Below are 144179 nucleotides of genomic sequence, written 5' to 3'. Positions count from 1 at the left end.
TCTTTATTTTATCATTATAATTAAGTACTTAAGGCTGAATAATTTTATAAAGACAAGGGGTTTATTTAACTCACAGTTCTGGATGCTCAAGAGATGCATCAGATTGGCTCCGGTAAGGACCTCAGGGAAGATGGTGTCACAATGGTGGGAACACATACAAGAGGAAGAGAAAATATAGCCAGCCAGGAGAGCCAGAGAACTCTGGAGTGGCTGGTCTTTTTTTTATAACAACCCTCTTTTAAAAATTTGCTCAGGCTCCCTCAAGAACTATCTTAATCCCTTCCAAGGGCATTCCCCAATGACATAAGGATCTCCTACAAGGCTCCACCTCTTAAAAATTTTAACATCACCTAAGGACCAAGTTTCCAACATAACAAACCCCTAGGAGACAAAACTATAGCCAAACAATGGTAATTGGCAAATATCTTATTCTCATAGAGCTGAAAGCAATTTTTAAAAATAAATTATTTTTATTATATCCAACACAATTGATCTTAGAAGTTGATACAGGGATTATGAAAACAGACTCACAGATGGACCTTATCATCAAATGGGCAACTGAGATGTTGTATATATGTGAACGACTTCTGTATTTATGCATTTATTTGTGCATTTATGTTGCAACACTATGATAGATGATTGTAGTAAGTGGTCCTCAATAAATCATTTCCATTTACATAACTTGCAAACACAATGCAAGCAGAAGCTCAGAAAGTACTTGCAGATAGGGGCCTGTCCTCGTTTGCTGCTGGAGACCTTTCCACTACCATGCATATCATCTAAGCAGGCCTGCTGGAGATCCACATTCCAGCCTGTACCTTTCTCCAGACAGGGGAGTGAGGTAATATTAGACCAACTAGCTCCCCGCCCATCCACCTGCTGGTTGTAGCTGCATGAACAAGTCCAGACAAGAGCCCAAATTTATGACCCATGAGTCATATAATCATGAGTTAATTAAGACCAACTGTGATTTTAAGCCACTACATTCTTGGAGTACTCTGTTACCCCAGCAAGAAATAATTGAAACAGTATGTAAAAGTTAAGGAAGGCTAACTACTGTAATAGACCCCCAAAACATAATGGCTCAAATACAACAGAAGTCTATCTCTTGCTAGTACACAGTCCAAGCAGGTTTCAGATTGGTGACAGGGAATCTCTGTTTCATTTTATCATTGGGTTTCAATCTGTCAGTCCTCGCCATCTTCCATGTGTGGTTTCCAAGGTCACCTTAGGCAATGCCAACTAGATAGCAGAAGCAAAGAAAGCACAGCAAACTGAAAGTTTTATTGGGTCCAGCTAAGAAATTGGACATATCTCTTCTATTCACATCTCATCGGCTAGAACTCAATCACATGACCCAGCCTAATTACAATGAAGGAGTGGGTGTGTGCCTAGGAAGATAAGGAGAAAGTTTGGTGATTGAAAGATTAATGCTAAGTTTCTTAGGAAATAAAAATCAACAGATGCAGCATGGCATAGGGGAGTACAGGCTGAAGGCTAAAAACATCTGTAAGAGCACAAGATATCCCCAATGGGATTTTAGTTCTTTACTTATTAATCATATAATTTAGGAAAACTATGGGTTGACCTTCATTTCTTCATCTGCAAGTCAGGGGAATTATCATTTTCATTGGGTTGTTGTAAGGATTAAATATAATTTAACCCCTACACTTAGCAGAACATCTAATACATGATGGGCATTAATAGCTATTAACATTACAATTGCAGCTAGGTTGCTTATTATGAGAAATTGGAGTATGGAGACATAGACTAGCACTAAACTCTCCAGGTAACAGTAGTTAGTGTTTGATGAACACATTTCCATTCTTAAATCACCAAAGCCCAACTCCAAACAAACAAAAATAAATAAATAAAAGGAAGTTTATTTGGAATTTAACTTTTACAATCAGACATCTTTACTAATCAGTGTCAATCCTCAGGTAATGTTATTATGTCCCAATAAGATTTTTAATATTCAGAGATGTTCCAGATTATCTTTTCCAAAGGTGAACACCATGATATGTCCCCACCCCATGTGCTTTGCTTATTGTGTGAACACTAACATGCCTTCCCTTGGGTAGTAGGTCTGTCTTCTTCCTGTGAACTCGAAAAGAACTTTGTGTCTTCTACCAGGGTGGAAGTGACCCTATGTAACTTGTGAGATGAGATTATAAAATGCAATTCTGCCTTGCTTTCTTGGAACAACTGCTCTTGGAATTCCACCACTGCAGTGAGGAAGTCAAGTAGTTCTGTGGACATGCCATGTGTAGGTGTTCCTACAAACAGCCCCAGCTGAGGTCCCACCGACAGAGAGCAACAGCCACTAGACATGACTGAGTGTCCAGCTGACTCCAGCCTCACCCTGCTGCCTCTCCACTGACTCTAGCTGATACTGCATGGAGCAGAGAGGAGCTGACCCTAACAATCCCAGCTCAAATGCAGATTTGTGAAAAAAACATTATTGCCATTTAAACTGCTAAATTAGCAGTTCTTTGTTATTGCTGCAAAAATAATTGGAAAACTAAATATAACATTATTAGTAAAACTTTTGATTTTGTAAACAGGAGAAATAAAATATACTAAATAAAAATGAATAAAGGGAAATATTTTTGAAGTGGTAAGAAAAGATACATTAGATTTCCCTACAGCACCGTAACTATCTCCAAATTCAATAGTGAAAAATTAATAATCAGAATGATATGCAGCAACATATACTTTGAAACATATTTAAAAAATCCTACATATTTTTCAAATATTTATAAAAACATAAATTTATAGAAGATAGAGCAGAAGGACATATATTATTAAATATACTAGCATATCTATAAGATTGAGAATGGGAAAAACAGAAATCAAAAGATATAAATGAAACAGTCAAGAGAGTGTTCTGTAATTGCTGACCCTGATTCACAGTTCCTTCTGGCACATAAGTAGAATCTATTTCCTGCTCTCTTGTGCAGTTAGGTGTGGCCAAATGATATTAGTCTTACAATGGAACGTAGGTAGAAGGAATATATGTTATTTCCAGGACAGACTACTTAGTAAAGAAAACTAATAGATACCAAGGATAGACCAGATCCTACTCAGGGTCATTAAAAAACTTCACAAATTTCATATATATATATATATATATTTACACACACACACTTACTGATTCCTAGTTGGTTCCATTATGAAATGTGTGTGTGTGTGTGTGTGTGTGTGTGTGTGTACAGAAAGATGCCCAAAGAATCTCAAAACAGTGGAAAATGATAAGCAACACATTTCTAAATAATGCAGCTGCCAAAAATGAAGTCTCAAAGGAAATTAAAAAATATACTGAAGTGAATGAAAATACAATATATATAAAATGACTGATGTGAAGCTAAAGCAATGCTTGCAGAGATATTTACAGCATTAAATACTTAGAAAGAAAGGGGCTAAGGGTATAGCTCAGTGGCACAGCAAATGCTTACAATGCACATATATGAGGCCTTGGGTTCCAACTCCAGTGTTTAAAAAAAAAAAAAAAAGGAAAGGAAAAAAAAGGTGTCAAATCTATAACAAAGTTCCCATCTCAAGGAATTAGAAAAAAAAAAAAAAAAAAAAAAGAGCAAAATAAGCCCAAAGCTAGCAGAAGAAAGAAAATAAAAAATAAAAAGAGTAGAAATTAATGAAGTTGAAATTAGACAAATAGAGAATAGAGAAAAATCAATCAAAACAAAAGCTTATTCTTTGATATGCCAATACAGTTGACAAACTAATATTGACTAAAGAGACAGGTAAGAAAAAGAAAGACAGGAATTACCAATGCCACGAATGAAAGCGGAGATTATTATAGATCCAGCAGACATTGTAAGGATAATAAAGAACTATATAAACCACTCTGCATGTAAATTTGACAACTGAACTGAAATACCAACTCCTTAAAATCTATGAACTATCAAAACTCACCCAAGATGAAACAGATAACTTGGAGTCATAACCACTAAAGAAATTGAATTAATGGCTTAAAAATTTTTGATAAGGAAGTCTCTAGGGCCCAGATTATTTTACTGCTGAATTGTGTCAAAAAAATAATAAATAAGCAATTTAAAACCACGTCTTCCAGGAAGTAGAAGAAAACAACTTATAAGAAGGGTTTGGGGCTGGGGATGTGGCTCAAGCAGTAGCACGCTCACCTGGCATGCGTGCAGCCCGGGTTCAATCCTCAGCACCACATACAAACAAAGAAGTTATGTCCGCCGAAAACTAAAAAATAAAATATTAAAAAAAAAAAAAACAATTCTCTCTCTCTCAAAAAAAAAAGAAGGGTTTGGAGGGCAGGGTTGCAAAGTTCATACACAAAAATCAATCTTACTTCTGTGGACTGGCACTGAATATGTCAAAACTGAAATTAAAAACCCGACACTAGGGGTGGGGCTGTAGCTAAGTGGTAGAGCCCTTGACTCTCAGGTGTGAGGCCCTAGGTTTGATCCTCAGCACCACATAAAAATAAATAAATAAATAAATAAATATATTGTGTCCATGTACAACTAAAAAAAAATATTTTTTTAAAAAACATGATACTATAATCCACTTGAATCTAATGTATGAAATATGATATGTCAAGAGCTTTGTAATATTTTGAACAACCAAAAAAAAAAAAAAACATGATACTATTTACAATTGATCCCCAAATTTTTCTTCAGTCTAAATCTAACAAACCACTGCAGGATTTGTATGAAGAAAACTAGAAACTTCTCATGAAAAAGTTTTTTAAAAGACTGAAATAAATAGAGAACAGCGTGTGCTTATGATTCACAGACTGAAGATATTAATTCTCCCCAAACTAATTCATTGGCTTAATGCAATTTTTATCTGAAATATTTTTTTGTAGATAAGAGAACTATTTTTAAATTTACATGGAAATGTAAGAAAATCAGTAAAATCACACAGCCCAGTTTCAAAATTATTGCTCTCTCTCTATAGAAATCAAGACAATTAGGTACCTGGTAGAGGGACAGATACATGTCAGTGGAATAGGACATAAGTAAATTCACGTAACTAAAGTTAATGGATTTTGACAAAAAGGCAAAAGCAGTTAAAAGGAGAAAGGATTTCTTTTTTCAACAAATAGTGTTAGAAGAATGATATCCTTAGCTAAAAATGAACCTTGACCTAAACCTCACATTTGAAAGCAAAAATCCACTCATTTTGTTCAGGATTACTGTGGTAGTTACATGCATCTCTATATGATTAAATTTCATCCAAATGTGAAGAGTAAAGCCATCAAACTTTTAAAAGATAACACTACAGAGAATTTTTATGACCCAAGGCTAGGTGGAGTTCTTAGACATAATGCCAAAATCATGATTCATAAAAGAAAACTACCAATAAGTTGGACTTCATCAAACCAAATCATTTTGCTAAGAAAGATCCTGTTAAGAGTATGAAATACAAGGTGCAGACTGGGAGATAATATTTGTGATTCACAATTCTGACAGGAGACTTATATTCAGAATTTAAAAATCTCTAAAAGCAACAGCAAAAAATAAATAAATAAAAAGTCCAATTAGAAAATGTGCAAAAAGACAAACACTTCACCAAAGAGATTATTCAAATGTTCAATGTTAAGCACATGAAATGATGTTCAATACCATTAACTACTGAAAAAATACAAATTAAAGTCATGATGATATCAACATCTACTAGAATGATATGGAAAAAACAAACAAACAAATAACAACTCCTGATAAGAACATAAAGCAGCTGGATCTCTCATACACCAAAAGTGGGAATATAAAACAATGCTCTGAAAAAGAGTTTGACAGTTTTTTTTTTTTTTTTTATAAAGTTAAATGCAGACAGTAAGACTCAAAAATTGTACTCCTGGATATTTACAGAAATGAGAACATGTGTCCACACAAGAATCTGCACATAAATATTTATAGCAACTTTCTTTGAATAGCTGACAACTTGAAATAACCCAAAAGTCCTTCAATAAGTGAATGGATAAGCTGTGGTTTATCTGCACACTCAAATACTATTTGGTAGTAAAAAAAGAACAAACCATTGCTACATGCAACACATTGAAAGAATTTCAAGGTTGTTAGCCTGACCAAAAAGAAGCCAATCTAAAAAGGTTATGTGCATTGTGTGATTCCACTTATATATATATATATATATATATATATATATATATATATATTGAAAAGACAAAATTGTGGTGATGGAGAACAGATCAGTGGTTGCCAGGCAGGGGTTACATTTGCAGAGAGGGTTATGATTATAAAATGGAGCCTGAGTGCTTCTTTGTGGTGATTAAATCATTTTGTTCAGGATTACTGTGGTAGTTACATGCATCTATATATGTGATTAAATTGCACTGAATGATATGTAGAGAGAAAACAAGTAATTGATAAAATTCAAATGCATCTCCAGGTTAGTAGGCAGTATCATACAAATGTCATTTGGTATTGATAATGTAGAGGTTATATATAGGTTATATAAGATTTTACTATTAGAGGGTTTAAGAATACTGGGTGAAGGTACATAGGGATTTTTGCTACTTTTTACAATTCCTTGTGACTATAAAATTTATTTTCTAAAATATTTTTTTAGATGTTGATAAACATTTATTTTATTCATTTATTTATATGTATTGCTGAGAATTGAACCCAGTGCCTCACATAAGCCAGGCAATGCTCTACCACTGAGCCAGAGCCCCAGCCCTAAAATTATATTTTTAAAAAATGAAAAAAATTGGTATGAGATTCTATTATCTATGCTAATAATAAACTATGAAAAACATCAACCCTGTCTTACATTTCTGCCTAAACCTATTCCACACTTTCCTATTTGTAGCTCTCCTTTCTCTTCCCTCCTCCTCCCTCATCTTTGGAAATAAGCATACTAAAGCAAAGTCTCTTAAAATGCAGCTTTCTAAAGCAGTTTTCCAGAACTTCATGACTTTGCGGTTATTCTCCACTTCCCATCACTCCCCCGAGAGAAGCAGCTAAATTCCTCATATTTATTTAATGGGGGCTTCCTGAGGTCCACTACCTTATGGTGTCTTTGCCTTTTACTTATAAGAGGAATCTTGATGAGTTCCATTTTCTAGGGATTGCTTCAAAGAAGAGTCCTTTGTAGCCTGGGCTGTTCTTTTCATTACTGATACTCCCTGCAAGAACACAAAGTGTATGTCATGCTAGGCACCCAGAAAAAGATTATTGGAAGACACAACAAGGTATTAAATAAATTAGAGAATAAAAAGAATATTTTTCACTTACAAGAGAGAATAGACTCAAAATTGCTTCTGAAGAGCCATCTCACTTGATTTCATCATAATAAACAGATGCAATGATTCCTCATAAATTCCATCTGTTATATAATAAAATATCTATGTATTATATACCAAAAAAATTTTTTTTGCAGCTTTCATATGAAGAGGATCCTAACATTTTATAATACAACATCTAATCCTGGCTATATCCAGATTTTGTGCCAATGTTAAGGACTTTCCAAATCCTGCCCTGGCCCATAAATTCCAAAACTCCTTGAACCTATTTAAGAAATTCATCTTTTCCTGGCTCCATGAGATGAAAAATTGTACGTTGCAAACAAACAACAACAATAATCACTGAAAAATTATTTGTTTTATCTAAAAAGCAAAAGAACTAGAAGCCTCTAAACAACAGTAATGGGGCCCGATGATAGGCTTTAGGATTCAAATTACAATGATCCTTAGCCCAAGAGGGATCCTCTTTAGTGATGGAGAAAAAACTCTTCAAACTGACATGAATAGTACTATAAAATCCTACAACTGTTTTTGTAAGTGCAAAATTCTATTTTTTATAATTATAAAATTATGAGGTGATAGATCAGCTTTCACCAGTCTGATTTGCCTGGTGCTCTTTCTCATTTCCCCCCTTTCCTCTCCTTCCCTTTTCTCTATTCTTGGCAAAATTTTATGAATTAATCAAAAAAAGCACTTGGGTGTTATTTACATACTTATCCAGTCCAGATAAAATTCAAATGATAATTTTTAAGTTTCTTAAGCTTTACTCATATTGGCTTTTAAAAATTTTTCTTGCTAAAAGTAACAGAAGAGAAAAAAGTTAGTCATGAACTAAAATAATGGCCTTGGTTACTATGTTGTAAGATATGAAAGGCAGGAAAACTAGAACCTTTTGATGTGATTTAAATTTTTGGTTTAAGAATATGGAGGTCTGTTGAATATAAACATTAGAGAGTTTTATTAGAGAAGAATCCAGGTAATACTCCTGATGATATCCCTTTAGACAAATCGAAATGAATTTAGTTTAAAAACAATTGTGTTGACTCATGTTTTTACCATCACGTAAAATGTCAGTACAAAGTGCTAGTTTGTACAAAACTTGGATTTAGTTTTTTTAGGATTTAAATTCTCTAAAACTTGGATTATGGATCTTGATTTAATCATGTGAAATTCTTATGCTACAAATCATAAGGATTAAGTGTGTAAACATGAATTGTAATTTTTAGATCCACAGTTTTAAGAACTTAGGCTCATATTTACAAGATTTAATTAATAAATAGTATTTAGATACTCTGACAATTTCTAAGTAAGATATAAAACAATGGTCACTCAACATGGCTCTAATTTTGTCGTCTATTTTTATACACTATAGAATGACTAAAGAGTAATCAAGTCCAAATGTCTTTGATAAAAATTTAAAATCTGTAAATGATATAAAATGTATAGTCATGGAAGAAAAAATTTAGTTTCTGGTGTTATATATACCAGTTCTCTCTGTTGAAAAGAAATGTTATTTTGGTTAAGGTAAAAATTAATAAAATGGTTGAGACCACACCAGAATACAGTTACAAAATAATACATCTCATGAGATAATGAATGTGAGGACCTCGTGTATATAGTTCAGTGGTAGAGCACTTACCTTATACACACAATGGAAGTGTTTATTGGTTTATTAAGGGAGCTGTTAATCTCATTATGATGACAAATTCAGTATAATGTATGTTGGCTTATTTAATATGTTCATAAAGGTAATTATTTTAAAGTGGAATTAAAATTTTAAATTTATTACAATTTATGTATACCTAAACAAATATTTAGAAAGGCTTTAGAAAGTATATTAATAAAAGGCAAATTTCTTCACAGTAAGTCATTATTTGGATTACAAAGTCAAATTAGAGTTTTCTTTCTATAAAATGACCCAACTCCTTCTGTACTCAGATAAACGTTATTTTTGAAAATAAAATATGGTGACTGTGAAAGGAGCCAAAACCAGTCACCTATAAGGAGCCTAAGGGATAGGGATTTGGTTTAAATAACCTTGCCAAAATGTGGTTTGAAATTCTTTTAGGAGTCAGTATAATGGGCATGTGTTCTGTTTTCCTGGGAGTGGCCACTGCCTACATCCATAGGTTTGCTAAGGGGGGCAAGGAAAAAAGGGTTGCCCATTTTCCCTGTAAGTGGAATTTGATGGAAAGACATATATTTGGAGTTAATCGTTATTATAAATCAAAGGGTTTGGAGAACACTGATTAAGGAAGCATTTTCTTGATTGATGGAAAAAACTCAGTATGGTCATCTACCCCTGCTAGAAGGCTACTTGATATATTATGTAGCATGCAGTGTAATACATGATCAAAATATGTAATACATGTAATACATGATCAAAATAAAGTTAAAACCACAATAAAATGAAATAGAAAAAAAAATATGGTGAGATCCCTATACTTTTGGCATACTCTTGAAGCAAAGTTCCTTGTTTTTGAAAAACGAAATTTCCTATCATCACCACATACTTTTGCTGACCTTTTTACAGTATCAATATGTAAAGATTTCTTCTTTTTAAACAATACTTCATATTTTGTTTCCGTGTCAACTCTTCTTTAATTTGCCTTTTCCAACTGAGAGTAAAACTGCTATACTCTCTTTTGAGTATCCTAGATTGGCCAAAAGGTTATTTGCTTCTGAATCTTGTAAACAGAAGAATAGAAATGGTTAAATTTATTTGGTATTTCCAAATTTTAACCTATAACCATCATTATTATCCAAATATAAAATAACAAAAACTGACAAATCATTAGAAAAAAATGATTTAGTATCAGAAAAACTACCTATGAGTCTTGATGCAATGGGCTTTTAAGGAGATCTTAGGCACTTGGGTCTTAAAAGTTCTCTAGGAGGAGATGTCCTCTGATAGAGACTGCAAACTCAAGACCTGGAAGAGATGGTGACAAAATTGGACACTTTCTACCCAACATGGTGACAAAATATGGACACTTTCTACGTAACATGGAAGAACAAGAGTAATCAAGAGTAATTTTCTCTAGGCTGTTTGTTGTTTTCTTTTTTTTTTTTTTTTCTGATTTATTAGTTCTTTTTAGTTATACTCGACAGCAGAATCCATTTTGATATAAACATACAAGTACAAAATGTATTTTGTTCCAGTTAGGATCCTCTTCTTATGGATGCACAAGATGGTGGGATCCACGATGTTGTTTTTATATATGTATGTACACAGTAAAACTTTGTCAGATTCATTCCACTGTCTTTCCTTTTCCTATTCCCAAGTTCTTTTATTCTTTTGCTTAGTTGCTAATCTTATTTGCTGTACTTTGGCACCCCCCATCAATCACCTAAAAGACTTCACAGAATCCTTGCACATATTCTCAGTTAATTTAGAGTTGTTACTTTAAACACTACAGATGGTTGACTTTCTTCTACAGATCCCTTCTGATATTTAAATTTTCTTCACATTTGTTGGCCCCAGACTTCAGCCTTTTAAAACATGGAACTTAACCTAAGTCAATAAAATACTTCAGCTGAAATCATTACAGCAAAGCTCACTAGGACTGGGAACAAATACTGGAGCTAGCTTTCCTTGCTTCCACAAGGGTCAGTCCTCCTCAGAGATTATACAGCCTGATTCACAAGAACTCTTTACCTTCACTCAGGAAATCTGCCTGCCTCAAGGAAAAAGCAGCTGGCTCACACTTGCTGTGATAAATGTGCTCCCAATACATCACAATGTAGGAGATGCAGCTAAAACAGTGCACAGAGGAACATTTCTAGCATTCTATACAAATTCAGGACATAAACAAGGAAGGAACACCTCCCCTATTTTAATGAGGCCCCCAATTCCCAGATAACAAAACCAAAGATACTACAAGAAAACTATAGACCATGTCCCTCATGGATACAAATGTAGAAAACCTATGACCAATTATTAGCAAACTGAATAAAAAATATATAGTTGATTCAACATTCAAGAAAGGTACTTACCTCCCTCATGACCTTTATATGATAGGCTTCTCATTACTTAGCTCACTCAGTGCCAGTTAAGTGTTGGGTACTGTTTCAATCCCAAAGGCACGATGGGTACAACAGTGATCAAAACTATCAAAAGCCCCTGATTTCATAATACTTATTGTGGAAGAGTGAAATAAATGTAAATTTGTCAGGTAAGTGTTATAGAGAAGGAGAAAGAGGGTGAAGTAAACAGGGAATACAAAAGTGAGGGCAGATTAAGGAGCTGCTAAGATGTTCGCTTAGTACTGTATGGTTAAGGTAAGTTGTCTGCTGAAGCCCAAATTGCCAAAACAAAAAGGAAGTGAAAGCAGTAGCTTGTGGATACCTGCAGGAAGTGTCACAGGCAAAGGGAAGGACAAGCGCCAAGGCCCTTGATCTTAGGCAAAATGGGGCTTGCCTAGTGTATTTTTAGGAACAGATTTGGGGAAACAAATAAGGAAAATATTGAGAGAAGATAAGGTAGAGAGGACACAGGGAAGGGCACGAACAGCTGTGTTCGCACACATGCACTCCAGGCGTTATAGGCCTTTTAGATCTCTAAGATGGGAGCCATGGGGTTGGGGGTTCACACAGGAGTAGCATGATCTGACATTATACTGGTTAGCTTATAACTTAACTCCTATTCCTTGATCCATCCACTTTAGACAAGAATGCTCACTGAGCTGGGGGCAGCGATGCACAATGGTCATCCCAGAGACTCAGGAGGCTGAGGCAGGAGGATCGAGAGTTCAAAGATAACCTCAGCAACTTAGTGAGACCCTGTCTTTAAATAAAATACAAAAAAGGGAGGGGGGCTGGGATGTGGCTCAGTGGTTAAGTCAATCCTTGGTACAAAAAAAAAAGGGAATGCTTATTAAAATATTATTTATAGTAGTAAAACACTAGGTCGGGAGGATTATTCAACCACAGGCATTGTGATATTGTGCCACAACTATTAGAAGGAATACTATCCAAATACAAAAAAATGATGATAAATGGAATGACTGAGAAAAGTAGTTCTAAAACACTATATATTACCTCATGAATATATATGCCTGGAAAAAAGTCTGGAAAGACATATACCAGTGAATTAAAAGAGAACAAATTCCTGGAGAGATGAAGAAAGCAAAAAAACATAAGGAATATTTTTCTTTTGTGCTTCCTTGTGTTGTTGAAAGCTCCTAGGACAGATGTTTATTATATACAGTGAGAAAAAAAATTATTTGGAAATATCCAAAGGATGCATTACTAGATCTATAGGCTAGAATGACCTTTTTCTTTGCTTTACTTTAAAAGCTCAAAACAATCACCCATGATGAAAACTGGACATCTAATACGTATCTATACACATTAATTATTCCATAAAAAAAGCTCAAAACAATTATATGCAACCCATTTCAGTCCTGTAATAATAAAAAATACATTAACTAAGTGGCATGTTAACTGACTTGTGGCTAACAAAGTCTCTATAATGAGCCAGTGACACTCAGCAAGGGCTTAGAGAAGGTTAACTGCCCTGAACCACTGCTGAAACTAGTACTATTTTTTCTCTCTCGAACATAGTAGCACTTACTGATGTAACCTAGTTAGCCAATTTTTTGATAGTAGACTTGCTATGACTCAAAAATGCCAAGATTCTAAGATAAGGAGAAGCTTTTGGTTGATAAGAACCTCCGGCCAACAGGGCATCAGAGAAGACATATCCAGTGGGTACTGAGAAATAAACAGCCATACATGGAGAGGGTCCAGGACCATCTGGTGGGTTCTCTTCAGTGTTTCAGAGATCTGTTCTAGTTTTTGGTTGCTGTGCAACAAATACCCTGAACCTAGTGGTATAAAACAATAGTCACGCCTTATCACCTCTCAATTCTGGACTCAGGTAGTTCTTTGGGCTTTCCTTATTTGCTTGTGGTCAGATGCTGGCTGGAGCTGGAGTCATCTAGAAGACCTCCTCACTCATATGTCTGGTGGCTGATGTTGCCTGGGATTTCTCACAGCAGAAGCTTGCCAGCAAGGAGAAGATTCCTGAGACAGGTAAAAGCCTTTTCTAATGAAGTCATAAAGCATCACTTCTGCTGTATTCTAATTAGCTAGAAACGAATGACAGCCCATACTCAAGAGTGAAACTGACACCATCTCTCTCAATGGGAGAAGTGTCAAAAGAATTTGCAGGCAGTTTAAAACCATTAGTCTATATTCTAGCCCGATGCAGCCTTCCCTGCAAAACAGTCACCTCTTCCAAGATTTCCTGAAGTCCTCTTAACCAATCAGGATTAAGCTAGTGCTATAGGACCCCATGTCATGTAAATTGGCTCAGGGTTGAGAACCAGTCCCTCTGGTGAAGTTTCCCAAGTACTAATCCTCACTATCTTTAGTTCCATAACTAAGGAGACAAATTGTCTACTCCTCTTCATGCACCCAACATTGGTGAGCTGCTGGTTTGGAGGTGAGCAATCTGATGTTTTTCAAGGGGAAGCACATAATAGCCATTTGTTCATAACAATTCTGAAATACCTTTCGGTCCAGTTCTGTTCTCTGGGAACACTCCAATTTTTGCCTCTCAGTTCTTGGGCCTGCCCTTTAAATTCTTTCCTGTTCAAATAAAAAATGTTGTCTGGGGTATAGCTCAGTGGTAGACCACTTGCTTAGTATGCAGGAGGACCTGAGTTCAATTCCCAGCCCTGCAAAAATAAAAAGCAGCTAGAGTTTGCAGTTGATTATTTGTAGAAGTTGAGGGTTCAAAGGCTATTTTTCATTGTTTTCATTCCTACTAGTCTAATCTGTGGTATGCCTGCTAATATAATTATCTAAAAAACTTGTGGTTTACTGTGAATCTTACTAGGGATTTACTCCATTACACAAATGCCAAACCCACAAATCTCTCTGGGACAAGCTTTCTTACCTTGAGCTCTTTGTAATGCTGCTTTGGGAGAAGGCCATGAAGGTTCTTAAGCTCTCTCCTTCACCTTTTATTAAATGGGGAGGACCAATGAGGCACACACTTGGAAGGCCTTGTCTGTATGTGTACAGTGCAGGAATGAATCTGGGGCCTCAAACATGCAAGAAAAGCACTCTACCACTGGGTACACCCCCCAGCCTGGCCTTTTGAAAGGGGCCTCATCTAAAATCTCCCTGAGGTCTTCCAGACACACCCTTGGCTTCATCTTCAGAACATGTTTTCCTGGGTTTGTTCTCTGGGCAGGAGCTATTTCTTAATTTCAGTGTCCTTTGCCATCTGGGTAGGCTTGGAATAAGAATGTTAATAACAATTTTAAAAAGTTATCAAGTCTTGGTTCCTTTATTTAATAGTGCTTCAGCTTTTCTTTTTATTTCAGGCATATAGAAGACACGTTGCCCTTCAACAATCTGCCTGGAGACCTGAATAGTTATTCTTTGAATTATTAGATACATTTCTTATTCACTGTGATATTGAATGTGGTTGTGTTGCAAAAACCTTTGTTGTGACATAGCAAAAAATCCTTTCCTCCAAATTCCAATAACATTTTCTTCATTTTTCTTTATGCCCTGACAGGCCCTCAAGATCCATCAGGCTTCCACCAAGTTTCCTCAGTTTTGCCAATTTCCACCTGTTGCCTAGTCACAAACGTATCAGCGTTTTGTAATGGCAGGCCCTACTTAGATAATAACCTATGCCATAATCTCTCAGTCCTGCACGCCTGCTGGCCTCAGCTGGGATTTCCACTCCACTTGGAGCCTCATGCAATTGCAGCCAGATGGTTGGGGTTGGAATCTTGAAGGCTTCCTTGCAGGACTGGTGGTTAATGGAGGCTGCTGGTTTGCATGCTCACAAGCAAGCCCCTCCACAAGACCTAGGATTCCTTGCAGTATACTGATTGCCCAGCAAAAGCAATCCTTCCAAGACAGCCAGGTAGAAGTTGTATTGCTATTTCTAACCTAGACTCCAAAATTACAGAGCATCATTCCCACAGCATTCTACTATTCAAGGAGAAAAAGTATACTCTACTTTGAGGAGTGCTGGAAACTTCTATGCACATCATTAAAAACCTCCTGGCCTCTGTTCTTTTCAGTCATAAAGGTATTTGAGTTGTGTCATGCTCACAACTGAGGAAAGCAGTCCAGGACAGTCAAGTCAGAGAGCACATTTAGCTTCTAGGGCTTGACTTATTCATTTTCTGTGACCTTCAGCAAAACACCTGGTCTCTTCAAGCCAACTGCTTCATCTGATTCTACAAATATGAAAGTGTAATTTCCAATAAAGGGAGTTAGTACAGGTGGGCTAATGAGAACATACTTGCCTTTTAAAATTTTTATTTAATTTTTTAAATTTTAGTTATACATGATAGTAGAATGCACTTTTTGTATGATACATCTTATATAATGGAATATAATTCTCATTCTTCTGGTTGAACATGATATAGAATTACACTGGTCTTATTTATGTACATAGGGAATAATGTCTGATTTATTCTACTATTCTTCCTACCTCCATAACCCTTCCCCACTCCTCAATCCTCTCTACCTAAAGTAACTTTATTCTTCCTTACAGTGCCCCCCCACCCCAATTGTGAATTAGCATCCACATATCAGAGAAAACATTCAGCTTTTGTTTTTTGGGGATTGGCTTATTTCACTTAGAATGATATTCTCCAGCTCCAACCCAAGTAGCACTGATCATTAAGAGAGTTGGTAATTTACTGTCTTACTGAACTATTTGTGGCTGACAAAAAAATATGTAGACTACAAAGTTTTTTGAAACATTCTCAGCACATAATGTTTTCTGAGTGAGAAACTCTACTTTGGCTTGTGACCAAGCCCACTCTAAAGCAATGACAATTTTAAGTTGAGGGGGATATATATTCTTTGGTTTAAAAGTTAACCAGCCTAAATATAAACTTAAAGTCTATTCAGGAAGACTGAACATCCCTCCCCATTCTTGCATTATCACCTCAGCAAAATATAAATACTATTTGGGAATGGTGAAACACATTTATTTAGTGTCATCCAAGTATAAACCACTGGGATAGGTACATATATATTTCATTTCCACCTACTGGCTTAAAGGCTACTACATGAGATCACACAAGTGTGTAGATAACTATAATAAATGGCATTATGCTAATGAGCATGACTCAGTTCTTAGAAATGATGAGTTATAAGAAGGGATGATTCACAATAGGTCAGCACAGGGAAGAACAGCCTCTGTAAGCAAGGGCATTTTGAGAAAGCCCTTGTGGAAACGGTAGGACATTCACAACCAAAATGTGAGGGGAAAATAATCTCAACATTTATTCCCCTGGATCACTACAAAAGTCTGTTGAGGAAATACTTTCAGTGGGGCTTAAGATACATGGAAATAGGTGACTGAAAAGATAGTCTGAAACATTAAGAGTCTGAAATATTAAGAGTATTTAGGTGTTAAAATTTCCTAAGCTCAACTATAAAGTCAGTGCCTCAATAAAACTGTAAAAATCCAGCTCTAAATTCTCTTCAAAATGACCTACAAACTAGGAACTGACAACTCCCCTTGACTAAGCATTAAGGTTTTCATTGTCTGCCTTTGGAGATATGGGGCTCCCAAGGACATTGACCCATCTGTCCTCTCCTTTCACTTTAACCTCTGAGTTTTCTAGGATCAAGAAAGCATCCTATTAATATAACACACCCTCACTGATCATGCTAGCAAGACAAAAAGGAGCTGATACTTTTGATACAGGAATTCCCTAGACTGACATCTTAACTTCTGTTTTTGCAACCTCTCTTTCAAGTTTTGGGAGCCAGGAAACCTGATCATCATAAACATAATTTCAGTTCAGTTGCCTCCCAACTGTTTCTTCTTGGGCAAATCACTTAACATCCCCAAGTTTCCCCAGAGTGAAATTGGAGTTTGAGATGAAACCAGATTTTCCACTTTTGCTGGTGGGTAGGCTCCATCTAAATTATAGGAATCTACTGTTGATGAAGCCGGTTTTAGTGGTAGCAGCTATCACAAATTAAAGTGGCGGCTGGGGTCAGTTCCCAGGATTACAGCCAGAAAAGCCAGATTAATCTCCATTATTACTGAAGTCACCTGTTGCAGCTTTCAGTGGTGGGCTATGCAACCCCCACACCTAATCTAGTATTGCAGCAGACCCCAGCAGCTTCCTGCTGATTTCTTCCTGGGTTCTTGTTCTAGGATTGCAAGAAACCCAAGGACAAAGAAGGTGACAGTGAAAGGAGTAGGATTTGAGAAGAAAAGCAGCAGATCTCTCACTGGAGAAGGGACCTGATAGCACGCTGCCACCCAAGTTTACCAGTCTAGAAATTAATTTATGTAGCTATCAGGTAGGGTGCTGGTCTATAGCCTTTACTCAGGTCTGTCTAGTCCTTCCTTCCCTGTGGACACCCTCCCCCCCAGGTTAATTTTATACAGTGGTCTTTACATTTAAAGAAAAGCCCTTTTTTGGCTTTTAAGTGGCTTCCTGTTTTACTATCTATCCTTTTATTCAGTATTAGTTAAAATGCCTGTAATCCCAGTGACTGGGGAGGCTGAGGCAGGAGGGCGGTCACAAGTTTAAGGCCATACTTGGCAACTTAGTGAGACCTTGTCTGAAAAACAAAAACAAAAAAGCAAAACCACAAATAGGACCAGGGATGTAACTCAGTGGCAGAGAGCCTCTGAGTTCAATCACCAGCACCAAATAAATAAATAAATAAATAAATAAAATCCCTTAACTGACTGGGTTGTTGTAAGGATGAACCAAGATAACTACTTGGCATGCAGGTTGACACAGTGAATGCTCAAATAACAGAGCTATCACTATTATTAGCATAATCTCATTGATTTAAAACCCTGATAAGAATTAACATAAAGACCGATGTGAACAGCTTCACTCATAGTCCTACTTTTACGATAGTCAGGTAGTCAATCTATACATCATATTTATATTAATTTATATTCTTCTATTGCCTTTTTAATTTATAAGTCCAGATATACTGCTAAGCATGTTAGTTTCTTCCACACACCAACAGAAATTAACATACTGAAAAAATACTGCAATAATGTTTCTAAAGCCAGTCATTGACTTTAAGTATTTAGAAACGGCTCTTATGTGCCAGAATCTATTCAAGGTGCAGGGGATATGTGATGAACAAGACAGAAAAAGGTCCCTGCTCTCATGGAGTGCACATGCAAGTGGGAGAAGAGACACTAAATAAGCAGACAGGATGAGGTGAGTAGTGATAAGTGCTAGTAAGAAAGGAACAGGAATCAGAATAATGGGGGTGATCATCTTCTTTAGATAGAAGCACCAAAGACTGACAGATTTTACATTTATTTCACTCTTCCACAATAAGTGTTGTGAAATCAGGGACTTTTGATAGTTTTGAGCACTATCGTACCCCTGGGATTGAAATACTACCCAATTACATAACTGGCACTGAGTGAGCTAAGTAATGAGAAGTCTATCATATTAAGGTTGTGAAGGAGGTAAGTACCTTTCTTGAATGTTGAATCAACTATATATTTTTTTATTCAATGCCTTTCTGAGGAAGTGACATTTATATGCAGATGTAAATAAAGACCAGCCAAGAGATTTGGGGGAAGACGATAAATATTATCTTTTTTTTTTAAAAAAAATCTATCTTGCTTTTCTTTTTCCAGCATTGATTCAGTGGGCCTAAAAGAGCTTTAGTAGTGGATCTTCCAAAAAATAAAGAACAAATCCACTTGTTAAGAAACTTATTTCTCAAGTATTTTATGGAGAATCAAAAGTTCTATAAACTTATAATAGATGAATTAAATATTTAAATTTTTAAAGAATGAGCTATATATATATAAAGTACTTGGTGAAAATTTATATAAACTCGAGATTGGTTAAACTCTTTTAAGCTACAAAGGTCAAAACCCAGAAATGCAGCTTTCCAATTTAGGCCTGGAAGAATGACTCTCATCAAGGGGGTGGTGAGAAGACCCATGTGCCATTCATGAGGTGGTGACCCACCAATACACTAATCAACATTTACAAGTGCATCTACACAGACTTTAAGAAGCATGTCGCTCAGTGGTACAGCGTGTGACTAGCATGTGTGAGGCCCTGGGTTCTATCCCCAGCACCAAAGGGTGTTATGGGGGTGGAGAGAGATTGATTTCCAGAAATTTGCCATGAAGACAGGGATTCCACATGTGTACAAGGACCCCAGGCTCAACAATCCTGTCCCATACCACAGACTTCAGTGTTAAACACTAATCAGTGCCTAGGAAAGCTTGCAGTGAGAAAAAGGTCTCTACAAGAATGTATGAGAGAGAAATGGGAAGGGGGAGCTGGCCACTTCCCTTGTCTCCAATCCTTGGGAAAGGATCTGAAGAGAGTGACCTTGGTTGTAAAGGAATATACTCATAAAACATTCAAAGATAGTCACCTGCACATTGGGCATGCAAACTATAATATATTTCCCTAGCTTGTAGGCAGCTCTCCATTATATCCTGGCCTGCTGCTGGCAAGGAGTGAATAATAAAATGTTCAAACCTCTCTGACAGTTCTCCAAGTTCTTTCTTTGGGTCTGAAAAACAGTACACTGGGGGGCTGTACAGTCCCGGGGTTGAACATATATCCATGTGTTTCTGTCCAGAAAAATATAATGAGGATGAATATGCACAAAATAGGTTCTATATTTTACACAATTATAACCACTTTCAAAAATCTAGACAATGTGAATGAGAATTATCTGGTGATTATAAAACAGTGTTATACAACAAAAGCAAAACAAAAACAAAGGCAAAGAATGTGATAATGTTTACAAAATGTACAGATGCTGAACAGTAAAAAAAAAAAGTAAGAAAAAATTCAAAGACAAAATATAAGGTGAAAAACACATTTGCAACAGAGATTTAATAGTTTTAATGTTAAAAATATATAAAAACTGTTAAAAGCAACAGCCCCAAATAGAAAATAGCCATAAACAAGTAATTCACAAAGAAATGGTCAGGATACTTTAAAAAAAAAAAAAAAAAAAGATGTTCAACTATAGTCACAATGACAAAAATGTAATGAAATCTGACTTTTTTGCTTATTAGACTAATAAAGATGGGAAATTACTGATAAAAGTCAGTTTTGCCATAAGAATGGGGAAACTTGGAACTCATATTCTATTGGTGTGAAAGTATAAACTGGAAACAACTTAAAATTTCAATAATGAAAGAATGCTAATGAAAATGAGTAAACTTCAATAGTGTTGTGATATTATCACCAAATAATAAAGTAAAACCATATTCACCAAATGGTAACAGTGGTTATCCATAAATAGAGGGACTTGAGGTGGCATTGTTTTTTAATTGGTTAAGTAGTTACATATTTCTGTGTGTGTGGTGCTGGGACTGAACCCAGTAACTCATACATGCTAGGCAAGTGCTCTGCCACTGAGCTACACCCTTAGCCCACAAATTTACTTTTATATTATCCCAAAGAAAGGTTCTTTAAGAACATTGCACTTATTTGACCTACCAATTTAAATACCAGCACCACGAAGTACAGGTTTTCAACAAATGGTGCTGGAATAATTGGAAATCTACATACACACACAAAAAATGCAGTTAGATCCTTATATCTCAAGTCATGTACAAAAATTAACTTCAATGTATCAAAGAACTACATGTAAGGAGCTAGAATTATAAAACTGTTAGGAAAGAACATAGGTGTAAATCTTTGTGACCTTTGCTTAGGCACTAGTTACTTGGATGGAACCTGAAGTACAAGCAGTGAAGGAAAAACAAAACCAAACAAAACAGATAAACTATACTTCATCTAAACTAGAACTCTTTTCTGGGTGCTGGGGATATAGCTCAGTGGTAGAGTGCTTGCCTGGCACCCACGAGGCCCAGAGTCAGATTCTCATGACTGCAAAACAAACAAAAAACTTTTTCTCGGCAAAGGCCACTATCAAAAAAGTGGCCTTTGAGAGACTGTAGAAAATATTGCAGATCACGTTAGATTCTAGAACCTGGAACATCAAAAGAATTCTAACACTCAACATGAAAAAATAATTTTAAAATGAGGATTTAAACAGACATTTCTCCAGAGAGTTGAACAAGTGGCCAATAAGTATATGAGAGGATGCTCAACATATTAATCATTATGGAAATGCAATCAAAGGCAAGAGACACAACCTCCAACTAACAAGATGGCTATAATACAACACGGACAATTGATAGTTTTTGGCAAGAATGTTGAGAAATTGGAACCCTCAACATTGATGTTGGGAATGTAAAATGTGCAGCAAAAAGACTGGCAGTTTTCAGAAAGTTAAATACTCTTAACTAATGACCCAACAATTCTTCTCTAAGGTATACACCAGAGGAAAATAAACATACATTTACACAGACTCCTGCAATAATGCTCATGGCAGCATTATTCATAATCACCAAAGAGTAGAAGCAACCTAAAGGCCCATCAACAAAATGTGTAAGATCCATGCAGTGGAATGTTATTCTACCATGAAAAGAAATGAAGTGATGGTACATGGATAAACCTTGAAAACATTATGCAAGATGAAAGAAACCAGACATAAAAGACCATATATTGTATGATTCCACTTACTGAAATGTACATTTCAGTAAGTGGAATTCATATGGACAGGAAGTAGACTAGTAGTTGCTGGAGCAAAAAGGGAAGGGGGAAATGAAGAGTGACTGCTAAAAAGCATAAGGTTTCTTTTTGTTTGTGGTGCTGGGGATTGAACCAAGAGCCTTTTACAGGGTAAGAATTCTACCACTAAGCTACCTCCCCAGCCTAGAGTTTCTTTTTTTCTTTTAATTTTTTCTTTTTAAATACATGACAGTAAAAGTATTTTGATAGATTATACATACATGGAGTATAACTTCCCAATCTTATGATTATACATGATATGAAGTTACACTGGTCATGTATAGAGTTTCTTCGTGAAGTGATATAAAAGTTGCAGAATTAGCGGTGATGGTTGCAGAGCTTTGTAAATACACTATAAACACTGAATGGCACACTTCAAAAGAGTGAATTTATGATACATGTATTATGTTTAATTATTAATCAATTATTAAAAATTTTTAAATTGTAATATATATATAAATTTTAAAAAAGAATGATAGCAAACTTCTTGCCTACAGCTATGCAAGACAAAAGAGAATGGAGCAGTTAGGATCTAAAGTGCTGAATGAAAATATCTAGACTTCTACACCTGGTAAAAATTTCTTTCAAAATTGAAGGTGAGGATTTTAAGATTTACTAGCAATCTATAGTAATCTAGTCACTAAGACATTAGCATAGGTGTAACAGACCACACAGGTTAACAGAAGAGAAAAAGCCCAGAAAAAACCCACATAGTTTTCAATATGCCAAGTTAATAGGGAAAATATACTAATTTAAACAAATAATCTTGAACAAACTGAAGAATCATGTGGATAAACATAAAGCCCAACCTTTATACAACATACAACAATTTACTTGAACTATATCACAGATCTAAATATAAGAGCTAGATAAAGAATCTTTGTGACCTTGCAAGACAAGAAAGAAAAGCCAAGCACAATGGCTCACGCCTGTAATCCTGGCAACTCAGGAGGCTGAGACAGGAGGACCACGAGTTCAAAGCCAGCCTCAGTAAAAGCAAGGCACTAAGCAACTCAGTGAGACCCTGTCCCTAAATAAAAAACAAAATAGGGCTGGGGATGTGGCTCAGTGGTCGAGTACCCGAGTTCAATCCTCAGTATCCAAAAATATAAGTGAAGGAAAGCCTGACCCTCCCCAGTGTTGTTTTTCTGCCTTTGGTGGTAGCCACCAGAAGATCTGGAAGACTCTCCTTTCCTCCAGATGCTCAGGAGTTCCCCCTTTGGACTCCCCACTTCCACAACTCTCAGAGGTCCAAAGGACACACTGCTTCCCTTTGGACTTGGTAATTTTCCCACTTCCTGGGTGGTAGAGATGAGTACCCCTACCATCTATGACAACTGAGTTCAGATGGATCCAGTACGCATGTGCAAACCAGTATGTCCTGCAGTTAACAGATGACTGTGCACCTACACAGGCCCACCTCCTTTTTCTACTCCTCTGGTCATTGAGGAGCCAGTCTATAACTCTGATCCTGTACTGACTCCCTTGTGCTGCAGCATAAGCCTCAATAAAGCCTTGTTTGGATGGTTTTATCTTGCCTATTCATATTTTCTATCTTAATTGAGCAAAAAAATCCCTCTGATTTGTAACACTTGTATTAGGAAGAATTTTTTTTAATATATATTTTTTTACTTGTTGATGGATCTTTATTTTATTTATTTATATGCAGTGCTAAGAATCAAACCCAGTGCCTCATAAATGTGAGGTAATCGCTCCACCACTGAGCTACAACCCCAGCCCAGGAAGAATTTCTTAAGACAAATAAAGGAAAATAGAGAATAAACTAATAATTTGGCTTCATTAAAATTTGTAACTTTCATATTAAAACAAAAAGTTCAGCCACAGACTGAAAGTATTTATGAAACACATATCTGGTAAAAGCTTACATGGATCAAAAGAACTCCTCTAGAACTCAATAAGAAGATATACAAACAACAACAACAACAAAAATTAACAGCCCAGTCTGACTTCAGGAATGGATGGGTAAAGGTTTGGCAAATTTTCTCTCGACAGCAATGATAAGACTTAACAAAACTATCAAAATAATTATTTTAGAATCTTGGAAATAGATAAAAGGCATGCAACAAAACAAGAATCAAGAAAACCTACTGAAGCATGACAAAAATGAGGGGATGCTCTGGCATTTTAGCCTGAGTCTGCTCCTACTCTCCTACCCACTAACCCAAGTTCAGTAGCACTGCAATTGTACCAGGGTAGAATAGGCTGGGAAGGTTTTAGCCTCACTGTCATGGGGAGTTAAACTGATTTGGAATAGAATGTGGGGTAAACTCACGTGCAGGGGTATTTTTGGAAACAATACTTATACTGGAGGCAAATAATCAAGAGAAAGCCAGTACTGTAGCACCAAGAGGATGAGAGTGCTACAGAAGCAGTAGATAGGCAGAACCACACCAGAAACTGAAGGTAAATGTTCATAGCAGTTATTCAATATAGCCCCCCAAAGTTAAAATTCTCAAATTTCTGTAACAGATAAACTATAGTATACCCAAAGCCATACTATTCTGTAAAAGTAAGGAAATAATTAATATACACTAACCATGGGTTAAGGTGAAATATTGAGTGAAAGAAACCAAATGCAAAAGACCATTTTTGGGGTATGATTCCATTACCTATGAAATATCCAGTAATGCCAAACCTATGGAGGTAAGTTAATGGTTGCCTAGAGCTGGAGGAAGGGGAAATAAGGAATGACTGCTAATGAGTAAGAGGCTTCTTTAGAGTGACAAGGATATTCTAAAATTAGGTTATGCTGAGGTCTGCACAACTCTGTAAACATACTAACAATTATTCGTATGTACTACTATTAGTAAGTGAATTTTATGGTATTATGTTATATTCAAAGAAGCTATTATAAATAATGGGATAAAGAACTGAACAAACTTTTTACCAAAGAAGTTTACCTCACATGTGTAAGGCACTGGGTTCGATTCTTAGCACTGCATATAAAAGAATAACAAATGAACACATTAAAAAAGATGTAAAATGTCATTAATCGTTAAGTTAATTAAAACTAAAACCACAATAAAATATCACTATCCACCCAACAGAATGACCAGAATTTAAAGAACTAACAACACTAAGTTTTGGCAATAATGGGGCAAACTGTAACCCTCATATAGTGCTGGTGGGAATGTAAAATAGGACAGCTATTTTGGAAAATAGTTTGTCAATATCTAATAAATACTTACAACGTTACTCAGCAATTTCATCCCTAGTAATTTATTGAAGAGAAATGAAATCACATGCTCACACAAAGATTGTATACAAATGTTCATAACCATTTTATTCATATAGCCCCAAACTAAAAATAGCCCAGTCCCCCACCAATAGAAAGATAACAAAGTGTGGTATATTTATTCATACAATGGAACACTACTGAGCAAACAATGTGGATACTTCCCACAAATATTACGCTGAGCAAAATAAGACTCAGATAAATAGAATAATACCAAATTTCACCTATAAACAGAACATAAAACAGATTAGTGGCTGCCTGGGCTTGAGGGTAAATGGGTAGCAACCCACTATAAAGGGACTTGAGGTAAGTTTTGAGGGTGATGTGAATGTTCTCTACTTTGGTTGTGGTCATGGTTATACAGGTATGTACATCTGTCCAGAATCATCAGGTAGCAAATTTATAATGAGTGCTTCTGTTGTGTAGAATTTGCAACTTGAAGTAAAGCTGCTTTCAAAAAGTAGTGAAGGTTAGAAATATAACACTGTGCTAACTGAGGAAACAGCCTTCTGAAAATGGAAAGAGACTAACAAATCTGGCTGGCTGGCTCTACTGCAATCCTGGAGCTTGTAGGACACTTCCATCTGTTCTCACCTTTGCTGTGGCCTGGCACAAGGCATGAAACCATTACATCACCAACAAAGGGTTTTTCCCATGACTATAATGACCTTATTCCTTATGACATCTGACACAAATGCTTATTCAAAAACTATGGATTTCAAACATCCACATTACTTGTTTGCTCTATTATAACTGATTACCAACCTTTTTGCTACTAATACTGAACCATAAACTTCATAGCTATCATTTCCCCCATCAATTTATATGCAATATCTTACAATTATCAAATATTTAATAGATATGTGCTGAATAAATGAACCAACACTTTTATTAACCCTGCATTCTAGTTTAAATAACAGCCACACACTGTTCTTCAGTGTGTGAAGACTTTCAAAGATAACCAACATAAAGCTAAGAATGAAAAAGAGAGACTGCAGTTACTTATATACTTCAGCCTCAGTGCTTTCTAATCACTGATGAGTTTAAAAATGCAATTTTTGAATTACTAACTGCTATATTTTTCATTCCTGGTACTTAATTTCTTGTGTTCCCAGTTGCTTATGGGAATTTGCTGTAAGACTTGATGAAAAGTGCTTCTTCAGGAGTAAGAGACAATGAGGATATTACAAACATTTTTGTTCAGTTTTGAGTGTCAAAAGTTGAGTTTTTTAAAATCCAAAGGAAGAGATAGAAACCTGAAAGTCAAAGGGTATGGATTAGTCAAGAGCCAAGTTCTGGAGGTACAAAGGACTTTAAGGAATCCACAAAACTTTGCTGTGAAAATCAAGGATCAGAGCCTAGTTGAACCAGGCAGTTTTACTCTATGAACCAGAATTGGGAAGAATTCTTAAAAATACCAGAGCAGTCTTTTCACCCGAAGTAAAAAAAAAAATGATCAAGAATCACTGGCTCAGGAATCCCTGCTTGGGAAAAGCAGAAGTGCATATGGTCCTCTTTCCCAGTGTGTAGACCAACCTTAAATACTAACTCCACCCCTTACCTGACTCCATTCACCATGGCATTTCAGCACAGAATCCCTAGGCAAGCCAAATTGCATCTAACTCAAGATATGGCAGACCTGACTTACTGCTGCCTCTCATGCTGCATTTTGCAGAGTACTCCTATTTTGTGACAGAGGGTCTTGTGGACAAGCTTAATGGTCATGGCAAAAAGTCAACTATAGCTAAACGGTATGACATTTATGAAATGCCCCCAAAGAACTCAATCCCAGGGGAAAAATCTGACTAGAACTTACTCATCAGAACTGCTCATGGTTCATACTGACAAGTAGGTAAGAGCTTACAAACATACCGACTCCTGAGACTGACCAGTTAATCAAAGCCTGTGTGCCCTCACCAAAAAACTATAATCATAATGAAAGCCAGTGCTGTCTGTGAATGCACATAAAGAGGATTCTCGACATCCTCAACCTTTTAAAGATATTTAAAGTTTTAAGAAACTACTCAATTTTAATAATAACATAAGACAAGTATTGTGCACGTTTAATAGTTAAATCAACTTTGAAAGAGATCCAATAATCTTAACAACGTAATTACAAGGTCTTCAGAAATATCCAGGTACATATAAAGATAGGAGTCAAAAAGATTCTCAGAGTAAAGTCATCCAGACCCCTACTATTCAGTACAGTAGCCAGTGGTCACCTAACTCTTAAGCACTTACAATGTGGCTATTCCAAATACAGATCAGGGGCTGTTAAGTATAGAACACATAGCAGATTTCAAAGTCTGAAAAAAAATGTAACACTTGATAATTTTTTATATTGATTACATGCTAAATGATAACAGCTTGTGTATTTAAATAGCTTAGCTATTTGGTATTTTTCTGAAATATAAATTTACACTGTTGTGAAGTCTATGTTGTTCCCTTAGTAGTCAAACAGCTACTAAATGATCAAGCCAATCAGAAAGCATTAAAATCTCAAACTTTCTTTGAAAGATTTTTTTTTTTGGTTAGCAATTCTTTAAATTCTATATAATAATTAACAGTGAATTCAAAAGTTCACAGAAAATGTTACCACAGGAATAAGGCACTATATGGCAGAATTTTAAAACTTTTATAATTATAGCATCACTAAGATACTTCAGAAAAGTAATTTTAAAAGCATTTTTATGTGGGAATCAAATCTTAAATCATGTAATATTTACAAAAACAGAGGTTTTAACATTTTAGGCCTTGCTGTTCTGAAGTCATAGGATATCCGGCAAGAGAACCTCTGAAACAATTTGGAGAAATTTGTAAAAACTTATATTGGTGTTCCCATGGCCATGATGTATTTGACTGAATAATCTGTGGGGAGAGTTGCTCCCTTGAGCCACAAAGCTATCCCAAGGTTGCTGTTCCTCCAAGAACTAAATGTCAGTCAACCAGTTGTCATTCCTTTCTTTCACGAAATAAGAAGGATCATGACGTGGCTGGCAGCAAACCACAGCTTTCTAAAAAGGGTTAAATTTCTTCTGGTCCCTCCTCCTACTTAGCCTAACCCAACCTATCCAAAACAGCAACTTCTATCAATAGGGCAGGATCCATCTTTTCCATATATCTATTTCTATAAGACCCTATTTCCAACAGTAGTTCTTTTTGCTGAGAAAATACATAAAAGTGCAGGATAAATGAACCAAAGACAAACACCTCAAGAATGAGTGAGTGCATCTAAGTATTTCATTAAGCAACTCTGGGAAAGCATGGTCCTATTCCGACAGGCATCTGAATCTAGGGGCAGAGAGGAATTCTAGGAAAGGTTCCACTCCTCCAAGCTAGACATTGTTCAACTAGTTTTGTGTACCTCAATTACACAATTACTGCTAACAATGTTGGCAATATTTGTGTTTACACACCTCCTGAAACCTAAAAGACTACACATGCATTTATCACACTTCCTGCTTTCTCACAACTTGCCAAATATTCATGTCTGGCTTCTCTCTTGAGGCTCTGCCTCCCACTTAAAAATGTATTTCCTTCAGTTTAGAATTAGTGTTCCTTATTTCTGATTCCCCAACAGATACACTGGCATAATCCACTTTTGCCAGGTAGAGATTCAACCTTTCAAGATGTGAAAAGAATACTAGAAGTTATACTCCTGGGCTTGTCTCTCATTTCCTTATATGCAAATGACTTCTAAAATGAGTCAATTCTACTCTCTTTAACCCACTAAGTTTCAAGTTTTCAATTGTGTGACTATTTCAATGAAATTGTAACAGGTGCATTAAAATGGGTTGGGAATCATAATCTAGAGCTTTTATCATTTTATCTGAATTATTATAAATTTCCTAACACTTCTCTCTGCCTCTACTCCCATCTTGTCTAATCTGAAATGTATATTGTCTTTTTCCTTCCTAAAATCATAATTTGGTGTACATATCTCTGCAAGATTTTTTATTTGCTACCTCTCTAGACAGAGTAACTCTTGAAGACTGTCACGCTTTTCTCCATCTTGGATATGTGCTGTTTTCTGCCTTAAGAACAACATCCCCAAACTTCACACTTGGCATATTCCTTTATCCAAGTTCCTTAGAGGTATGATCTATTTGTTCTTGAAGACTTACCATTCTCGTCTAGACTGAGTTTAATAACTCTTTTGTATCTTCACAACAGCTGTGTTTACCTCTGCCAGCATTCATCACTCTCCTTATATGCTTGATTATTTCTTGGCTTCACCCACTAAAAAATAAGTTCCTTGAGGGCAGCCATCTTTCATTTCTGTATTCTCGGTCCTAGCCATGCACAAATTGTATAATGCTTAATTTTTAGTTATTAAGAAAATAGTCACTAGATTTTATGAGCGTGGAAATCAGAACCCATAAAGTTCTCTATTAATATCTTAGCTTCTTTAAACACATCAGTTAAGGTCTTAAGATATTACTATCACACTTCATGACTGGACAGAATAACAAAAACTTATTCATAGAAGGGCACAGAATTTTTGTTTATATTAGCCACAAATATTATTAAGAGCTTACTATGTGCCTGATCTTATATATATGTACCTTCCCACTTAATACAATAATCCTTATATAGGAATTGATATTACTTTTTTTTAACAGAAAAAAATGAGGATAAGAGAAATTATCTTGCTCAATGTCCAGCCATCTGGCTCTAGAACTCAGGTTCTTAATTACTATGCCACAAAATTCAGTATCTCTGATATCATGAAAACTATGCTTCCAAAGATTTATTATTCTTCTAAAACACAGCAGAATGCTACTAACTACAACTTTTAAAAGTTATGACTGTATACTAGCAGAGCATCCCTTCTCAAAACTTAACAGCTCTCCAATCATATTTCAATTATAAAATTTACAGGTAGGTTTTACATTAGAAATTTCAAAGTATATCTTCACTTAAATAATGAAGAAAAATCTCTTTGTCCATCGCCACTACAATACTTTCTTAAGCTGTTACAGAATTTTTAGTAGTAATTTTTGGGTCAATTTTGTGGTAATGGATATACAAAATTAAAGAAGCAATAACATCAATTAATTCATGGTAACTTTTCAGCATTCAGATATTTCTCAGTTTTATTATAATATACTGTCAACTTATGGACAAAGAAAATATGACGATTTTCCTTAAAAGCATTATTTTCTTCACTTCTAAATAATGGGATAATTTAGCAAGATCATTTGGAAGTTTATTTATTAAAATATCAATAATGAATTGTTCCATTTTAGTTTAGAACACACTAATACAAGTTGTTCCTAATACATTTTCTCTATTTGTTGTGACTGGTACTTTTTGTAACTTATTTAACAGAAAAATACTTTCAAATAGAGGAAATTAAGAGGTATTACAAAAGAGTTGTGGAAACCATGGATAAAGCAATAAAACAACAGAGGTAAATAAATTCCTATCATTACCATGATTTTCAAACAATGAAACTCACATAGTTACTGGAAAGAAATGTAATGAAGTGATAATCAGTATCATCATCAAATTCAAATGTACTTTTTGTATCTCCCTCTAGAGTATGCTAACTCTATTATATGCACCCAAATATTCAAAATCGAATAATAATGAAACATTTTCAAAATACTGGTACCAAGTTTACTGATAACAGGATACAAGGCAGCACTGTAAGTTTATCAAACAAATGATCAGTGCTCACCAATTTCAACATACCAAATCAGAAAAGGAAAGCATGAACATTTAATTACAGAAGAACTCAGTCACTTCTGATGCCAAGAGGCAGTGTCCGTGACAGGTACACCTCACTGTCTAGGGCAGAGCTGAGAAATATAGTGTGGTTAAAAGTTACTACAGTATCACTTAAAATGCTTCCATTTATTTCTGAAATGTTAGTTCATGTCATGCTGTTCTCTCTCTATGAACAAAAATCTATCTCATTATTAGCCATTGGTCTAAAATTAATAATGGCTTAAATAACTGAAAATCAAACAATTCCTCTAAGTACAGTAACACTGCATTTTCAGCTAAAACTAAATAATTAAATACACCTGGTTTTGTCAAAGCCTTTTACTGTCCACAGAAAAACAGTTAACTTAGGAGTCCAGGTATTTCCCATTTAATACAGGAATTGGGTGATTGAAAAAACATTCTGTTTCCTAGCTTAAGCACAGCATTCACAGAATATGGTACTCAAGTATTGTTTGGGAAGTTATTACCAAAAAAGTTTTACCAGCTGTTCCTGAATATGAATCACTACTTGTAGTATACCAAGTAGCACTTTCCTTTGAAGAAAACCAAGTGGCAACTCAGTTTTACAATGAAAAGATCTGGGTAAAGAAGGAAAGACAGTAGATAGTAAAATGAATAATATAATCACTGTTATTTACAACATTGCAAAAAATATATATATCGGAAGTTACGTACCTCAGGAAAAATAGGAGAATGGGCCAAAAACAAAGCACAGACATGCTAGTTTTTTTTGTTTTTGTTTTAAATTAAGAAAATATCTGTATAATAACAAGGTACAGTGAACAAATGACACTTTATGTTTAATTACTCATTATTACTATATACTGAGTTTACTTCAGGATAAATCAAAATTGCAAGAAAATGGCCCAAATGAATTAGAAGACTTCTAGCAACTAACAAATCGTACTCATAATAAGCACCATTTACCTCTAAGTAGTTTTACACAGTTTCCAACACTCTGATTTAAATGGAAACTTCCTCTGTGAAAGAATAAGATAATTTGGATATTATTACCAATGCATAGTGTGGGTATAAATTAGGTGATAAATCCAACTATTCTTGAATTTTAAAAAAGTTTCATGCTTTGTTCAAATGTAGCTTATTGTTGAGAAAATTCCCATCTTCCACTCTCCAAGTCAGTACATAAAAGTAGATAATATTTACATTGAATTTACAGTATTTTTCACTTAAAGGAATAACCCTATGTCTTGCTATAATATCTAAATGATTGCCCTTAAACTTCACCATACCCTTACTTAGAAACACAGCCATGAGTCAAATAAGCTTTGAAAAGAATTCTTCCATTTTCATTAACTCATTGAAAATGAAATCTAATATATACTGCAGATATGCTAAGGTGGTCCTCATCATTTTGGGGCGACATTCTAGTGGGTAAAAACTGAAATAATCATACAACATTTAAAAGAAATATAAGATTTGCACTTAAGAAACCAAAACCTATATATTATGCAGCAGTTAACAACATGACTTTTCAATGTTTCTTTTATCACCAAAAATCAGTTATAGAAACAATTGTTTATATTTCAGTCTTAAACATGACTCTTAAAACAATATATAATATGACTTGTAACTAAATCTGCAAAACATGAAGACTATAGTTAGTCTACTATTTCTCTGGTAAAGAGTCAGACATTAAACCTTCTGGCAAACAGAAAAAAAAAGATGGATCAAAGTAGTATGTCAAATTGGCAATAAATCCATTATGGACAAAAAGCGGCACTAAAGTGAAATTTAAAAACATATTGCTTTCTATATATGCACATGTAACCTTATTTGAAGATGAGTACTTACAAAGATTCTTCTAGAAAGCTATAAACCAACTTGATAATCCAGGCTTTTAATTTCCATAATATTTAGTGTTCAGTAGTTTCAGCTGAATATTTAAATATCCAACATAATTTTATGTCCCACTTATACTATTCAGTGTTTGCATACAGACTGCAAATATTATAAGAGACGTTATAGACTAACACTTATAGTATTTTCCAGAATAATGACTTTGATTTTGAATAAAAACTGGAGCATTTGAGCTTACCCCTCCCCCGCCTCCTTTTCCCTAAATTCTTCATTCTAAGAAGTCTTTAGAGATTGAATTTAAAATAAAAATAACAACTTTGTAAATGTTAACAAAAAGGGGTTGTTTTAAACAGATTTCAGTAAAAATTTCTATACAAATATTAATAATCAAGTAGCATCAACACCGACAAACACTAAACTTTCTTTAAAATCCCAGGAGCTTCAATTGTAGCAGCTGCAGCACAGAGCCTTATGATAGACATAGGATAAATTATTAAGACTGAGAATATGGGACAAGGTAAACAAGGAAAAGTGAACTTAAGCCGGTATAGTTCAAAAAGTAAAGTTTACAAGTAAGCTATATCAGAAAATCAACTTCCAGAATATAAACAATTAATTACCACAGCTATAATAAATCTCTTAAGAATGGAAGACAACAAAGTAATTCTTATCACAATATACCAGTAGTAGAAAACAAATTAATTATTCACAGTCTAAGAGGCTTTCCTTGGAGGAGTACATGAGGGGAGGGTGCAAAAGCTTACACAATTGAAAATGTGAAATAAATTCAAACTAAGATTTTATGAAAAAAAAAATTAAGAATGTTTCCCTTGAGGGAAAATAATTTTCTACAACTACTAAAAAAAGCACCTATGAACCTGTGCTGTTGGCTGACACAATGGAGGTTTTGGATTCTTTTTAGCAATTGCAGCATAACAAATGGCATTTTTCACAGCATAACTTGAGGGAAAATGTTATCTAGTTTGAAATCATACAGAAAGCAATTAAAAATTATTTTAATTATTCATAATACACAAATTTTTCTGGGTAGCAGCAGTTGCTCCTGTACTTGCCCTTTTAGAATGTATGAAACAGAAGCAATAGAGTAGGGAAACAAACTAAAGGAAAATAAGAGCAGCAGTGTTAAATTTAAAAGCAAATACTTAAATACATTAAAGATAGCTTAAAATAAGGAAACAGTATTGTGCAACTCTCAATTAAACTAAGTAAAGTGCACTGCCTAAATATTTACTGATAACATTTTCCCTATGTTGAAAATGCAAAATCTACTTATTGTTATTGTTGATATATATATATTTTTAAAAAGACATTCACTATTGTAGCCCTGATAGCTCTCTTCCAGTATTTTTAACCATTCAGATATATTTTGGGGGAATATTTATTCACATAATTTTGCTTAATACATTTTTTTTCTACATAAGGCTCAATTTAAAAGTCTCTAACATTTTCAATAAGAGTAATAACACATTAATAAATTATAAATTAACAAAATCTTTGTATTTGCTTTAAAAAATCATTTATCAAATGTTAACTTCCAGATTATCTGGAAAATTAAAGGTGTGAATTGCTATAAACCTGACATCCCAATTTTAAATCTTGATGTTTAAAGGTATATAAAATACCCCTTAAATTATTCCAACTTCCACTTCAGAAATTTCTGTTTTACTCTTTTCCTAAATTTTAAGCTTATGCTCTGCTACACATTTTACCCAAATGTGGGAAAACTGCCTGGAGATGCAAAGTACAATAAAATAATTACATGAAAAAAGAAAAAAATACCCGTTAAAGTTATTATATAGCTGGCAGCACTTAAAATGAATAATTTATATTATTTTAAAAGTTGCATAGCTGCAAGATGATCGCTGATTAAATGTTTTATTTAAGAGGAAACAATATATTTCATAAACTACAATTCAGTAGACAATTTCTACATTTATTTAATTAAAATGTAATTATATAACTTGATTTATTCTTTGGGCAGCATTCTGATAATATTAAACCTTTAATTTAAAAACAAACATATTTTAGTTTTCCTATGTAGAAATTAGTTTTCCACACTTGGGGGAAAAAATGGAAGAACTTGAGATCATGGTCTACATTCAGAGAATGTTTTACTGCTTGATTACATTTCTTGGTTTCACATTTAAGACTTTATGAGAAGTAACTTATATGGTTTTTCAATTTAAGAATAAGTGAATGCAGAAACATTATGTTGGGGGAAATAAGAGAGACCCCAAACTAAAGAAACAAAACAAAACAAATCAAAACACAGCTAGTTGCGCAGCTCTAGAGAACTGAATAAAAAGTAAATCAACTTTTAAATCAGTTAACTTTGGCGTCTGAATACAAAATGTTCATCAGTATTACCTATGTAGATGACTATTAAGGGATGTGCAGCATTTTCAAAATCCCTGTGTGTCCCTTATATGCAAGTTTGGTACACTGAGTTCTGTGGTTACTGTCCTCTCTTCAGCAGGATGTTTTTTCTTTTTCCTTGTGTGATTGTCCATCTCTGTATTACCAAGTCTCATAGAATCCAGATTTCTGGCTGAGTAAGCCTGCATTTTTGTTTTTCCAGAGACAGATCCTCAAATCCTCTAGATTTTTCAAGCATCTTGAAAAGACAAAAAAAACCTATGTAAAATAGATAAATTTAGTTTAAGCTGTGGTTCAACATAGTAATACAAATCAATACATGATATCCATTTCCTCATGAACATGGTTTTAGTAATTTTCATATCCTATTTACTATTCCAAAAACTTGTAAAACTAATGTTCTGCAGAAGAAATCAAGACACAGAAGGACCAGTTATAAAGCTTAACATAGTTACAAAAATTTTCCAGTACCTAACAGCTATTCCTCTTCCACAATAAAAACTACATGAGCATAAAGAATACACATAAATACACAAACTTCATTTTTAAAACTTCCCCCATGTAACTAAAAATCTCAATATAAAAATAGCAAACAATTTCCTAATCAAGACCTGAGATATTAATGTATCTCTATTTTGGGTTGATACCTGAATTCTTAGTTATAAAAGAATTGGACTTTGTTGTTATATACTTTCTTTCTTTCTGATTTTAGTATTTTAACAACACCAAATCCTTTTCAAACCCATATACTTTGCCAGTAGGCTAGATAAAGGAACAAAGAATTTATCACGTGACAAATAAGAATAGTCAGGACAGAAACAAAAATGTGAGTTAAGATAGTGTGTGTGTGTGTGTGTGTGTGTGTGTGTGTGTGTATTTCTGTAGGGAACCAACTACACAGTTCAACGTGCCCCACATAGTAAGTTAGTTTCAAAACTTACAATTCTATATTTTTAAAATCCCACAAAGATAACATTAATATGTAAAGAACCAGAAATCCTGCTTAAAACTGACATATCTTTGTCTGTTGAATGAAGATGTGTGTTCCATGTGTCACATAAGCTCACTGTGACTCTAAAGAAAAAATTTTTAATTTACAAATTCCACCTCATAGAAAAAAATTACTGACGCCACCATGGACTGAATGTTTGTATCTCCTCCAAATTTCCATGTTGAAACCCAATCTCCAGTGCAATAATATTAGGAGGTGATTGGTCATGAGGGCTTTGTTCAGGAGGCTACGTCCCTTCTGCTATCTAAGAATAAACAGAAGGTGCCACAAATGATGAACAAGCTCTCACCAGACCTGGAATCTGATGGTACCTGATGTTGTAGTTTCCAGTCTCTAGGACTATAAACAATAAATTTCTTTTTTTTAATTCATAAATTAACTGTATGAGGTCTTTTGCTATAGCAGTGTGAATGCACAAAGATAATTAAAAGGAAGAATCTTATCTGTAGGTGAAAGATTTAGATATATTAATTTGGCTTATAAAATACTAAGATAAAAATTTCATTTTATTACCATTGGGTTTTAGTACTTTTCTAGACATGCTTCTAAAATTTTAGCCATAATTTTAATTTATGGGCCTTATCATCAGGCAACACTAATAACATTCCAAAGTATTCCCTTCAAAAACCTTTTTTCATAGTGATTAAAAACATACATGAACATGTACCCAAAATACCACTCCATCACAATACTTTTCTAACTAGCAGTCTTATCCCAGTTCATATTTTCAATGTGTCAAGGCATAATCTAAGTTCACAGTAAAAGGTTCATCAATTGATAGTCTTTGACTACTCTACCACAAAAGGTTTTCACATTCCACATGCACAGCCTTACTGTTATGAAAAAGATCTCACTCAATGCAGTTCTCATTTCAGTTGTTAGGACTGCTTTTAAATTACCTCAAATCTCTTATATCAACGTTCTAATCTGCTACCCTAAAATAAACCTCATCAATACAGCAACAGAATTCCTTGAGCGTTTATAACCACAACACTTATATTTTTAAATTTAAGAGCAGGAAATGGTAGAACAGTACAGGACAAGACCTCAGGATATCACTTGTCATCAGTAACACTATTCATTTAGCAAAACTATGAGTCTCTAACAACTCAGACTCTAACTCCTGAAATAATTCCAAGATGAGCTAAAATGTCCTGCTTTGATATAAAAATCCAATGTGTTGCATCATAAAACAGTCCTTTCCTAAAAGCTTGTCATATACTTGAAGATAGCAATTAAGTCAACTTGTATTTTTCTAAAACTAAATCATGCCATTTAATTTACTTCATGGATTATGAAGAAAAGCAATACCCAGGTAAAATTATCCTTCATTCACTAAACATTTTCAGGTAATGCAGAACAAAAGCAATCAGAGCAAAACTAATCATTTGGCTTCAAAATCACACACACACATACTACAACATGCTAAGAATATAAGGATGAATGATTAAATTGAGTGAATAAATTAATGATGCAACTTTCTGAAGAAAATGCTTATACCTATTTATAATAAAATTTCTAAGAACATAGTCTTTAGAGCCAGAATTCTATTCAGTTCAAATTCTGACTCCACTAATAAACCAGCTAGGTGACCTTGACAAGTCTAGTTTTTTAAACTTTCTCTACTTAATTTCCTCATCTGTCCAAAAGAAGTAGTAATAGTACTGAGCTCAAAGAGTCAATGTAACAACTTAATAAGAAATGGATATAAAGTATTTGGAACATTTTCCTGGAATATAACAATTCTAAGTGATTACACTTATGTTACATTAGTTAAGAACACATCTGAGGTTATGCTCAAGAGTGTGAGATCTGATTAATTTGCTAACTGTAACTTTTAATTGACCTTTAACTTCTGATGAAACTTTTCTGTTCTTTAAACCACTTTATTGAGGAATAAACAGCATACAAAAATGGCACATATTTAATATATGCAACTTAAGAGCTTGGTACAACTTGTTGTTTTTTGTTGTTGTTGTGCTTCTGGGGACTGCCTAGCATGCATGGTGCACTGGATTCAAACACTCCTCTCTACCACTGAGCACATCCCCAGTCCCTAGAAATTGCTTCCATTTTTTTCCCCTTACTTTTTTTTTTTTTTTTTTTTTTTTTACAATTTGCTTTATGACATCATGGAACTTAGAATACTATGAACCTCAGGTTTCTTGCTGGGAAAACTGGGTTATAATATGTACTTCACGGGTGGTGGTTGTTGTTTTATTTTTTTTCCCCAATTCTAAACTATAAATAAACAAATGTGGTTTAAGAGAATGTAGCAGTTACTCAACATCTGATCTATTTAGGAATGAAAAAAGTTCTTTTTAACATTTTTTTTTTTGTTGTTACTTTGGGTTCATTTGTTTGGTGTTGGGGATTTAACCCAGGGGCAAGTATACTAAACACTGCACTTTACCACTAAGCGACACCTCTGACACTTTTAATACATTTTTTAAAGTGAGTTTTCTACACAACAGTCTAACAAAATATCTGAAACATACATATACACACAGGCACATGCATGTGCATCACAATGAATAAGGATTAATAAAAATGATGACTGAAAATGTGTAATTCAAGACAGCTTTTTAAAAAGTAAAACAACAAAAGGAGAATTACCTATAAAACAGGAATCTGATGCTTAATCTGAAGGGTGCTCAGGACAAGATCTATTTACTTCAAACCATTCATCTATGCAGCTAGAAAAGAACAAACCAGAAATTAATTTAAAGATATGTCTAATAACTATGTCAACCATAATAAAAATGTTTACTTTAACATATGTTTGGAAGAAAAAAATTTAAAGGCCATATTTGGTATATTCAAATAAAACACAAGCATACGTTTATTTTTTTCTAATCTTTGTGAGATACTGGGTATTTTATTTTATTATTATTATTATTATTATTATTTTTTTTAGGTACAGGGGCACTCTACCACTAAGCTATATCCCCGGTCATTTTTATTTTATTTTTAGACAGGGTCTTGCTAACTTACTCAGGCTGGCCTTAAGCTTGTGATCCACCTGCCTCGGCCTTCCAATTTGCTGGGATTATAGGAGTACATTACTATTCACAGCAAGCATGTATTTAGGAGGAAGCCCCTCTAACTTGGGTGTCAGGGGGAGCTATTCTATGCCACTAAGGAAAAAAAACCTTTCCAAAATTACACCGTGAAACACTTGAAAATTTAAACAGAACTATTTCCTAAAGACAATCTCAAGAAATACTCAAGAACTATCAAGAACTACTATTTTATTCAAAATTAAAGGAGCAATTTAGAAAAATATTTCCTTTCAAAATAGTTATGCACATATCAACCTTTTCATGTCATTTATCAAATTTTGATTCTTGACAACATCATATTTTAAGATCGCATTTATATGATTACTGAACATTTATTTTAATTCTATCCTGCTCTGTAATGCATATACATACACAAATAAATATACTGGCATCCATTTGAATTTAGAGTATTTCACAATCTTGTTTTTTATTAGAAGTTAAATATCAGGGTGCATGTAATTATCCTCAATGTAGATCTATACTCTCCAGTGAAGTACTCAATAGCCATAAGGAGTAAATTTAAATTTATTAAGAAAAAATCCTCAGTCACATTTCAAGTGTGCAACAATGATATGGCTGGCTAACAGCTACTCTATCAAACAGCACAGATTCAGAACTTTCCATCACTGTATGAAGTTCCAATTCATGGTATTACAACAGATGATAAAATCAAGGTCCTGGAAGGTTAAGTAACTTTCCCAACAGGCATTAAGTTCTCCAAGCAGGATTCAAACTATTCAAATTCTCATTGGTGCCGTGTCAAATTTGCATTATGCCACAAGGTTAGCTTAGCTAATATGTTGAAGGGAAAAATTTGTATTTATCATTCTCATATCATAACAGGTTGGTTTAGTACATAAAAATGATAAAAACCGGTAAAAGAAGCCAGGCATGGTGGTACATGCCTGCAATTCCAGCTATTTGGGAGGTTGAGGAGGGAAAATCATTTGAATCCACAAGTTCCTGGGCAACTTAAAAAAAAAAAACCACCTCAAAAACAACAAAGAAAAGTGAAGGGCCCCATCCATGTTTCAAATATTTAAAATAATTTCTGTTGCCATTAAGATTTTTGTTCTCTAAATTCATAACAGATTTGGCTTATGACATTGTTTTCAGCCAGCTCTCAACCACTTGTTATAAAAGCCCTCTGTTCTACCAATACTTCTGAAAAGGAAGGAGTGAGACCTGAACAAAATACTTCAGATACATTAACAATAGTACCTCTGAATAGTAGCTATGTGACCTAAACTGAGTACTATTATTTACTTTTTATAGCCACGTAATACTGGCTCATAATGTGAAAGTCATTATTAAAATCTCAGGTGTTTTTCATATAAAATGCTATCAATCCACATATTCTCCATTCTTAAATAAATATTCTCCACTGATTATTTAAAATACTATATTCCCTTTCCTGTCCCTAGCTTTTCATTCTTAGCTATTTTCTTACTCTATAACTATATACGTGTGTGTTCTAAAATAACATATTATGCTTATTCTAACATTTTGTTTGTACCAAGAATTGAACCCAGGGGTGCTTAACTACTGAGCTGCGGCTCATTTTATTTTTTATTTTGAGACACAGTTTAAGTTCTTAGGGCCTAACGAAGTTGCTGAGGCAGGCTTTGAACTTACCATTCTCCTGCCTCAGCTTCCTGAGCTGCTGGAATTACAGGCACATGCTACCATACCGATTTCTACGTGTTTTTTTTTTTTTTAATTAATGCTTTTTTCTCTTAATTTGTTTAAAATTTGTGATTGTTAATAAGGTTCACTTTTTAAAATTCCCATTATATATAGTATTCTGTTATATAAACATACCAAAATTTTTGTGTCTATTCTCTTCTATTACTTACAGACATTTCCAATGATTTACAAACATACTCTGAAAGGAACTTGAAACAGAATATAAATTAATTTTGTCACTACTCAGTTTGACTTTTTAAAAAAAATATTTTTATTTATTTTTTTAGCTGTAGTTGAACACAACATCCTTATTTTTTTTATTTATGTGTATGTGGTGCTGGGGATCAAACCCAGAGTCTCCCATGTTCGAGGCGAGCGCTCCACAGCTGAGCCACAACCCCAGCTAAACTGTATTTTTTTTTTTTTAATTATATTCTGGCATGAGCTCCTTATCTCCCCCTGGTCCTGTACTTTGTGTTGTCTGGAGCAAAAGATCAAAAAATTTTCTAAGGCATATATCTGTAGGTGGAATTACTGCGTTGTAGTAAAAGTACTGCACACACTAAGTTGCTGAGGCTCCCAACCACTTGTTATAAAAGCCCTCTGTTCTACCAATACTTCTGAAAAGGAAAGAGTGTCCACTAAATAGATGAATTTACATTTGTTTATTTTTTCACTATTTGAGGTTCCTTTTTTTCTGAATCATTAACAATTTTTACAATTTTTCTACTTTGATTTATCTTTTTCTTATAGATGTTTAGAAAGCTATTATTCTATAATATAATATACATGTTTTTGATAAAACTTGCTTTCTACAAAATCATACACTAAAAGTAACAGAGATTATGTGGAAAAAAACAAATTAAGGGTAGATCACTCAACACAACTTTGCAACCAGAACAAAGACATTCATATCTAATAAATGAAACACAATTGTAAATACAGAATGTTTTAAAAACAACTGTGAAGTTGGCATCAGTCAAAGAGGATTAAGGAAGGATGGAAACTGATGAGTTACAAAGACAAAACTGTGAATAGTACTGCTAAATCCCATAGGCTAACTTGAACTAAGAATAAGAACATGGGGAGATAGGTATTCTTTTATGGCTTGTTGTGTTATTTGCTGTTATTCAATGCAGCAAAATTTTATGTGCTGGGAAATATCATATATAAACCAATAAAAGATGTCATTATATTATCATCGCCCTTCCACTAAAACAAGTGCAATGAGTTAACCACATTACAAGACTATTATTTCACATTTAAAACCTCTGTTGTTATGTTGAAAGTCATACTCCTAGATCAGTTTGTTTTCACAGTATCATGTCGCAAGTAAGTTTTTGATTTCAACATAATCAAATTTATCAATCTTAAGTTTTGTGCCCCCACCCCACTCCAGGAGTAGTATTATCTTAGGAAAAATAATTTTTTACCAAGAAGTCAAAAACATTTTCCCATATTCTTTCCCCAAGACTTCAGATTTTGATTTTCACAGTCTGGAATTGATTTGTATTTCAAAAAAAACAGGAATTCAACCGTTCATATTAATAAATAATCAATCAAAGCACCATCTAATGAACAGTTTATTCTTTCTCTATGACACTGTAATACTATCTCTGGCAAATCGATTTTTTCATTTATTCAACAAACTTTATATAGCATCTATCAGTGCCAGCACTTCTCAAAATTGAACTCATTTAAACCCTTGTAACTATATTAAGTTGGTATTATTGTCCTCATCTTACAAATTCAGAGAGAAAAACTGAATAATGTGACTAAGAACACACAGGGAATTAGTGGAAGAGAGAGAGTCCTGACTTCGGAATTCATGTTCTTAACTCTCATGCTATGCTCTTTGTCCATACAGGCATATGAGTATTTATGAACTCTGTTTTGTCCCAATAGTTTACCTGTGTCATTTCCATACTATCTTAATATAGTCTTGCAATAAATGTGTATAGGACAAATCCTCTAACATGGTATTTTTCATGAGTATCTTCACTGTTCCTGCCCTTGGCTCTTGATTACACTAAAAAAAAAAAACTAGGTGAGGTTTGATTGGATTAGTATTAACTATATAGAGGTTTAGGATAAAATAACATCATCTTTCTGACACTGAGTTTTCCTATACTAGTAGCAATGCAACCCTGAAAATATTCCCTGATACCTTAGTTTATTTTCTCTATTGTAAAGTGAGATTGTTATAAGGCTTACACAAGATACCTATTTAAGAAGCTATGGACAATAACTGGGTCATGGTAAATGCTTACAAAAAAGAATAGCCTTTTGAATACAAAAGATGTGGGGTTCAAGTCTTAGATAGCAAGGGAAAAAAGGCCCTTACATTTTAAAAAGTTAAGGGGAGGGGTTTCAATGACGAAAACAACCTTTCTGACCTAATCACAATGTTTGAAACTATGATAGCCATCTTTTGCTCCAATATCAACTTGGTTAGTAGAAAACTAAACTCACCTTTTATGATATATGCATAGGCAAGGCAGTCGTGCTATAGTATCTCCTTGCTGCAGTTCTTCAAGACATATTGCACATTCCCCAGCATCTTTACTCAGTACATCCTCTGTAGGGTAAAAAGAAATTCAGGACAATAAAGTTAGTTAGCAAGCTGAAAAAAGACTTATGTGAATGCTAGTTTACATACAGTAGTGATCTCAGCATACTTGAAGTATCTTTTATCAGAATTACACAAAACTCAGCATCCATACTAAAAATACTACTCATGAATAAGTAAACCATGTTTATCTCCATTGACATCACTATCCCATGTTTCCATTTTATTTATGCATTACTATAAGCAAGAATAGTACTGAATCTTAAAACTTGCAAAGGATTTTGCTCTAAAATCAATTAAGTCAGTTGTCTGGACTCCATTTTCATTCTCCTACTAAGCACTATTAGTTTGGTTTCCAAGAACCGTTCAGAAAAGCTTAGAGTGTAACATGACTGAAAAGACATGAAAATAAAATACAATTTTTAAAATACAAAAGGAAATCACCCTGAATATGAGATTTTTACAAAGCTGCTTGGCGGGAGGGGACTGGGGCAGACAGAAGGAAAACAATAGAAAGGAAACACTAAAAAAATTTAGTAGAGGCCTATAATTCCAAATAATATGGTATAACCCTACCACTTCATTTTTTTTTCTTTAACCACAAAGATCAAAGGTTTTATGAAAGAGACTTTTGGAAATTTGAAGATTTTGGACATTATATGCAGCAGTTCTTCATAACTATTTTCCGTGACAAAGCTAAGCCAACTCCAGACAGCAGTTACTGGCTTCCAGAGGGCTCTGCAGGTATTTTAAAGTCCATAGCGTACTCAAAATTATTCAAAGGTAAACTCCTTATTTTGAAGCAAAAGTTCTTTAAAAAAATGATTCTCAACTCATATTTTATAATGAAACTTTAAATTACATTTAATGTTAAATTTTATTTTTTAAAAGGATCCTGCCTTAAATAGAGCTAGTCAGATATCCTTTGTGACTCTTAAATGCAGAATAACTAAAACATGCTATTACTGAAGAGTATAAAGAAAAAAACTGTTCAGAACATGTGGCTACCCTTTAATGATTCATTTTGGGAAAACATATTCGGAGAAAACACAACTCTATTTGGTCCACAGAATGGAAAGTACCAGCTGGATGGTGGGGGTAGATGGGCAGCCCATAGGACAACTTCTACAGAATAAGGAAAGGAAAAGCCCGGGTGAGAAGAGTTAGCTGAACCTAGGGAATATCCGGAGTGATTTTAGCTAATAACCAGGGAGTTCACAAGCTACTATGTTATAGAGACTTAAGCAGGAAAAGATTTCTAGAGAAGCAAAGCTGGATAAATTGAAAATGAGGTTTATTTTCACTTCCCTTAAGTTTTCTTTCTCCATTCTTGACCTTGGAAGTCTCACCTACTAGTCCCACCCCATCCAAATTGAAAGCCTTTTCTCAATTGCCATTTTTCTCTTGGTATCCTGAATATCTCTCAATGAAAAATTCAGACAGGGAGCCAGTCTAGTGTAAAGCACCCAACTAGGATGGCATCAGTGAAAAGAAGAAAAACAATAGGAAGACACACTAACAAATTTTAGTAGTAAGCTATACTTCCAAATAATATGATATATATCCCAATCACTTCAATTTTTTTTAACCACAAAGATCATCAACATTATAACAAAGAATTATGTGAATATAAGTTCTACAATGAGCTTAAAAATATCAATCAGAACATTTTATCTTACATAAGACATCAATAATTATAAGACATATCATTAGTTTTACAAATGGAGTAGGAAAAAAATGCTTTCATTAAAAAATTAAACAACACTAATTTTTATTTATTTACTTTTTTTAGTTTTAGGTGGACACATATCTTTATTTTATTTTTATGTGGTGCTGAGAATCAAACTCAGTGCCTCATGCATGCTAGGGAAGCGCGCTATCATTTGAGCCACATCCCTAGCCCCACAACACTAATTTTAAGAAGCATCTCATTTTAAGAGATAAAGAAGTGTAACAAAGAAGTGCTATCTTACAACTGACAGAATAGGGCATTACATTTTCTACCTTTAGGAAAATATTAACAATTCACCATAAATTAAGAAAATGAGATTAGCTTTAAAAAATAAAGAAACAGTAGTGCAACATTTTTGCCATAAGTCCAAAGCAACATTCCCAATGAAAATAAATAGAAATCTAAAACATATAGACTCTGAATAAAAAGGAAAATAATTTATCTTACAACATTTTTATGTTGACATATGACCAGGTCTAATTCCTTTATTGCAATAGATTTTTAAAGTCAATTTTTAAGATCAGAATAATTTTAGTATTTAATTAAAATATTTTACATGTGATTAAAAAACATGTTATTAATTTTAATATTATGAATTTTATTCTACTTATAAGAAAATTTGTACAAAGACATTTTCAATCTGTACATAATTAATGAAAATTTATATATATATATATATATATATATATATATGTAAATGTACTATATAATGCCATTTTAAAATTGACAGGGGCAAGAACTATCCCTCAGATGCTTTGCAGGAACTAAGTTGAAAGAATCTTTATTGAATTCAGAATGCTGTATTAAAGTAAGCTAATTTAATCATAAGCTCCCTTAAGCCTTAGTAATAAAAAATAATCAGAATTATAGAAAATACAAATTTGTATTGAGAAAGGTACATGTATATATAAATGAAGCAGCCCAATATCTACTATCACAGCTTCTAGTAACATTATCTGTACTCAGAGAATTAGACATTTTCATATTGCAGCCACTGATTGCTCAAGTGTGTTATGATAAGCAACTCTAAGACAACTCACTGTTACTATAAAACTTCATCACTGATGCCTCAAACAACAAATACTTAATTTTCAAAATTTAAAGTCTTATTTCCAATGGAATCAGTCTGTGCATACTTAAAACATTTTCAGTTTTGAAAATTCACTGTGAAATGTAATTAACTTCTGCCTTCCTAGGGGTCTACTATAGTATTCCCCTCACTCACTGCTTATGACATTGACCTTTCATTCAAAGTTTAGAGGTTTTGTCTTCACAAGGGGACTAGGTTTCACAACTGTGAAAAAAGTTATAAGTAATATGATATTCAGAGTTAAGTAGGGTCTGGAAATACCACTAAATCCAGGAAATGGAAACATCTTCAAAATAGTTGGGAAAAGATTATTAAAAATCTTCAGACAATCAATTAAAAACATTCAGGATATGTACCCAGAGGTATTTAGCAGTCAACACTTTAGGGCAGCTACTAACTAGCCAAAATTTATATAGAGAAAGGAACATCAACAGATTTAACTACCAGAGTTGGCTAGTCTTGGTTCCCCAGAAGTACTAATCGGTGCAGTCAGGTGAGATTGCAGATAGGAAACTAAACTTGTGTTGCTTTTTCAAAATGTCACTCTTTCATCACCTATCTAAGCGTCTGGAACAGGAAAAAAAAAAAATCAATGCATTGCTTTTCAGTCTCATTACTTCTTTTATTAACTATGCATCAATGTATACATACAGATAGAGTAAAAGTTTAAAGACTAAGAGGGTAATGATTTTTTATTAGAAGTTTAGCACCAGAATCACTTAGGGAATAAAAAAAAATTATATATGCAAGACCCTAAAGATTCTGCAATATATGCCTACCAGAGACAAGAATGCTATTAAAGAAATAGTATGCTGAAGCAAAAAGAGCATTAAAGCTGTGAACTTAATATGAATTTCGATCCTGTTAGCTAGTTTCATCCAATAATCCCACACTGACCAAGAACTTCTATCAAGTATATCTGACCTAGCCATTTCTAAACACCTGTTATGACTGCCAGCTGGGAACAACTCCATGCAAACAATGCCACTGAACTGATTAATAAAAGTAGTTTAATTCCATACTTACAGCACTTACAAATATTCACTCTCTTATGCAGTTTTAAACATACTTATCTTAGATTAATTCTATAAAGTAACTATTGTTACCTCCATTTTACATATAAGGAAACTGAGGCTCAAAAAAGTTAAATAACTTTCCAGAAATTACTAAATTACTAAGATATGGGACCAGGATTCAAATTTGATGCGTCTAAGTTTTTAGCCTTTTGCCTACTTCATAAATTTTGCTGCAAGAAATAACTTCACTTTAAAGTTGCATAGATACTGATGCGAATGTACAGTTTTAGACAATCTTAAGTTTGAAACATTCAAGCTGGAAGTCACTACATATTTATAGAAAGACTTTTCAAAACTTTTCATGTTTTATTTTCTGGACTTATTAAACTGTTAAACTACTATTAGAATATGAGTTTACACTTAACTATCAGCACAGTTTAAAATGGCCCTGTCCAATAGAACATTCTGAAATAAGGGTCGCTCTTCTGTCTCCAATGGTAACTTTAGCTACATATGGCTGAAAATTGTTCTTGAAATGTGGCCAGTACAACTAAAAAAAGGAATTTTCAATTTTATTTAATTTTGGCAAAACGTGAAAACTATATGGTAGATAATGAACGTACACTTATAAATTACAGACTTCTGTAAATTCATATTTTATTTATATAGCCTCTCAAGCTCTTAAATTTACATTGTCCAAAGAAATTACTTAAAATTCAAAGCAGCCAAATACGCAAAATTAAAATATTTAGCAGGTTCAAGCACATACTCAGATAGTCATTGCAGATCAAGACAACATGAAAAAAAGCAGACAGCCAAATTAAAAAAAAAAAAAAAGAAGAAAGAAATGAACAAATAAAACTGAATTTGTTAGAGGCAGCCAAGAAAACTCCATGCGAGAACTTCATAATAATCACAACTTTATTTTCAGATCAAGCATCCAAACAGGTATATGATCTTTTCAGCAAAATTCAATGTCAAGCACTATTATGGATCAGGCATTTTACCTCAAGACTTATTTTTTGTTCTTGAACCCTCAATGATAGCAGTAGAAAACAAAAGCAGCTGAAATGTGAAATAATCCCTAGAAAAATCAAGAATTAAAAAAATTCACAACATTAGTAAGAAGCAATTACTCAAAGAATGAAAGGTTTGGATCTACAAAGTTTATTAATAAATACTTTCAGATATTAAGTTATCTTTAACTGGTTTAATACTAATATTCTAGACTTCTGATCTACCAGTTATTTCTATGCTCAAACATCATAATGGGGTTTTAAAATGACATTTCACAAAGGGAGAAGCTACCATTTTCACTGTAAGTTAAATAAATAAAATTAAAATATCAATAAAATTATGGGAATAACCTTTATCAATTTGCCTAAAACTGAAATGTTCCCTATCAGGGTCAGCTTTTATCCCTTTTAGAACCTTATTATTTTAGCTTAAATAGGAATTACTGAATTCTCTGCCTAAATGCCACTGACAAGTATTACATTGGTGGAAATATTAAAAAGTGTAAATAAGAACTGATTATTAAACATATAGCTACCCTTCAATCTGTTCTGTTAGAAACAATGGAGGATTAAGATTAATTCTTCAAAAGGAGATAGAATTTGCAACTCTTGATGAGTTTAAAAAAACAAAACTGTACTCTGGAATATTTTGGAAATTGACATTTGGCACCTTCTCCAAGAAAATGTATCAAAGAAAAAAAAAAAAAAAGGAACTCATACCAAAATGATAAAAGGTAAAATATATGGAAGGTATTCTAACTCCATACTCAGGAGACTTAGCCTTCTTGTGCCTTACTTTCTTCTTAACTTGCAGTTAAAACCAAACTCAGAATGAATATTCGATAAAAGGAGGTTTATAACAAGCTACAAGTAATCATACAAATCACCTAAGAAATCATTAGATTATCAAATTATCACCCAACTTCCAATCAAACTATAATAATTTTCCTATGCTCTTTGCTGTTGGAAATCAACAAAAAAGCCCAAACTCAATAATCACATTGATTTGGCAAATTCTGAAACAAGTTATTTTTCCAAATGAGTTGTCCACATGAAAAAATAGTTTTTTGAAATTGCTGCACACATACTAAAATGGAATAACAAGACTCTGAAATAAGATTCTGGATTCATTTGTCTTGAATCACTAGAGAGAAAAACATTAGTCCTGGGAAAAAAACAAAAAGCTATTATATATCCGATTTTCAAGCTTACTACTATATACTTTTAAAATTAGATAAATGTGTTAATTTATCATGTATATAGATTCTTAGTGGCATTGGAAAAGAAGTCAAGCAATTAGAATTTCTAATATGATAATAGCAAAAAAACAAAACAAATAAATGGAAAGAAAGAAAGAAAAAAAAAAAAACACCCTGCATGTGTACCTTAGTCCTTGTTAGGCTCAAATTCCAATTCTTGCAATTTACTTAAGAATATAATGGAGAAAACAAATACATCTTCAGGTTAGGTACTACTAAGAATTAAATAATACTTGTCAAATGTCTATAGAGCAGGTATAATCTGAATACTAGGTTTGTGATTACTGGAGGGTGGGGGTTGGCGGGGACTTCTCTGAGTTTGTGTTCTGCAACTAGAGTGGTAACAATACAAGAAACCTGCTTGACCTGTCTTAGAACTGCTGTGAAGATCTAATGATAATTTAAATTAAGGCAGTCTCATGGAAAAAGAACAGGCTTGAACTTGGAACAAATCACAAACCTCTTGGAGCCTCATTTTCTTTCAAATAAACTGTAAGTCATAAAACCTACTTCTCACATGGTCTTTAATACTGATGATTAAAAATAACAGTTAATAATGTGAAAATACTTAAGAGGCACTAACATTAGCTAAATATAAACAAAATGCTACTACATCAATATTGAAATAATCTGAAAATTTCCAACTCAAATTAGTATTACCACGTATAACAAGTTCATATGACGAAATTTTTAAGTATACTGGTGTACTGACTCCTTTAACCCAGAAGATTCATATCAGCCAACCAACCAAAAAGCACTGAATATATGCTAAGTTTGTCAACAAATGCTTATATGCTTATTAGTACATGAGTGAAGTTTTAAAAATATGTATGCATAAGAAAAATATTTTAAAAATCCATTCCTGATATAAGCAAAGTGCGAAATACAAATATCTGAAAAAAAGACACTAAAAAACAGGAGCTCTGACATTAATAGTTATATACCATTAACAATGAGAGCTGTTTCTTGATCCTTTTTTACCCTGCTACTAAAATAACTGTACTGATTGCTGGATCCTGAAAAATTTAAATCCAGATTTACATACAGGTTCCAGATTTCTCTGGTAATGAATTCAAATGAAAAATCAAGGAAGAACAGTGTGATTTCCCCTCATCTAGGAAGTGGGTGAAACAATACTGATTTGGAAAGAAGTTTATTTTTCTTAATAGCATTGGTCAAAGTTTTCTAATCCTTAAATTGCCAGCAGTCAGCAATACCTGAGCCAATCTATTAGAAAATGGAAAGAAGCCAAGGATGTAGCTTAGGAAACAAACAAACATAAAAATCCCTAGAAGTTCGGATTTAATTTGAAGAAAGGGAAAGTGACTTGATCAATCTGGAAAAGGCTGGGGAAGAAGAGAGTAAGAAAAAAAAAAAAAAGTACCAAACCTACTAGTGATAGTATAAATGGTTACATGCTGAATGACAGAACACTTTATATACACTTTCCAGGATTTAAGAAATAAACATATTTGCCATGAATATTGAAAAAACACAAGAAAGCAACTGTCTGAGCACAGGCAAAGCTATAAGAGCTCAAGTGTGAGGATAAAACTTAAAGCAGAAGAGAAAAATATTACAAAAATGAAGATGAAACTAAAAGAAGAACAAAGAAGAAGAGAAATTTCTGAAACCACAGTTAGGGATACAGGGGGACAAAAATTTTAAAAATGAGCTGGTATTAGAGTTAAGAATTAGGAGAAAAAAATTTTTTTAATATTTTTTTTTAGTTGTAGGTGGACACAATATTTTATTTTTATGTGGTTCTGAGGATCAAACCCAGTGCCTCATGCATGACAGAAGAGTGCTCTACCGCTGAGCCAGAACCCTAGCCCAAAGAAAAAAAATTTAAGAAAAGGAGACCAAATGATGCCTATCTATTGTCAAAAACATTAAAAAACAAGAAAAATATATGAAAATATTATAGAAAAGCAGATCTAGATCTACATTTTAAGGACTAACCGAATCTATAAAAATGCTAAAAAAAATCAACATTATTAAAAATACATCCTAAAAGATACTTACCAGTCAAAAATACAGGTTTCATTTCCCAGCACCAAAAAAAAAGGGAACCATGGTGGCAAATGATTGTCAGTTTTCAAAGAAGAGAGAATAAGGTTGGTCTCAGATTTCTGCATAATACTATTCTAAATTTACGAGCCTGTAAATATACTTATTCATATTCTCAAGTAAAAAAAAAAAAGTATAAGCCAAAGATTTTACACCCAAATTTGTATGCAAAAACCAAAAAAATAGTAGATAAGTAGTCTCTGTTAATCACCAAAGAAGTCTACGGAACTATACCTATGAGCCCATCTTGGAGGATTCATATAAGCATGAACTTCAGGCTAATGAAGAGACGCCCAGAAAAATTAAAGTGAAAGGACTGGCAATGAGAACTGAATCCCACAAAAGTGGAAACTATCAATAAATAGTGTCTTAAAGTATCTACCTACCAACATTATTATAAGGTGAAGGTTGTTAGGGTAGGAGGAAATTTTAACTATACCACCTTATCTTTAATAACTAGGGGTCAAAAGCACCATTTGAAACTGATAAAGCAAACCCAATATACAGTGAGTAGTGTTTTTTTGTTTGTTTGGTTTTTTGTTTGTTTGTTTGTTTGCTTTTTGGTGGTTTTGGGATTGAATCCTGTGTTACTCTACCAACTGAGCTGCATTCTCAGCCCTTTCTATTTTGATACAGGGTGTGTTAAATTGCCCATGCTGGCCTTAAACTTGTAATCCCGCTACCTCAGCTGCCTCAGAAGCTACACCATGTGCTTGGCAGAGTATAATGTATATTTAACAATACAAAGTAAATACTGAGATAATGTAATAACTAAAATTAGGACAGGGCTGAGGGTGTGCAGTTCAGTGATAGAAAGCTTGCTTAGTATCCCATGTTCCAGGCCCTGGGTTCTAGGCTGTGGTCTTAATCTGTGGCACCATAAAGACAAATAAATTGAAATAAAATATGGACAGAGTGTGGAAAAAAATAAGAAATATACTAATCTCATCATTGTTCACACAACAAAATTAATAGTATCTGTGTTGCCAGGTTAAGTGGCCCACTCCTGTAATCCCAGCTACTTGAGAGGCTAAGGCAGGAGGACTGCAAATTCCAGGCCAGCCTGGGTAAATTAGGGAAACTCTGTGTCAAAACAAAAAATAAACACCTGGGAATGTAACTCAGTGGTAGATTCCCCTGAGTGCAATTTCTTCTACTGCCAAAAAAAAAAACAAAAAAAAACAAAAAAAAAAAACCACCACCACCAACAAAACCCCCACAAACATAAAACAAAACAGAACAAAAGAATGTTGAAGAATGATGATTAAGGGTATTTCATAAAGTTGTGATCACAAAAGTAATCACTAAAAAATAAAATATAATTATTCCTAATTAAAAGAAACAGAACAAAGAAAAACTGTCCACTTAGTGAAAAATAGTTAAAAAACCACAAAACTGAAAAGAATTAAAACTTGTTAACCATATCAAGAAATATAAATGGGTAAACCAACAGAGTAAAAGAAAAATAAAGATTAGACATAATTCCAAACAAAACTCAGAAACTAACTATGCATAAGAAAACCAGAAGAAATCAATTATTAGTAGATAATAAAAACGTTAAGTAGGTACAAACACAAATATGCAAATTAAGAACAAGCTGGGGAAATAATCACATTTTGATAGAAAGTAAACAATCCAGAAGAGACTACTTTGCTCAACTGCATGAAGTAATGAAGTAGATGATTTTCTGGAAAATATTAAAAAATAGATTAAAGACAAATCTTTGAAAGAGATTAATTTCCATAGAAAATAAAAATGAATGATCCTTCAAAAAAGCCTGAGGCCTAGCTACTTCCATAGGGAATTATACTAAACCTTTAAAAGCATTTAATTTAAATGCTACTTAAATGCCTGTAGAACACAAAACTCTCCTAAGTTATTTTTTTTCTGAAGCAAGCATAAATTTGATTAGGGGGTGGGGGGGAAGAAAGCCAAATGAAGAGTAGAATCTGGGTATTAGGATACCACATAAAAAATAACTTGGCGAGACACATCGCCCCAATTGGAGGAGTGGCGGAGTAGAGCCGACTCCCGCGCCTGCAAGATGGGCAGACTTGCGACTGACCTACGGAGCAGGCCCAGCGGCCCGCCAGCGTAGTAGACACATCGCCCCAATTGGAGGAGGGGCAGAGCCACCGCCCGCACCTGCAAGGCAGACAGACCTGCGACCTACCGGGAGAACAGACCCAGCGGCCCGCCAGCGTGGTAGACACATCACCCCAATTGGAGGAAGGTCCCAGTTGCCTCCCACAAGGTAGGCACACCACGTGTCCCAGAGAAGGAGCCCAGCGGCACGCCGGCCTAGTTGAAAGATCACCCCAATTGGAGGAGGGGCACAGCTGCCGCCTGCGCCTGCAAGGTAGGCAGACCTGCAACCTGGAGAACAGGCCCAGCGGCCTGCCAGCGTGGTAGACAGATCATCCCTATTGGAGGAGGGGCCCAGCCGTTGCCCTCAAGGTAGGCAGACCACGGAACCCGGAGAAGGGGCCCAGCAGCCCTCCGGCAAGATAGACAGATCACCCCAATTGGAGGAGGAGAACAGCCGCCGCCCACCCCTGCAAGGGAGACTTTGCAACTATACAAGAGCAATATAAATATATAGGGGGAAAATTCAATAACACAACAGTTTCACCAAGCAGAAAGAAATGCGAGCAGTATGAAAAGACAAGGAAAGAAAGGACCACAAGCAATGCAGGTCAACTCAACTTTAGAAGAGGTAATAGCTGCAGCAGATGGAATGTCAGATAAAGACTTCAGGATTTACATGCTTCAGATGATCTGGAGTCTCAAGGAAGACATTAGACAGCAAAATCAGACAATGAAAGATCACTTCGACAATGAATTACATAAACAAATCCAAGAAGCAAAAGATCAACTATATAGAGAGATAGAGGTTATAAAAAACAAACAAACAGAAATCCTAGAAATGCAGGAAACAATAAACCAACTTAAAAACTCAAATGAGAATACTACCAGCAGAGTAGAACACTTAGAAGATAGAACATCAGACAATGAAGACAAAGTATTTCAACTTGAAAAGAACATAGACAGCTCAGCGAGACTGTTAAGAAACCATGAGCAGAACATCCAAGAAATGTGGGATAACATAAAGAGACAAAACTTAAGAGTCATTGGGATACAGGAAGGTATAGAGGTCCAAACCAAAGGAATGAGCAATCTGTTCAACGAAATAATACAAGAAAACTTCCCAGACTTGAAGAATGAGACAGAATCCCAAATCCTAGAAGCCTACAGGACGCCGAATGTGCAAAATCATAAGCGATCCACACCTAGACACATTATAATGAAGATGCCCAACATACAGAATAAGGAGAGAATTTTAAAACTTCAAGAGAAAGGAAGCAGATTACATTTAGGGGTAAACCAATCAGGATAACAGCTGATCTTTCAACACAGACTCTGAAAGCTAGAAGATCCTGGAACAACATATTTCAAACGCTGAAAGAAAATGGGTTCCAACCAAGAATTGTGTATCCAGCAAAATTAAGCTTCAGGATGGAAGAGGAAATTAAAACCTTTCACGATAAACAAAAGTTAAAAGAAGTTGCAGCTAGAAAATCATCTCTTCAAAACATCCTCGGCAAAACATTACAGGAAGAGGAAATGGAAAATAACAATGAAAACCAACAGTGGAAGGTAGTACAGTAAAGGGAAAAATAATCAAAAAGAAAAAACAAACCATGTTGAGTAACATAAATAAATAAACAAATATGGCTGGAAGAACAAAAGCTATCTATGCTAAGCCTCAGGCTAGCATCATTCTGAACGGAGAAAAATTGAAGGCATTCCCTCTAAAATCTGGACAGGGATGCCCTCTCTCACCACTTCTGTTCACCATAGTTCTCGAAACACTGGCCAGAGCAATTAGACAGACGAAAGAAATTAAAGGCATAAAAATAGGAAGAGAAGAACTTAAATTATCACCATTTGCAGATGACATGATTCTACACCTAGCAGACCCAAAAGGTTCTACAAAGAAACTATTAGAGCTAATAAATGAATTCAGCAAAGTGGCAGGATATAAAATCAACACGCATAATTCAAAGGTATTCCTGTATATCAGCGAAAAACCCTCTGAAATGGAAATGAGGATAACCACTCCATTCACAATATCCTCAAAAAAAATAAAATACTTGGGAATCAACCTAACAAAAGAGGTGAAAGACTTATACAATGAAAACTACAGAACCCTAAAGAGAGAAATAGAAGATCTTAGAAGATGGAAAAATATACCCTGTTCATGGATAGGCAGAACCAACATCATCAAAATGGCGATGGCATTTCTTGTAGAAATAGATAAAGCAATCATGAAATTCATATGGAAAAATAAAACACCCAGAATAGCAAAAACAACTCTAAGCAGGAAGTGTGAATCAGGCGGTATAGCAATACCAGACTTCAAACTATACTACAGAGCAATAGTAACAAAAACAGCATGGTACTGGTACCAAAACAGGCGGGTGGACCAATGGTACAGAATAGAGGACACAGAAACCAATCCACAAAATTGCAACTATCTTATATTTGATAAAGAGGCTAAAAGCATTCAATGGAGGAAGGATAGCATCTTCAACAAATGGTGCTGGGAAAACTGGAAATCCATATGCAACAAAATGAAACTGAATCCGTTTCTCTCGCCATGCACCAAAGTTAACTAAGAATGGATCAAGGAGCTTGATATCAAATCAGAGACACGGTGTCTGATAGAAGAAAAAGTTGGCTACGATCTACATACTGTGGGGTCCGGCTCCAAATTCCTCAGTAGGACACCCACAGCACAAGAGTTAATAACTAGAATCAACAAAGGGGACTTACTCAAACTAAAAAGTTTTTTCTCAGCAAAAGAAACAATAAGAGAGGTAAATAGGGAGCCTACATCCTGGGAACAAATCTTTACTCCTCACACTTCAGATAGAGCCCTAATATCCAGAATATGCAAAGAACTCAAAAAATTAGACAATAAGATAACAAATAACCCAATCAACAAATGGGCCACGGACCTGAACAGACACTTCTCAGAGGAGGACATAAAATCAATCAACAAGTACATGAAAAAATGCTCACCATCTCTAGCAGTCAGAGAAATGCAAATCAAAATCACCCTAAGATACCATCTCACTCCAGTAAGATTGGCAGCCATTAGGAAGTCAAACAACAACAAGTGCTGGCGAGGATGTGGGGAAAAGGGTACTCTTGTACATTGCTGGTGGGACTGCAAATTGGTGCAGCCAATTTGGAAAGCAGTATGGAGATTTCTTGGAAAGCTCGGAAGGAACCACCATTTGACCCAGCTATTCCCCTTCTTGGTCTATTCCCTAAAGACCTAAAAAGAGCATACTACACGGACACTGCTACATCCATGTTCATAGCAGCACAATTCACAATAGCAAGACTGTGGAACCAACCTACATGCCCTTCAATAGACGAATGGATAAAAAAAATGTGGCATTTATACACAATGGAGTATTACTCTGCATTAAAAAAGGACAAAATCATAGAATTTGGAGGGAAATGGATGGCATTAGAGCAGATTATGCTAAGTGAAGCTAGCCAATCCCTAAAAAACAAATTGCAAATGTCTTCTTTGATATAAGGAGAGTAACTAAGAACAGAGTAGGGAGGAAAAGCATGAGAAGAAGATTAACATTAAACAGGGATGAGAGGTGGGAGGCAAAGGGAGAGAGAAGGGAAACTGCATGGAAATGGAAGGAGACCCTCTGGGTTATACAAAATTACATACAAGATGAAGTGAGTGGAAAGGGGGAAAAAAAAAAAACAAGCGGGAGAAATGAATTACAGTATATGGGGTAGAGAGAGAAGAGGGGAGGGGAGGGGAGGGAAGAGAAGGGGGGATAGTAGAGGATAGGAAAGGCAGCAGAATACAACAGACACTAGTATGGCAATATGTAAATCAGTGGATGTGTAACCGATGTGATTCTGCAATCCCTATAGGGGGTAAAAATGGGAGTTCATAACCCACTTGAATCAAAGTGTGAAATATGATATGTCAAGAACTATGTAATGTTTTGAATAACCAACAATAAAAATTAAAAAAAAAACTAACTTGGCAAGAACACAGTGATACTAGAACAAAACTAATCAGACTAATCAATGCAAGAGAAAAAGTCAAGAATAGATTTAAATACCTATAAGAATGTGACGCACAATAAGCAATCATAAACACAAACATACATGCATCCCTGATTAAGCAAGGCTATCAGGAATACATCCCATAGACATATTCACATAAACTCAAAAAAAAAAAAAACCACAAAGAGTAATTTAAAAGGCTAGTAATATTTTGGTGTATCCACCTATGAAATAAGGTAATTTTAAGGAAAAATATTTGTAAAAGTTTAAGACTAAGAGAGTCATGATTTTTTTTATTAGAAGTTGGCACCAGAATCGCTTAGGGAGTAAAAAAAAAAAAAAAAAAAAAAAAATTATGTCTGATGAAAAAACCTTCAAGGTTTAAAGTTATGTACAGCATGGTATTACTCTGTAAATGTGTGCTAGTAGTATTGGTTACCTTTGAAAAAAAGGGAAGTGAGGTACCAAGGTGAGAGAGAGATTTTTTCACTGGATATCCTTTTTATCTCTGCTTTGGTACAATACAAAAAGAAAGTTTATTTTAAAAAATGAAAGAGAGAACAAAGGTATCAGGCAAAAGCAAATAAAAGAAATAATTGCTGGAAGACAATTTTCCATGGGTCTCGCTCATTTTTCTGTGCATCTGTACTATCTTTTCAAGGATGTTTGTATGACAAATAGCCCTGGAAGGGAAAGTTACTATATCACATAGGGCAGACATGCCTAAAGTACCCAAAGTTGAGGGTTCCTCATTTGTAATGCAACTCTCTTAAGTGTGCAGATGTCACCTGGTCCTCTTCACATTGCCATGTGGAAATTAAAGTTTCAGAAACTGACATCAAAAAAGGCTAACATTCTTGCTGTTGTTAATGCAATGAGTAATGAAGTTCTTTGATTTTCAGTGGGAGTCTTATATCTTCTGCCAGAAGCCATGCAACTAACCTGTTAGCTTACAAGCTAGGGTAAACAGATCCTTTAGTTTCTATTAAACTTGAGTCAACATAACATTAGAGGGCTGCAGGTGTACAGCTCGGTGGTAGAGCACTTTTCTACACAGGAAGTGCAAGGCCTTGGTGATTCCCAGCACTGTAAAACAACTACCACTATCACTACCATTACTAAGACTACTACTATTAAATAAAGAAGCATACAGGACTAAAACCTGTACAGGGTATAAAAGATAGAACAAAAACGTTTCTATCAAAAAAGGATTAAGCCAAATATTGGTGCAAAGGGCATAGCTATGAAATATATAAAGCCAGAGAAAATTGTTGCAAGGCAAATAACACCAAATAATCACAATGGCGACACTTTGACAAATCTTTTCCTAAGTTTGTCAGAGTATGTGAACCAAAGGTCCACATTCTGTGTCCTTGCTTATCTGTAAGTAAGGTAATTATTATAGGTATTTAAATCTATTTTTTATTTTATTTTAAAAATATAAGCAAGGATATAAAATATTCCAATAATACAACCAAACTCAATTTATGCAATAGAAAACTATTTTTTCTATCTATAGGAAACTTATATGCACCTCTTTTTGGAGGGGAAGGAGTAACAAAGGATTGAACTCAGGGGGCACTTGACCACTGAGCCATATCACCAGCCCTATTTTGTATTTTAATTTGAGCCAAGGTCTCACTAAGTTGCTTAGTGACTTGCCATTGTTGAGGCTGGCTTTAAACTTGTGATCCTCTTGCCTCAGCCTCCTGAGCCCCTGGGATTACAGGCATGCGCCATTGCCCCCAGCAAATTATATGCTTTCTCTTATACTCACAATTTCCAGAAATCAGTGATGTACTTGGCCACAAAGACAACAATGACTTTCAAAAACAGAGAGGTACAGGCAGCTTTCTCTAGTATCAAAATCAAAAACACGCCCCAGTATATGTCTCCCTCCCCACCAAAATTTATCTTTGAAATTATAAAGCTTTTTTTTCTCTTTCTCCCTAAATCAAAAGGAGATTAAAAATTAAAAGGTTAAATTATCTAAAAATATAAGATAAATTAAAACGACAAGAAAAATATTTTATTCCTAAAATACTTTTATTAAATTTGAAAGACCAGAAAGAAATAAATGAAACTGCTTTAGTTAGGCCTTAGTACTAATAAACTTTAGCATTATTTACAAGCTTTAAAGTATCTTCTTTGAAAATACCAGTTAAATATTCTAGCTAGCCTAACATACAAAAATATAAAAATAGAAAGATACTTTAGAATGAAAAAAGTGATATAACCAAAGATATTTAAGAAATTAAAATGTTATGTGCAATGCAACTAATTAGAAAATTTGGAAAAGGATTATTTTTGAGTGAAATATGAATTTCCAAAATTGACTCAGGAAATAATAGAACGTGACTATATTAACGAAAGACTGTGAAAGGTCTACCTTTAAATGGATGATGGTTTTGTAGTTACTATTATTATCTGATAAGAGCAGAACTTCCTGAGTTATTCAAATTAATTCAAAACAAAGATGGAAGGTTTTCAAATTCATTTATTTTCATAACCTTTATCTATGCAATACCTTGGTAGCAACAATTAAAAAGAATAATACCCCATGATTGAAGAGTTGAAATCCACCAATATTAGAAATCAATACAATTCAACTAGAACTTTAGAAAAATCTGTCAACATTAACGTTAATTTTTTAAAAAAGCAATTAATAAAATGAAGGCATGTTTTATTTTGAAGAGCATAAAATTATACACATAATAAAAATAATTTATCAAAATTCGAAACAAGTATCCATTAAAGAGAGTTAATGACTAAACAAGAACAGGATTGGCATGCCAGATGGCAACTTATTATTCAACATTGTAGTTTCAAACTAATGCACTTATGGTGAAGAATCAAAACAGAGAGAGTAAAAGATAATTTAGGGACTGGATGTAGCTTAGTAATTAGAGGTAGAATGCTTACTTAGAATGCTTGAGACCCTGGTTTTGGTTACCAATAGCACCCAAAAAAAAGAATTATTTTTATCCCCAGTACTGAGGATTGAACCTCTACCACTGAAACAGGATTTCTTTAAGTTGCAGAAGCTAGCCTTGAACTTGTGATCTTCCTTCCTCAGCCTTCCATGTAGCTAGGTTTACAGGAAAGCACTACCGTGCTGCCTCTAGTTTTTTTATTTTTGACACCAGTGCATAAACACTCATTTGTAGATGACAGTTATACATTCAGAAAATCAAGGGCTCAACTTAAACCAATAGCTTTTCTTCATAACAGCAAAATCAATTTGAAGTTCAAATGGTAAAAACAACTGACATTCTCAATACTAAACAATGGAAATAAACAAGTTTAACATTAAAGACATAGGATCTCTATGAATCCAAACAAAGAGAGACACAAAACATGTTCTTTAATAGAAGACTAAACATCTAAAAATAGTCAAAAGCAAAAAGCAAAATACAGTGTATAGCTTTCTTAATGATTTAGTAAGGGGTAAAATCAGTTTCCAGTTTGGCCTTAATGAATAATAAAATACACTTTATTTTTACTCATGTGTACTCTCTATATAATGTAATTAACAAAATATACAAAATTAATGCTTTAATGCAAATTTCACTATAAGAACTCCACAATCTAAAAATGTAAGGAAATACATTTTCCCTCAAAAATCTAAGAGAAAATTATCTCTGTTGCTGAGCTTAACAACAGCAACTCTCATTCTCTTATTTTCATCTACTATTGCGATATGAATTATGTGGTTCAAATTATATATATGCCACACAGTGTTTTAGTGTGTCCTGGGAGCACTCAAAATCACAGAATATACATGGCATACTGTAAAATTTGGAGAGAAAATTATTTTATTTCATAACAAAGGAGAATGCTGCAATTGAAATTTTTTTTCTAAAGAAATGTATGATTTGCCTCTTAGAACTAAGTCTCCAGGTAAAGCTTTTGCTTTTCTGTCTCTATCCATCCATTCATCCATCCATTGTTTATCAGTATAGACTACATACATTTATTTTATACATTGGGTTATCATCCAATACAATGCTATATTAATTCTATTACTCAAACTGTTTTTAGCTTTTGACCACTGGGAGCTTTTCTGAGGTGCTACAGGTTCATCTTGATTTTCCCTATCTGTGTGCTCCTTAACAAAGAAAAAAAGAAAAGAAAATTTAGAAGTATATTTTAGTAATAGTTACATCAGGATTCCCTTAAAATGAGAGATGTCAATACCATATGTTAGCTGAAAAAAGTATTGCGAACAAGGAAAGAAAAGCCTTTTAACTTTAAGGATAATTAGGTCCTCAAAGTTAGGTTTAATTTTTCCTGATTTCTTCTAAAACTCAAAGCAAGTTTTCTGGAATGCTGGATTTAAAAAAAAAAAAAAAAACAACTCAACCCTATGAAGTGATAAAAAGGAAAGGAGAACCTGCCCCTTAAAAGGCAAAGTTTATATAGAGATCTATGAAATGAGACAAAGAGATCTATGAAATGAGACAAATTAAGAATCATTAAATAAAGATGTCATTCCTTCTCAAATGTTATTATGAAATCAGAAGTGGAATCTAAAATCTACTTCATGCTTTCAAGATCCATCAGAACTTACTCCTTTCTCACTAAACTACTTTTGTTGTAATGTCTCTTCAATGCTTTCTCTTTTTATATAAAGAATGAATCCAGAAAATATTTATCTATGTACAGTCAATTTTTTACAGCATTTTAATTTCTATACAGAATCAAAATGCCTCTATGAAACTGGGTGCGGGGGCACATGCTTGTCATCTCAGCGGCTTGGGACACTTAGACAGAATTTTGGGTTCAAAGCCAACCTCAGCAAAGGCAGGGTGGTAAGCAACTCAGTGAGACCCTGACTCAAAATGAACTAGAAAATAGGGCTGGGGATGTGGCTCAGTGGTCGAATGCCCAAGTCCAACCCCCTATACTCCCCAAAAAGAAAAACAAAAACAAAACAAATGCTTCTATAAAGATTTCTGCTAGAATTCCATTTCTCACTTGATTTTCAAAATAACCATGAAGATAGGCGCCATCCATATCCAGTACTATTTTTTAAATGTTTTTAGATGTTGATGGATCTTTATTTTATTCATTTATTTATATGTGGTGCTGAGAATTGAACCCAGTGCCTCAAACATGCTAGGGAGCAAAGAACTCTACTACTGATCCATGATCCCAGCCCTCTAGTATACTATTTTTCACAGGACAGAAATCCAAGATCAAGATCACATAGCTATTAAGTGACAGAATCGGGCTCTGAACTCAGAAAGTTGAATTCAAAGTCTGTACTTTTACAAAGTACCACTATACTTCATAACATTTAAAACACAAACTGGTGCTATATGTTTACAGAAGGGCAGTGAAACTGAATTTAATGCCATATAAACTGGGCCTAATATTCAGGAGGCTGAATGAGACTTAAAAACAATTTTGATAATATCTCTTATATGACCATTTCTGATTCACTAGCTTTAAAAAAGAGCTACTAAATTTCAAATTACTCCACAAAACAAGAAGCCATTTTAGAAATGTTAACATAAATAGAAAGAGTTACAACATTATTATTTTGGGCTACTTTCAACATATTTGAAGATGTTGAACAAGGAAACTAAGACTCAATACTAATAAAATTTATATCAGTCACTGACTGTACAAGGGATTACTAGGAAAACAATGAAACACACGAAAGAGGGGGAAAAGTATATAAAATAGGCAGTCTCTTTTTGTTTGGAATTTGCTTTATGGTGTCTCTAGCTATGGATTTATTTTTATTTATGGCAGTCCAGATCATTTGCACTTTATTCTCCTTTAATCTTCCTGTTATTTATTCTCCATTGTATATATTTAGATATTTGTTATCTATATGTAATACATATATTTATATTGTTTGTATATTTGTTTCATATATTTATATGCTCATTTCATAATATTATTTATATTTACCTATATATAAATATAATGGAGACTGTAAAATTTTACTGGTATCTCATGTGGGTTTTACTTTTGCCTCTTCAAATTCTTTTAGAATATCACCTATTCTCTTCTATAAAACAGAATTAAGAATATAATACTTTCTACTGACTTTCTTTTTTTTTTTTTCATGGATCTATATTCCTTTATTTCCATACACAGAGAGAGCAAATATTTGCTTTCTATGTACTTTTTTTTTCCCTTTTCTATTTTATTTTTTATTGGTTATTCAAAACATTACAAAGATTTCAGAATCACATCGGTTACACATCCACATTTTTACATAATACCATATTAGTAACTGTTGTATTCTGCTACCTTTCCTATCCTCTACTATCCCCCCTCCCCTCCCCTCCCATCTTCTCTCTCTACCCCATCTACTGTAATTCATTTCTCTCCTTATTTTTTTCTCATTCCCCTCACAAACTCTTATATGTAATTTTGTATAACAATGAGGGTCTCCTTCCATTTCCAAGCAATTTCCCTTTTCTCTCCCTTTCCCTCCCACTTCATGACTCTGCTTAATGTTAATCTTTTCCTCCTGCTCTTCCTCCCTGCTCTGTTCTTGGTTGCTCTCATTATATCAAAGAAGACATTTGGCATTTGTTTTTTAGGGATTGGCTAGCTTCACTTAGCATAATCTGCTCTAGTGCCATCCATTTCCCTGCAAATTCCATGATTTTGTCATTTCTTAGTGCTGCGTAGTACTCCATTGTGTATAAATGCCACATTTTTTTTATCCATTCATCTATTGAGGGGCATCGGGGTTGGTTCCACAGTCTAGCTATTGTGAATTGTGCTGCTATGAACATCGATGTGGCAGTATCCCTGTAGTACGCTCTTTTGAGGTCTTCAGGTCTACTGACTTTCATTTCACTCCAGACAACAATCAATATGTGGCATAAAAAACAGCTCATTACTTCAGTGCTGTTTTATCATGTAATGCTTATAAAGTCACATAAAACTACAAGTAGGGATCCACATTTAATTTAACTCAACTGTTGAGAGCCACAGCCCAAGGGGCCCCAGCAAACTTCCAGCTGATTGGCTCACCATGGCCCCAGCAAACTTCCAGCTTCCAGCTGATTGGCTCCTCTGCGGTGATGCTCACTGGGCTATTTCCCCGCCCTTTCAGACCACAGAGCTGCTCATTGGGGGACTCTTTTGGCTCTGCCCACGTGACCCAGCCAATCGGCTCAAGAGCGGGAGGAGTGGGGGGTTGAGAGTCTCATCCAGTGGTGGCAGTTGGGCTCTGAGGGAATTCCAAAAGAGCTCCTGTGGTGCGGTGCCCTGTGTGTTCTAAAAATAAAGTTCATTTCTGCTTGATAAGTGACTACTGAATTGTGCCCAGCCAGATTGCGGCACTCAACCATGGAATGAATAACCCTGAATGTTAATGGCCTAAACTCACCAATGAAAAGACGAAAAGACACAGACTAACAGACTGGATTGAAAAAAAAAAAAAAAAAAAAAAGACCCAACAATATGCTGCTTCCAAGAGATACATACATCTCATAGAAAAAGACATCCACAGACTGAAGGTGAAGGGTTGGGAAAAATCATACCACTCACATGGACTGCGGAAGCAAGCAGGGACTTCCATCCTCATATCAAATAAAGTAGACTTCAAGCTAAAGTTAATCAAAAGGGATAAAGAAGGACACTACATACTGCTCAAAGGAACCATACACCAAGGAGACTTAACAATTACAAATATATATGCCCCAAACAATGGAGCATTTACCTTCATCAAACTCTTCTCAAGTTCAAGGGTCAAATAGACCACAACACAATAATTTTGGGTGACTTTAACACACTTCTTTCACCTCTGGATAGATCTTCCAAACAAAAGCTAAACAAAGAAACTATAGAACTCAATAATACAATCTTAGACTTAACTGACATTTATAGAATATTTCATCCTTCAACGAGTGAATACAATTTCTTCTCAGCACATGAATCCTTCTCTAAAACAGACCATATATTATGCCGCAAAGCAACTCTTGGCAAATATAAAAAAGTAGAGATACTACCCTGCATTCTATCAAATCATAATGGAATGAAACTAGAAATCAATAATAAAATAAGAAATAAAAGCTACTCCAACACCTGGAGACTAAATAATTGCTACTGAATGAACAACGGGTTGCAGAGGATATCAAGGAGGAGATTAAAAATTTTTAGAGGTGAATGAGAACACAGATACAACAATTTTGAAATTTCTGGGACACTATGAAGGCAGTTCTAAGAGGAAAGTTCATTGCATGGAGTTCATTCCTTAAAAGTCAACAAATAAATGACTTAACATTATATTTCAAAGCCCTAGAAAAGGAACAAATCTACATCAAAGGCAGTAAAGATAGTACATAATTAAAATCAGAGCTGAAATCAATGAAATTGAAGCAAAAGAAACAATTAAAAAAATTAACAGAACAAAAAGTTGGTTTTTTGAAAAAATAAATAAAATTAACAAACCCTTAGCCATGCTAATGAAGAGAAGGAAAGAGAAAACTCAAATAACATACATGATGAAAAAGGAAATGCCACACAACAGACACTACAGAAATACAGAAGATAATTAGAAATTATTTTGAAAACCTGTACTCCAATAAAATAGAATATATCAAAGGCATCAACAAATTTCTAAAGTCATATGATTTGCCCAAATTGAATCAGGATGATATACACAATTAAAACAGATCAATTTCAAGTGACGAAATAAAAGACTCCATCAGAAGCCTACCAACCAAGAAAAGTCCAGGACCAGATGGATACACAGCCAAGTTCTACAAGACTTTTAAAGAAGAACTAATACCAATACTCTCCAATTTATTTCGGGAAACAGAAAAAGAGGCAGCACTTCCAAACTCATTCTATGAGGCCAATATCACTCTGATTCCAAAAACCAGACAAAGACACCTCAAAAAAAAGGAAACTTCAAACCAATATTTCAATAAAATTTGGCAAATCAAAACAAAAACATATCAAAAAGATAGTACACCACAATCAAGTGGGATTCATTCCAGGGATGTACTCAACATATGTAAATCAATAAATGTAATTCATCAATAGACTTAAAGAAAAGAACTATATGATCATCTCAACAGATGCAGAAAAAGCATTCAACAAAATACAGCACCCCTTCATGTTCAAACACTAGAAAAACAGGAACATATCTCAACATCGAAAAAGCTGTCTATGCTAAGCCCCAGGCCACCATCATTCTAAATGGAGGAAAAACTGAAAGCATTCCCTCTAAAAACTGGTACAAGACAGGGATGCCCTCTTTCACCACTGCTATTTAACATAGTCCTTGAAACACTGGCCAGAACAATTAGATAGACAAAAGAAATTAAAGAGATATGGATAGGTAAAGAAGAACCCAAATTAGCACTATTTGCTGACAATATGATTCTATACCTATACCCAAAAAAATTCCACCAGAAAACCTCTAGAACTAGTAAATGAATCCAGCAAAGTAGCAGGATACAAAATCAACACCCATAAATAAAAGGCATTTCTGTATATCAGTGACAAACTTCAGAAGGAAAATGAGGAAAACTACCCCATTTACAATAGCATAAAAAAAAAAAAAAAACAACTTGGGAATCAACAAAAGAAGTGAAAGACCTCTACAATGAAAATTACAGAATGCTAAAGAAAGAAATTAAAGAAGACCTTAGAAGATGGAAAGATCTACTTTGTTCTGGATAGGAAGAATTAATATTATTAAAATGACCATACTATCAAAAGCACTATACAGATTTAATGCAATTCTAATCAAAATCCTAATGACATCCCTCATAGAAACAGAAAAAGCAGTCATGAAATTCATCTGGAAAAAAAGAGACCCAAAACAGCTAAAGCAATCCTTAGCAAGAAGAGTGAAGCAGATAGCATTGCTATATCAGACCTTAAACTATACTATTGAGTGATAGCAACAAAAACAGCATGGTATTAGCACCAAAATAGACTTGTAGACCAATGGTACAGAATAGAGGACACAGAGAATAACTCACATAAATACCATTATCTTATATTGACACAAAAGTGCCAAAAACGTACATTGGAGAAAAGATAGTTTATTCTCAGCAAAAGAAACAATCAGTGAGGTGAAGAAAGAGCCTACTAATTGGGAACAAATTCAGGCAGTACTGTATCACATACACATCAGATAGGGCACTAATCTCTAGAATATATAAAGAACTCAAAAATCTTAACATCAAAAAAACAAATAACCCAATCAATAAATGGGCCAAAGAACTGAACAGACACTTCTCAGAAATTATATACAATCAATCAACAAATATATAAAAAAAGTTCAATCTCTCTAACAATTAGAGAAATGGAAATAAAAACCACTCTAAGATTTCATCTCACTCCAGTCAGAATGGCAGCTATTATGAATACAAACAACAATAAGTGTTGGCGAGGCTGTGGGGGAAAAGGCACACTCATACATTGCTGGTGGGACTGAAAATTGGTGCAGCCAATATGGAAAGCAGTATGGAGATTCCTTGGAAAACTGAGAATGGAACCACCATTTGATCCAGCTATCCCATTCCTCGCCTATACCCAAAGGATTTAAAAATAGCATACTACAGGGACACAGCCACATCAATGTTTATAGCAGCACAATTCACGATAGCTAAACTGTGGAACTGACCTAGATGCCCTTCAATAGACGAATGGATAAAGAAAATATGGCATATATACACAATGGAATATTATTCAGCATTAAGAGAAAAATATGGTATATATACACAATGGAATATTATTCGGTATTAAGAGAAAAATATGGTATATATACATAATGGAATATTATTCAGCATTAAGAGAATAACATCATGGCATTTGCAGGAAAATGGATGGAGCTGGAGAATACAGCGTTAAGTGAAATTTAGCCAATCCCAAAAAACCAAAATGCTGAATGATTTCTCTGATTTAAGGATGCTGATTCATAATATGCTGCATGGAGGGGGAGGAATGGGAAGATTAAATGAATTCTAGATAGGGAAAAAGGGGAGGGAGGGGAAAGGAGGGGGCATAGGGGAAGGAAAGAGGGTGGAATGCAATGGTCATCATTACCCAAAGTTCATGTATGTGACTCTACTTTGTGTACAACCAGAGATATGAAAAATAGTGCTCTATATGTGTAATATGAATTGTATTACATTCTGTTGTCATATATAACAAATTAAAATTTTTTAAAAATTTTAAAAATAAGAGATGACCAATGAAAATAAATGAAGAAATGTCAACTCATAGAACCGAACCCTTCCTTAAAAGGCAAGGTTCACACATGCTCAGGCAATAACTCCTTCTTTAAAATTCTGCTTGGTGATTGTTAAGGGAGTTTTTGCTTGTTTGCTGTTTTGTGGCACTGAAGATTGATCCCAGAATCCTACACATGCTAATACGCAAGAGTTCTACCAGGAAAAGTTATACCCCAGCCCGTTTTTTAACTTCAATTGTAAAAGACATGCCAATTTAAGAAAACATACTGAACTCAGAACAATTAAAATGTGCGTTTGGGTAAGAAATCTTTAAACCAATAAAATGTCCTACATAAGGCAGAAAGCAAGCTTATAACTTACAATAATAATCTTAACTGCTTAGAAGGCTGGATTGTAACTACAAAAGGAAGAAATATAGTTTTTTGTGTAAACGTGCATATGAGAATCCAGATCATCAGAAAGCTGTACATGTGCACTGGAATTACAATACTGCCTGAATCATATTTACAATGGTTGGGGCACTTGATAAGATAAAGTCTTTCACAGATGGCGCAGAAAATGGGGTCCCATTTCTTTACTTTCACAGCAGAACAAGTTTCCTTTCAATTTCAACCTACTTTCTGATGATTTTAAATAGCTCTGCTATGATTCACTAAGTTTGTAATTTAACTCTCGGGAGACAAAACTTTTTTTCAAGTTGCACCTCCTCCAGGTGTACATGGCACATGTATACAAATAAAACAAAGATTTCTTATATATAACCTTACTGCATTTAATGACAGATTTCTAAAGTAAAAATTGAACTTATGATGACATAAAATATACCATGATCCATGAAGTCTGAAGATCAATAAAATCAGGACTAAGAATCTGCTAATATTTAATTCATTTTTTGATTTGTTTTGAATTATTTTTGAAGATGTTGAACAAGGAAATCAAGATTCAATCAATACTCATAGTATTTATATCAGTCACTGAGTATAAAAGAAATTACTAGGTCCATAAATAAAACAATGAAACACATGAAAGAGGGAGAAAAGTAAATAAAAATAGGCAGCATCTGACTTGATATAAGGGCAATCTAATGTTGATGTTCACTGAGGCATTTACACATTTTTTCCATCCTACCAAAATACCACTTCCAGTAAGTAACGTTACCCAATCGTTCAGGATCCTTTCCTGCCACAATTGCCCTGGGCCTCCTACCTGAAGCTCTGCTGAGCCAGCTTCCTAAGCCCTGACAATTTCCACTTAGCTACCCAATTTTCTTCTTTGGGTACTAGGATCTGGGTGTTCACAAACATACTATGAATTCTTTTTTTTTTTAGTTGTAGACAACACATACATTTATTTGTTTATTTTTTATTTTTGTATGGTGTTGGGGATCGAACACAGTGCCTCACACGTACTAGGCAAGCACTCTACCACTGAGCCTCAACCTGGCCCAACATACTGTACATTTTAAATAAGAAAGTTGTTGTGGGCTAATCTGAAAATCAAAATAATATTTAAATAATCAATTTAAATTTAATTGATTTTAATTATCAATTTAAAGTGAGAATGCATTTTTAAAACTCCAAATTACCAACTCTTTCTATTCAGAAATGTGTCTATAAACACATCCAGATTGAAACCAGCCCAACTACTCTCCTTATTGTGAATGTTTATAGACATTTAAATTAATACCCAATTCACAAATAAATTTCAAAATGTCAGGTCTAGCTACTTCAGGAAAGGCTATAGAAAGATATAAGTTAATAGCAGTATGCTGAAAAAAATTTCTTTTTTGAGAATTAATATAATTTAGAAGTCCAATCAATCTGACTGGGAATCAACATTTAGGAATTCAAATATGAAACTTTAAGCTTAGAGTCCAGGTGACTAAAAAGATTCAGCTTCAGAGATTCTTCGACTCACCTTGCTCTAAATTTCATAATACTAGATACCTTGCTTAGACATTAAAGAGGCTAGTTTTCATACAGATTCAGCACTGCTCTAAATGGCAGTCTAGGAGATCTGCCCTTAAAACAAAGTTTCCCCATAGCACAGAGGCATTTTACTAATCTGCCACCTTTCTATGACCCTCCAAATCAGTCCAGTAAAAGCTTCTTTTCTCTTCCATTACTCATACAAAGCCATCATCCAAGGGTTAGTTTTAAAACTTCAAAAACTACATATAAATTTTACGGAACAAGCGAATGTTTATATAGTTTAATATTAATAAAAATTTTTAAAGATTCAAGCCTCACTACATTAAGAATGGCTGAAACTTCATTAATGCTTTCTCATGTTGGTTAGTAATTTTAGATTTTGGAAAACTACTAAATTCTTAAAACTTTAACCTTTGGTTTACAGTATCCCCAAGCAGAAAGTTACATATGGGTTCTTTGAGACACCAATCTAGCAGAAAATTTAATGACTTGAACACAGAAAATTTGAAAATTAAAAAACTGTTAAATACCAACACCTAAGAAGACTGTATTCTAGATTTACAGAAAGAAAGTGTGCAAATACTTTATTGTACTTTTTCGATTCAAGGCTTAAACTTTAAGTATGTTTAAGTATGTTTATTGATTGACTACTGTACTGAGTACTGAACCCCAAGCTGACCTCAGGCATACTAGGTAAATGCTCTACCATTAAGCTACACCCTCAACCCAGACACTTGTAGTAAACTTAATTATGGAGTGTAATGAAAGGATAATGGAGCAAGTATTGGAAACAAGCCCATTTTTAGTCTCAAACTATGAGTTTGAGTATTTTTTTCTTAAGAAACAGAATTTTAACTAATTATGCAAAATAGCCAATTCAATTTCATAATGTAAGAAGGTAAGGATATTACCAATAGGAACATTTACTATACAAAATAACTGTAAAAGTCATTTTCATTGGCAAATGAATGGGAAAGAGTATTCTACTGTCACCACTATAATAGTGTGGCTGGAACACTAACTTGGAGGTATGGCAGGTACCGATTCCTAAACAGTCTGCAAACACCAATCCAAAGTAATACGTTCATTTCAATGTTAAATTCTACCTTTCCCAAGATTTCAGTTACCTCAGAAATCTCCTGATTAGCAAACTGCTTGTACACTTACTATGTTTTTCATGTAATACCTTTAAATAACCAATAAATTTTAGCTCAGAGAAATCAGTGACTATTAAACTATAAGCTCCACCCCTAATTTATTCATTGTTACAGTCCTACTTCCTAACACATACCTTATACATAATAGATGCTCAAAAGATACTTGTAGCATCCAGTCCAGCTTTCAACTGGCTTCATGCTGATTAATATTCTATTGACTTATTTGAAACCAAATTTTAATCCAAAATTTTTCTTCTGAATTTTTCGGTTTATAAAATTTTGAGGGGAAGAACTTTCACTTTTCTCTTAGTCAATTTATTATGAAAAAAGTACTTGATTTTTTTCCCAACGTTTATTCCAAAGTATGCCAAGACTATACGTAAGATCTCTCCTAGATACTAAATAAATAGCTAGGGATTTTGGTCCAGAAAGAATAGCACAGTCTAAAGCACCAGACCTAAGTGCCAGCTACCCTCAGGACTCACAGAATAGAAATGTTTTGGGGACAAAGACAGAAACAGATGTAAAATGCATGGCATAAGTGGAGTTCATCTCTATTTCATTCCTTTTTTCCTTCCATTTAGCCATCTATTTTACTATACTTACAAACTTATATTCTGTATTCCTAAATATGTATCCTTTGTTTATTATATACTTTAAATAATAAGAAAAAAGCTGCAATTTCATCCATGCATGCTTACTGTAGAAAATGGTCATTTCGAACACTACTTATTACCTAGGCTTGACCTGAAATATTTTATTTCAGTGTAGAAGTTCCCAAAAGAATTTTCTGGAGTAAGGAAACTAAGGGAGTCTTTGAGATTCTTTTTAGTTTTAGAAGGTAAAAAACGATTTTTATAGTAACACAAAACCATCATTTGCCTTTTTCATTCCCATTGTCTCTGTAACAATGGAAGTATCCAGAAGACACTTGAAGTGCCATATCACAACAAACTGAATGCAGAAAAGATATTGAGAATTCTTTGTTATCAAGCCAGACATCACAGTTTGCAAAAATGTAAGATGTAAATGTCACTCTAGTCATTAAGTATTTTTTGTCTTAGAAAATTTACCTTTATTCACTTAAAAATTATGTCAACATAATTACATTTAATGCTTGAATTAAGTAAGAAAATGTTAATTCTGTTAATTCCTAATATGCCAAACATTGACAGATATAACCTAGTAAACAAAAGCTCTCTAAAATTCTCAGTAATTTTTTGAGAGTGAGAAGGGTCCCTGAGAACAGCACTTCAGAATGACTAATGGTCTAGCACAGGGCACAAGGGCCTTCCTACCATCTAAATTTTACTGAAAACACGAAATTTATAAAATGTAAGGTAATTCTATTTAAAATTATTAAGACAGTGGACTTACCATTATAGGTTATTCTTGGCTTTGTTAAACACATCACAAGGTGCAAATCCATTTCATCAGAGGGTACAAATTTTGAGCATACAGGGCACTTAAATCCTAAAAAATAAAAGAAACCCAAGTCACTTGACTATTCTTAATAATCCAACTATGATTTTTAAAAAGCATCTCAAACTTCAATATCACACAATAATGCATTATAGTACTTGTGTACAATTTAGTGAGAAAAGTTTGTGACCATATTTAAATTAGTTTATTAAAATCATCCTATCATTAAAAAAAAGAAACAGGTTCAAATGAGAATTCTCACTCTTCCTAATGTTCTGGTCCAGTAATTCTCATGTTTCTAATTTCTTGCATTAATCTATCAACACATATAATTTCATTTTATAGTAGCTTTCTAATACAATCATCTTAGTGAAAATTACCTTTCCCAACCTGAAAAAGTACACAGAGTCACAAGTTTTTACAGTCTCACAGGACCTTAGAAACTACTCAATAATTTTAGAACTTATAAGGAAGAATGTAAAGGCTTTCAGAACAGCAAAAACAGCCTACAATCTAAGACTCCTCTCATTGACATCTACATTAGTAGTTGCTATGGTTTGGTTAGAATATACATAAGTCCCCCAAGATCTCCTGTGTTGGAAGTTTCATCCCCATGTGGTAAAGAGGGGATGGGACCCTAAAAAAGTGGGGCCTTGTGGGAGGTCTTTAGATCACTGGTGGCATGCCCTCAGAAGGGATTAAAGTAGTTCTAATGGAATTCTAGGGTTATACAAGTCTAAGCCTAACCTCTTACTGGCTCTCTAGCTTCCTCCTGTCTGATGATGTGATCCCTCCTGCCACTGTGAGGCCTTCACCAGAGCCACACTAATACCAGCCAGTACCATGCCCTTGACCTCCACAACCATAGGCTAAAGAAACCTCTTTTCTAAAGTTACCAGACCCATATTTATAAAAATATGTCAAAATATACTCATGTACATCTAAAAATAACAAATAACATGAAGAATAAATAAAGTTACTCAGCCTTGGGTATTTCATTATAATAACAAAAAAAAAACAGTAAAATTGATCTTTTCACCATACTATTACTAAAGTCATAACACAAGTAACAACAGCATCAAGCCAGGACACATTTTTATTGTCAATTTTGACAAATTAAATATTAGTTCGTCTCCCACAATTATTAGTTTGAACTACTAAATATTTGCCTGAAGTACTCCATTAAAAATAAACCTACTAAAGGAGAGAATCGGTCATTAGTCAGTTTTATTCTACTACCTTACTTACCAAAGAAAACTGTCTCGTCCCCTGATTCCTTACTGCTTAGGCAGTCACCATGTTTCCCTACTGTCTCACTAATCTCCTGACACTCTCCACCCCAACACCGTGAAACACTTGAGCAGAGCTGGAATATAATCCCAATTTGTAGTTTGGCTAGGGACAAATGAGGAGTGAAACAAACAGAGTTCCAAGAAAAACTGACTGAACCAGCCTAAGAAACAGTGAGAGACTATACTAGTCAATAGTAAAAACCAGTAGCAAAAAAGTCAGTAGGCAAAAGAGAGTGGGGTGTCTCTTATTGACTTGTGTGTAATATAAGGGAAAAGAAATTATAGGCAAGCATGGAAAAGGGTCCACATGGGAGATCCTGGAGCAAACACACAGAGGGAAGAAGGAGCAGCACTGTTAGAGACAACTAATATAACCAGTAGTGAAAGGGACATTCTGCAGCTCTCTAGGTTCAGGGACCATCTTCTTTCTATGGTGACATGATAATGGCAACCAAATGAGTTAGACCACAGTCATAATCTCATACAGAACTTTAGAAGGATTTGAGAAAAGGTTTTAGCATAGCTTCTCATCCAAGTATTCAATTTCAAAAATGAAATATATGATTTTGAACATTTTAAAAATCATATTAAGGGCTGAGGTTGTGGCTCAGTGGCAGAGTGCTTGCTTCACAAGTGTGAGGCACTAGGTTTGATCCTCAGTACCACATTAAAAAATAAATAAAAATAAAGATATTGTGTCCATATATAAAAATATTTTTTAAATCCCATATTAATTGCATTTGAAAAGAAATGTTTTACTTCAACTTCCTGAAAACCACCATAATGAAAAGTGGGGGAGGAGGATTCATTTAAAAAAAAAAAATCAAACTACAAAAAATTAGTAATTCCCTACCACAGACTACATCAGATACAATGAAATTTGATCAGCTTTGGAGAAGGCAAAGAGGCCCTCAAAGCAGCAACTAAATTTCAAAGACCAACAATCTTTTTTCCTTGGAAATTTAAAAACTTGCTGCTTTTGAGGTTAAACAGGGTATAAAACAGGGACAAAGGTGAACTATGTTAGAACTACTGATCAGAATTATCTGAGTAATGGCACACAAACCCTAAATCATTAAATAAATGTACATTATAAAAAGCTTCACTGGGATCATCCAGCAACCCTGCAGAGGAAAAACAGTATGTACCAAAAAACTATTGGAATTTACAATGTGAATTTAAACATGTGTGTCTCTCCTCTCCCCAAAACACACTAAAATGACAAGAAATAAAATTCTAGAAAAAGAACTTAAGGAAAGTCAGCAGCAAAACAGAAAATTTAAAAAACACATGAACAAATAAATAGGACTGAGAAAATGGATATCCTGTATGCTGAAAAAAGTAAGTAAATTCTCACTACAAAATTCTCAAAGGAGTCAGGAATCCATAGCTCCATAACTCTTCAGATAATGGTGATACAAACAGATCCTTAGGGCTGGGGCTGTAGTTCAGTGGTAAAGCGCTTGTTTACCACGCGTGAGGTGAGGCACTGGGTTTGATGCTCAGCATCACATAAAAATAAAGGTACTGTGTCTATCTACAAGTAAAAAAAAAAAAACCACCCACAGATCTTCAGGCTCCCAATCCATGACATCCAGGCAAGCAACTACCATTCTCCTACCAGAACAAGAGAACAGAGGTTTATTGTGGAAAAATGAACCAACAAAGATATATAACTGAGGATACTAGGCATGGCAATGGGCAGGAAGAAAATATAGCTAAATTGGTAGAGTGCTTGCCTTGCATGCACAAGGCCCTGAGTTCAATCCCTAGCAAAACACACACACACACACAATCTGCCCACTGAAAAAAGTCCTTCTCTATCTCTACCCATTAATATGATAGATTCTTAAGTCAAATGAAACACAGATTCTTGCCTATTGTAAGCCTTAGTCTTGCATATAAAACTTCCAATTAACTTTTTAAGGTCTTTCTCTATAGCACCATGCAATAAAGAGGAAAAGATTAATCATGGTGAAATTAATCAAAACCAAATTCAAATGACAAATGACAAAAATATTTGTAATATATATCAAAAACAAAAAGAGGCCAGGTGCGGTGGCACAGGCCTGTAATCCCAGCACCTTGAGAGGCTGAGGCAGGATCATGATGAGTTCAAAGATAGCCTCAGCAAAAGCAAGGTGCTAATAAGCAACTTAGTGAGACCCTGTCTCTAAATAAAATACAAAATGGGGCTAGGGATGTGGCTCAGTGCCCCTTACTAATAAGTTCAATATCTAGTACATATATACACACACACCAAAACACTTAAAATTGAAGAAAATAAAAATCAAAACTGTTAGAAAAATGGGCAAAAGTTCTAAAAAGATATTTCACCAAAAATATATGCAAATGACACTTAAATGAAAAACTGCACAGCACTTGATTAAACAACAAAAAACAATTTCAAGTTCTTTGCATTTCTTTATTCTCATGTTAGTGACTTTAGGAGAGAGGAGAGAGAAACACAGATGTTTAACTCACTGTATTTAACTAGAAATCCAGATGGTTCTCTGTAGACACAAGACAGCTTTCTAGACTTGGGCTCTACTTTACAGAGATACCATTTCTCATTAGATTAGTGAAAACTCAAAAGTTTGATAACACACCATTGATGTGGCTATGAGTAAAATAAGCATATGCTGCTGGCAGGATTGTAAAATTGTACAATGTCTACAGAAAGGTAATTGGGCAATATCAATCAAAATTGTTTTTCGTCTGATCTAGTTCTAAGAACCCACCAAGAAAGTAGAACCCCAACATTTAAAAAAAAAAAAAAGTAATTTTCTGTGACACTATTTGAAATAGTACAATATTGGAAACAATTTGAGTGATCACACATGAGATTTGGTGAATCTGGTATTTCCAAACAAGGAAATGTGTGAAAAAGAAATAAAGACCTCTATGAACTGAAATGGAGTGATATCCAGGATATATTAAGTAACATACTATGTTAGCAACTGTGTAAGAAAGGGTAAATAAGAATTCATAGATGTGTGTGTGTACATCTGCAAGAAAAACAAAGCATATATTTCAAAATAGAATTTAAATGCAAGTTATCCATAGGTGGTGAGAATGGCAAGACATAGGTAAGAAGATACTCTGAATATACCTTTCAATAAACGTTTTGATTTTTGAACAATATTAATAATTTGAAATTAAATATAAAAACAAATCACCAATAATTGAGGGAAAAATCCATATCCTAAATTACAAAACAACAAATGATATCAAATAGACTGCAAGGAAAAACACGCTTTATCAACTAAAAAGGCCTCAACAGTAATGACAACCCAGTATCAATAAGCAGCCCCAGCATCTAGCCCTAGGTTTCTGTATCATCATTTCTCCACAAAAAGGAACCTGAGTTCCTTGGGGAAATGGTAGTTTTAAGTCCAGGACAGGGAAATTACAATATCTTGTTGTGCCAGTTTAAAAGGGTTCCTTCTTGGCCAAATTTGGGCGATTTGAGAATCAAAATACTGCACAGATTTTAATATATTAAGTTTTAAAAGAATGTAAAAGTACATATGGATAATTAGGTATTCTGAAAATACTAACCCAATAATCTCTTAAAGTACTAAGGTACTATTACAACAGAAAAAATGACTTGTAATCACTTAAATAAATGTTCAACAAAAGGGAAAGTTGACATGATGTGCTCTCTGATGTAATGCACTGAGGATGTAATATACCCATGTATATTCTTGCCAAATATAATCTGAACATAATTGTAAATAAATTTGGAAAAACCTTTAACACAAAAAAGAGACAATAAAACAGACACAAAAACTATAATAAAAGTCAATGCATGTAGCAGTAGAAAATTTCAATAGTGCCAATTACTGGTCCCAAATATTATAAGATTTCTATTTATTGGGGGCTTTTGTTTCTATTTATTTGATTGCTTCTATTTACTTGCTTTGGTTTCCATACGTTAAAGAATTTTTCCAATTTCCTTAATTATCCCAATAATTAAAGATATACTGCATCCAAGAAACAAGAACAGAAAGCTATAAAATAATAAAAGAACCAAAAGAAAGCACTTGAAAATTAGAAATTCGATCAAAATTAAAGATTTATGTAGAAAGGTAAAAGAACTACTTGAGGTAATAATGCCAAATGTTAATAATTAACATCTACTATGTAGTAAGAAATCATTTAAATACTTTGAACAAACTATTTAATTTACCTTTACATCCTCTGAACTAGGTACAAGCATTTTACAGATGGAAAAAGTAACCAATCATTTATCTAGAAAATTGTCACAACAGAATTCAAGCAGACTTTCTAGCTTCAGAGCCCAAGTCCTTAACTATTACTCTACACAGCATTTCTAACTCCTAAGAAGCAGAACCAGAAGTCAAGGACAGTATATAATAAAAATCAGAAGGTCAATCCAGGTGGTCTAACATCTAACCAAAAAATGGAGAAATTGAGAAAAGAAGAAACTATAAAGACATAATGTAACATTTTTCTAGACTAAAGTTCATAAGTATGTAGACTCAAAGAATGTAAAAGAAACAAATGAAAATAAAAAGCCATAAAATGTAAAGTTACATTACTATGAAAAAACAAAGCATTAGGGATTTTAAAAAATCTATTAAACATTTTCAAAAGATCAAAGCAAAATATCTAAAATAGTGTCCCAGACCTTTTTAAATTTTTGTCTTTAATGATATCACTACTTTTGGGGAGTTTAGGTGAAACTATTCTTCAATCAAAATGGCACTGGTCTTTTCAACATTAACACAATGTCACAGAAAGACAAGTGAAACAAAAACTTCAAAAATTCCAAAAGGAAACATTTCATTTGGATTATGTACCTAAACTATTACATACTCACACTTGATACATACATTTTTTTCCAGACAGATCTTTAATGACACTTTCAAGAGACTTCTAGAACACATACTCCATTAAAACAAGAGACTTCTAGAACACGAACTCCATTAAAACAAGAGAGCAAATAGATCCCTCACAGGAGAAAGGTGAAGGGAAGTCCTTAGGTGCTAAATATGTGGCAGATCTAGAAGTAATTAGTCCAGGTTGGAAGAGGAAAAGTGAAGAGAAGGAGGGAAAAAGGAAACCTCAGGAATTATTCACAGAATAACATTTAATCATTACTGGAGACACACTAGGCAAGGGGAGCCTTTCAGAACTCTCAGAAGGAAAAATAAATGGGAACTGCGAAATTTATATCCTCAAAGACTTAGGACGCGACGAGATGAATCAAAACAACAAAAAATCAGAAATGTGGGAGTGGGTTGGTACAGGGGATTCAACCCAGGGATGCTCTACCACTGAGTTATATATTCAGCCCTTTTTTACTCTGTTTCCCAGGCTTCCTTCAAACCTGTGACCTCCTGCCTTAAGTGTGTGTACCTTCATGCCTGATCTAAAGGACTCTTGACTGGCACCCAGATCCTGCTAAGGTGCCGCTTTTCTCCAGGAATCTTTCTCTAATGCTCCACTCCAAAACAAGATTTAATCATTGTCTCCCTTTGTGTTTCTTCCATGCTTGACAATATTTAATACTGCAACACAGTACTATACTAGTAATACAGAATTCCTCAGGTATGGTAGTTGCCATTTCCTATCTCTAACAATGGAATTAAAGAATTATAAGCAAAAGACTCTCTTGATTAAGCTGCTCACTTAAAGAGAATATAGGTCTAAGTAGAAAGAAATCAAAAGTATGTAACTCAGCTCTTATAACTGCTCAGCCTTCAAGATTTCTGCCATAGCATCCTGGCTCAAAGAGCATCTTACGTTATTTGACATGTACACACCATCTTTTCTTACGCTAAGCTTTTCATATTACCTCCTATTATCATCCAACTACAAATCTGGTAAAACCATTTAATCCTTTTCCTCCAAAAAAACACATCACCCATTAAACCTTTTTTGCCTCTGCTCTTGATTGTTAATTAAAAATAAGAAAAATAGGTAAATTGACAATCTATTCTCACTCAAGCCCAGATCATGACTCACCATCTTAGTGAAATCTTTAAGAGAACTCAAAACGAGAATGTCCTTCTCTGACCTACTATATTTCTTTTATTAATAATTCTCATTTGATGTCTTTAATATTTCTTCTATGTAGATCCTAACAAGTCTGAGAATACCTGTGAGACATTCTTCTAAATACTTTATTCACCTTGCCCATCAGACTAGATCTATATAAATCAACAGTGAATAAATATCTAAATGGATGCAAAAACAAATTATATAGTTGTCCTTAGTTCTACAGAGGCAAGAGTGGTACAATTAAAGCAGATTACGGAATTCTAATTACCAATTACCATAATTTGACAATCAACAGAGCCCTAAGCAATGCTCATAGGAAAGAGCTTTTTTTTTTCAAATTCATTTTAAAGGTAAAGTTCTTTTAAACATACCAATAAAGGTAAATAAATTAACTTTTGTAAGTAAAGTTTTTTAGAGTATGTAATACATAATGCACATCTAAAGATCTGAATTCTAAACTGAGCAGACATACATCACTTGCTGATTGGACCTGTTCCAAATTTGGCAAATATAGAGTTATCCTTTTAAAGAAAAACTTCTCCAGAATATGCAAGTTAACTAACCTAAAAAACAGATAAGAGCAGTTCCATATTACCTGTCTTTTCTCTGGAACTATCATAGTATTTTTGTTTTGTTTTCTTTCTGTGTTTGTGCGCGTTGTAAATTCAAGGCCTCTCATGTGCTCTCAGATACTTTAGCACTGAGCTAAATCCCCTGTTCGCTATCATGGTTTTAATAAGTAAGAACTGAAAAGGAAAAAATGGTCAAGAGGCCAAAGGAGAAACCTATACTGTTTTAAAGTGACAGCTACTTATAAAAAGACAAAAATCTCTCTCCACAAAGTGAAAACAGGCAGACAGCAAAAGTTCCAACAATACAATGTAGCAGAATACATTCAAAAACAAGGTGGCATATTAATTTTTTTTTTTTAAAGGCACCAGGGATTGAACTCAGGGGCACTTGACCACTGAGCCACATCCCCAGCCCTATTTTGTTTTTTTTATTTAGAGATTTTATTTTGTTTTTTATTTAAAGTTAGCACCTTGCTTTTGCTGAGGCTGTCTTTGAACTCATGATCCTCCTGCCTCAGCCTCCAGAACCACTAGGATTACAGGTGTGTGCTACTGCGCTTGGCTTGCATATTAAATTTTATTCTTGTTCATTAAGCATTTTATCAAATACCTAATGCTCTAATCATCACCCAAAGCAACCCTGAGGGAGCTTACAAAACTATTATATACCAACTTATATAAAAAACATACTTGGAATGTCATGACCATATTTTAAGTCTACCAGGAAATCATTATTTTCTACCATCTACTCATTTCTACCTCTTCTGAAGAGAAGGAAAAAAGGAAATGAATAATTCTAAGTGAAAATTTTGGTATGATTTATTTTTCATAGTCTCAAAGTCATTAGTATAACTATTTTGATACACAGTAGGCATCTGAATATTGGAATGAATGAAAGACTATCCAAAGAAGTGCTATTTTTTCACAGTTAAATATCAGCAAGCTGAAATTCATTAAAAGTCTTGCAATGGTCATTTAAACATGCCCTCAAAGGTTTCTTTATACTTAAAAAAAAAAAGTAATTTCATTTTCTTTTCTCCTCTGATGAAAAACAGAACAAAGCAAAGCAGAAACACTTGTGGGATTATTTTTAAATATTTTATATTTAACAATGCTGTTTTCCAAAAAGAGCCACAGCAATTATTCCCACTCCATGATTCAACTTCATGAGAATGAGAATAGGTGGGTCCTTAGGGAGCATCTACTCTAATCTTATTTAGGAGATAAGAAAACCCAGAGAGGTAATAATGCTTGCAAGAAGTCATAAAAATACTCAACTGCAAAGCCATAACTAGGACTCTTTTTATTATATTCTTCAGCCTCCCCTCTATCAGACCTCTTCCATAGGTATTTATAACAAATCATTTATAACACTTTATATATAAAAACATTATATAATCATGCAACCATCATTGGGGGGGGGGGCTATTCCAAGAATGTTTTCAAGAAGACATATTTCTTGTGAATGTTGGCAAGTATCAATAAAATGAAAGCTAGGATAAGCAAACATATTATATACTAGGTATGCCAGGAGTAAATCAAAATCGATACTGGAATTAAATTCTGGACATTTTAACAAATGTACTTCCCATATTTACAGAAATATTTAGAAACCCAGAGAAACTAAGTATTTGAGATTCAGTTATTGCCTCCACAAATAAAAAAAAAATTATAGCTATTGTTAAAGTCATACATACCCAAGAAGTGCATGCATAAATTTGTATGTCTGTAGCACATTCACTAAAAATAACACTTTAGATACCAACTTACTTTTTTGTGTATTTTATTTAAAGACAGGGTCTCACTGAGTTGCTTTAGCACCTTGCTTTTGCTGAGGCTGGCTTTGAACTTGAGATTCTCTGCCTCAGCCTCCCAAACCAGTGGGATTACAGGCTTGCAACACCATACCTGACAACTTCTTGCTTTTGTTTACTAAACTGAACTCTTGTGTTCCTCATCCTATCTCATTTACTGTCTAGACTACTTTATCTATAACCTACAAATCTAATAGATTAGAATAACTATAAAAGATCTTAATGGTGGATGACAACTGACAGAAAAGGGTTCCCTGAAACTGTATCTTGTGCATGCTCCTATTATGTATAGAAAAGAATTCTGACACTGGAAACTATAGCTTTATTAGAAAATAAAAGTTGTCTTGACCCACATGGGTTTTCCCTGGGAAAACCAACAAATAGCAAGATTTCTCTTTTAAATTTGTGTTGAGTCAATTAGATTAAACCCTCTTATAGATGAATATCAAATCGGACACAATGTGATTGCTCTTGTCAGCTTGAAGAACTGGAACTGAAGAGCCCAAAGCTATATATACAGTAGAAGAGTCAACTTAAATCATGGTAGTTTGGGACAGGTCAGTTCCCATAGAAAATTAAATTAAATCCATGTGGTAATACTAAAAAGATGTTCTTAATTTATAATTAAAGAATATGCCAGTAATAGAACAAGGACTTAGGGATCAGTGATTTAACTAATATTAATGGGTTTCATAAAATCTAATATACTGAGTATCTTCTGCCACTAGGGAATTTGAAAATGCTCCCACATAACACTAGGGTAGAAGAGAGAATAAAGCAGCAGGATGCTGAGTCAGCACAAGACAGCACAAGAGTGCTGTGGTTTGAGTTTGTCCCCCAAAGGTTTATGTGATAAGACACTTGTTCTTTGGAGAAGTGATACTTTGAAAGGTGGCAGAACCTTTAAGGGGTGGGGCCCAGTAGAAAGTGATCGATTACTGGGGTTATCTGCCACAGAAGGAATTACTGTAGTTCTTGAAGGACCCCAATTAGTTCCTATAAAAGCAAGTTGTTAAAAAAAAAAAAAAAGAGCAAACCTGGTCCCCAAATCTCTTTGGCTTCCTGTTTTGCCATGTGATCTCTTCTACACATGTTCCTGCCAATATTATACCATCCATCATAAGACCTTCATTAGAGGCCAAACAGTAGGGGTCTAGGGGTCAATTTTGGACTTTCTGCCTCCAAAACTGTGTTAAATAACCAGTTTTTCTTTATAAAGCACCAAACCTCAGGTATTTTGCTTTAGGACTAAGGCAGAGAGGTTAAATGTTTGTTCAGTGTTGTTGTTTTGGTGGTGCTAGGGATTGAGCCCATGGCGTTGCACACATGAGGCAAACACTCTACCAACTGAGCTATATCCCCAGCCCAAGGTTAAATGTTTTTTTTATTCTTCATTGATATAAAACAAGCTCACTACAGAATAGGACAATGGCTCCAAGGCTAACTTCGCTTCTGCATTCTCAGGGACAATTTTAGAAACTATTATGTTTTGAGTATGAGGTGTTTCCCAAAAAGTTCCTGTGTCAATGAAGGAATGTTCAGAGTGAAATGAAGGGACTATGAGAACTGTAACCTAATCAGTCCATCCTACTTTTTTTTGGCAGCTGGGGTGTGGCTAAAGGATGTGGGACACTGGGGATGTACCCCAGAAGGGCTTATCTTCAGGTGGCCCACTCTATTTTTGCTTCCTGGACACCATGATCTGAACAGCTTTCCTCTGCCACACTCTTCAATCATGATTGTTCTACCTCAACTAGGGCCCAGAGCAACGGATTTCAGACTTCTGAAGCCATTAGCCAAAGTAAACTTTCCCGCTTCTAAGTTGCTCTTGTCAGGTATTTTGGTCACAACAATGAAAAGCTGATTAACTTAACACATTGTATATGCAGGGCACTTTGGGAATGAGAATAAACTTCAACAGTACTCATAAATAAGACAACAGCCTGTGCTCTGTGAGTTCTCTCTCAGCTGGGGGTTATATGAAATAATGGCATTTGCTCTGGAAATTTATACACTAGATGAAGAAATATACCTCTGGATCATAACTTTTCATCCAAGACACTACACAGCTGTACAACACTCACTAATCTGTGGATTCATACACAGTCTGTGAGCACAATGTTAGTTTTGCCATGGCCTTACATTATATTGTAGAAGTCAAATGAAAAGCAATTAAAGTTTTTTTTAACAACTATGGATTTCAAAATAATCACTACAATGAATTTTAACCATAGAAGTTTAACACACTATCTTAAAGCAACATATTATACCAGTAAGCTCAAAGTTTTATAATAATTTGCTTCTAATCACACACATTCCCAGTTCCTCTTAGTTGCAGAAAATAAATGACCAAAGACAGAATGGTTCAGAACTAGAATATCGACTTGGGTACAGAGCACACTGTTTTATAATTGTTCATCTGCTTAATTTTAAGTTTATCTATGAGGTACACAGATAATCCCCATAAAATATACATATTATTCCTATCATTCATATATATATGTGCATGTGTGTGTGTGGTCTTGTAATATTTTAGCTATTTCAAAAACTATATTCTAATTCAAATGAATTTGATAGGGTCTCACTGAGTTGCTTAGCACCTTAGTTTTTGCTGAGGGTGGCTATGAACTGGTGATCCTCCTGTCAGCCTCCCTAGACAATGGGATTACAGGCCTGCGCTGCCATACGTGGCTCAAACAACTGCTTTTAATGTATAATAATCAGGTAACAAATTCATTACATTTAAAACTCACTCAAGAGATACAGGTACAATTATAGTCTCCCAAATACCATCCCACCCCAAACTAGGATTGAAACCAAGGCCTTACACATAGAAAGCAAGCATTCTACCACTGAGCTACATCCACAGCCCCAATTAACAAGTTTTTGTTGTTGTTGTTTGGTTCTTTTTATACATGTAGAATCCATTTTGACATAATTATAGAATCCATTTTGACAAAGTGATCTAATTCAGTCCTCAATACCTTCCCTTCCCCTTCTTCTACTCCCTATTACTTTCCCCCTATTTATCTATACTGTCAAAAGGGGAGGGGAACTCTTTTTTAGTTGCAATTGATATAAAAAGTTGAGAGAAAAATAATGGGTCACAAATAATTTATAGGCACATATTATGCAAACCACTTGTTTGGGTTTTTTTTGTTTGTTTTTTGTTTGTTTTTTCCAGTAGTACTGGAGACTGAATCCCATGGTGCTTTGCTGCTGAGCTACATCCCCAGCCCTTTTTATTTTGAGACAGATTCTCACTAAGTTGCCCAGGCTGGCCTTGAACTTTTGATCTTCCTGACTAAACTTCCCAAGTCACTGAGTTTATAGTGTAGGCCACCATACCTGGCTAACATTTACATTTTCTAAGCTTACAGGATTAGATTTACAAAATATTTTTGCAATCCTAATTGTATCACTTACACTTGAGTGAGCCTATAATATATTGTAACCAGATAACAATATACCAATAAGCGAAATGTTATCAATATAACATTATAACTTAATATGAAATATAGAAAGAACAAAAATTATAATAAAAACTAAAATTTTAAATCATAGCCAGAATGGAATTTTTTAATTTACATATTCTACTGTTTTCTGTTAAAAGTAATTGTTTTTCTGCGGTAAAGATTTCTTATCAATACTAAATATTAATACAGTATTACACACAAAACATGTATACTTAGAATGAATGTATTTATCATAAGTACTACTTTTTTAAAATTAAATAACTGTTTTTAGATACTTAATATACCTCAGAAAATCTGATAGGATTTTAAAAATAACCTTTGGCAATTTGGACCTTAAAATCTTCAGTATATTTTCCGCTACTGTCAATAATTTTTTATAGCTACCATAACACATGAAGAGATAATCATGAAGGTTAAACACACACTAAGTTTAGTATCACAATTAAAATCAAAATTTTAGCTGGGTTCAGTGGTGCATGCCTGTAATCCCAGTGTCTTGGGAAGGTGAGACAGATGGACTGCAAGTTCAAAGCCAGCCTCAGAAATTTCACAAGGCCTTAAGAAATTTAGGGAGACCTTATATCAAAATAAAAAATAAAATTTTAGTGTAGCCATTGGGTACCTGACGGTTATCAGTATTGTCTACACAGATAAAACTTCGCCCACTACTTACTGCACACAAATAGTACTACTCAATACTGCCAGTATTTTGTAATACAATAATACAAAATTTAATCCTTATGACTTATGACCTCAAAAATTAATTTATAACTGAAGGGCAAGTTCAACAAGAGTTTTCAAGTTTAGCAGAAGGCATACTCACTCTCATGTACAAGACAAGCTTCTTATTCCTACACTAAAAACCAAATCTTTTCTTAACACACCTGTATTTAGTGTACAAAGGCTTTCTTCATAAGGGCTAACTCTGGAAACTACTTCTCATTAATATGTGTTCATTACTTTTATTCTTCCAGGAATTAAATCTACATTAAATATTTCGCTAGCCATATACTGGGTTTGTTGATAATTCCCTGTTTTTATGTTTATTCTCGTCTCCTGAGTCTGCAAATTCACAAATGAATGAAATATAGCATTAAGCCTTAAGGATTTAATGATCCAAAGGAATAAAAAAAGAAAAAAAAAAATCTTACCGCCTAATACTATTTATCTTAAAAGTTTCTTAAAAAGAATTGCACTTGGGGTATTTCTGGGGTTGACAAACTATGGGCTTGCAAGCCAAATGTGGCTTGCCACCTGTTTCTGTATAGCCCTGGTGTTTTTTTAGGGCTGGGGATATAGCTCAGTGGTATAGTGCTTGCTTATCGTGTATGCAAGGCCCTAGGTTCCATCTCCAACACTGCAAAATAAAAGAACAATTTTTACTTTTTTAATGGCTAATTTGTTTTTAAATGTAAGAAACTTACATGATACATTAAAATCATAGAAAATTCACATTTCAGTGCACACTAGTGACGTTTTATTGGAAGACAGTCACACACATTCATTTATATACTGTCTATGGCCCACTCCACGTCACAAAAGAGGCCACAGAACTCAAAAAGGTCTGTAAAGCCTACAATATTTGCTACCTATCTCTTTATGGGAAGTTTCCCAAAACTAAAAAATTTCAAAAGTGTCTGAATATCTATTTAAAGGGGGAAACTAGAAAAAAGCCCTTCAAAAAAGTATGGTTATGACAAAAATTCTAGTTGTAAACTATCAATGAACTTAACTATAAAATCTGCTAGTCTTTCACAACACTAAGGCACAAGGATGGCAATCCAGTTAAGTACTATCACTGACTGCCTTGTAGCTGTACATGTTTATTTTCAAGCCATCACAAACCTGGTAGATTTTACCTCCTGGTTATCTCTTAAATGCAACATTTTAAGATATCCACCACCAACCTAAATCTAGCAATTATTATTTTCTCTTAAGTTACCATAGTAACTAACCTCTGTACATATCTGCTTTTGTTCTCTCTCCCTCCCCTAAACTTTTCTTATAGGTTATCTTCAAAACACAAATTCAACCTCACCGCCATGTAAAATATAAACACATACATACACACACACACACACACACACACATTTTTATCCATTATACAAAGATTTATAACATCTGTTCCTATCCAATGTTAATCTTGTTTTTCTTCTAACTCCTAATCCATATTATTTATTTTTATGTTGCTGGGAATTGAACCTAGCACATACTTGGTGAGCACTTTGCCATTTAGTTATATTCTTGGTCCTACATTTGTTATAACATATTACATCATACTATGTATCTATATTTACTAATCAGCATGATTCTGTATTTAACTGAATCACTATAAAGCAAAAACAACCAAAAATTACTAAGCAGTTTTTTTTGTACTGCTTAATAACATATTAAACTTCCCATCTACCATGGGAATATTCCCCTATACGTTCATTTTTATCCAACAATGATCAAAATAGTAGACTCACTGAAAAAAAAATATTCATTGCTTGATTCATTATAAAACACTGTGTTAATTCTGCTGTTAATTTAGACAGAAATATAATGTTCCAAGTACTAAACTCGGCACAACTTAAAAGACTGCCAGTGGTAGATGTGAAAGATTATATGTCTAGGCTTTTGAAGAGTTCATTCTAAGAATAAAGAATCAGATAAACAGAGAGAAGAGAAGCTGGAGAAAAAAAGAAACAGAGGTGTGTGTGTGTGTCTGTGTGTGTGTGTGTGTGTGTGTGTGTGTGTGTGTGTGTCTCCTGTCCAATGAAAATCAAATGAAGGCCAGTAGAGTAGCAGAATAGAATCAGGGGAAACAAGAAGGGGAAGTATTGGGGAAAGATACTGACAAAATTATATGGTTGTATGTGTGCATGTACAAATGTGTAACAATGAATCCTGCTATTATCCTGCAATAAAATGTAATTAAAATGCACCAAAAAAAATTTGGGAAAGATAGAGTATCTTTTAGCTGTCTATTCTAGTGATTAACTAATACATCATGATACAGTTTTATCATAAGTGTTAAAATTTTGAGCACTTCCCTGCATTAAATAATCATTTTAAGAAACCTAAATTTCTGATTCTGTTGGTAAAAGAAAACATTTGATATGATTATTTGAGAAACTGAATTCACTAGAAGAATTCAGAGAATGATGAAAGACTATAATCAAAAGATTTAAATCTAAACCTCCCACCCACAGTGTCCACATGATAACCACTTATATATTGTTACCATTTTAGAATTTCTATTATTTTAACATGATGCTACTTTAACTCTGTACAAAGGCCTTAGTAATTAACACATGTGTCATCATGTTAAAAAAAGTGATACATATTTTAGAAATGCATGTTTAAATATATGGGGTGAAATGACACAACACCTAAAAATTTGCTTAAAATAATTCAGAGAAAGTAAAGCAAATATGACAAAAATATAATGAACTATTGAACATGGATGACATGAAGTTTATTATTTCACTGTACCATTTCTACTTTTGAGCATGTTTGAAAACTTTCTGATAAAATTTTTTAAAAGTCTTCAATAAATCTAAGTAAAGTCAAAATACAACTGCAGTTAAAAGTGAACTTGGCCAGAAAATACTTCAATTCTAAATTTAAAATAAAATTAAAAATAAACCTTTGACAATATTCATTATTGCAGAGGATACAGGAAATAGAGTCTACCATTGTTAACTAAAACTTGATACAACCTCAGTGGAAAACTTTTATCAATATTAAGCAAAAGGTACACATAACTTCAGATTTACCAATTCTACTTCTAGGCACATATCCCAGAGCAGTAGTTTCTCTAATTTTAATGTGCATAAGATTCACCTTGAGAGCCTATTTCAGTTTCTTAGACCACAGCCCCAGAGACTGATTGAGGGTAGAGCTCATGAATTTGCACTTCTAACAAGCTCACCTAGGTGACAACAATTATGTTGCTAGTGGAGAAGCACATTATTTTAAGAAATACTATCCTAAAGAAATCTGTGGCTCATGTGCACCAGAATACATGTTAAATCAAATATTCACCCCAGCAGCAGTATTCTTAATAGCAAAACGGAAACAAATACCCAATAAGGGAATGTTCAAATAAATTCTGGTATATTCATAAAAGATAACAGTATAGACTCTATACTATAAGCTCAATGAAAACAGCTATATATATACAATATCAATGAATTTTACAAACATAATATTGTGAGAAAAGAAGACCCAAAATAAAAATGATTCCATTTATATCAAGTTGGCAAAACTAAACATATTCTTTTAGAAATGCATACATAAAAAATAAAACAAAGAAAAGCAAAGAAACTATTCACATAAAAATAAAGGTTATGACTACTCAGAAATCAGGAAGACACAGGGGAGGGTTTGGGGAGTACTGACAATGTTCTACTTCTATACGCAGGTGATAGCTGCATTAGTATTCATTTTTAACTATATTCTGTCTGTTTTATGCATTTTTCTTTTGCATAATTCTCACACACAAAAATTTAGAGACAACTTATTTCCAATAGAATTCTATCAGAGTGGCTTCCCAAAGTTCACTCTTTAAATTTTAGTACTGTAAATACAGCTGGATTCTTTCAATTGATTTCTTTTAAATTATATTTCATAATCTAAGAAGTTTAAAGAATGAAATATTAAGCATGCTGCTAAATGCAAATTTCGTTAAATTAAAATACAGAGTTTTGAGGCAACAGTAATGATAAATCCTAAAAAATAGTTCTACCTTTTAAAAATACTTTAAAAGCTTCTAATATCCTGATTTTAAAAGGAGATATAATGCAATACAGAATTTGATAGAAAACTTAGCAGATTAAGAATCAACAGATTCTAAAAAAAAAGCATATAATTTAATGGACTTTGACTCAATTTTAATTCTGCTCAAAAAAACACTAGTAATTATGCTTTAATATAGAAAAACATCTTAGAGAGATCTAACTGGCAAACTTTGAAAAGATTCCAAATTCTGTAGTAAAAATAAAAGTAGTGCAGGTGTGAGACTACTCTACTTCCCACTCCAACTGCCCTCCCCAAAACAAAAACAAAAACAGCAGGAGGAGAAAAGGAGGGTGCAAGCTCCAAGAAAAACATCACTATGAAACACACAAACAATGGATGCCAGTTGACACAGCATGCAGGGACAGGAGTACCTTAAAACTAAAGTTTTATCAGTCTACACACAAACAAGGCAACAATGAAAACCCCAGAAACCACAGAGACCATCTGAAGTCTACAAAGTTTTCACCAATATAGGTGAGGGTAAAAAAATCCTCACTAGGTCAAAAACTTTGTAAATCTTATTTAAATACTTACCATTAAACTACTGGTTCCAGAGGAATAGAGGTAGCAGAGTAGAAAAAAGAGGGAAAACCCAATCAATACTAAAGATAAAAAGTGGCAATACAATATCAAACTAGGCACCTAGAATACAACAGCAAATAATACAAAATACCAGGTTTGGCAGCCAACTTTCTAGTAGTATTGAGAGGTGGGTTATCAATGTCCCGTTTGCCTCTTATTCCTGCTCTGCTTATTATATGAACACAGAACTACATAATTGCTTTTTCAAACAGCGGACCTGGGAAGGTTGAGAAGGCTTCTAACTTTAAACATGACATGTACAACTAAAATTGCTACGGGAATCAAGAACTCTTTATTACCTAAATTCCATTTGATTAAGCAACTAAACTACCCAGTATTTAAGGAAAATCATATTTACTCATATAAAATAAAATAGCTGTTAAGCATAAACTTAAGTAAATGTTTAGGACTTCAAGGAGTATAATAAGTGGGTTTTTTGTTTGTTTGTTTGTTTTTTGTTTTTTACTTTCTGGTGTGCTTGATACCTAACCAATATCCTGAAAAAAATGAAAGATAGTAATATTTAATGTACCTCACTCATACATACCTCAGATACCATAAAAGATTGAACTTTACTCTTCCTAATTTAATAGCTTTTATTATTATTTTAAGTATTTTATGTAATCCTTTGCTTACTACTAGCTTTCATAAAAAAATTATTTTAATAAGGATTTTAGTTTACATTTGAAGAACACTTTACTATGAGCCAAACATTTTGCAAACTGCCACATTATTTCATCTCATTTTCAAAACCACTTTTAGAGGTAGGTACTATTATTATCATCATTTTAATATTAAGGAAAGAGAGACTTACAGAGTTTAAATGATTTGGCCAAATCACAAAGACCCAACTATAGATCCAAAAAACTAAACAAGTAGGAACAAATAATATAACAAGAAACACCAGTGGTATGAAAAAAAATCCCAATTCTACTGATTTTCTAGAGTATAAGAACATAAATAAATAGAGTATAAGACTAAATAATATACTGACAATTTTAAATGAAAAATTAAAGATCAATATTATTTTAAAAAATTCAATTCTAGCCCAAAGTAAAAAATGCTAAAGAAATGTTTCTTGCCACTAATTGATCTTCCTATGAATTCTATAACACTGCCATGAAAGATAAATCACACATATGTAAAACATGTCTGTTTAAAATAAATTAAAAAGCAAATTTCCTCTTGCTACGATGAATTCAAGAAATAAAACTAATGGCTTATAAGAAAGAAACTGTGGGTGGTTATTTGTTATAAAGACTTTAAGGATTCCTTTAATCAATTTTTAAAATATTAATAGACTTTAGAAAAACAAATATCAAAAATACTATCCAAAGTAAAAGCTAAGTAAAACAAGGCATATCATCTTGTAATCTTTTAAAACATCTGAGAAAAACTAGTATTATTTCCCATTTTCCTAAGAACAATTAAAGCTTTACATGGTATTGGAATGCCCAAAACTTCATAAAGTCAGTATATTGCCAGTGATGAAAGAATCAATACTTAAACAGCAAAATGTTGTACCAAGCAGTATTCTGGCAGATGTTTAATAACTACTCTTATGGGGGGAGGGGGGTGACAATCCTGATTTGCAGTACTTTTGATTTTCAAAATATAAATAAATAATCTCTACCACATCTGATTTGGGAAAAGATGTGCAGCAGCAAATTGTTATACAGTGCTCCTGCCACACAGAAACTATATATATCAATTTCAAGAACACAGATACAGGTTGAACATTACTAATCCCAAACTCCAAAAATTCTCCCAAATCCAACTTTTTAAATGCTGACCATGATACCACAAATGGAAATTCCACACCTAACCTCATAAGACAGGTCACAGTCAAAATGCAGGTATACTAAAATACTGTATGATGTTACCTTAAGGCTAGGTGTAACAATATTTAGACTCAGATTCTACCCCAAGATATCTCATTATGTATATGAAAATACTCCAAAAATTTAAAAATATTTGCAAAACTTCTCCTTCCAATCATTTCAAATAAGGGAAATTTAACCTATAATAGTAAAATGTAATAACATAGGATGTGATGGGTTTTAGGTATTTATTACCTTTGTTTTAATGTTATTTAAGTATAATTTTATAAAACTTAAATTATGGTTTTATTTAACATCTGCTTTGCTAAAGTCCCCAAAATTTATCAATTCCAGGAAGATCTGGTTCTAGCACATCACTGCCATAAAGCTCCCTTTTAATTCATCCCAGTCCTTTGTTTACTTCCTTTATTTTCCTATTGTTTTTTTTTTTGATGGATTTACAAAAAGAAAGTCATCATGTTTTCTTCAATCAGATCTCTCAATGATTTCTCCTAATCTTCTATAAATCGCCCCTAAGCCCATTGATCCCTGCTGTTCAAATAAGACCCAAACCCAGGCCCTAAACATAATAAACTGGTAATATCCCCTCAAGTATTCCCAGTCCTATTACTGGAAAATGAAAGCAAATGGCCAGTTGCATTTGCTACAAATATACTTCCCTCCACCTATTCCCTCAACAGCATGATAGTTTTTGCCTGACAAGCACTTTTGTAGTTTCCTAAAACCAGAACAATTTACATTTACACCAATATTATTTATAACCCATATCACTTACAATGGTATATTATTACTTTATCCTTTTGCCAATCTGACAAGCATAAAGAGCTATTATATTACTACTTTAGTTTGCATTTCCCTGGAAAGCAATTTGGCAAATCTATGAATTTAATAATGGTAAATGCTTTTCCCAGGAAAACAGAGGAATAGGTACTTGGACCTACAGTCCAAATAAAAACAACTCAAAATTCAATGTTAAAAAAAAAATACTAAAAATCAGTCACAAAAAAAGTTATCAAATTTCTAAACCAGAAAATAAGAGGTTGGAAACACAAATTAATAATTAAAAGTAGGCTCTTGCCGTAAACTAGAATGCCCAGAAAGGGCTGAGAGCTGTTAGTATAAACCACAAATAACCCTCCTATCCTTACCACCATCTCCTAAGCAAATTCAAGAAAAATTCATTCAAGGTTGACACTGGTTGGGGAAGGGTTAGAAAAATCACCTCTGGAATCTGGAACTACAAATAGACTGCTGCTTCTGTAGACTGAATTAAAAACTCCTAAGTGGTCTAAAGCCACTAAACTGATATCAGAATCACATGGAACTGCTATTAAAATACAGACTGTTGTAGCCCCTAACCCTTAAGTGTTTATTTTAGTAGATCCAGGGTGGGTCCAATAATCTGTATAACAAGTTCATAGGTGATATGAAACCATGTCAGGACCACTGATGCAGAATGATTCAAGTGCCTCAGTTTGGAGGGTTAGGGGAGAGATTTATGATAAGGATGGCACTGTAGATTGGAGGTTCATAAATGGTGTTAAATCGAATGGGTATCAATATAGAAAATTTTAAAATAAGACTGGACTCCTATCTTATATCATATTTAAAAATCAATTCCAAAAAGATTAAAGTTTTAAGGCAAAAAGAAAAACTACAATGCTTTCATTATAGTTACTGAAGAATACCTTTAATACCTTGGAGAAAGGAAGACTCTAAAAAAGTAGTCAGAGTGAAAAGTACAACATTAAATATGCCCATCAAAAGTTTCCATTGGAAAGGAAATGTCTCGGACTTGATTTAAAATTCTTCAGGAAAATTGTGGGGAGTAGAGATAGATGATATAAGTTAAGGCGAAAATCTTGATGAATGTTGGATAAGCTTGATAAGGGCTTACAATACTATTTTCTCTATGTATATTTTTTCTTATAAAAATTTAAAAAAGCATAAAACTCAAAGAAGACATAGAACTTACATAACTAATAAAAAGAATACAGAATATATGAAGAAATTTAATGAATCACTTAGAAAAGTAACTCAAAAGAAAAATAAGCAAAAGGCAGACACATGAACAGAGGAAATATTTATGGCCAATAAATAGGCAACATGGAAAAGAAAATAATTATCACAGAGAAATACCAGTTCCTTCCCATTAAACTCAACAAAAATTAGGAAACCTGACAAAGGTAAAAGGTAATGAGGATATGGAATAACTAGATATTTAGTCACTGCTAATGGGAATGGAAACTGACATAAATCACTTCAAGAAACAGTTTGGTACTTGCAGCCAAAAAAGTGAAGACCTATCTACCCCAGCAATTCCTCTTATATTGAAGAGCTCTTACATCTGAAGGGACCCAAAGACTTTCCAAGGCATCAATTTTAAAAACACCAAAAATAACTAACTTCCCTTTTCCTAACACTGACTTAAGGAAAAATTTGGCCCTCTCTCATTTTATAAAAGAAAGTCATACCCATTCCAAATCTTATTTTGATACACCACTGTTACAGTGATATAAAGCTTATCTGGCACCAAAGGAAGAGGCTAACGTACTTTTTTTTGGGGGGGGGGGGGGTATAAAGGATTGAACCCAGTGGGGCTTAACTTCTGAGCCACACCACCAATCCTTTTTTATATTTTATTTAGAGTTGCTTAGGGCCATGCTAAATTTCTGAGGCTGACTTGGAAATCACAGTTCTCCTGATTCAGCTTCCAGAGCCGCTGGGGAAAACAGGCCTGCCCCACAGAGCCCAACCTAATATTTACTTTAATCAAAGAATCCTAAAATACCAACCACCCCATCCCACAGTCCGTATCGTTAATATGCTAAGCAATAAAATTCTACTTTCATGTTAAATTTTGAACAATTCCAATGCTATTTTTATTAATTGTAAACTATTAACAGTTGCAGTAAATGTTGATCTTTATAGCCTAATGGCCAATAAGAAATTAACAAAATTTGAAACATGGAATTTTATGTTTAAATACTATTATTTTTATATCCTACTGGTTACCTTAAGACCATTGTGAGTTTTTTTTTTTTAGTTGTAGTTGGACACAATACTTTTATTGTATTTATTTATTTTAATATGGTACTAAGGATCGAACCCAGCACCCAGCACGTGCTAGGAGAGTGCTCTACCACTGAGCCATAACCCCAACTCCTTGAGCTTATTTTTAAGCATTAGTATTTTCAGTTTTTCTGAAACTGTATCCTCTGTGATACTCAAGTATTATCATAAAAAAATTTGATGTCAATTTTAAAACATGCAAAAGGTACTTTTTTTTTAATTTGGCAGGGGAGGGGGGACTTTAAAAAAAAAAAACTAAAGAACACTGACCAAGATAGAGCACACATGTACCCCAGGAGTCATATATAAAATTTCCTGGCAGCACTGTTTATGGTAATACTGCAAAATAGGAAACTACAGAAATTCTATCAATGGTAAATAAATAAATTATGATATATTCATTCAATGGAATACATCAATATGAAAATGAATAATATAAACAATAATGTGGATGAACATACAAATAATATTCATATATTTAGATTAATTGATTGATTTTAAAACATTTAAAACCAAGCCTACTGTTTGAGGATGTTTACTGTGTAGGGATACATAAATGGATGGTAAATGATGAAAAAACATAAGGAAAACAGTGGTTATCATGGTGGCATCAATACATAGGACACAAAGGGAGGCTCTTTGAAACACAAATGTTCTATTTCTTAGAATAGATGATGGTGCACGAGGATTCACTATATTAAGATATTCATATAACATACTATATATATTTTTGAGTATAAAATGTATTTTAAATGCAAGTAATTTTTAAAATTGTCCTTCAAGCCACTGTAATCCCAGTGGCTCAGAAGGCTGAGGCAGGAGGGTCACGAATTCAAAGTCAGCCTCAGCAAAAGAAAGGTGCCAAGCAACTTGGTAAGACCCTGTCTCTAAATAAAATGCAAAATAGGGCTGGGATGATGTGTCTCAGTGGGCCAAGGGCCCCCAAGTTCAACCCCTGGTAACGCCCATCACCCCAAAATTGTCCTTCAACCCAGAATTTCCCCTCTTGGTAATTTATCCTATAGAAATAATGGCATCAGTATGCCAAGAAATTATGAATAGGAGTTTTGTTTGTTAGTAGCAAAAACTGACCATCTATAAAAACAGCTACTATGCATTAAATATTCCTACTAGGGAGCATCATGTAGCCATTAAAAGGAATCTGAAGAATTTCAAGTATAGTACTTGAGGGATTTTCACAATATTTTAAGTGAGAAAATCAAGATCTGACACGTTATCTGTAACAGAAATCCACTTTTATAAAACAATGGCCATATATTATTATATCCATGTAAATAGATCACAAAGGATCAAATTTATCTGGCAAGTGGGGGTGTAAGGGATTAAAAAAGGTGAAGAAATTCCCCCCCAAAATTGTGTATGTATGTGTGTACACTGAATATACACACATTAAAGAATTACCAAACTGTTAAGTGGTATTTGCCTTGGGGAATAGATTTTTTGGTAATTATATTTTATGTATTATTTCAATATTTAATAGCATGTATGATTTTATAGTCAGGAAACATCAAGAAAGACACTGTCAAAGTATTTCTGGGCTCTAGAATAGATGACAATACATATCCCAACTGGTAATATCAATAAAGAGACAGCCCTGGGTAGCCAGTTCATAAAATGGAGAGTAAAGTCATTAAGCTGCACTCACCCTGAGTAGTTTTTTCCAACATGTTTGAAATGTATTTTTCACCTGGTAATGTGCATACAAATCACCTGGGCATTTCTGAAATGCAGACTGTTTGAGTAATTCTAAGGTGTGACCTGAGATTCTGCTTTTCAAATGAACTCCCAAATGAAGGTTATATGGTTGATCCACACACTACAGTTCAACTAGTAGAGCAGTGGGCACTTGGAAGGTGCTAGGCCCTGAAGTCAGTACTTAAGCAAATATTTTATCATTTAATCCTTTTTACAGTCTTTTGGAAATAGGTTTCATCATGCCCATCTACACACAACTAAACTGAAGCTCACAGGAGTAGCAAGAAAACAGAAGGGAAATATGCTATCCAGAGTAAGTTAGTTAATGAATTCCTACCTGCCTTGGAATCTCTTCAAGAGAAACACATTCTTTCCTACTTTTAAGAAATAATCTTTTAGGAGGATACCAGAGTTCCAGGAACTTATACTTCATAGAAAATGGGACCTAGAGCCATAAAACAAAAGAAGCACAGGCATATAAACAGCAACACCCAGAAACCTGTCAGAAATGCAAAGTTTCAGCCCCCATTCCAAACCTATTGAATTAGAAACTCTAGGAGTCTGATTCTGATTCTCAACCCTCTGATTCTCATGGCCACTGAGAGCTACAAAACATCAACAAAGGATTAAGGGAAAAGGAGAGGGTGTCAAGTGACTGTAAAATTAATTTGGTAAGTAGTGAATTAAAATGAGTTATCCAAGGTAGTGCAAGCCTATAATTATGGCAACTCAGGCAGAGGATTTCAAGTTGGAGTCCAGCCTGAACAACTTAGTGAGTTCCTGTCTCAATATAAAAAATAAAAAAATAAAGGATAAGGGTGTTCTCTGTGGTACAGTGCCCTGGGTTCAATCACAGCACCAGAAAATAAATAAAAATTAAAAATGAGATAGTTTTTAATTAAAGAACTCTGTAACAAGTGGCAAACTAACCTAGCTACAGCACTCTTCCTTTCAGGAGAATCTTATGAGACCAGTGTTCTACAAGATAACCTTTCAATGATACTGTCCAAAGTGTATTCTGTTCTTACATTTTAGGGCTCACACCTGGAATCAGATAGACCTGAGTATAAATCTGACCTCCATTTGTGAAAGGGTATTATCTTATTGTCTTTTTTTCCTTACGTACACATGCATATACACACTAATTTAGTAACAAAACTCAAACACATATTTTATTATTTCTTTTCTAAGCTCTCTATTAGATTATATGCTTGTTTCTGAAGGACAAGGTTTTCTTCATCTTTGCTTTCCCAATACCAGAAAGTAATCTATTGTGGCAGACACTGAATATATTTTGACTTAATAAATAACAAAGAAAAATCAAATACAAACACTAAATATGAGAATTAAAAAAAAACATTTCAAGTTTCCTGGATGCTAAATTTTAAGTGGGCTAACACAAAAAAACATTACCTAAGCCCTGTGCTGCTTTTGTTTATAAAAGTCCATTGTCTCATATTCATATGTAGGATAAGGAATATTTTCCTCTAAGCCTTGCAACACATAATCTTTTTAAGTCTTTTAGACATTAAATATATGGACACATAGCTAAAATAAGAATAATATCAATGGATGGTAGAAAATTAAGTCCCCAAAAGACCTCAACTTTCTGTGAAGAAAATCTGTCAGATTTCTCAAATTCCATTAAGGGCTCCTGACAAATGAAAACTGCTTTCCAAATATCAAGGAGTAAACCTGACAGAACTACTTTACCACTCCTCTGGGGGGAAAAAAAAAAAAAAGTGTAACAACCACCTTCTCTGAACATGTAGTAGCATGTCCCTTTCTATAAGTATCTTTATCATTTCCTTTAGTGCCCTAGCCTACAAGAGGAACTTCTCTAGGTTGCTTGTAACACACATTTAATCACCTTATTCCGGTTTGTTAATGGAATTTTGCTTGCACTAGTATATTCAGAGGCAAGCCGTGGACATTGTTTAAGGAAAACAAAAAAAAGCCTCATTATTCTATAGTCCCTCATTATATGGGAAATTGAAGTCTAAGAAAATGAGAGATGAACATAATTAAGCTAGTATGACTGACTTCAAAATAAAACTGTTGCTACCATACCAGGGCCTCTTCCAAAAACATAATATATCAAAAGTGAATGTACAGCAATAGTGACCAAATGATATTGTGATATTGTGAGCATGTATGAATATGTAAAATGAATCTCATATTCATATATAATTATGATTCACCCATAATTTTTTTTTAAAAAAGTGAATGCAGCTAACCATGTCCCAGATGGCCTTTATGGCTTTTCCTCAAGACTCTTTCCTAGTTTTTAAAGAATTCTCTTTTCCTCAGAGGGTAAAGGAACCCAGGCTGAGGTGCCATGATGCCAAAGGCTTTCCTCACTCCAGCAATCTGATAAGGAAGGCTGAAGAGCTGAAGAGCAGATCCTATTCCTGCTCCTCTCTCAATTTTGAGTCCTGGAGTCACATTCAGTAGGCTGTTTTACTGTGACAGGGCCAAAAGAACTCCATTTTCTGGTTCTGCCTATGTAAGGCTGAAATTTCTTTTAGCCTCAGCAATTGTTTGGAATTGTACAGAAAACATAACATAATCTTTGACTCATTTATACTTCCTGGGCTTAAATATATAAACAACACAAATCATAGGTAGAAAAAAAACATGTATACCTAGCCAGTCAACCTAATTTTTAAAAAGATTTAGACTAAATCAAAATAAATACCCAACTCATGAATCTTTATTCAACCACTTCCCTATATTCCTTGACAAGTAGAGTTGCTGCCACACTTGGAAACACTGATCCTAAAAACAAAGTTCCCTGAACTTTGTCCTTTTCCCAAGGATTTACAATTTGTAAATAAACCAACCACTGTCTCACTTTGCTGCAGTGACTCCTATCAAATATTTAATGTCATGGCTGGGTTGTGGCTCAGTGGTAGAGTACTTGCCTCACACATGTGAGGCCATGGGTTCAAACCTCAGCACCACAGAAAATAAATGAATAAAATAAAGCTTTAAAAAAATTTAATGACATCCCAAAACTTTGCTTATCAGATAATTTAAAGAATGGACAAAACAAATTGTGTTACATTGTAACTAAGTTCTCTCTCATTAGTGATATCTACATACTTAAGCCTACAATAATTATCATTAAACACTTTGGACAGTCTTAGTTTTAGTGTCCACAAATTAGAGTACAGTGTTATTATCATACATAAACTGGTAAAGGGGTGGGGTGAAGTGAACAGAGCACAAGAAATGGGAATAGCAAGAAACTTCCCCATGACTGCCCGCCTCCTCAAAATGTACTTATTTTACACTTAGTCAAACCTTGAACTCTTGACATAAAAGAGTACATGCTATATGGCTCCATTTATATGAAGTTCAACAATAGGTAAAACTAGTCTATGGTAACAGAAATAGGTAATATTAACAGCCTCTTGGAAGTATAGGGTTATGACTAGGAAAAAGAATGAATGAACTTTTTTGGGATCATGAAAGTATTCTCTGTTTTGATAATGTCTTAGTTGGTTGTAAAGTTTATGTATTTGTTAAACCTCTTCAAATTCTATACTTTGGATCTATGCATTTCACCGTATATGAATTAATCCTCAATTTTAAAAAAGGAAAAAAGTAGCTGCTTCCTTCCTATAAACAGATCAATGCCCAAGGAGAAAATCAGAGAAAACTGGATGGGGGGGGGGGGCCTGAAATAGTTAAAAACAAAAAAGATTACAAGATGAAAGTGACAATTATGAAGCTCCATGAAAATATAGCTCATGTCTGTTATATCCACTACTATCACCATTTAGCACGACTTAAAAATTTGTTACATAAATACAAAAGAACTATTAAAAAAATCAGAGTACTATCTCTCCTCAAATAAGTACTTAGACATGAAAAGAATTCCAAGATTAATGGCTCTTCATCAATTTAGGTTAATAGATCCTCTTTGAGAATCTGATGAAAACCAAGGATTATTCCTCTAGAAAAATTAACATAAAACACAAAATTTTGTTGTATGCGTCAAGCTTCATCATAGGCCTCCCAATGATGTCTATATATCCTACTTCTCAGAACTAAGTTAGGTTACTTGACAAAAGGGAATAGAGGCTGCAGATGGAACTAGTTGTCTTAATCAGATGATCTGAAAATAGGTTACCCTGGATTATCTGGGTAAACCCAATGTAATCACAGGGGTCCTGAAAACGTGGAAGACTCTTGCAGAAGAGTCAAAACAGAGAGATGGCAGTATAAATAAACAGCCCAGTGCTGCTGGCTATGAGGACAGAGGATGGGGCCATGCAGGTGGCTTCTAAAAACTAAAAAAGATTAAGGAAACAGACTCTCGCCCAAATCTCCACAAGCAGCTTACCAATATCTTGATTTAACCCAGCAAGACTCACTGAGCCTTCTAATTTCTAGAACTATAAGATAATAAAAGTTGTGCAGTTTGAAGCCCCTACATTTGTGGTAATTTGTTAAGACTATTGGTAGAAAACTAATATTCATGGTGAAATTAAAAAAGCACTAATTCAGTCATTATGAGTTATCACCTAAAAGTCAAATGTCTTAGTATCTCAAAGCCTTAATTTTCTCATTTGTAAAATTATGTTTTCTGTCTCTTGCTAAGTATTAGCTGAAGAGTATGTCAATATGCTTTTATGATAAAATATCTATAGATGTGAACTAGTCATATTATTATACAAGATCATATTGATCAAGATAACATCCATACTGGCATATTAAAATATATTCAACACCAAATACAACTCAAAGAGTTCTAGAAACAAAGCTCCAACTGTATTGAAACTATTCCTACTGTGTATTTTTGAAAGCTTTCTATCAAAAAAAAATTCAGCCTTTTAATTTCTAGAAAATCTTTTACAAATTGTTGGTTACATTTTAGATGGTAACCAAAGTCTACTACATATTTCTATATTCCATATAAAACACACCAGATAGCAATCTGTAAAAACTTTCTAAAAAGCATACAGATACTATGTATAAGAAATTGTTATGAGGGGAAACCAATATTGATACAAGTATGTCACTTGCAGTGCTATTAATTCTAAATTATAAAACAGGATTATCTAAATAAATACCATCCACAAAATGTTTTTTAGGTTATCTATTACCTTTGACTTCTCACATTTTACTATCATAATAAATACCTTCTTCCTACTCTTCACAAATATTCCAAAAAATAAAAAAGAGACAGTCTCTATGAAATTCAAACCAAGGCTGAGGTAGGTGGACTCTTGAGTTCAAGATCAGCATCCGCAACTTAGCAAAGCTCTAAGCGACTCAGCAAGACCCTGACTCTAAATAAAATACGAAAAAGGGTGAGAGATGTTGCTCGGTAGTTAAGCAACCCCTAGATTCAATTCCTGGTACCAAAGGAAAAAAAAAATCAATCAAATATATTTGGTAATAAAGTTTTTTCTTCTTCATTTGTAGGATGTAGAAGACTTATATATACCATTTTGATTTAAATTTGTAACCCTGTACCATTAAAATTGACACAAATCTTATATGTAAAAAATCAGTTTTATAAGTCAATGACACAAAGGAAATATTTAAAATGCATAAACACCCAAAACTATTGTGTATACAGATTACATAACGAATTACAAATCAATACAAAATAAATGAACTCAAGTGAAAAATGGGAAAAGCCATGAAAAGGTAATTAAACACATGGAAGAAATGCCCATTTTGACAGCAATCAGGAGATATAAATATTAAAAGTATCAAGCCAAAGAGTAAAGTAAGTAGAATTATATCTAATATAAAAGGATACCACCTAATAATAGCAAAGTTATAGGAAATTATACTACTGGTATAGAATGAAGTATGCCCATCAATGTTTATAGCAGCTCAATTCACAATAGCTAAGCTATGGAACCTACCTAGGTACTCTTCAACAGATTAACAGATAAAGAAAATATGGTACATATATACAATGGCATATTACTCAGCCATAAAAAAAGAATGAAATTACAGGATTTGCTGATAAATGGATGTAACTGAAGACTATAATACTAAGTGAAATAAGCCAATTCCAAAAAACCAAAGATCATAGGTTCTCATGTTAACTCACAATAAACCCGGGGGACGGGAAGGAGGGGGTGTTCACTGGATTAGAAAAAGGGGAGTGAAGGATAGAGAAGGGGGATGGAAATACGAAAGACAATAGACTGAATCAGTCATAGCTTTCTTATGTTCATAACTAAATATACGAACAGTGTAATTCCACATCACGTACAACCACAAAAATTGGAAATTATGCTCCATGTATATGCAATACGTCAAAATACTTTCTATTGTCATGTATAACTAAAAAGTACAAAGCAAAAATATACACATTTGGGGAGAAGGGTTCAATATCTATTAAAAATTAAAGTATTGGGGCTGGGGATGTGGCTCTAGCAGTAGCGCGCTCGCCTAGTATGCACGGGGTGCTGGGTTCGATCCTCAGCACCACATAAAAATTAAAAAAAATAAAATAAAGATGTGTCCACTGAAAACTAAAAAATAAATATAAAAAAATTCTCTCTCTAAAAAAAATTGAAGTATGCATTCCACTGGACTAAAAATCTCTAATTCTAGTTATCTGCTATATAATGATTTTTCTGGTCTTTCTTCCAGGTTTCTGGCACAAAACTTTAGAACACATGAACTTTCCCAAGTACCTGGCATTACTCATTGAGTCCTTTGTATGACATCTGTCTTACTGCTAAAGACATGATTCAGAATGAAAGCTAGTCACCAAAAAAAAAAAAAAAAAAAAAAAAAGCTATGTAATAGGAGAGTTGGAACTTTGAGCCAGCCCAATCTACACAAAGATTAGCAAATTTTTCTTTCTTTCTTTTCTATGTATGTGTGTCTGTCTATATCCAAGGGGATTTGTATTTATTTATTAGTTCTTTGTAGTTATACATGACAGTAGAATTCAGTTTAATATAATTACACAAGCATGGAATATATCTTATTCTAATTAGGGTCTCATCCTTGTGGATGTATAGAATGCTGGAATTCACCGTGATATATTCATATATGTACACAAGAAAATTATGTCAGATTCATTCCACTTTCTTTTTCCTATCTCCTCTCCCCTTCATTCCCATTTGTTTAATCTACTGAACTTCTTTTCTTCCCCCTCCCCAAATTTTCAATTATCATGCCTATATAATAAAATCCAAATGAAAAATAAAAAAGTCTGGATATCTAGGCTTGGAGGAGCACAGATATGCCCAGGAGAAAACCATAGCCTGACTCCATAAGGAAAATAAACTCTGTTTAGAATTCCCCCTAAAACTTGCATTATAGTCCCTCTTCATTTGATTGATCCTCATCTATATCCTTTATAATAAAAACATTAACTATGAGTACAGTTTGTTCCTGAGCTCTGTAAGCCACTGTAGTAAATTATTAAACCAGAGGAGTCATGAACCCCTAAAACTGGTAGCCAGGTGTGTAGCCATGCAGGTGGCTTGGAGACTGCCCCAAAGTGTTTTTGGCATATGAAATAAAAACAGACTTCTTGGGATGGTACCCTTAAACTTTAGTCTGACACTAATTCAGAATAGTATCCATCCTATTAAAGTCTGTACGTGGGTATAAAGACATATAACAATGATTATGAATATTTGAATATGAATGTTTCTACAAAACTGGAAAAACAGAAATATCCTAAATAATACAATAGTTAAATAAACTATGGTACATGTATACTATTGGATTTTAAGTACACAATAATTAAAAAGAAGAGTTGCATTTATATGTTCCCTCATAGGAAAAATCCCCTAAACACATTAAACAGAAAAAGGTTTTAGAAGACTATCATATGGCTGTATTCTTACCAATTAACAACTTCCATCTCCATCACAAAATTACAAATAAAAAAATTAAACTTTTTTCCTATGTACTCTAAGTATGTAAGTGTGTTAAAAAGTCAGGAAGTATGTATACAAAAATGATAATAGTTACATTAAGGAGAAAATGGGATCACTAAAGGGGAGAACTAAAAAGTGACTTCCATTTATCTGAACTAACTGAAATTTGTAGTGATTTTTAATCTCTTCTACATTAAAAAGAAAAAAAGAGGATTTCCAACTAAAAATGATTGGCTGAACGTATTCAGCAGCCTCTGTTCAGTCTAAACATCTTATTAAAATAATAAAAATGTAAATTTTAAGGGGAATAAGGTTATTAAAGGACAGACTATTAAAAAATAAAAATAAAAGCAATTATCATTAGACTTTGGAAAGAAAATGTATGAGTGATCACTATCATTGCTGAACCAGGAAGACAGAAAGGCAACTTGATTTGCACCAGGGACAAGAACTGGCCAGCACAAAACATCCCCAGAAGCAGGAGTGAAGGCGGGCCTGAAAAGAAATTTTCACCTGCTGGTCTGTGTGAGAAGCTTTAGCTCTTCCAGCTGTCCTCCCTGGCTTCTAGAAGGTAGGCAACCCTGGCATTAGACTGGAGATTTGCAATTTGGAGGGGGAAAGTTTCCACACTTGGTGACAATGTCAATAACTGAAGGCAGAGGTACTATGTTGATATTTGAGACCATAGGATGGAGATTAAACAAAAGTATCATGTTGAATGCTGAGACTCCAAATACTTTCACTCTACTCTTAGAACCCCGCCCCCCCCAAAAAAATTATGTCTTGACCTAGACACAGTAGCACATGTCTGAATTCCAAGGAACTCAAGAGGCTACAGCAGAAGGATCACAAGTTTAAGATCAGCCTTGAAAACTTAAGAGACCCTGTCCCTAAATAAAACATATATATATATATATATATATATATATATATATATATATTTATTTATTTATTTATTTATTTATTTATATATATATATATCTCAGCAGTAAAGTATCCTGAGTACAACCCCCAGTACAGCAAATCAAAAACAAAACCCAAAAAAAACTAACTATGAAAATAAATTAGGGCTGAGATTGTGGCTCAGTGGTAGAGCACTCGCCTAATACATGTGAGGCACTGGGTTTGATCTCCAGCACCACATAAAAAAAATAAAGTTATTTTGAGTCCATCTACAACTTCAAATATTTAAAAATAAATTAATTAAATTTCCTCAATACTAAAAACATGCTAATAAAAAAGTACACCATCAGGCAACACATAGAAGGCAATATTCATAATTCATATTTCTGGAAAAAGATTTTTGTGTCCATAATATATAAAGGATTTAACAACTCAATAATGAAAACCAGAAAAAAGGTTACAATTGTAGTTCAGAGGTAGAGCACCTGCCTAGCATGTACTAGGCCCTAGGTCCCCAGCTGGGGAGGTGGGGAGTCTTTCATGTAAGAAAAATCATAACTGGAAAATATGACCAAGCCTAAGAGAAAAGGCAATTAATTTAATATTCTTAAGAAAAGAGACCAGACAGATGATTCTACATACAGAGAGAGCTTCCAATCAATTTTTAAGTACCCCACTTTAATGTACCAGTAATCAGCCAAATATCACCAAACACTTAAAGAAAACAAAAAACTTAAGCCAAGAGAAAAATAACTGGGAAGAAAGTAAGCAATTAGGAAGGGAAAAAATATACACATAAGTAAACATACATATATGAACATATATAAACAAACATGCAAAAATACACATAATAGTCTCAGAAAAAGATGTTGTTATCACAAAACAAAAATGTAATGTATGGACCCCCTAAAGCTCAGGAAATAATGCCAAGAGTAAATAAATGAGGCAGCATCAAATTAAAAAACTTCTGCCCAGCAAAGGAAACTAAGAAATGTGAAGAAAGAACCTACAGAATGGGAGAAAAATCTTTGCTACTCTCTGACAATAGATTAATATCTAGAATATATAAAAAACCTGAAAGACTTTGAACCAAGAAAAACCAAAAAAATCCAATTAATAAATGGACAAATGAATTAAACAGTCACTTCCCAAAAGAAGAAATACAAATGGCCAACACATGTATAAAAAAAAGTTCAACATCATTAACAATTACAGAAATGCAAATCAAAACTAAAATGAAATTTCACTTCATACCTGTCAGAATGCCAGTCTTCAAGGATACAAATCATAAATCTTGGAGAAAACGTAGAGAAAAAGGAAAACTGTTAACACTCTTGGTGGGACTATAAATTATTACAACCACTATGGAAATCAGTATGGAGTGCCTCAAATAATTAGCCATGGCAACACCATATGACAGAAAGAATTATTTATCACACCATAGTGATACATGCATACCCATGTTTATATAGCAGCACAATTCACAATAGCCAAACTAAGGAACCAAATAAAGGATCAACAACAACAACAAAAAAATTGTGTATGTACAAAATGGAGTTTTATGCATAAAGAAAAATGAAATTGTTATTTACAGAAAAGCAGATGCATAGTGAGAACATTATGTTAAAAGTGAAATAAACCAAACTCAGAGGGTCAATGGTCATAAATTTTCTGTCATATGCAAAAGCTAGAGAGGAAAAAGGAAAAAGAAAAGTGAGGAGTGGGTTCCAGGACCTCATGAAAACTCAAAGGGAGATCAGTAGAAAAAAGACACCAATGAGTAGGAGATACTGAATGAGGGGGGAAGTGCTGGGGAGTGACACTGGCCAAATTACATTGTTATATTGTGTGTATGTCCAAATATGTTAACAACAAACCATTATGTACAACTATAATGTGCCGATAAAAAAAGTGGGAAAAAATAAATGTATGAAAAAAACTCACAAAAAGAAAATTCATAAAAATAAAAAACATTAAAATCAAAAGGTAAAAATTATAGAAACAAAAACCAACTTAAGTATTATAACAATGGAAGAAAAAAACCTTCCAAAAAAGAAAAACAAAAAACCAGAGACTTAAAAAAAAAAATCAAGAAAAGATTCAGCAGAGAATCATTCTAGGTATTCAAAATCTAAATGAGACGAAAATATGGTGGAACACACAGAAATAATTTTTTGAAACTGCCCAAAATGAAGGACAAAATTTAACAGACTAAAAGAGCCTTACAAATATGCTTTAATAATAACACATTCCTTCCAAGATCCATAATAACAAAAATTTATAACCCAAGGAAAAGAGCCTAAAAGTTTGGGATGGGGGGGTGGTCATACAAAGAATCAACAACCAGAATGACAACCATATACTCAACAACACATCTAAAATCTAAGAGAAAATAATTTCCAACCTAGAACTCAATGTCAAGCTAAAGCAGTAATCAAGAGTGAAGGCAGGCTAGGCACATGCCTATAATCCCAGGTAAGTAGGAGGCTGAGGCAGGAGGGTCACAAATTTAAGGCCAGCCTGGGCAATTCTCTAAGACACTGTCTCAAAATAAAAGGGTCAAGGGTGTAAGCTGAATGATAGAACACTTGCTTAGTATGTGTGAGGCCTTAGGTTCAATCTCCCCACCCTGAGGGAGGGAGGGGATAAATATGTTTTGACTCTGAAGTCTCAAAAAAAACTTTTACCTTACATACATTGTTTCTCAGTGGGACATAGGAGATTATGTTCTGCCCAAAAACAATGGAGAATATCAAGAAAGAAAAGACACAACATCAAAGTATTAGAAGATTGATCAGAAAAGGGAAATGGATTCTCCTGGACCAATTCAGAATGGGCAGGCCAGAAGGCCCCAGAAGAGACTTTATCAAGATGAAATTCAGAGAGGATCTAATGTATATGAACAAACTAAGATTTACATTACCAAGGGAGGGCTGTAAAACTAAATAATCTTTCAAGAAACTAAGCAAAAATTTTAAAACACAAAGATTGAACAGGAAAAGAAAAGCAGCTAATGTGAACTCTGAATTACTAAAAGAAAGTTCGATATGTTCTAGAGAATAATAATGTATACAGAATAAATAACATTTAAATACTATAACTGTTAAGTAGACCAACATCTCCAAATAATTTAAGGAAATTTATCTATCCTCCTTGCTTTTTATGAGACTCAAAGGCGATAGTTCTTGTGAAATCACTTTCCTCATCTATGAATTACTACATAAAAGCAATGGTATTAGTTCAATATTTATGAAGACATTAGTTGTCGTTTGATTTTAAAGAAATAAACAACAATCCTTAAAAATGCTGTATATATGGTCAGATGGAGCAAGAGTGGACAAGGGGAGTTATAAAGGAATTAAGCCTTGAAGGTGCTCACCTTGTTGTTAGCAGGGATTGAACCCAGGGGCACTCAACCACTGTGCTGCAACCCCACTTCTTATTTTTTATTTTTAGTTTTTTGTAGTTGTAGATGGACAGAATGCCTTTATTTTATTTTTCGTGGTGTTGAAGATCGAACCTAGTGCCCCATGCATGCTAGGTAAGCACTCTGCCACTGAGCTATAGCCCCAACCCTTCACCCCTTATTTTTTGAGTTAAGAGTCTTGCCGAGTTACTTAGGACCTTGCTAAATTGCTGAGGATGGCTTTGAACTTGGGATCCTCCTGCCTCAGCCTAGAGTCACTGGGATTACAGGCATGTGTCATCACTCCTGGCTATTGGAAGTGTTTTGAAGAAATACTGTGATACGGATCTGAGGAAAAACAAATCAAGACCTCGGACCTCTCAGACTAGAAGATGCAAAGGCGGCAGCAGAGATTAATTGCTTTATTAAAGATGCGCCATATCATACAACAATTATAAAGAGGCTGAATCTGGGATGGGTAGTGTGCTTGCCCAGCATGTGGAAGACCCTGGCTTCAACTTAAAAAATAAAAAATAAATTTTAAAAGCTAAGCCTTCAGATTCTGTCCTGAAGCAGCAGTACATACTTAACAAAAAGTCTGACCTGCCTTATCTTCTTACCAATCATCTTAGCCATCTCCAACCAGCCACAAAACAAATTTGAAATAATCTAAGAAAACTTTGTAGCAAATCCAAATGGTTATTTTTTTTTAAAAAAAAGGCTCTAAACAGCATAATTTTATTCCTAAGGCAATTTTATGATTGTTCCCACTTGTATAACCCACATTATACTTATTTTCTCTGGTTCAAAAATTCCTTTTACATATATTAACACAAAGACATAGTCACACTGCTTCTTTCAGAAGCAATGTTTTTCAAGTGATTTAAATATGACAATAATTTTGGTGATCAACAACCTTGTTTAAGAACATATAAAGTGCTTGCTTAGGCAGCACACATTAAAATTGGAATGATACAGGGAAGATTAGCACAGCCCCTGTATAAGGAGAACACACAAATCCAACCACATTTTTAAAAGATTAACATAAATACACAATATTATTAAATATATTTTTGAAAATATTCAATATGTACAAAGTTTTTACCACATATATGGCACAGTAAACGTGCTGTAAAGCTTAATTCAAATATTCACAGGAGAATTTTGTTAGAAAACACATTTTTAAAAATAACAAAAACTAAAAGCTTAGATTCTTTTTGCAAAATCTGAGAAACTGGGAAGGAAATAGGGCATGAGAGTAAAGTACATGGTCCTCCTGACCATGAGCTAATCAGAGTCCTTCTGATAGAGATAGAAATAATCCCCTCTTTTTTAAGCCTCCAAAATCACAAAGGGTTAGAAGTAAAGATGAGCCTGCAGGTCATCAGCTTAAAAGGCCTATATTCAACAGAATAGGATAAAGTAGGGAAAAGCAAAATGAGATTAGGGCATCTGCACAAATTATGTGCATGGGTGTATACACACACACACACACACACACACAATTGCTACATTTTGGTTCCAGTGGTCTTGGTTCTTTGCACCTGTTCCTTCAATTCTGTGCACAACCCTAGGATACTTTCCAATAATTAGAGAACAATATATTATTTTTCACTTGTTTTTTTAAGCTGTTTCCATCATTTAAAACTCATAGATTCTATGATCACAAAACAACACTTTCAGTTAACACTAGAAATAATAACAGGGTATTAAAAATGTTAAAGCTACACTTTAAAATAACTCCCAAATGAAAATATCAAAACATGTAGTTAATATTTATTCCTCACAGTTGTTTTTAAAAGAAAATGTATATGATACATATGAAAACACATAGCATTCAAAGCTATGAAAAGTGACTTATTACACTGAGAGGTAATCATAGCTTTAAATGTTTTAATCATTTAAAAATATAAGTGAAAAATAAATTAAGAAGCTGAGAGAATGAACAAAATTAATTTTACAAAATAGGAAAAAAAGAGATAAGAAGTTGAATTAATGAAACAGAAATCAACAATAAAAGTGGCACAATGGCACAGGCCTGTAATCCCAGATACTCAGGAAGCTGAGACAGGAGGAAGTTCAAAGCCAGCCTCTGCAACTTAGTGAGGTCCTAAGCAACTCAGTGAGACTGTGTCTCTAAATAAAATACAAAATACGGCTGAGGATGTGGTTCAATGATCTAGTGGCCCTGAGTTCAGTCCCCAGTATCAAAAAAAAAAAAAAATTGTGCTGTAAAAAATGTTATGTTAAAAACTGATGGGGTAAAAAAAACATGCTATCAAAAAATTGTCCATGGATCCAAGAAATCACAAGGGAAATCAGAAGACATTTTCCACTAAATGTTAGTAAAAACACTTCAAAATCTGTAGAATTTAAAATCTTATATTAGAAAAATCAAAAAGGTTCAAAATCAAAATATTGTATAGAATGTCCCAAGTTTTTGTATTCCAGATGTGTATAATGAAGAAAATAGACATCAATGTTTTATTCTGGTTATTTTTGGTGATATGATTACAAGTAATCGCAACATCTTCTACATGCTTTTCTGTATTTGATTGTTTTCTACTAAATATGTACTGTATTATAATCTTTATGATTTAAAAAGTTAAGTGACTTTTTTTCCTTGTAATTCAATTCTAATCATGGCCTCTTCCTCTGTCTCTTAAAATCCTTACTCCTAGGTCTGTCTCAGCAATTTGACAACTTGGTGAAAGACTGTTTCAAAATAAAAAATAAAAAGGACTGAGGATGTAGTTCAGTGCTTTCAATCCATAGTATCAGGGGGAAAATATACATATTTACAAATTTTACCATTATGTATAATTATAATGCACACAAAAAAAATCATAAAATCCTTGCACCTCAGATCCTATCCACTATACTCCTGGTTGCTTGTCTCCAATTAATTCACTTTACATTCTCACTTCCAGACTCAGATACATGACATAATTCCATACATTTTCTCTGGAAATAACCTGCACTAACTACTATATTTTTTTGGTCTCATTCAACTTCCCAACCTCACTGCATTAATGAAGGCTACTTTACCACCCATGCTAATTGTTTTTATGAACATTCACAACTTAATGGGGGAAAAAAGTAGACATAAAGTTGAACAAATTCTGAGATACCATACTAAGGTTTTTAAATATTAGCCTATACCCTTAAAAACAAGCTTTATATTCATCCCTTAGTAATCACCCACTTTTTAGATCCACTTATAATCCTCAAATTGGTGATTTCTCAATTTTTTTGTAAAGTCCCAAGTTAAAGAATCATTTTCAACTTCTAAAAGGATGCTTCTAACCAGATGGAAATCCAATAGCCACCCAAATTTAACACACCTAGAAGAACTCATTACTTCTGAAAACTGTTCTTCCCATCTTTAATATTGCTTAAAGGTGTCACTATGCACCTAGATTCTCAATTCTATCATTTCTACCTTATAAATCTAGATCAAATCCAATTTTTCTCCTCCCTTGACAATAATTTCAACTTAGGCATCTTCCACAAATTTTCTTTTTTTCCTTTATTTTGGCAGTACTAGGGATTGAATCCAATGGCTCGACCATTGAGTTATATCCCCAGGCCTTTTTATTTATTTTTCAGACAGGGTCTGCCTAAATTGCACATGCTGGCCTCAAACTTGTAATCCTGTCTTAGCTTCCCAAGTAGCTAGAATTACAGGTATGCACTAAGGTGCCTAGCCCACCAATTACATTCCAAATTTTCTAGCTTACTTTCCTGCTACCACATTCTCTGCCTAAAAAACAATCTGGATCAGGGTTGTGTACAGTTCAAAAACTAACACTCCACCACTACAGAAGATTATTATCCATGCACAATGGTACCCCCTGGCCTAATTAAACTACCTTGCTTTCAAACTTGATGAAATAAAATAAATGGAGCACTGTAGAATTTTTCAATGATCAGCCCAAATTTCTATTCTCTAGATTCATGTGTTCATCATTCCTCCACACACCCAACAGTCCAGATGTGGTCAACTTTTCAGTATACCCTATCGAAGTCCCAGTCTTTTGTGGATTTTTTCTTTAGTCCATAGTCCCTCTCCTCCATAAAAATTTTAAATCCTTCAAACAGTTGAAATGTTACCTTTCTCTGTGAAAAATTCTTTGACTACCCTGGCTAGAGATCCTTCACTAAATGTTTTGTTAAAAGTCCTATTACAGAACTTATAACATTGTATAATCAAAAAGGTCCTCTAAAACCCAAGGGAACATTGAGCAAGAGCAGGAAGAAGCCTTTCATGTTTATTCCCATGAAACCTAAAATTCCCAGCCCCTAAAAGAAGCTCATTCATGTTTACTAATATTGTACTTACTATACGCATTATTGCAACTTTTTAAAAAGTTTTTAAAAAATGAGCTTTTTAAAAAGTTAAGGCAGTTACATGTTTACTGTACTATCTAAGTCTATTAATCAGTGTGGCACACACTTTAAAGAAACTATTTTGGATTCCTACTTTCTGGTGTTTAAACCTTTGCAAAACCCCCATTCCTTGAGTGTGAACCAGACTCATAGTTTGCTTTTAACCAATGAAACCTGCAATAAAGGCCTGGTATACTGATGACATAGATATAGTACTAGCCCATCTTCCTACTCTCTCTACTTTGCTGGCTTTGAAGAAGCAAGCTTCCAAGAACCCAACTACAAGACAATTCTGCCAAACAATTGGAGGCCATCTGAAGACAGATTCTTCCCCATCTGAATCTCCAGATAATGCAATCCTAGCCAACATTTCAAATGGAGTCTTGCAGAGGACTCAGCTTTGCTATGCCTAGATCCTTGACCCATAGAAAGAGAAATAAATGTGTGTTGCTTTAAGCAGCTAAATCTGTAGGAAGCTGTTAATAAACATCATAGAACACAAATACAACTGGAATGTAAGACATTTCTGAATCCTTTGTTCAGATAAAGGGCTATGTTTTTTTCCAATTTCTAAACATATAATGATGGAACACATGATGCAAAATTAAACATTTTAATTAAACAATGTGCTTAGGAATATTTATGTAAGAAGATAAATCTTAGAAAATACTTTGCTACATAATGTAGTTCCTACACTTCTCTTTTAACCCTTTAATAAACCCAATTTTAAGTATATCCAGTGTATGGAAGAACATTAAGGTAATGTTACCTTTCAAGATGAATAAGTAATATGAAAGTGGACATTGAAATAAAAACCTACTTACTGGCTACCAAGTAAAACAATTAATTGGAGAACAGCAGGGGACTTGCTGGAGACCAGAACTACAGTAGCCAATAAGCATCTAAGTACCTAGTATTTACAGCATGCACTTCTAAGATCAGATAGGGTCCATGCAACTATTAACACTCCTCCCTCCAGCTCACCTTCTAACTTGCAGTCAAGGTACTTCCAAAAAATTCCCAAAGCAGAAATTTCTATGACAGAGGTCACACTTTAGCATGAAACATATTTAAAAATACATGACATTATAAGTGAGAAACATTAACCACAAAAGTTCCTTTTCAAGACTGGCAGGGGTAGCAGTTAGAAGTGTCATTTTTCTTAGGAAGAGGCAATTCATTCCTCTTCTGCCACTCCCTATAAATGGCTTCAATTGACTAAAATAAATTTCAGAAATAGAAACCATATTAACTATGTCATCTATCCCAAATCCAAATATTTTGGCACTTGATATTGCTAAGAAGTGATGACTGAGAACAATTCAGTAATTTGAGATAATCTACACCATAAAACCTCATATCCATGTTTAAAATCAGGTGAAGTAAACCTTCTCAAAAATACAGATCTTAAGATATGTAGTTTTAAGAGAAAAACCATACTACTTTGACATGAGGAAACAGGCTTCATAAATAACAGGAGGCACCTGAATTCCAAACAGAATATTGCAAACCACAAACTCAAGACAATTAGACAGTCAAAAGCAACACTGTACTCCTGATTGAGTGTCTTCAATTAATTCACTTTACATTCTCACTTCCAGACTCAGATACATGACATAATTCCATACAATTTCTCTGGAAATAACCTCCACTAACTGCTATATTTTTATAGTCTCATTCAACTTCCCAACCTCACTGCATTAATGAAGGCTATTTTACCACCCATGCTAATTGTTTTTATAAACATTCATGACTTAGTGGGGAAAAAAAGTAGACATAAAATAAAGTTGAACAAATCCTGAGATACCATACTAAGGTTTTTAAATATTAGACTATGCCCTTAAAAGCCAGTTTTAAAACAAAAGGGATGGGCAATATTAGTAGTAATCAAGATAGCTTCTCTTCATCTTAATAGTATTAATCTCATCAGCCCGAACAAAAAGAAAAAACTATTCCATTTTTTAAAAACTCCTATCCAGATTCTAATCATAGTTTAATGTCCAAGAACTAACTCTTAGGAAATTTCTACAAACTGAAATATCTGGATCAAGCACCTCTTTTTCAGTTCTCTAGAGAGATAATTAAATAAGAGTATATAGCCAAAATATATGTCTAAAAAAGAGTAAAACATAAAACTATAACAGAAAACCTCCTTGTTCAATTTGGCAATTATGATAGAACTACTAACAAATGGATTTGCTATTAGACTCCTAAGATTAAAAAAAAAAAAAAAAAAAAAAAGAAACGTGTCAGTTTTTCATTTTCTATAAATTACATAATAGCCCATAAGAGAAAGATTATTAGTCTCATATTTTTCTTATGAGAATAATACAACTAAAATAAGTTTTAAAAAAGTTAAGAACTTTTCATTAATTTAGAAATATTCTTTTTCTCAATTTTCAGATGGAGTTCATTACATATGCCCAAAGTTAAAGGACATGCTAATATCATAATACATATAAAAATTAAGCCAATGTAAAGTTAATCAAGTTGAATTTTTTAAATTATAAGGTTCATCATTCAGCTCCCTAAGTCTCAAAATAAGAAACATGCATCTATTGTTTTCCTCATTCCATGCACTGACATACAGACAAAAATCTCACTAAGACAATGCCACTAAAAAATGGGTTTTCACATAAATCTATTCCATCTGTCTCAAAAATTTAAAGTCACAGCCCTCTGTTCTGATCTTTTCATTTGAGAACAGGTATCTTCTGATACTTTTCCAGCCTTTCTCAACTGAGGTTTCTCATGTGAATCAGTAAAACACAGAAAATTGATGGTTTCCTCAAAAGTCCCAAGAATGATACATAACCAGAATCATTCTGAATACACTCGGAGAGAAAACGTTATATTCATTGCACACATTGGATAGGCAGGAGTGTTCAATTCTCTACAGCGATCTAGTTGGGAAAGACTGCCCAAAGTTCCTCATACTATCCTGTCTTCCAAAACCAAATGCACTAGAACCATAAGCGCATAAACCTAAAATTTAGACTTAAAAAAAATGCTTTACCTCCAACTTCCAGCAACTAGATCTTTTTCATTTGCTAATTTATTATGAATTAAAAGCATGGGTGTCAACTGTTTGCTCTGGTCTAAATGGAAGTATTAAACAAAATAAACCCATGCAGATATACTTTTTGTCAAAGTGAAGTATAAGCCCTTTAAAATGCAGTAATCAATATATTAAGTAAATAATTAATTTGACAAAACCTTTCCTATTTCTTTTACATAATCATATCTTTTGATGATTAACACTGCTAAATGCAAATTTTTATTTTAAAAAGAAAAAAAAATTTTTAAACCAGTAACAGTCTTTATCTTCAATTCTCTGGAAACTGCATTACAGCACCTTCAGCTGTGTTGTAATCAAGGCCCAGTAAGGACACCACCAATTCTTTTTATCAAAAACAAGATTTTAAAGATGGCCCAACTGTAGGAAAACAACTGATATTTTCATTTACACAGCAAATATTATCATAAATAGATAATTAAAAAGTTAGCCACTCCTTATTAAAGTGGAAAGCGGTATTAAAAAGGTGGGAAAACTAAACACGAGGTCTTTATTTTTAACTTATTCTAGTGTGAATGCTGATAGAAAACCAGAACAGATATATATGTTCTTAATGAATATTCTATTTTACCAGCTTTCTACTCAAAGTAATTACATTTATAAACACATGAGTCAAGAGGCTATAAAAATGGAGGGGATAAGTGTTTTCCCTGTTCTTCTGTGCTCAGTTGTATCAGGAAAATTATGCAATTATATGGGAATACTTATCTTCTATGTGTTTCTTTCTTTTCATAAAGGAGGGAGGAAAGGTGGTCTTGATTCAGCATAAAACAAAGAGGCAGAATTCATTTTCCTCAGATGAAGCGCACCCTTTCTTCGGTAAGCAGTTTCCTACTATTTTTTTTTCCCCCACAAGTGACTTTTCCTTAACCATAGTCAATACTGCTCTTCAAAAGAACCTAGCCAATTACTGCCCCCTTGTAGGCAAAGTTGTGATAATTTTTAAACGCTCTCCTAAAGAAACTGTTTAGGATTATTTAAATTTCTAAATTAGGCAGGGCTGACATTAACCATTATGCAAAGTAGCAATTCACTGAGGTTAAAAAAAAAAAAAAAAAAAAAAAACACTTTCAATCAACACATGCATCCAATTAACGTATATGTGCTAGGTGAGCCCATTTAGAGACTTAAGGATCCCCGATTTTATTTAAAAGTCGGTCCAATGGAAATGATAACTTCCTTCTTTTTCAAATACTCAAACGTCCATTTGAGGCCCTTGACTTTTGGCTGCTCCCCACTCGGTCCCCAGTCACAACTACATTTAGCAGCGGGTCTCCGCCTGACTTCCTGGTATTAAAAGCCACAACCAGGAGGGCTGTTTCGTCAGCTTGTTTTAAAACAATACTTGCTCCATTCTCCTCACTGGGGGTGGGAGGGGAGGGAACTTTCCCTACAGAGCAGCCGCTATCACCCAGGGAAGAGTCCTCACGAGGTTTAAAAATACAAACCAGGCATCTGAGCGGCCCTGGCACTGCAGGGGTTAAGTGCAACTCGGGGGGCAGGACGGGCCGGGGTCGAGCCCCAAGCGCCAAGGCTGAAGGAGAAAAGGAGAAGGGTAAAAATAACCGGCGGCCGTGACCCACGTGCAGCTGCGCAAGGCAGACGGGAGGGCCGGGCGCCGAGCGCGGGGAAGGGGCCGTACCTCCAAACATGTGCGGCGAGAGGTGAGCTGGAAGGGAGCCGATCACCAGGCGCGGCCCGCCGGGGCCCACGCCCGCCGGCCGGTCCCTGCCGCCGCCGTCCTCGGGGCTGCTGTGCACCGAGTCCTGCGAGCCGTACGGACCACTGCTGCTGTTGGGGATGCTGAAGGAGGACTGCGCGGCTCGGGCCCCCGACGCCACGCTCCCCACGGCCCCGCCGAGGGAGCGGCTGCGCGGGGCTGCCGGGGCTGCCGAGGCCGCCGCTGCGCCGCCCGAAGCGCTGGGCTGATGTGCACTAGGCACCTGAGCCGGAAACCTGCCCGCGGCCGCCTCCCGAGCCCCGCCGCCGCTGCCCGCGGTCCCATTGGCCCCTCCGCTGCTGCTGGAAGGTAGATCCGAGCCTGAGTACGCACGGGTACGGCCGTTAGCGGCGGCCGGGCCGCTCTGCTTGGCGCCCATGTCCGCCCTGCCCCGGGCCGGGCCCGCGCGTAGGGCCCCGAGCGCCGGGAGGGCGGGAGCGAGCGGAGGAGCGAGAGGGCAGGGCCGAGGCGCCGCGGCCGGCCCACTGGGGCCCCCGCACGTCCAGGGCCACCGCCCGGCGCCCCGAGGGGCGGTCGGCGCGCGGCGCGCTTTTCTCCTCGGGGCGACGGGCGAGGCCGGCGACCTGACTGGGCGCAGGAGGTGAGGTGAGAGGGAGGAGGGCCTGGTTCGGCCGCGGCGAGCACCGCTCGCTGGATCCGGCGCAGGAGGTGGCTCAGGTGGCGGTGCGGCGGCCGCTGGTTTCGGTTCTGGTGCGCCACGACGGGCCGCTGCCGCTCTCTGCCACCGCGCTCTGCGCCCCCGGCCTCGGCACCGCCTCCTCCCGGGCGGTCGCCGCTACAGCCGCCATCCTCCAGCTCCCACGGCGGCTCGCGGGTGAGTGGGAGGCGCCCGCCCAGACTCCGCCAGGGCCACCTTCCCTCCTCCCCCAGCTACCCAGCTGTTATTAACCGAGAAAGAGGAAAAACGGGTGGCGCGTGAAAGGAGGAGGGAGAAGGGGCGGCGCGCGCTTCCCGGCAACCGTCGCCTCGTTCCCCCCCAGAGAAGGAGGGGCCGCGCGGCGTCTGGGCCGCGGCGGTGGGGGCGCCCGGGAGGGGAGGAGGTTCCCGGGCCTCACACCGGAAGGCGGAGGAGCAGCGGGGCCTCGGGCTGCGGCCAAGCTCGTGTGTTTGGGTCGCGCGCGGTGGCTCCGCCCCCGCCCCTCGTACCGTCCAGTGGATTGGCTCGCGCCTTCCTGGCCCCGCCTCCTGTGCCAAGGCCTGCCCGTCTCAGCTCCGCCTAGCCAAGGTACAGCGGTGTGGTAGGTGCTGCCACCCGCGGACTCCGTGATGGACGGGTCGTTGGCACCGCCCTCCAGGCCAGGGCGCGCCCCCTCCTCTACAGAGGGCCTCGTCCTTATTGGAGGAAGGGATCCCCTCAGGGCGCCAATCAAAAGGCGGCCCCTCCTCCCGCACGTGGTCTGTGGTCGTTGGAGAATAGTGTCCCCTTCACCTTTAGCTGGTTGAATGGCTGTGTCCTGTGTCCGAGTCCATTCGGTTTGGGGGGTGTTACCGACTTCGTTGGTGTTACTCTGATTTTTTTAAAAAAATTTAAAAGTCAGAAGCTCAACAATGCTGCTGATAAAAGAGAAGATTGAAAACAAAAGAAAGAACTGAGAAGGCTAAAGCCAGTCTGGTCTGAATTTGACTTATCCAGTGAAGGACTTCAACCCGGAGGAAACGCAAAATTGGAAGAAGTATGGATAATCCAGCCTGACCTTCAGTGGTAGGGTGAAAATTGAGATACAAAAGAAGCTGCACCGAATTTGTGAACTGGTACCTAGGCACAGCATGAAACAAAGATATGTATAGAGAGCAAGTAATTTTACCTTTTGGACTTTAGCATCCTTACCTGGAATGTTTGTTTTAAATCCCCTGGTCACCTGCAGCTTTAAAATCCTACAGTTACTCTCAAATGAAATTCAATAACATTCTCATTGCATTCCTAGTGATGACATAGTATCTTGATGCAGAGTAGTCTAAAAAGCCAGAGGACAGCCCTTTCCTTACCCTCCCATTTTGAAAATGCTTGAGGTGTTCTGTATATGAAAATAATAGCAAATGGTATTTTTGTGCAAACTATAAAAATAAATATCCTTGTCTTTTTTTTCCTTTTCATATTTGCAATAAGTCACTTATGTAGTGATTTTCATCACTTTTTCAAAGGGTATAAAAATTAAATTTTTAAACATCTACTGGGGAGGTTGAGGCAGGGGAATACCACTTATTGCCAGGAGTTAGAGCCCATCGTGGGCAGCATATGGAGACTTCATCTTTAAAAAAAAAAAAAAAGAAAGAAAAATGTGTGGAGATATATATATATATATATATATATATATATATATATATATATATATATATATGCGTTGCATATGATATGTTTGTATATACATAAATATATATACATATATTTACACACATATAAACAAAGCTACTCAAAGCTTTTTATGTTAAGATGTATTCATCATTTTTACTTTTTCATAAAGATGTTTCCCTTCACCCCAATCCCCTCCTTACAAACATATGTCAATATTCCAACTCATTGCTATATAACTCCTTCACATCATTAATCATGTTATTGTTAAACGTCTTGTTGCTAAGCAGTGGCTAGATAAATTGATGTCTGTACCCCCGCCCCAACACACACACACACACACACACACATACACACACACACACAACACAGTACCCAGCACCTATGACAGTACAGTAAATGAATGCATGAGTGACTAACTATATCCATCTTCACCAGTCCTACTAAAATGATTTGAAAGGTCACTCATGAATTTCACCATGTTCTTATTCTCCTTAACATCTCCCATGTGGTGGGCTCACCTCCTATCTCCTCTCTGGATGGAACTTTTTATTTTTCCCATAAAGATTCTGGAGTATAAAACTTTGGCCTTCTCTGTTCTTTCCTTGGCCCTCTTTCCTTGCTTTTCAACCATCTTATCTCTCTCTCCAAGTACTAATCCACATAAAAATGACAGTATGTTTTATAGTCAACCCAGCAGTTCTAACTTCACTTAGAATTTGTAGCTTCTTTATCATACCCTACCAGTTCTTCAAAAATTTAAAGTACCTATGAATGTACACATATATGTAGAAATGAAACAAATGTTATATTACTCCTGCTACTTGGGATTCACTACCTTTTCTATTCTGTTTTGTTTCACTTTTGTAAAATGCTAGTCACTGCCTGAATTGATTGCTCAACCCACTAATGGATTGTAATCTGCAATTTGACAAATGATGGTCTAAATCAGTGCTTTGCAAACTTTAGTGCACAAAAGAATCATCTGGAGACTTTGTTCAACAGACTTTTGGACCCCATCCTCATTGATTCTCATTATGTAGCTAAGGGTTGAGCCTTGAGAATTTGCTTCTTAACAGGCTGCTTTGATGCTGGTACTTCCATCAGATCCTGGACCATCTTTGGAGAAGCAATAGTCTAATGATGTTTTCCTGTACATAGTGAGAACTGTTGTTTCAATGTCTCAGTGATTCTTTAAGGAGACCAGAGCCCTAACTCTGTAAAATTTCCAATATTTGAAGCTTCATTTTTTTCTCAGTGCTGAGAGTCTAACTTGGGGCTTCATGTTTGCTAGGCAAAGGCTTTACTACTGAGCTACATTCCAAGCCCTGAAACTTTATTATATACTGTATATTCTCCCTCTTCACGTGGTCAAATGATGGTATTTTGATCAAAGCTATTGAGGTTTAAAATTAGTTTGAACATATTGTTAAAGCACTTCATTTGACAAAATTACTAGCCAGAGACCCCACTGAAACAGGTGTGCTAGTTGTATGCTTATCAATAAAAATAATAACTGAACCTAAGTGAACAGTGTGTTGTTACCTAGCTTGAATTTTAGATGAAGTAAGCCTCTTTACTTGGACGCTTTTTCTCTTTTGTGCTCATTTTTCTTTTCTTGCCCTTGTTCTAAAGCTATGTCAGATCAGATCTTTGAGGTATGGGACAGCAGATTTGCATAAGGCAGAAGACCTGTGGCACCACTTAGACTGGGGCTACACCTCCCAAAGCAGCAGACCTGCTGCCAGTAGCATTAAAATTGCACTAAAATTGTCATTGTTCCACTTTTTTACTCAGTATAGCTTTTAATTAAAATTTTTTTTTATTATTATTACAGTACTGGAGGTTGAACCCAGGAGTGCAGTACCACTGAACTATACCCCCAGTTCCTTTGTATTTTAAATTTTGATACAGGGTCTGGCTAATTTGCCCAGGATGGCCTCAAACATGTGATCCTCCTGACTCAGCCTCCTGAGTAGCTAGGATTACAGGTGGGAGCCACCACACCTGACTCATTATAGTTTTTAAAAGATGGCCATGGTTTTGCCCTTTTTTAAAAAAAAATGTTCATACACTATCTGCTCTATCAAAATAGGACTAGATATATAATTAACTTATCTTTAAACAGGGTTTTTTCCTATTATATTTTTAAATGGGCCATGTAAACATAAAAATTTATCTTCATACCATCTACAAAAAACACTGTTCAGGGTTTGGAGTTGTGGCTCAGCAGTAGAGCTCTAGCCTAGGGTGTGTGAGGCCCTGGGTTCTTTCCTCAACACCACATAAACATAAATAAAATAAAGGTATTGTGTCCAATTACAACTAAAAAATATTTTTAAAAACACTGTTCAAGGACTGGGTAAAGCAGTGGTAAAGCACTTGCTTCACATGCATGAGGTCCTGGGTTTGATCCTCAGCCCCACATTAAAAAATAAGTAAATAAAGATGTTAATAAAATAAAAAAGAAAATATTGTTCAAGATTTTAGTGGTACCAGGTACAGTGCAACTTGGGAGGCTGAGGAAGGAGTATCGAGAGTTCAAAACCAGCCTCATCGACTTAGCAAGTCCCTAAGCAACTTACTGAGACCTTTTCTCTAAATAAAATACAAAAAAAAGGGATGAGAATGTAGCTTAGTGCCCCTGGATCCAATCCCCAGTACAAAAAATAAAAAGATTTTAATGGTGATTAGAAACATATCTTAAATTCTAAAACCAAAATTAGAGTATTTAGGAATCACATTGTTGGATACTATTTCTGAGCACATCAATAGCTTATATAATGTTTTTAACAAACTTTTGTCCTCCCTTCCCTGTACCTTCATTGGTTGTTTAATAAGATGCAAGGGGCAGGAGCCAATCATGACAGGATTATAAGCAAACACCATGAAATAGGGGCGTTGAAGCCGGATTTAGGCATTGGTTCTGTTCTGGCTAAGGGATTTGGGGCAAGCAACTTAACCTGGCTCAACCTGTTTCTTGTACAGAACACACATGATCTTGATACCAGTCTCTGAGTGGTTGTGGGTCTCAAAAGATTCAGTATCTATTTGAGAATACTCATAAATGTATTAATAGGTAAACAATGTCATCCTAGCAGGGTGTAATAATTTGCATAATGCCCAGAGCAGGTTGTGACACTGTACAGTTTAAAATACACTTACTATGAGAGCAGAGGATGTAGCTCACCAGTAGAAGCACTTGCCTAGCATGTGCAAGGACCTGGGTTCAATGCCTAGTTTTATATATATATATATATATAAATAACACACATGCATATGTATACATATAAATTATACAAAATAGCAAAATCAAACTCTACTGTCATGTATATCTAAAAAGAACAAATAAAAAATACTAAAATAAGTCCCAGTATATGCATGCCAATGGGTATGTGTTTTTATATATATGTATATATACATACACATATACACACACACACATATATGCGCATGTGTATGCACATGCATGGGCCATAAATTGGGGCCCTTAAGGACTTACCAATGGGTATGTGTTTTTATATATATGTATATATACATACACATATACACACACATATATGCGCATGTGTGTGCACATGCATGGGCCATAAATTGGGGCCCTTAAGGACTTACAGGTAATAATTGCATAGTAGTTTTTACTAATAAAAATGTACATCACTGTACATTATTATAATAATAATGACAATTCTGTTTTTCTCCTACAGAATGGATAGATGTATATAATAAGATGAAATTTGAAAAGAAATTGTCATTAAGAGACCAGAGTAGCTATTTGAAATTTTAATATTTAAAGCTTTTACTTAAAACTTATTTTTCCCCCCATGGGGGTAGTTAACACTTTGACTAAGGAATTTTTGTTGTCCAAAATAGGTTTAAATGTGTCACAGAAATGTTTCATATTTATCAGTTGATGACCAAAGCCCTGTTTATGTTTAATGTTGATTCTGGAATTATTTTCCTTCAAAAAGCAACTGAGACATAATATCAGCAGATGTTCATAAAAAATAATTCTTTTTGGGCACAGTGGTACACACCTGTAATCCCAGCTATTTGGGAAACTGAGGCAGTAAGATAGCAAGTTTGAGGCCAGGCTAGGCAACTTGGTGAAACCCTGTCTCAAGCAATAAAGAGGGTTGGGGATATAGCTTAATGATAGAGGGCTTCTGGGTTCAAACCAGAGTACTGTCAAAATAAGCCAAAAAAAAAAAAAAAAAAAAAACCTTAATTATTCTTTATCAAAATAGTCAGAGTATTAATAAGAGATTAAATATTTATATTATCTTTCATTCTCAATTCATTCAGTTTAGCTAGCAATTTAAAAAAAAATCTTTAAAAGCCCTTATTTAAAAACTCATAATACAAAACAACCACAATCAGTGATGTTTTTCCTGCTTTTTAAAGAAATTCTCTTAAATTCCATAAATAACATGGTGTTGTAAAAAGAATCCCAGTCCTTTATTGGGGCATGCTGTTGATAAGACATATAGTTTAGTGGAAAGATGTGTCATGGGTCAATACCAAGGGGATTTTCCCAGCCTACAGAAGTGAAAACTAGCATGGAGAAAAAATAGCTCCCTGCTACATAATGCATGTGGTCCCTCCTCCAGTGCATATGCACTCTTTCCCAGCCTCCTGTCTCTTGCTTAAACCACTATGGTTATACATGAATGATTAAAGTATTAGAGGACATTTTCCCTTACCACCTTCTCCCTCAAGGGTAGCCAAAAGCTTCAATAAAGGCAAGCCCCATATTTTAGGCCTAGATTGCATAAGCCTCCCAAATACAGGAACTCTGTTTCTGCTTTATTTTTAACTCACCAGAGTGTCTCCTTCTAGAGAGCTCTAAGACAATCTGCAGGCAGAAGTCTTTAACTACTATAGATCACAAGGGGCAGGCAGCAGTGATGAATTCATGCCATAATTTACTACTGACTTAGCCAACTGCCATTCTCACATTAAATTTGTGTGTCAAGTTGTTTGTCTCCTATATATTTCAACCAGGGCCATCTATACCTTAGGTGACCGATTTCCTTTGAATGACTACTGAATGGTCTCAGCCACCAAGGTAAGCCAGGTGGGAACCGGTAAGGTCATAAATGCAGGATTAATTTTTTCCCAGGAACAAGAAAGAAAATAGTGCACTGGTTAACTTACCCAACTTCTATTTCCCAGAAGCTAGCTGGGGCTCTGGCTGAACCTCAGGGATTAACTGTCTAAACTGGATAGGGTTTGGAACATAGCCCTGAGCTGGGTCATCCCTGGTGTATGGAAACATCAGGATACATTAGGACCCATACTGGAGATGTCTTCATTCCTTAAACAAATAGCGTGTGCACCTCTAATGTGCTTGGCACTGGTGTTGCAGAGTTAAACCAAGTGAGGTCCCTGCCTTTTACCTTTCGCTTCTAGTGAGGGGGGCCTAAGCATAGATAAAGAAGTGATTTAGAGTGCAGCATGGTAAATGCATATTGGAGCCATGCAAAGCAATGGGGGTTGGGTGAAAGACAAAGATGATCCTAGAAGTAACACTGAGCCATTTTGAGAGGGAGTTGACTGACTGTAGGCATTCCCAGCTGAGGGAACCTAGAAAAAGGGAGAGCATCTGAAGAATTGCAAGCAGTTCATGCTAGCTGGAATAAAAGAGTAGGAGGTGAGGCAACTGGCTGGAAAAGTAGGTTGGGGCCTCGTCTAACCAGCTCACTGTGCTGGCTACAGACTGGAATGGATCCAAAAGGCAAATGGGTAGTAACAGAGCAGTAACATGACTATATTTATAGTTTGGAAGGAGAGCTCAGGCAGTATTTTGGGGATTGGATTGATGGGAGAAGAAAAAAGCACAGTGAAGGGAAAGACTTGTTAGGAGGTTGATGTAGTCATCCAGGGAGGAAGGAAAGAAAACTGGATTAGAGCAGCTGTAGGGCAGTTAAGCCCTTGAGAGACAGCCTTGGCAGGCCTTAGATACTGCCATATGACCAAGAAGGAAGAGGCCAGGGTGGTACTGGCACTAGGGAGGAATATGAAGAGATTGAGCACGATTGAGAAGGGGGAAGTTGAGTTGAGCTTTATGTAAGTGGAAGGAAACTAGCCTGTAGATTTTGAGGTTAAGTTCTGCTGGCCCCGCCTGGGGATCCACATAGGCTGCTGGGCCTATCTTTTTGAGCACTGAATTTCATTGAATTCAGTGCTTCTCCATGCAGGAATCATGGGTCCTGCTCTCTGCATGTGCTTTCCCTGTGCCTACACAGTGATAATCCTAGGACAGATATCCTCAAAATAAGGGTCACAAGGGGACAGTGGAATTAGTGCTCAGTCAAGTTGGAAGGTAACCAAATAGTAATATTGGGTGTGGCAAATTTAATTTTCTTCATTTTTAACATTCCATAAGCAAAGGAAATTTAGGCCTTGTTATTTTCCAACACAGTCTACTATATAAACAGCAGTTGTCTATGGCACTGAGTCAGCCTACTAAAAAGTTCATCACCTGAAAAATTGCATCATATGTTATTTTTAAAATATTGATGGCTAGAAAAATGCCCACCCCAAGATGTTCATGTCCTCATCGCTGGAATCTATGAATATGTTGCCTTATATGGCAAGAAGGACTTTGCAATATAAGTAAATTAAGGATCTTGAGATAGGGAGATTATCCTGGTCCAATGTAATTACAAAATTACAAGGTTCTTCACAAGTAAAATTGGCGGGGGTCAGGTAGGAGTGGCAAGGTCAGAGTGATACAAAGAAAGATTCAATCCACCATTGTTGGTTTCGAAGACTAAAGGAGCCATGAGCCAAGGAATGCAGGTGGCCTCTAGAAGCTGGAAAAGGCAAGGAAATAGATTTTCTTCAAGTGCCTCCAGGTGGACACAGCCCTGCCAACTTCTCAATTTTAGCCCAGTGAACCCCATTTGGGACTTCTAACTTCAAGAACCAAAAGATACATTTGTGTTGTTTTAAGGCACTAATAAGTTCATGATAATGTCACATCAGCAACAGGAAACTAATGACTAGTCTTTATGATTTCAGAAATCCCCAGATTAAAACTCTTAATCATGCATGCCTGAATCCAGCTACTCAAGAGGCTTGGGGCAGGAGGATGGCAAGTGCAAGACTAGCCTCAGCAGTTTAGCAAGGCCTAAGAAAATCAGTGAGACCTTGTCTTAAAAAAAACAAACAAACAAAAAAAACTGAGGGCTGGGGATGTGGCTGGGTGGTTAAGCATTCCTGGCTAAAACCCCCAGTGTGAAATAAATAAATAAAAATAAATCAGTAAACAGAGCCACTAAATCCTTATTTGGTTATTCATATATATTTTGTTTCAGCTTCCTGCTCCCACCGTGACACAGGGTTGCGTGGGATGCCAGGGTTTCCTCAAGTGGGGCCTACAGGTATATGGCATTTAAGGTGCTAAGTGGAACTTTCCATCACCTGCCTGGGAACATCCTTGCAAGATCCTTCCAAATGCAAGCATTGAGATAAGAAGGTCACAGTGTTAAAAATGAACAACTTTGGTTCAGGTGTTCTGTCTTTGCTTTTAAATACTCTGGAAAGTCGAAAGATGTAAGTAGACAAAATATTTGGTGAAATTACTGTTCTAAAAATAGCCCTATGTTGGCCAGGACTTCTGGAAGGGTGATGTCTTTTACATCTCCTCCTGCTAAGGCAAAAAGGTGGCAGTTGGGAAAGTCCACACTGACATCTAGTGATACAAAACTGCACTGCCAAGGGCTCCAAAGGAAACAGCTTGCATCCCTGGACTCCTGGATCTTGCTTCACCTATTACGGGGCAAGAGGGCTCAGGACTCGGTGCCCCTTTCCTGGTTGGGGTGAAGCAGTCAGGGCTTCGCTATATTGGGCTGTTTAAAAGTTTTGCCTCTTAGTTTTTTTTGTTTGTTTGTTTGTTTTTTGATCTGCATACAAAAGCTAAAGATTTCACTTCTAAAAGCCTCTTTGTGCTTCTGGTGGCAAGACCTGTTTAATGCCATTATGTTTTCTATCGTGTTCTCAGAGATGTCCTAAGCAAGGAATAACCTATGTCCAAGGATGGGACCAGTGCAGCAGGATCTTGCCTTCTTTGCCCTGAAAACTTTGCATTTGATTTTCAGCAACTCTGAAGCCCAAACCACAGAAGAAATGACAAAGAATGTCCCTTCAATTTTTTTCCACGCATAGGTGAAAATAAATCAAGAGAGAGAAGGTTTTTATTTTCTTACTTAACCGGGGCAAAATTAGAATAAGAGTATATTTTGAAGGCTATTGTAGTAGCAACCAGATTAAAAATACTGATGAGGGGTTACACAGCAATGTGAATGCACTTAATGCCACTGAATGGAACAATTAAAACTGGTTAAAATGGCAAATATTATGTTATACATATTTTATTACAATTTTAAAATGTGATGAAGGGCTGAACAGTGGCAGTTCCAGTAGGAATAAAGGGCTGAAGAGTGGCAGTCCAGTATTGATCAAATGATTGCAGATCCATTTTCATATCATTCTCATAAGCACACTGTGCAGATTAAGTGCAGATGAACAAATACTGAACTCTTGAGAATACTAATGCCAAAAATACTCCTACAACCTCCTCATTGAAACAAACAAACCTAAACATTATGAAAGAATCAGGTTTTACAAGGAAATGTGGTTTTACTTTCATACAGTAGAACATTTTTTTCATGATCTGTAAATATCAAAAGCTTCAAGCAAATCATACAGATGGGAAAATAAAATGTGCTATACTAAAACACACAGATTTAGCAGGAAAAGGGCAAAAACAAAAAAGTTCTAAGAGGCATCACTGATTCAGTTTTGACTGTTAAAATTGTATGAGAGAGGCACAAATATTTCCAGAATTCAGTTGTTTCTGCGAGGCAAATATAAAAGGGTAAGATAAATAACGTTAAGAAAGCAGCTCCAGACATGACTTGTGCAAAAAACAAATCCAAGGGTTTGGGAATGATGATTGGTGACTGTTCAGAGTTTGTAATAAATTGAAGTTGTGATTCAGTGAAGTACTAGGGAGGCATTAGAAGAGATCTAGGATTTATTTCTTCCATTAAAAATAATATTTCAATAAAATATTCTCTGGTACATCTTTTAACTGGTGGCATAGTACTAACAGATCTTTCTCTGGTTCTTCAACCCTCCCTTATCAATTACTGACTAAAGAAGTGAAAAGTCCTGTCAAGACCACTGTTGATTAGGAGAATGACAGCTACAATTAGGATTTCATTTTAATACAGCATGCTTTTTATACTGAATTAAATGTCACCATAAATTTATTTGTTGATAATAGCTCATGAGTTTTAGCAGCAGAAGAGTTTCTTTTGGACCTCACAAAGAAACTTAGAATGTACAATATGAAAATATAAAAAGAAAGCTGAATGTGGTGCCATGCACCTGTCATCTCAGCTCCTAGGAGGGCTGAAGCAGGAGGATCGCTTGAACACAGGAGTTCACCACCAGTCTGGGCAACATAGCCAGACTCCAGCTCAAAAAATAAAAATAAAAAGCCCCACCATGCAGAATATTGACTTAGCTTGACATCCACGGGCTTCAAAGAAACAAGAGTTTCTAATCAGAAAATACAATTTGCCTAATGACTCTTAATAAGAGTTTCTTAGAAAGCCAGGCTACCTTCTGTAGTATTTTTTTAAACCCAGTCATCCTGCAGAGGAAAAAAAAAAAGCAAGTGTCTATGGCCTTCAATGCATAGCATTAGAATCCACAGCCAAATGGTGATGGTTCAATAAACCAAATAATAGAAACTGCTTTGTTTTTCATATTTAGTGTAATCTAGTTAATGGTTTGTGTATAATTTTCTAGACTACTTAATGGATTTTTTATGACTTAAAATAATTATCTTCCATGCAGGGCATAGCATAAAGAATCTAAATTTCCTCCTTTGAAGGGTGAACCTCAGGAAGAGGTTTATATCTATTAGAGCAGCAATTCCAGACACTGGTCTACAGTCTGTAAGGAAGTGTTCCTGGTGAAATAAGACAAATCAGGACAGTGTGGTAGCTGCTTTGTTATATATAAAAAGCTAGATGTATTCAAGGTACAAGATTATCTTTAAGAGTATATCCTTCCTACTCTTATGATAGTTCTAGATGGCAATCAATTTGGGAGAAAGATTAGCGTTTTTGTTGATTTTCCCCCCATTTTAATTTTTTTTTAATTTGGAACAAAAAAAATTGGCACCCTGATATTGATTGGTTCCTGAACTTTTGAATTTGTATTGAATTGTGAAATCTCAAAGTAATGGGAAGCCATTACTCAAGAGAGGAATATTTCTCACCTTTATTTTTCCTGGTTGCCCCCCACTCTGGAGTGACAGGACACACCCATCAACCAAAACCTCAAGGAAGCTTGTTGTCAGCTGGAATTTAGGCTCTTAAAGTGAGAGAATGTTTCAGAATGGCTCATCAGAGATACCAGGCAAAGGCCCCAGATCATTCTAATGGGGACCTTTCCTCTCCAGTGGCTCTGCCCCCTTCCTAAGTGGAAAAAAAAAATGAGAATTCTTACTCAGAAGTAATGATATATCCAGGATATTTTAATGAGACTATAAAAAACCTGAATACCTCATTTATTAATCCACTATCTCAACCTCTCTCCAGGGCTGTGTTCTGTGTGATAACTTTCCACAAAGATGAGCAGGACTTCTAGGGTAAGCAAGTCCTGAAAAATCCAACAACTAGAGCCACACAGGTCTCCTTTATCTCTAACACCAATCCTTCACACCAAATGTGAATCTTTCTTTATGCTTCTAGGCCAAGCCATTTAGTTATTCTGGGTAGTTTCCTCAAGGAAGAATTGAAGAGATAAGGTCAAGGTTATGACTAGTATATTTTTCTCTCATGACAGAGAATAGTTTTTGTTTGTTTTTTGTGGTTCTGGGGATCTAACACAAGGCTTCAAGCATGATAGGCAGGCGCTCTACCTCGAAACTGCTTCCCTACCCCAAGAGAATAGTTCTGAAAAACTACAAAATATCAAAGTGCATGCTATTTGTTCAAGGTAAACCTTGTTTGAAAAAAATAGAAAATTATGAGATTCATTAAATGATCTCTATAACCCATTATGGCTAAAAATTCTTTTTTTTCCCCCCTTGTTACTGGGGATTGAACCCAAGGTGCTTAACCACTGAGCCACATTCCCAGCCCATTTCATGTTTCATTTTGAGACAGGGTTTCGTTGAGTTGCTTAGGGCCTTGCTAATTTGCTGAAGCTTGGCTTTGAACTCTTAATCCTCCTGCCTCAGCCTCCCAAGCCACTGGGATTACAGTGGCTGGATGCCATGTACCCAGCTACAGCTGAAAATTCCATAAGCCCCACTTGTCAGCATGGAACTCTCCCTTCACCCATGCTAGCTCACTGTTTCCCTCTACAAATTCCAGAGCTCCTCTTTGTCTTTGAGCCTGACACCTAACATGGTATCCTCCAAACAATCTGCCTTGTGGTGCTGGGGATCTAACACAAGGCCTCAAGCATGATAGGCTGACCCCTTCAGGCAAATTGAATGTCCAGCCTTCCTCTGGGCTCCCCTGGGCCCTGAGATAGTATTTCACTGAGTACTCATTATACTATATGGCAATTGTTTGTTTGTCCCCAGAAATGGTGCCTATACTTGAATGCTGTTGGTGGCACAGAAGAGAGGAAGCAACAGCTGTGTTTAACCATCTGCCAGATCTCTGAATCTTTTCCTGCTCCTGCCCGCCACAGGCCGTGGACTGTGGAGATGGATGACAGGGAATGGAAGACTCCTCTCACTCCATTTCAACACGTTACTCTTCAACAGCATGGCTTGTTTTTATTACCCTATTGAGTTCACATGGGTAGGTTTTGGCAGCAGCAATTATTCTCCTTATTACTCTACAGATGAAGAAGAAATAGACTTGGCTCTGACATGTTGAATTTTCTCAAGCAAGTCCCATATGGAAGATAAAAGCTCTTAATTCTAATCAGAGCCAGCTGAAATACACTTGGCTCCCTACTTCTTTAAAGCTTCTCTTTCCAAATGCTTTGAGGACATGCCAGGAGTTGCACCAGATTCAACAGAGGTTGGACAAATTGCTACAGGATCACTGGGAAGGGGTGACTTCTGGACAGATGTGGAGGGGAGCAGACATGATAAGCTATTTCACAAAAGAGGTCCTAGTTTGGCTCAGGGGTGAAAAGTAAGGAGTTGACAAGTGGGAAATTGGGAAGAGAATGGCATGGACAGGGTCAGGGGTTGGGAATAGCTTGGTATGTTAGAAATGACAGGTGGGCAGATGGAGCTAGAAAGTTAGCTTGAGGCCAGATTGTAAGCCAAGCCAGTCTTTGGATTTTATCCCATTAGCCATGGTAGGATGACCATATAATTCATCACCCTAATGCGCCCCCTTCAAGAGTAAATAGGCAGGCTTACCGGGTAGAATGACGGCACACACAGAAGAAGACAGCCCCGTTCCAGACCAGGAGGACGTACAATCACTCAGGCTTTGGGAACTGTAAGGCCTGACCTTGATCAGATCTGTGTATTGTAAAGGGAATGCTGGCAGCCATGTGGATTGGAAAGGAGAGGAGGTGCCTGCAGTGAGGAAGAGAGATAGGAAGGCAGGGTAATGAAGAGGAGAGACATGAAGGAATAGTTATGTCAAAAATAAGATGAATTAAACATGGAGATGGCAGCAGGGGTGGGAGGAGTTAATAGGGACTCAGCATTTCCAGACTGGAACAAGAAAAGAAAAGCAAGTCTTGAGGAAACAGTTTATACAGCTTGAGGCATGGTGATATAAGGGGACAAATAGATGAGGATGGTGGGAACACAGGGTTCAGAGAATAATTTTAGGGCTGGGATCATCGCTCAGTGGTAGGGCACTTGCCTCACATGTGTGAGGCACTGAGTTTCATTCTTAGCACTGCATATAAATAAATGAATAAAATAAAGTTCCATCAACAACTAAAAAAATTAAAAAGAAAAAAAAAGAATTCTATAAAATGAGCCCACTATACTGACTTCCCACATGCTTTCTTTGCCAAAAAGCAATCTGTCTATAGCCCTACCTGGCCTGAAGGCACAGGAAATGTCACACTCCTCAACAAACTGAGGCAGGGGCCTGAAGGCCTGGCAGTCAGTGTAGAAAATGATGGGGGTGGAGAGAGGATGGTGGCTGATTATCACTGGGTTGCTAATAGCTAACCTTCCTTCACACTTCCACTGCTCCCAGGGATGGGGAAGGGATCTGAATTCTCCAACGCAAGCAATTACTCCCTGTGCTGTACCTTCCTGCCCTTACGCACTTACATGAAAAAAAAAAGAGATGTCAGGGTTCTGTAAAAGAGCAAGACACACCCACTCCTGGGGGCACCCAGCTCTGGGCCCCACTTCTCCTCAAAGAAGTCTGTCTCTGTTCCTTTCTTAAATAAAACTTGCTTTCTACACTTGCCTCTGCGTTTCTTGGGGAACACCCAGGGAGCATGGAGCCTTCCTGATCTCTAAGACCGGTATCATTGAGATATTAGTTAAATATCAGTTTGCTAAATATTGGGTATCCAGTAGTCAGAACTAGAAAAATGGAGCTCACATTGGGGGCTCGAGCTATAGATTAGGTTGTTATGCTACTAGGTAGAAGCTGCTCGAAGTCACCAAGGGAGAAGAGAAAAAAATGTGAGACCTAGGATGGATTTGCAGTAAATGGCAAAGAGCTGGTGGACAAAGAGGAGCCAGGGAAGGATGAGGTGGAATCAGAATTGTAGGAAGAAAAAAAATAGGAAAAATATATATCACAGAAGATGAGAGGAAGAGGAGAAAGAATGAAGATCTATTCATTCAACACTGTTAAACTAATTAGAACAACAACAAAAAGTAGCTAACAGGTAGAGAAGGGAAGACCAGGAGTCTATCACAGTCCATCTTTGTTCTTTTTGGAGTGATGGGCAGAAGGCTGCTGCTGTGTATTGCAAGCTGCCAAGGGACATTATAGACCACGCTTTCCAGAGGTTCACTGAAAGTGGTGGGCAAGAGAGGGAGTCCTCATAGCTTAATGGGGAGGCAGGGTTTTCCTGCTTCAATTTCCTCAACTTGTTTATTTCTAAGTCTTCTGTGAATGTGCAATTGGAAGATTAAAGAAAAAGCAGCTGAATCTAATCCAGCTCCCCTGGGTCTCACTTTTATAGTCTTAAGAGCTGACCCTGAAGTGCTTTTCACAGTCATGGTTGCTGATAGAGTAATGGCAGCATTAAGCAATTATATTGAGAGTGTTTTCCAGCCCCAAATCTTGATGCTATGGTTTGTATTCAGACACAAGTTGGCAATGGCCCAGTTAAGACATTTCAGTGTCTAATGCTTTTTGCACATTAGTGTTGTTGTGGGCAGTAACTCATGATTACTGCTGTAATAAATTGTGAAAAGAGCGATTAAAAGAATTCTGTGTAATGCTGGGTGTGGTGGTACACACCTGTGCCCTAGCTACTTGAGAGACTGGGATGGAAGGATCATTTGAGTCCAGGAGTTTGAGGCCAGCCTGGGGAACATAGTAAGAACTTGCCTAAAAAAAAAAAAAAAAAAAAAAAAAAAAAAAAATATATATATATATATATATATATATATATTTTTTTTTTTTTTTACATAAAAAATACATATGGGTACGTGTGTAAGACCAAGATGGTTATATCATATCGTCAAGCCTGCAGAAAGCAGTGGCTTTCCAAAAACAAACAATTGGGGGCTGAGTACTATGATTGGATAGTGTTTGTCCCCCAGCCATTCATATGCTGGGAGCTTGGTCCCTAGTGTGCTGATCTTGAGGTAGAAGAACCTTTAAGAGGTCAGGCCTAGGGGCAGGTGACTAGGTCATGTGGCCTCCACCTCATGAATGGATTACTGCTATCTCACATCGAGGTTCAGGGCTGGTAGGAGTGGATTAGTTCCCTGTAGACTATAAACAACCCACTTGCACATGTACCCTTCTGATTTTACTGCTTCCCTTCCACTACTCTACCATGTTGGGACACAGCCAGGGGACCCTTGGTGTTTGGATCCTCTAGCCACCAGAATCATAAATCAAATCAATCTCTTTATAAATGACTCAGCTTTTCAGTTATTTTGATATAAAAACACAAAGTGGACTAATACACTGGGATTCTTCACCAACCTTGGTCTGAAGATATGCAAGTCGCTGTCCTGGTCCTGGTGCTCTTATATCATGTAAAGCTAGAGATAAAAGAGGTTATATAAACTCAAATAAAGAAAACTCCCTCGAAAAATGAAATGAGAGGTGAAGCCACAGGAATTCACAGCTATAAAGGGTATGGTTCTTACCTCTACCTCCTGATACATGAAGTAAAAATTGTTTGTTGGTTATGAAAGTTTTCTACTATTAGTAGGCCATTATTATATTGATAACAACTCTGTTGGTATAATGGAAATTATATTTATTATAATTATAATTCTCTTTAAAATTCCCTGTCATCTTCAGTCTTCAAAATATCTCTCTCGTTGTTTTCCGTATTGACTGTGTATATAGTATCTTTCATTTCCCAATACTGACACTAGCCACCATCCATCAGTCAGTCACTGCTTCATAGTCAGTAACTTGAGTCCCTGGTTCAGTCTCCTTCACCACTAGGTAGTATCAAAATCTGGAGGATTTTAGCATCCATATGGACACCCCCTCATCAACCTGGCTTTGCAATGCCCCTCACTCCCACAGTAGTGACCTTCACTTGCTCTCTATTCCAGCTGTCCATTTCCATGGCCTAACCCCGGACCTTGCCATCACTTGAAACCACTCCACCTGAGAGTGAAGAACTCCAATGCTTCTTCAAACCGCTCACTCTCTTTTCCCTTTAGAACTTGGTTAGAATAATGTCAGGGAAAATGAAAAAGAATCCCCCCAAATTTTATCCTCCATATAAATGAGAAAAATGGCAAAGATAGTCAGATAGAACTTTTGTAGAGCTCTATAAGGTAATCAAAGCTTTTAGTAATACAGGGGAAATGTTTGGATCTCAGTAGTAACTGTTTAACTTGCCCTATTCCCATTATCTAGTTTTGCCAGCTCTCTAGTAGCCTCAAAAATCCATAGCCCACAATCACAGTGATTGGCAGCTTACTGGAGAGGGCATGTTAGGATAAGAGCACCCTCCAAACCTCATTCCTGAGGAACTGTCAGGATTTGCTTTGTCTGCCAGTTCCCTGCAAGGCAGTCTTTATTTGACTTGATTTGGTAGTCACCCAGTATGAAAACCCTTTTTTCAGGAATTTGTTGAAAATATTTGGAGGCATTGTTAATTTCAAGACTTCCAAAGGTAGTAGATAACATTTTTCAAACAATAGGTCAGCAGTAGAGCGCTTGCCTAGCATGTGTGGGGCCCTGGGTTCGATCCTTAGCACCACATAAAATCAATAAAATAAAGGTATTGTGTCCAACTACAACTAAAAAAAATAAATATTTTTTTAAAGGGGAAAAACTGGAAAATGAGATGTTCTTTCTTTGAAAAAGCTCCAACATATTCCTGAGAAACTAGGAGGTTGCTTGTATGCTTAGAGTCGTACATGAGTCCGGGGCTGTGTGCATGCTCAGGAAAGACCCTAGCATGGCTGAGAAGGCTATATGGTTTTACGTCTGAGCAACCTAGACCAGAAGCTGTGTGCAAGCAAGCACTGAAAACTGAGGCAGAATCATCAACTGCTGGTTGCAGACATGCCCTGACATGTCCACAGAGCCCCTTCACAAAGACTGGGAGAGACTTATTGGTTCCTAGTATTTAAGGAAATCTCTGTCATTACCTAACCACTGAGGTAACCAAGCAGGAACTTCAGTGGGCAAACATGACACAGCTGTAATACAGACTGTACAGAATCATTTAGAAAAGCCACTAAACTAACAACACTGATGACAAAACCCTAAGGAAGGAAGGAAACTTAAATTTCCATAGCTGCCACATTATAGAAAACCCTTTGAAAACAGGAATTCTGCATCTGCAGATTCAACCAACTATAGATAAAAATATTCCCCCACCCAAAAAAAAAAAAATGCTTCTGTGCTAAACATGTACAGATTTTTTCCTAGACACTATTCTCTAAACAATACAGTAAATTACCTATTTTCGTAACATTTACATTACATTAAGTATTACAAACAATATAAAAGTGATATAAAGAATAAGAGAAGCCTGGGGATATAGCTCACTGGAAGAGTATCTGCTTTGCATACACAAGACGTTGGATTCAGTCCAACATAAGGAAAGGGGAAGGAAAGTGAGGCTGTCAGAACCAAGTTGTGCTTCTCTCTGTCATGGGAATTTGCTAAGAGCCATAGCCAAGTAAAAATGATGCATGGCATTTTTGGTTGTAAGGTGACGCCACCAAGCCATTGAGATGATATGATTATGTTAAGATCTGCATTCGAATGGATATTAGACCCCTGCTGTCCACCTCTGCCTGCTAGGGACTCCTGGAGAGTTCCCAATGGTTGAGGAAGTGCCATAGGAGGGAATTTCGGAGGAGGGATTTCCTGTTGGTGTGGGTCCAGGAGAACGCTGCATGTGTGGGTCGGCATATTTCCCGGGAGCATGCAGGGCATTGGCGGGAGTTTCAAAAATAAAATTTGTTCCTGTTTGAGTGGCTCGAGATTTTTGTGCCCAGCCAGACTGCGGCAGGAATTCTCTCTCTAGTCAGGAAGTCAGAGCAGAGAGAGGAGGGGGCCAAGGCACCATGTTCATCTTGGATGGTGAAGAGATAAGGTTTGAGTTAACAATTTAGTCAAAATTGACCCATTAGCCAACAATAGTTACCTCTGGGAAAGGCAACTAGATGGCTGGATGATGAGACTTTACACCATGTGCCCTTTTACTTTTGAATCTTGGGCCATATGACAATAGTAGGTAGAACTTGTAAGAATTTCTCAAGCTAAGGACTCAGTTCTGTGATTTTAATTGCCTTTTACGGAGCATAACCATAGACTTGATATTGGGAATTTCCAAGGATCTCAGACATCAAATTATTGGATCCACCCATTGCCTCCAGCCAACGCCTCAGCCATATAGTCCAAAAAGGCAACATTTTGTGGTGGTTCATGAGCTCTGAAAACAGAGTGCCTAGTCAGAATTCCTGGTCCTGCTGGTCATTAGCTATATGACTCTTAAGTTACTTAATCTGTTTGTGACTCCCATTCCTCAATTGTAAGTTAGGGATGATAATGATAATTATAATAGTACCCATCTGATAGGGTGGTTGCAGATTAATACCTAATAAGGGCCTGCTACATAAAAGTGTTTGCTATTATTGTAGATGTTGTTGTAATTATTAATTTATGTAAGTAATTGATGGAAAGATTCTGATTTCCTAGTGCTGTACCTCTCCCATTATGATATAAATTAATAATAAATAGTAATCCTTGATAACATCGAATAAGCACTCCCCATGTTCCAGACATAATCCTAAATTACTTTGCAGGCCTTCTCCCTGTGTCTTCTGCTCATTGAATACTATGAAGTGGGAATTATTAGTATCTCTAGTCACACTGTTACTAAGTGGTGGAGTCAAGAACTTAAGTCCAAATGTGGCTCCTGAATTCCACATTATATTAACAACAAAACGAGCAGAACTGTCAGTTCACTTAGTAGAAGAGAGTTTAAATGCCCCCAAACTATCTGCCTCCCTACCCCACTGCTGTTTCTACTGTATTTGTCCACATGGATCCACAAAGGTATTTTGCTAGCAAAAGCAATTAAGTCACATACTGCTCTTTATAAAACTGTAAAACAGTGACATTTTGCCAAATCTTAATAATTTTTAAGGCTTTATTCTCTCAGTTCAGTACCATAATCAACCCAATCCCCCTAAAACCCAAAGCACAGAACTTTCAGGCCAAATTGCAAATCAAATTCTTTAATGTTAGAAAGTTTGTTTGCATTATCAATGATTGGTGTTTTCCATTGAAAACACACTGTGTGCATAGGAGGATGTTAAGCACAGAATGTTTGTGTTCTAACCAAAGTCACAGGTTGAAGCTCTAACTCTCAATGTGATGGTGCTTGGAAGTGGGGCCTCTGGCTTAGATGAGGTCATAAGATGGGTCCTTCATGATGGGATTTGTAAAAAAATGAAGACACAGCAGGAGCCTGTCTCTCTCTACATGTGAATACACACTAAGAAGGTACTGTGAGAATACAAGTAACAATAAATTTGGCAAGGATGTGGGGAAAAAGGTACACTCATACATTGCTGGTGGGACTGCAAATTGGTGCAACCACTCTGGAAAGCAGTATGGAGATTCCTCAGAAAACTTAGAATGGAACCACCACTTAACCCAGTTATCCCACTCCTTGGTATGCACCCAAAAGACTTAAAATCAGCATACTATAGTGATGCAGCCACATCAATGTTTATAGCAGTTCAATTCCAAATAGCTAAGCTATGGAACCCAATCTATGTGCCCTTCAACAGATAAATGGATACAGAAAATGTGATATATATATATATACACACACACATACACACACACACACACACACACACACACACACAATGGAATATTCCTTAGCCCTAAAGAAGAGTGACTTTATGACTTTTGCTGATAAATGAATGGATCTGAAGACTATTAGGCTAAGTGAAAAAAGCCAATCCCAGAAAACCAAAGGCTGGATGATATGTGGATACTAACACACAATAAGGGGGTGGGGGTACAGAATAGAGAAGTTCAATGGATTGGACAAAGGGGAATGAAGGGAAGCCGGGTGGGAATAGGAAAGACAGTAGAATGAATCAGACATAACTTTTCTATGTTCATAAATGAATACCTGACCAGCATAACCCCACATCATATACAACCACAAGAATGGGAAGTTGTACTCCATATATGTATAATATGTCAAATATATTCTACTGTCATGTATATCTAAAAAGAAAAATAACAACAACAACAAAGGTGACTTTCTAACCAGGAACCAAGTCAGCAGACACTTTGATCTTGGACTTCTCAGCCTCCAGAACTGTGAGAAATAAATATCGCTGGCTTATGCCACCCTATCTATGGTGTTTTGTAATAGCAGCAGCCCTAGAATACCAAGACAGAGGGTCTATTGAAGATAAGATTCTTTAATAGTTAAGAAAAACTTGATTTTTATAGAAATGGCAAAGAACCAGGCTATAGAGCAATAAGGGAGCAAGGTGAGTGGCCTGTCTGTACCATTTTCCATTCATTCAGCAGGACACAGCTGGGAAGACCGACACTATCACATGGTGCAATGTTTCCAGTGTTTTCTAGTCAGTTGTGACTAAAAGTGCTGGTGATTACACAGTCATAATTCATGTTAATCTACCATGTCTTCTGTGTGAAGAAGTCCAGTGATAGATGTCATAGACCCTGCCACAGTGATGCTGCACTCCAGGGGATTTGAGGGTGACAGTTGGTTCTGAGACATGGGAGAACCTGATGTGTTGGACATCTGTTGCAAAGAGAAAAAGTGACTACCCAGAGAAAGCCAAACTCATAGGAATTTCCCTGTGTATAACTTTTAGGACATATGCTGAGTGGCACTTACTGCTCATTAGCCCAGATACCTCTGAGATATTCTGCCTAACCAACTATAAATCTGTTATTCGAGCAGCATGAAGATAGTCATGTATATTCATGAGGAAAAGGCTGGTGTGTGTGTCTGAAAGGAAAGATTAATAAAAGAAAGGCCAAAGAGAGCAAAATGTAACCCCACATCAACCAGGGCAGGACCAAGAAGTACCCGACATACACCCTTTCCTGAGCCTTTGGCAGATATCAGTAATGGATCCTTGTGGATGACCACTGCTGAGACCCACTGTGACCTTTCAGCTCAGAGCTCATCCTTTAGCCCTGTGCCACTCAGAGTCCAGTTTCCCCAATGAGTTAGAGACACCATACTAAGTATGTTTAGCTGTTTTCCCTTCTCTTCTTCCTGCCACCTTGCCTCAAGGTCCAGCTCTTCTTTCTCATGGCACCCTTTATATCCTTCATTTCTTTTTATTTTTAACTTAAAAAAATTTTTTTCTTAGTTGTCAATGGACCTCTATTATTTATTTATTTATTTATATGCGGTGCTGAGAATCAAACCCAGCACCTCACTCATGCTAGGCAAGCACTCCACCACTGAGCTATAGCCCTATAGTCTTCACTTTGAGACCCTTCAAAGTACAAAAAACTTATAAGACAAACTTGCCCAGGAAGGGCCTACACAGTTAGGAGTGACTTTCAGTCCATTTTGTCATTCTGCCCAAGTGTTGATTAACCAGAATGGCTCCCTGCCCATAAACAACCATGAAGATGGCCCTGCACATGGCATGTGTTACTTCGGAGAAGCATGGCAGCCAGCCAGAGAATTGGCATCTTTAGGCACTCAATCAATACAGAACCATCTGGAAATTCCGAAGGACTTTTGAATTAGTGTGATGCTCTATCCAAATTTATGGCCTTCGTGCTGACAGAGCCCAGCACCTTCCTTGTCCTAATGAAAAGTATTCACAAATGTGTCCTCTCCTGGATCATTAGGAGTCCTTGGCCATCACCCCTCCCCCGCCTCAAACCCTGGAACTCTCCACAGGATTCTTCTCTTTGGCTGATTTCATATTAAAATAGACTCTAGAAAGGAGTCATTATTTGGAGGCTTAGCAGTTTCCTCTCAGCATGTAAAGTCAGAAAGAGCTGTTGTCAGCCCTGCACAGCGGCACACACCTATCATCCCAGCTACTGGGAAGGCTGAGGCTGGAGAATGGCAAGGTCAAGGCCAGCCTGGGGACTTAGCAAGACCTTGACTCAAGTTTCTTTAAACTTTTTTCTTTTCTTTTCTTTTCTCTCTCTCTCTCTCTTTTTGATACTGTGTGTTGAATCCAGGGACACTTTGCCACTGAGCCACATCACCTATTTTTTATTTTATTTTATTTAGACTTTTTTTTTTTTTTTTGGTTGTGGA

At 35.4% G+C, this 144179-nt stretch overlaps 1 protein-coding gene and 2 pseudogenes across 3 annotated transcripts; 2 read left to right on the top strand and 1 right to left on the bottom strand.

Moving 5' to 3' along the window:
- The first annotated feature begins 9304 nt into the window (after positions 1 to 9304).
- Positions 9305 to 9587, top strand: LOC143405267 (NADH dehydrogenase [ubiquinone] 1 alpha subcomplex subunit 1 pseudogene; annotated as a pseudogene).
- A 20727-nt stretch (positions 9588 to 30314) lies between these two features.
- On the bottom strand, positions 30315 to 120487 carry Znrf2 (zinc and ring finger 2). Of its 3 annotated transcripts, none has more exons than XM_076835953.1 (5): positions 119855 to 120487; positions 73340 to 73435; positions 43298 to 43403; positions 38694 to 38773; positions 30315 to 35323 (listed from the first exon to the last, which is right to left on the bottom strand). In XM_076835953.1, the coding sequence occupies exons 1-4, from the start codon at positions 120309 to 120311 to the stop codon at positions 38716 to 38718; spliced, it is 717 nt and encodes a 238-aa protein (XP_076692068.1). In that variant the 5' UTR covers positions 120312 to 120487; the 3' UTR covers positions 30315 to 35323; positions 38694 to 38715. The 3 variants fall into 3 exon arrangements, with proteins under 3 accessions (XP_076692068.1, XP_076692061.1, XP_076692076.1); XM_076835946.1 differs by having other exon boundaries at positions 30315 to 35303; XM_076835961.1 differs by lacking the exons at positions 30315 to 35323; positions 38694 to 38773 and adding an exon at positions 48240 to 48316 and having other exon boundaries at positions 43312 to 43403.
- LOC143383961 (U6 spliceosomal RNA) lies at positions 111686 to 111780 on the top strand (annotated as a pseudogene).
- Positions 120488 to 144179: the final 23692 nt, after the last annotated feature.

The sequence above is a fragment of the Callospermophilus lateralis genome, chromosome 1, assembly GCF_048772815.1.
Source record: "Callospermophilus lateralis isolate mCalLat2 chromosome 1, mCalLat2.hap1, whole genome shotgun sequence".
NCBI classification, from domain to species: Eukaryota; Metazoa; Chordata; class Mammalia; order Rodentia; family Sciuridae; genus Callospermophilus; species Callospermophilus lateralis.
This window is presented reverse-complemented; position numbering and strand designations above follow the sequence as displayed.

Bases quoted from the DNA above. Each gene is read 5' to 3' on its own strand.
- Znrf2 (XM_076835953.1), bottom strand. From the start codon at position 120,311: ATGGGCGCCAAGCAGAGCGGCCCGGCCGCCGCTAACGGCCGTACCCGT. The intron at 73,436-119,854 runs GTACGGCCCCTT...TTTATTTTTTAG, and splicing joins CTCGCCGCACATGTTTGGAG to GATTTAAGTGCCCTGTATGC. The intron at 43,404-73,339 runs GTAAGTCCACTG...TTTACCCTACAG, and splicing joins GCCAAGAATAACCTATAATG to AGGATGTACTGAGTAAAGAT.